At 45.9% G+C, this 144,179-nt stretch overlaps 1 protein-coding gene and 1 long non-coding RNA gene across 2 annotated transcripts; one reads left to right on the top strand and one right to left on the bottom strand.

The window, feature by feature from the left end:
• Positions 1–28,337: 28,337 nt before the first annotated feature.
• BRINP1 (BMP/retinoic acid inducible neural specific 1) lies at positions 28,338–88,130 on the bottom strand. Its single transcript, XM_014873291.2, has 7 exons — positions 87,873–88,130; positions 55,468–55,658; positions 50,163–50,332; positions 48,800–48,905; positions 41,893–42,129; positions 35,466–35,688; positions 28,338–30,087 (listed from the first exon to the last, which is right to left on the bottom strand). Exons 1-7 carry the CDS (start codon positions 88,088–88,090, stop codon positions 28,947–28,949), a joined length of 2,286 nt encoding a protein of 761 aa, XP_014728777.1. The 5' UTR covers positions 88,091–88,130; the 3' UTR covers positions 28,338–28,946.
• Positions 88,131–113,737: 25,607 nt separating this feature from the next.
• LOC148221441 (uncharacterized) lies at positions 113,738–116,966 on the top strand. The gene is made up of 2 exons (XR_015808059.1): positions 113,738–114,648; positions 114,774–116,966. It is a non-coding gene; the product is annotated as an uncharacterized LOC148221441 (long non-coding RNA).
• Positions 116,967–144,179: the final 27,213 nt, after the last annotated feature.

The raw sequence follows: 144,179 nt of genomic DNA, 5'->3' as shown, positions 1-144,179 counted from the left end.
AACAGAGAGCATCAAACCTCTCAATTGTCATTTGTCTGTTCCATTCTTCTGTTGCCTGGTGGAAAGGACTGGTGAGCACAGACGCCCCCAAAAGGCTGCACAGCCACTAATTAGCATATATATTGTTTGTCCTGGTACAAATTTATAGCAAACAGCAATATTTTACACTCCAGTAAAGTTAATAAATGAGGATTTAGGCTATAAAAATTTCATGTTCTTTTGTGCAAAGGTCAATTATAAATAGTTAAGCTTAGATTCATCCAAAAGCTCTGGGCTTCAGCAGGGGAAGAATTGAATATGTTTTGGTCACTCAGGTTGCAGCTGGACAAATGTGCCTCTTTCACAGTGCCTGAGTCACCTGTCTGCAACAGCCCACTCATTTGTAGAGGGATTTTGGCTTTGAGGTGATGGATGTCCCATTTTAGAGGAAGAAGATGCTCTGAAGTGTTGGAGGCAGGATCTCACTGAGCCAGGAGAGGGATAATTTAATGGTTGGAGTTGTCTTCTCTGAGAAGGAGTTTTAGAGCTGGAAAAGCAGATGAATTCATTCAGCATCTCTAATCGTGTTACAAAAGATAAAAGCACAGGAAGAAAATAAGGAACATGAAAACCCTTCCAAACTTTAGAGACAAAAGGAAATCTGGGTTTCAAGACATCTTTTATTTCATGGAATCATGGCAAAATTTTGGTTGAAAGAAATCTTAAAGTCCTATGGGCAGGGACACCTTCCACTGTCCCAGACTGCTCCAAGCCCAATCCAACCTGGCCTTGGACACTTCCAGGGATTCAGGGGCAGCCACAGCTGCTCTGGGCACCCTGTGCCAGCCCTGCCCACCCTGCCAGGGAAGAATATTGAGTCATAACCTCCTCTCTGTCAGTTTAACCCCATCCTTCCTTGTCCTGTCACTCCTCCATGTCCTATTTGCATTAGGGGAACATGTAGCATCCACATTGTACCCAACTCTATAAATAATGGAGGGAGGGAGAGGTGGCCTTGTTTTAAAGGGCATTATCTGCATATGAGTGATGGAAGGAGATGTTGGTGGTTCTGTGCATTATTGTTATTAACATTATTCCTTTATCACACAATTGCAACAGTGAGACTGCACCCTATTGTATGAGGTCACAAGTGAACATGTCAAGATAGACATCTCAAGGCTGGGAGTTTATAAGGTATGGGATCAATGATATATGGATTTATCTCCTTTTTATTGCAGGAAGAGGCAAAAAAATATTGATCTTTCCTGCAACAGCCAACTTGAGAATGGAGGTATTAAATCAAAATTTTTTTTGAGAGATCCTTGGAAAGTTAGTCTGGGAGGAGACAATTTAATTGCAGGACACTGGAGATTACAGGACAGACCAGAGTGAACAGAGGATGCAGGAGTTAAGTTACCAAAAACCAGAGTGTGAACAAGAACATCTGAAGTCTTGACACCACAGGAGTCTGGGAAGGGAGAGGGGTGGATCCCAGGCCATGGAGGAAGCAGTGTTGAGCAAATGTCACCCAGCATTTGTCACCAGCCTTAACCTGGTAACCAGGCAACTGAGAGACGTGTGAGAAGCCCCCTGCATCATCCAGGGCCAAGGGATGTGTTTGGAAGGGAGGAGAAAGGGCTCAGGAGCTCTGCAGTTCATGGGATCAGCCACACATCATCCAGGCTGGCAACTCAGGGCACACATGCAGGCTTTGTAGGGTAGGGCAGGGGGAAGCAGGAAAGCATGGAAATGTAATCAGCATAGATGGGGCCCGTGCTGAAGAACCCAAGCTTCAGTTATTGCCATCACTATCCACCTCTGAGCCATTCCTGTGGCTGTCCCAAATGCAGTTTGTCACTTTGGTTTTATGTTTCCCTCTCTAAGGTTGTGCATCCCTGTGTCCCTGTGGAGCTTCAGTCTCACTGAGGGTCACATTCAGAGACATGGATCATCCCTCTACTGCCCAGAGACCAAGCCAGCCTCCATCAACTCCAGCAAAGGGAAGGACAGCCACAGAGAACAGTTCTACAGAGAACTTCCCCTCTGCAGCAGGGGAGGATGGAGGAATAAATCTATTTAAATAGGCCACTGATATCCTGTCGGCACCTGGGAGCAAGGAGTCCCCCTCAATGATGTGATATCCTGCAGGAAAGAGTTTGAAGCTCCTGTACAAGAAGAATTTTGGCAGGGAAACAGAAGGGGTTTGGAGAAGGAGTAGGAAGAAAGGGGAAATACATCTTGCCAGTGGAAGGGTTGTTAATGCTCTGTGTACATCCAGGGAGGAGAACTCAGCAGGCAAAGCTTGGCTTTCTGTCTTAGGTTACAGTGTAAGGTGGAACCAAAAGTCTGTATTCTATCACCATAAGCTGTTCAAACAGGTGGGGCAGTGTTCTTTATCTCTTCCATGGCTCATCCCTGATAACTCCAGGGTATCTTCTGTTAATGGGCCATTGTGTCTCTCTGCATGACTCATAAATTACATTATCTCATTGTGGGATGCTCCACCCAGGAAGAGGAACCAAGCATTCCTACCTGGACATCATCTGAGGCTGGAACACCAGAGCAGCCCTTTCTACTGGATTCCCTGAGCACAAGAGCTCCATAACCACCCCTGGACCTTCAGATGAAGACCAGACCCTTCTAGAGGATCACTGCTTCAACAGAACCACGTCTATCACTCCAACAGGACTGCAGTCACCATTTAATCAGACTGCTACCACCACCCTGACCAACAGGCTGTCAGGTTGTATCTTGACTCTGTCAGTTTAAACCAGGATTTCTTTATTATTGCCTTTATCTCAATTTTCCTATACAATTGTAGTTCTGACTTGGGATCTCTCACTGGTTTGCTTCCAGGCTAGTACACTTTCCCACTGCTCTGCTTTTCACTTGGTGAACTTGGAAGTTGTCCCTGGGAGCAGGGGGTGTGCAGAGTTACCAGATCTCTGCGAGGAGGAGCCCCTGACACCACAGATTCTGAAAGGGGCTTAATGATAAAGGTGAATGAAATTAAACTATTTCCATCATAATAACCTGTGAGTTCATTTCCCCACATTTCCATCTGGTCAATTTTTTTCTTCTTGACATTAAGGAGCTGTGCAGCAGCAGAGAACAAAAACAAGACTGGAAAGCAGAATCCATCTCCCAGGGTCAGCAGAAGCTTTGGCTGCTTCTACCAGCGTGGCTGAGCAAAGATCACCCCAAATGGGCAGAGCTGGGAGTTTTGCAAGAGGCTGGAAAGCAAAAAGAGGCCAGGCTTGAGCTGGGCTGCTGAGGGGCTTTCAGAGATGCCCCAGAAAGGGGAGGGATGCTGATGTCTGCACCTGGTCAGGAGACAGAGCTCAGCAGGGAAGCCAGTGCAGCTGTGACTGTCATGTTGGCTTTGCTTCATTTACAGCACCTGTTAAGTACACAAGGTTTGTGTGGGGAACAGCTGGTCAGGTCCCTCCCTCTGTCCTGCTTCTGCATGAGCTGGCCTGGTTGTGTTCTCAGCGTGTCAGACCCAGGAGGTTCTTGTCCTTGTGTGTCCAGGCACTGCTCTCATTTTGGCTGTAGTTATGTAACTTCCCAATTTTACATTAAACTGTGAAAAAAAATTTGAATTTCTTTTCATCTCAGACCATAAAGGATGACAAAATAATGGAGAGGGGGAAGCATCTCTTCAGCTTCAATGCTTTCAGGACCCTTGTGTTCTTCAGCCACTTAATTTCTGATCCCTCTGCTCCAAACCTTCATCCTCCATATTGCTCGTAGGTGAAGATTTTTACCCTTTACACTTTTGAAATTACTTAAGTCAGAATGGAAAAAGCTGCTGAAATTTAAGATACAGAACTTTTGTCACTTCCTCAGACCCAAGGGAGATCATATTTATTAGGCTATAGTATATTTGTGACTGAAGAGCGCACTTTCAGAAGATGTTTACATAGATTATTTCAGATATAACTCCCTGGGTTTTTTGATATTTATATAAAGTTTGGTGAAGACTTCAAATACAGCCTGGATCTCATTGTATAAGAGCAAAGGTGCACAAGGAAAAATGACAAACCTTGTGACAGCACACACCTTCACAAGTTAGGAGAGGTCCTGCCAACCAGGAGTTCAACCAAAGAGAGCAGAAATAGAACTGCAAAAATTCAGGGAAAATGAATATGGTGATATCCTGCATTAAGAAGAGACTTGGATTAGGGTAATTCACTGGTTGAGAAGGAAACAGCCACAGGAGGGTCCTTTTGTGAGACAAAGCCACGTTCAATGGTCCCCAGCTCCAAATGATCTGTATTTAAACTTGGCACTGATGATGTGGGCCAAACCCCTGCCCTGATATTGCAGAAATCATCTGTTTTTGCAAAGTACTGAGTGCTGGGCCCTGTGCTGCACAAGGACAGGGTGAGAGGCAGCAGCCCTGCTGCCCCAAAGGCAGGAGGAGATGGTAGAGGACACATCCATCCCAGAGCACACCCACATCTGCTGCTATTCCCACCTTGGAAATGGGGCTGCAGAAGGGCTTGAAGGAGCCCAAGGACTGTGAAAAGGGTGCCCTGTGATCCACATCATCTCCTGAAGCTCCAGCTGTGGTGGTGTGGGTGGTTGATATACATAGCTTAGTTGTCCTTTCTCTCACCTGGATATATTAACTCCTCAGGAGTTCAAAAACTCATATAGATTCAGAAATTTGGAAGCTCAGGTTGCTCTCATCAAATCTTTCAATATTATTGTCTCTGTGAGTCAGAGGTAGATTCCAAACCCCCTCAGGAATTAACCTTTAATAAACACTTGTGGGGTGAGCAGGTAGAGAGCATCCAGGCAGGCCCCTGTTATTATATTTTCCCCTTGTTTAGTGCCTCTCTCACTCAAATATCTCTGAGCTGTAGGGGGTTGTTTGTGGTTATAGGGATCTTATTGCAATTAATTTCTCATCTAAATTAAAACCAGAGAGTTGGGTTCACTTTGCTGTGCTGACAGAGTGCTTTCCATGGAGCAGAGTAAGGCCAGTGGTCCTTGGCAGTGACAAAGCTGGGAGGTGGAAATTCACTGTGCCACTATAGAGAAGATAAAGGATCACTGAGCTATGGCAAAATTGAAGCTTGCCCAAACTCCCCCACTAAAGTCCATAATCAAGCTTGGAAGCAATAAGAATGCCTTCAGACCACAGCCTAGCGAGGAGGTGACACAGCAAGTGCCACCTGCAGCTGTAGAAAGCTGCAGCAGAACCAAACCCCAGTGCCACGGCACTGCCATGGGTACAGCTGTCCTGGGGCTGCAGCCACGCTGGGCCCTGACATGATCAAATCCCTTTTCTCCTGGCAAAACCCATCCTGGGGGACCTGGGGCTGCTCCAGGTGTCCCCCAGGCTCTGCTGTGCCCCTCTGCAGTCTGCTCTAGGGAAAGCATCAACAACATCCAGCTGTCTGCCACAGCAACAGGTCCTTTTTGGCAGGTGCCAGTGGCAGTTTGAGGCAGTTTCCTCACTGGAGCAGGATTTGGCATCTCCAGGGGATGTGGAGGGGAGCCAGGCTGAGCCAGCCCTGATCTGAGTCATGGAGTGACTTGCAGGATTCCTGTGACTCAGTAGCTGAAGGGGTTTGGGTTGCTGTTCCTGGGCTTATTCCCAAATCTTCTGTCACCACCAGCATCGGGAACACAGCCTCAGCATCTCCAGCAGCAAGGAGTCAGTGGTGGGGCTGTTCTGCTCAGAAATCTAAATCACAAATGCTTCCCTTTGAAACCCCTACCTACAAGGCAGTAGAGGCATGGGCTCCAGGGTTTATTTTATGTTTTGCTTTTATTCCCACTCTTTCTTTCTTGTCTTCAAAAGGTGCTGCTCACAATGCAGAGGGAGGATCTATTTCTTAGTTTAAGAGGGAAAAATGTAAATGTGGAACAATACTTGACAAAATAAACCTGTAAGAGGAAATCTTCCAGCAGTGTTGCTTTTTGTTGAGAATTATGTACACCCTCTGCTCTGATCTTATTTTATAATCTAAAATACCACCATGCCGTAATAAAATAATTAAATACAAATATATTATTATATCTTTGTCTGTGTTAATGATGGACACCTTGGGCAGGGTCACCTACAAGGTAGAGGCAGCTGGTAGCCCTGTTGGCTCTTGTCCCCTGTTCTGTCTACTCATTTCTCTCTGCTGCAAGGCCATTTCCTTGGCCAAAAGCCATGGGCCTCCCAGCTGAGAGAGAAATTCGAGCACAGGAAGCAATTTATTGTCAAATAAAGACAACCTCTGACATCAGTTTCATTTCTTGTTTTTATTGACCCATTTCACGCATCTGAAGTCAATTTTCAGAGCCTGTTAGGGGCAGGTGTGCTCGTCTGTCCTGGTTAAGTGGCCTCACTTTGCAGGGCTCCCAAAGAGCACAACCAGGCAGCATCATCTGAATCCAGGCTCAAACTCCTGGTGTCAGCTGCTGCAGCCTTGTCCCTGGAGCCCAGGAATGGGACAGCTTTAAACCAGGCAGAGAAAAGCTGTGAGAGGCAAACAGGAGGGACTGCAGCTGGCTTAAGAATAAAGAATGAAAGTAAGAGTACAGCTGGAGAATGGGATTTGCCATGTCAGACCAGGACAGAAAAAGGTGAGACAGAAGAATATGAGGATAAGATGGTGTTAATATAAAATTGTGCTGCTGGAGACAGAGTTGGAAGAAGAAATGTTTGTGGGAATGAGAAAAGAGAGGAGGCAAAAAGAAGAAAACAAATGAAGAATTAGTCTGAGGAAGACAAAGAAGCGAGAAAAAGTATAGCAAAAAAGGGTTTGTACTTCTTCCTCCTGCAGCTGCTGGGTCCAGTTTGTGATTTAGCATTTTGGGGCTGTGATGTAGAGGCTTTTCTTTTTCACCTCCCACTGTCCCAGGTTGCTCCAAGCTCTGTCCAGCCTGGCCTTGGGCACTGCCAGGGATCCAGGGGTAGCCACAGCTGCTCTGGGCACCCTGTGCCAGGACCTCACCAGCCCCACAGGGAGGAATTTCTTCTTTTAGCAGAACTGGGTCTGTAGTTACATCCATTCCTGGGCCCTGAGAGCTGGAAGCCAGCCAGGGTTGATCAGAGACTCCAGCCTTCTCCTGCTTCTTCACTTGAAATCACTACCTGCCACCTCAGGAGCTGCTGAAATATGTTCTCCACACCTCCTCTGAGCTCCCCACCCTCAGAAGCCTCCTCGGATTTCCAATTTAACTCCTCCAGGGAGAGTGTGCCTGAAAGGAGGAAGAACAGGCTTACTAAATGAATCTCTTAATCACTGTCATTTTAGTCCTAAAAACCGAGCAAAAACAAAGGTATCATTCCTGCAGATAAATGGAAGTCCACCAGTGAATTTCCCCTTCTGATCACATCCCTCTGGAGAATTCTTTCTCGATGAGCTGTTTTTTTTACAAATATAAAGCACATTTCCTTCAGTATTTTCCACATTCAGCAAGGTGAAAATGCTGGTCAGAAATGGCTTATTTCTATGCAGAGAGAAAAGCAATGTGTGTCCAAGCTTTGAAGGCTTCTTGATTAAACATAACCACAGTGTTCTCAGGGGGAGCTGAGCCTAGGTTGTCTTGGTGGATCAGGCTTTAACCTGCTAAGACTGAGAGGACTTTTGTGCTCCTGATGGTGTTAAAGTTGTCCCATGTTCCCAGCTGGTCAAAATTATGGTGCACCCAATATGAAATATCATAGTTAAATGAATCTGAATGAATAAAGTGTAATTTATTCTGCACTTTAAAGGGTTATAACACACTCAAGGGCTACAAGGCAGAAGGGACTCAGCTTTCTCCTCACATTGGAGCTCACATCATTTAACCATGTTCCAGTTTGGCCTGGTGATCCTGTGCCCCTCTGGTGAGTGAACTGCCTGTAGTGAATCTGGGATTTTGGATAAACTGGCATAGATATTGTCTCCTTGTAGCTAATTGTCCTGAGATAAATCTTGCTATGAGGAAATAGATCTGCCTATAAAAGGAATAAGTGATTTGTGAAGGAAAGGATGCAATAAAATAACAGAGAGCTCAATAGTGCAGTGAGTTACCTGCAAACAGAAGAGGAAATGCAGGACCTGAAAGCTGAGCCCCACCTTTCATCCATGCACTGGGCTCCCCACACCAGGGGAATCTTCTCCCAGATTTGTGCAACAAAAGGAAGGCAAAGAAGCCCAGCCATCCTCTGCTTCCTCCCCCAGCTGGATTAAAATTGTGCATTCAGAAAGCGAGCCGGCATGGATTCCACGTAATAAATTCTGTTTGAAAGCTGGAAGGTTTGCAGCCAGCAGAGGAGGGAAGCTCTGGGACAGCCTTCAGCAAGAGGAGTGGGTGGCAGGCAGCAGCCTGATGGGTTTTATGATGAAGCTTGATCAGTTTTCGAGTGGGTTTGAGTGGAACAGTTGCCCAGGATAGCAGGGACTGGACACTCTGACCTTTGAGGGCTCTTCCCATCACATGTTCCCTGAAATTCCAATGAAGTCATGGGGTAAAACAGACATAGTGCAGTATTTTTTTTTTGTTTTGTGGAAGGCATTTTAGTTTACACCAGCTGAGAATCACCCTAGTGTGGCCAAAGCCAAGGCTGGCAACCTTTAATCCGTGACACGTGTGACAACACCTCAGTCCTCTCAGCCCTCACCTGGCTGCCTGATGATACCAAGGACGGCTTTATTCTGCAGGGCCTTTTTCTATTGTAGAGATGTTAGCAATGGTCTATCTGATGCCACATTCAAATAGATATTTCTCCCTTTGTCTGGCAATAAAAGATACCTTGAAAGAGCAAGGATGGTGGTGAGAGTGTCAGGTGGGGTCAGGAGGCACAGGCATTCCACAAAAGGGAACAAAATAACAATGAGAAAATACCTCAAAATACTTTCCAGATATAGCAGCCTAATTAATACAGCTATTGTTTGCACAGTGGCTGAACCTTCTTTTCCTGTGCTTGGAAATGACTGCTGGGGAATTAGAAGGATCTTGAAAGGATCTTGACTTTGTTTCTCAGCTTTAGCCCTAACAATCTGCTTTGATGGAGAAATGTGTATGAAATCAGGTGGCTGATGCTCAGCATGGAAACTCTGGGTTGTGTCAGAACCAACCAGCACAACATGAACATGGGATGCAGAGTACTAACAATGCAGTGCCTATTATATATATATATCTCTATATATATCTATAGATACATCTCACAGAGGGACAGTGTGCCCCCAGTCAAAGTGCTGGATGGACTACAAACAGAACAAAAAGGCAACCTGCAGAACCTGACAATTCAGGCAGGTTATGGCATGGAAAAAAATAATTCCACGAGAAAATGTTTGGCAAATAAATGCAAAGAATTATTCCCTTGTAGGATGATAACTCGCCAAAAGGCAAAATGAGTCGAGTAAATTAGAAAGAATTTACAAAGCAAAATTAGCCTGATAAACCTGTGGCTAAAAGTCATTCAGTGTCGTGCCCAGGCCCAGTGTCACTTCCCTCAGGGTGATGCTGAGCACAGACAGTGACTTGGTGGGGATGCATCAGTCTGGACAAAAATCTCTCCCAGCCCAGAGCTCAGCAGAGCACAGCTGTGTCCGTGTGTACCCACTCATTTCTGCTAGGAGAACGCCACTGGCTTTGTAGGACCTGCTGTTAAGCTTTGTAAGACTTCCAGCTTTGCAGGGCTCTTTTCCCAGTTTCTGTAGTCAGCCAAAATGGCATCTGTTGTGCTGTTGTTCCTCTGGAGGCTGTCAGAGATCTGCTGTGCATGCACTGCTGGTTGAAACAGGCAGTGCTGGACTCATCCCTGTGCATTTTGGGATATAAAAAGAAGGATTTAGTTCAATAAGACCATAAAACAAACTTGTCCAAGCTGCACAGGAAAACAAGCCCAGTTGCACATTTTTTTTGTGGATTAATTTATCCTACAGGCAACAGCCCCAGGGTACAAACATTCATGGTTTTTCTTGCTACCACATAACACTGAAAAGCAGCTCTGTATCTGACATGGGATCAGCATTGAGGTGTCTCTCCATCTTCCCCTGTGAACCCCAGAATCACACAATGTTTTGGGTTAGAAAAAGCCTTAGAGATCATCTCATTCCCCACCCCTGCCATGGCAGGGACCCCTCCCACTGTCCCAGGCTGCTCCAAGCCCCAATGTCCAACCTGGCCTTGGGCACTGCCAGGGATCCAGGGGCAGCCACAGCTGCTCTGGGCACCCTGTGCCAGGGCCTGCCCACCCTCACAGGGAACAATTCCTTCCTGTTATCCAATCTAACCCTCTGAAGGGGCAGGTTAGAATAGGGGACGGGCCAGGTCAGGGCTCTGTGGTCCCTGACTATAGCCCTGGAGGAGGGAATGGTGTCCCTGGACAGATGTCCAGCTCCAGCCAGCACACACAGGAGCACATTTTCTGTGCATCCCTGCTGCTGCTGAGGAAAGACTTGAAGTGCTGTCTAAAACTGCACTTTTAAGAAACCTCAGCAGCTGCCCAAGGACAGGAGTTCACTTAATTGCTGTATCAGTGCATTCAAAGCTCCTCACTATCTCACCATCACCCCAGCAAAATACGTGTTATCCATTTGTCCTTGGAAGCAGAGATTACAGCACTCTGGTGCCACATGAACCATGCACAGCTCTTCTCCTCCTGCTCCCCCAAATATTTCATCCCCCTGCCTTCCCCCAGTCACGACAGAGCTGCTTCTGTTCAATTTAGAACGTTTGCACTCATTTGTTTTCCGTCAGACAGGCTTCAAGGCACTGCATCCAGTGACCTCTGGCAAAGGGATGGGAATAGCACACGCTTTTATCCTGGCACCAGGCAGCAGCAGTGACAAATTGGTTTACTTTTGTGCCTGACGCTGGGGGTTCTGTGTAGGGAAAGGGGGTTTATTAGCCTGCACTTATGAATCTGAAATATGCTGTGTAAACTCTCTTCTCTGATGTTATTTAAAATATGTGTTCGGCCTTGTCTCTTACTGCCTTGAAATGCAGTGAGTTTTGCCCAAAAGGATGGAAGATTCTGATTGGAAATAAATTTGTTATCATGATATGCTGGGATTTTTAATATATTTTTTTTTAATTTAACAGCTAAATATAAATGTTCCGTTGTGTATGGATGTATTCAGTTATGTTAGGGAAAGGAACAGCACATACATCCACACTTTCCAGCACAAAAATATCCAGCCATTTAGCAGAGAAAAGAGATTAGGAGGTGTGCACAGCCACAAACATTTCTCCAAGCCTATGGGAACATTTTGGAAAGAAAGTACTGTTCCCACTTCTCTCCTTCTAGAGCGAGCAGAAATAGCCCAGCAGATGGGGGATTCTGGGTGATTCTTGGCAGCACACTGGGATAACAGCACTGAATTTGGTTCCACCGTGTTTTGCCAGCACTGCCCTGCCCTCCAGCTCAACTCCCCCCCCATGGGCACATCCACCTTTGGGAGTGCCCAGCAGAGTGGCAGAGGAAATAAAGCAGTGGAGATAACTCGTGTAGAATTCATAATACTGACCCTCTGCCTACTGATAAAAGCACTAACAGGTGGCTCCTGTTGTCTTTGTTACATTCATACTGATTTAAATATCAAGGAAAGGTTATAATACTTGAGGTCTTTTCCTCAAGAGCCTGCACAACCGTTTCCAAGAGGACACGTGTGAATGTGAATATTCATTTCTGCCCTGTCTGGGCTTCTTGCTGTGGTTCTGAGGATGATCACAGTGCCCATCCCAGCCTGGTGCACTATCACAACACCATTTTCAGTGTTCCCATGTTGCTGATATGTCCTGACCTGAAAGGGTCAGGCTCAATTCAGCCTCCCTAGAAAAATTCCATTTGTGCTCCCTCCTCCGCTCTCTTTTTTTTCGTGGCTGATGTTATCTCCTGTTATCTTAATTACATGCTTTAAGGGTGCCTGCTGCACAGATCATTGATGGAGTTTGATGTTTGTTAATATCACATTGCATTATGAGAATCTGGTACATTAAGAGCTTGGTGTCTTTCCAAATTATTCTGAAGATATAAAAAAAACCCTTAATAAGCAGCCCACTTTAACTAATACAGACTAATAAGTTGGGAAGGCAGAGGGTGAGTTTAGGAACGTGTTTATTTGAAGGGTTTTAAGAAAATTTTTTAAAGAGCCCTTGCACAAGACTTGCTGTTCAAGGTCAGAGTTTAGTGTCATGATTTGGGTTAGTGTTGCTGGGGACAGCAGACACCAATTTGTGGGCAGATCAAGTCTACCTTCCCACTTGTATTTAATTTTCCCAAAACAGAAATTTGTCTTTAAATATGAACACTTATCTAAATCAGATACAGATGGTTGTTTTTATCAAATGAATGCTGTTTTATCACTTTAAAAGCTTTTGTTCTTAGTCAAGTGAAGGCAGTGGGCAGCACTCCCTTGTTTTTGAAAGAAGAGCATATGCTTTTTAATTTGAAATGTAGCACTAATAGCATTATCCACAGGGGTATAGGCTGTGCTATTGTGGATTGTGGATAATGCATTTATGCTCAAATATCCTTTATTCCCTCCTGAGTGAAAGAATTTAACAGCATATTGTATTATCATGCCATGGAGAATATAGTTTACTCCAAAAGTGAATTTTTTGACAGTATTAACTCTTCTTATAAGTCTGTGTTGAAAAAAAACCCCATCAACCTATCATGACCAACGAAAAAACACTGTTGAGGGGAGATCTGGAGATGAGGCAGACAAGAGCCAGAGACAGTTTCAAAAACTGTCAGGCACATCCTTCTTTTGCTTTTCCCAGCCCCTGCTCCCTCTCAGCAGACGTTGGTGCTCGTGCTGCAGCAGAGCCACGCTGGGGGATGCAGAGGAATGGGGAGAAACAGCCTTGGGATGCACAAACTCAGCCCAGTTGGGACTTTCTGTGGCAAACTCCTGCTCCCCAGGGCTGGAAGACAAATGGTTTAATAACCCAGAATGCTGTGCTCTTTGCTTCAGCAAAGTTGACTCTCTGCATTCAGCCTCGCTCAGGTATCTCCCACAACCTCCTGGGAAAATGCTGAACAAACAGAGATCACGGCTCGGACGCCCAGGGCTGGCCTTGCATTGTTTGCTTTTTATTATAAGGCTTATCTTGCTGTGTCATATGGTTAAAAACTGGAGCCTTGCCTCCAAGATAGCAGTGGGAAGGAAAGAAAAGCTTGTGTGCATTTGTCTTCAGGTCAGTTCTATAAATGAATATACTGATGCAACCCTCAAAGAAAATGCACAGGAGAAACTATGAGCAAGAGAAAGTAGGAGCAAGTCCTAACTTTGCTCCTATCATGTGGTTTTCTGGAAATGAAAAGTCTGGACACTGCTCTCATGCTCTCTCACCAGAGGACTGGCTGTGCTCCAGGATTTGTGTGAGGTGCTGGACTGGATCCTTCTATTCAGAGACAGGAGTGTGACCACAGCCCAGCCAAAGGGGTGTTTGGAAAACAAAACCAGGTCTTGCATGCTGTTCCCACCTGCCCCAGGATCTTGGGATGTCCTGGTTAAGGCAGGGACATGAAGCCAAACCTGTTAGAGCCATTGACATGGAATGAGGTGACAAAGGATGAAATGAAGGCAGGCAATGTCCAAGTGGGGCAGCAAAAGAGAGGGAAGAGGCTTTTGAAATCAAGCTGGACACTGAGTGTCCACCTACTGCCTTGTAGGAAGAAGCACAGCAGAAATTCCTGCTGTCTCCCAGGAGGATTTAGCCTGGCCCTGAGCTATTGGACATCAATTACTTCAGACCTGGTTAGGACAAGACAGGAGGTGATCCTGCAGCTCCACGTGCAGTGCTCTGGTGTCCATCCCAGTGCTTGTTGAAGCACAGAAATAGCTGGGTTTCTTCAGCTAAGGGAGGATTAATTTTCCCCAGTTTTAGTCCTGAAAAAGTTTAAATGTCTAAGCAAGTGATCCAACCCTCTTGTACAGGCTGTGAGGAGAAAGGGAGGAATCTCCAGAGCATGAGTCACCTCTTCTAAAGTACAGTGTCTGAAGTGGGTGGGATGAGTCATTCTCCAAAGGTAACAGTCTCTTTCTGGCTTAAATGACGAGTTAAACTGAAAGCCTGACTTCGTGGTGGTAGAAGTTAGCCATCTTCAATGTCACCAGCATTTGTCTCAAGTTATTTTCACAATTAGAACGAGGTGAGAGGGCTTCCTTCTCAGTTGATGGCACTTCAGTGGATCATTTTGTGCTTTCTCCTAGAATCTGAACATATTTGCCCTTCAAAAATGGTGCTGAAATGGTTTGCTCAAGTTTCATGGAGTCAGAGAAATTAAAGGCTGTTGGAAACAGAAAGTCACTTGACCCATCCCTAATCCACAGACAGATAACTGCAGTTCAGTTTTGTTATTCTTAATGTTTCCTTTCCCAACAGACAGTAAGAAAATTTCAGTTGTTTTCAATGGGCTTTGATCCAAGCCTGCAGAGAGAGCAATAGAGGAAATTCAGCTGCAGAGGCAAATCAACAGAGAGGAAAGGTAATGGCATGAGAGAGCTAAAAGACGTAATTGTGAGATGAGGGGAGAAAGGGGAACAAAGAGAGGTGCTTTAAAGGCTGAGCAGAGGAGGAAAAGAGAGGCAGAGCTCAGTGGAGAGGAGATCTGGGCACGGAGAGAGGGACAAACTCATACCCTTGAAACACGCGTCTCTCCACCACTGCAGCATTACTTCAATTTGAAAATGCCTAACTGCTCTTCAGTTTAATCATTGCTGCACTTTTGGGTATAAGATGAATAATTAAGCCTGGGAGTAGAATACAGCAAGTGTTAATAGGGCAGAAGGTACTGCAAAGTCCTTATAAAAAGCTGTGCTTGCAGCACGAAGTGGCTGCTGTTCTCTGCGTCCCCAATCACGGAGCGAGGAGCAGCAAAGTACTAAATTAAATGAAGTGCATCTGTATCCATTCTGCTGGACTCTTTTCCCCCTGTGTTTGATACTATTTCTTGCTAAATAATACCCCCATCTCTAGCAAAGGCTGAACAGTGTAATTCTGAATTGTCCTTCCAAATCCAGCCAGGACTGACATCCTGCACAGCCCACCTTTCCATGCCTGCACCTGGGGGCTCCCACAGGCACAGCCTTCTCCCTTATGTAACTCAATGTCTAGAGAAACTCATGGTGCCTTAAAGAGATAATCCATTCTGATGTGGCAGCATTGTGGAATTCTTCCTCTCGGAGGAGCTTAAGATTTCTTCCTATAAAGAAATCTGACCGTGGTCGAATCTGGCCAGAAGACCAACATGAGGCAGTAAATGCCACTTCATGGCATGAGAGGCAGCAACTAAACAAGGTCTGAGAAGACCTCTGGGATGACCCTGCTTGATCAGGGAGGTTGGGCCAGGTGACTCCACTGTGATCCCTTCCAGCCTGACCCATCCTGTGAAGATTTTGGGCCGTGCACACAGCAAGAGAAGGCAGAGCCCGGGCAAGCTGCACCTGGAATAAAGAACAGCCATTAATCCATGTACAAAGCAAGAGATTGTGGTTTGCTGCTCTCTCTGCTCTCCCTCTGTCTGCAGTGTCTCCCTTTGCCTCAGCACCCTCTTCCTCAGACCAACAAAGCAGCAGCTCAAAGGACAGCAGTTCATATTGAACCACCCAAAATTCACTGAACTCACTGGATTAGCCAGGGACAGTGTGTAGGGAATGCTGTTCCCTCCTCTGGCAGGTCAGGCCAGTGACGCAATGCTCCTCTTTCAGGTCTTCCTTTTCTACACACACACAATTAAACAGAGCTGTGTACATTAATCAAATTAGGTGGGGAAGAAGAAAGACATGTTATTATTTTTAAATCCTTGGAAGATGTTTGGGAATGGGAGGTCATAAAAGTAAAGAGGGAGGTCAATAAATAGAAGGAAGGAAATTATTTTTAACCATTGCAGATAAGGTATTTTTAGAGTAATCACCTGAAAGCTCCCTGAACTACACAGAGTGATAAGCACAGCTCAAATCATTGGCTGCAGCCTGGCTCAGATCCACCTTCCCTGGCTTCTTCAAAGTGAGTTTTCAGTGTAATGACTTTTTCTTTCCCTTTTTCTCCCACTTCCAGTCCTTCCTGCTCTCACTGGAGCACCTCCAAAAATCTGATGCTTGCATGGACATTTGAGGAGATCTCCAGTTGTTGCTAAGTGGGTATTTTTCCTCCTCTTTGATTGTTTTTTTACCATTTTCTCTTTTTTTTTGCTTCTTCTCCCCTCCACAGGAGGCAGAAGGATGACAAGCTGAGCTTCCCCAGGCCACCAAGTTGGAAAAGAAACCAGAGGCTGAATTCCCTGGGGCCAGGAGGACACAGCTGTGTCTGGGACATCAAAGACAGGGATGTCAGGTGTGGGGCAGGAGCAGAGACTCCATCAGAGCCCTGTGCCACCAAACCCCCCCTCTGGGAGCAGGAGACCCAGGCAGAGCTGCCTGAGGGTTCTGGGGGTGTTTGCCAGTGGTGGGAGAGGGGGACAGCACTGGATTTTTAATTTTCTTTTTGCACACTCTGCCACACAGCTTCACCAATTATCCATGTCACACCTTGTCAGCAAGGAGATGGGATCAATAGCATCATTTATCACTGTCTGGACAACAGTCCAGGCAAACTGAGGTGTAGGAAAAGAGCTTTGGATCAGGATAAACTTAGGACAGGCCTCCCTAAAGCTGCAGACAAAAGCCTGGGATGCACTAACTATACTGTACATAAAACACTTTTTTTGGGTCTCTACTCTTCTAAAAAGGGCCAGATCTTCAAAATAATTCAGCATAAACCACACTGTGCCATAATGTGTAAGCTGTGAATTTAAAACAGATCTTTTCAAAGGTAAGGGAAGATGTCCCAGTGTCTTCCTCAACCTGAATTAGCATTTTTCCTGCCGGGATGCCAAGATTTTGAATGTGTCAATATGTTGACATGTTGCCATAATTTGGGGAAAACAATCATTTTGGAGCCATCTTCCCATCTGCTGTGTGAATTTGATTGTCTTCCTGCATCCTGCTGGCCACTTCACTGAGAGCCAGTGCCTCTGCCTTCATGGTTTTCCAGAGTGAGGGCAAGGAAAAAGAATTTTCTCTCTTTCAGGGATCAAAGTAAAGCATAGAAGATGCCAAAAGATAAATATTTGACTTTGAAACATGGAAAAAAAAAAAAAAAAAGGAAGAGCAGCATCATGGGAATAAATCTCTTGGGGTGTCCTGCAGTCTGGATGTACATTTGTATTGCAAAGACAGGAGCTGGGGATGTGGTGTGTAAAGATGTGGGTTTTACAAGAAAATAGAATCAGTTAGGAGACCTCTGGGAAATCACAGAATGTGTGTACACTTTATGGTTTGTATAAAATTAAATGATTTTTTTTCCTTTGAGATATTGATCCTTGTTCTTTTATTATTATTTATTATTACCATTTCTTTATTTTCACTCTCCTTTGATTATCCATGTCCTGGTCTTTCTGGTCTCTTGTTTGAATTTGGCCTCTTTAGGTAAAACAGGCCAATAACTCTCATCTCTTCTCTCTTATGCTCTGAATAATTATAGGTGTCCCAGGAAATCTGGCCTTCAGTAGACATTTTGTGAAGGTTTTGAGAGATTTTATTAGAAAACACTTGGATCCTGCACAATTATCAGCTCTGAAAGGTGCTTTGCCCACCCCCTCCAGTGGAAGGGCTATTGATCATCTCACAAAGGCAAGGCAGGTACTCACAGAGAGAAGAGTTGAGGTTTGGTTGTCTTTTCAACATCAGTGATAAAATTGCATCTAATGTTCACCTCATTCACCTTAACTCCAGTGGTCTGCACTAATTAAGGTGAAGCAAGCAGTGCTGGTTAATAAAGAACATGTAATTCAGCTTGTGCTGGGCAGTGATTGCGACAAGAGGAAAAACTCAATAACTGATTTAAGAGATGGGCTTTGATTACCAGAAATATCTGGGGCTTTTGTCCCCTGATTGCAGAGCACACATTGCAAAACCCTGCCACCATCGATGGCTCTAATGTCACACTCAAAATACCTTCTCTACCTTTCAAGCTGGGCTCCAACTTGTGGAGTCGTGCTTTAAAATATTGTAGATGATCCTCACTGCTGTCTTCTGTTTTGCAGAAACACTGTTCTGCTGGGCCATATGTGCCACCATCCTGCTCCCAGGCCCTACACCCCGAGCCATCACATCCCACACAGTAGCCAGCTCCTTTTGGAGCAGCCACCTCGTTCCCTCCAAGTTGCACACTGCTGTAGTTTGGGGGAAATGTTGCTGCTAGGTCTATTTTGGATACCCATATGTCTGCCAGGTTTGGCTCTCTCTCTCCAGGGCAGCTCTTCCCCACTACCAGAACAGACTGTGCTCCTTCCTTCCCACCACAACCAGCCATGCCTGGGACTTGTCCTCTGTGCTGTGCCAGCAGGGCTGGGACACAGCCCTGCTACCTGCACTGAGGTGAGAAAACACACACACAAAATCATTTTTTAGAGCAGTGGAAGCCCAAGGGCAAGAGCCAGTTTGGGTGAGGTGTGCTGCATTGCCCTCATGGCTAATTCCCTCTCTGGAGCATTAGCCATGGAAATGTGTGATGGAGAGCAGCTTTTGCAGACTGCCTGATTATCAGGGTGGGAGTTGGAAATACAGAAAGCAACCCCATGGGGTTTTCACCCCCTATCCCTGTCTGGAGCAGCATGTTCCAGCTGTGTAGACAGGAGACAGAGCAATCAAAGATCACTCCTTCCCCCAAAGCCTCTCAGGAGCACTAAGAAAGGTCTACATGTAATCAGCCAGGCCAAGTTTTCACACCCCATTAGCCCAGATGGGATGAACTTCACTTCTGAACTCACTCTCTGCTGACAGAGCTGACCAATTCATTTTTCCCCAGCTGAACAGTTTTCTCTTACAGAAATGCAAATTCAGCAAAATATCATTTTTGTTGACATTTGTAATGGGAAATTATTGAAACACTTCATTTCCAGCTTAGCATTTGGCTGGTTCTGTCTCATCTGGCGTGAAGTAATCAAAACCCAGCAGAGAAGCCCTTGCCTCTTAAATCATTCACCAAAGTTTTCCTGTCCTGAGATTCCTGAGATGAAATAAGATGGAAGGTTGCCTTTTACCCAAAACTTTGAGAATGCTGCTTTCCATTTAACTTTAGAACTTCCCTTCTTGGAATGAAACTATTGCTCCAGAAAGCTGCGTTTCTAGGGAGAAAATGTGTCTTGCAGCAGCTGAATCACAGAAAGGATGGTTTGACTCAAGGCTTTTAAAGAATTAACAGTTGCCACAACAGGACTCCCTCTTATGCAGCCAAGGCAGTGCAGAGAGGAGTTGGTACAGGGAGTCCTGCGTGGTTCAGGCTTTTTATAGTGACAGATTTCTTTGCATAATGTATTTTGGGTGAAGCTTCAGGTTTATTTTGTACTTATCTGATGACAGAAAAGTATATGTTAAGTCTTTTAAAGAAGAAAAAAGGAAAAGAAAGGTTTCTTAATCAGCTTATTACAGCCTTCCATGTCTAATAAAGCACTTATATGGCAGTAAACCTGGAATCCTACAGGAGGTTGCTGTAAAGTGACAGATTCAGGTCAGAGCTGTTCATGAGCAGCCAGATTGATTTGTGATGCATAACGATGGCAGAAATGGCATTATGGTTTTACAGGAGAGCACACAAAGTTAGAATATGCCAGGGCCATTACAACAGCTGGGTACCCTGGTCTGAAATAACTTGCCTCTGGCCAATGCCTGAGATTTGAAATGAATCAGAGCTATTTCACAACTGGTGAGTTATTCCACAACTAGTCACACAGTGGATGTGGTTTTGGCTCCTTAGCTCCCTTCACCCTGGCAACAAAGCCTACATTTCCCAGTTAACTCTTGCTCCTTTAGGTACAGACTTTGAAAATCACAGACATGTGATGGGTACAACCAGAGATGTCTGCAAGAGATCAATTTTTAGATTTTCCTTTCTTTCCCTCTGTCACTGCCTAACTCTGTGACCATGGGCAACTCTTTCAGCATCTAGCTCTGCCCTCTTTCTTGTTTTAAACAAATCTTTTTTAGAGCATGAGTTTGTTCTGTCTGTGTAATCTGGTTGGCTTTTATGTTATTTCTTGTTCTGAATTTGTTGGCCATTATTTTTATTAACTGGATCCTGTAATAAATGTACAAGTAATGCTGACCTGAAGGAAATGCTGCTCACTCTATCAAGATATCAGAGAGGTATAAAAACAATTTCTGAATGGAATTATACTGAAATGGTAAAAGCAATGGCTCCTGTCCAACACTTCCAGGGCCAGCTAAAAAACCACCCTAAAAACCAGATGAAGGACTGGTCCACCTTTATGGGACTGACCCTTGAAAACCCGCTGGGAACTTCAGATGGAGCCACATGAATCTTCCTCTTAATTAGTGCTCTTCTGAGGGACTCTGTGACACCAGATCTCCTTTTTCTTACATCTCAGTAAAATGCCAGCTCCTCTGGGGTCTTGGTGTGTGACTGAGGTCCCTCAGTGCTACATCAGAGATATTAATTCTCATTAAGAAATGATGCAATCAGAGCTCATTTGGACACGTGCTGTGCCCCTGTGATGTTTTTTCTTGGGCTGAAAGGCTCTGTGCACCTTCCATCACAGCTGCCCAGGCTCACCTCACCCAACAGCTGCTGAGATGAACAAAGTCATTCAGGCTGGCAAGTTGGGTTTTTGATCTTAGGACTCCTGGGCCTTTACAGCCCTGAGATCTGGGATTGTCCCTACACGTTACCAGTTATTGAGAACTCTGAATTCCAGCCAAAATAATATATGGGCATGATCTTAACTCTGAGGGGTTTGAACAGTCCCTTTGACTTTCATGCATCTGCCACACACATTCAGACCCTCAGTGGTGCAGCCCATCATGCTCAGCACCTTGCAGGACTGAGCCCTTCACTAATCCTCCTAATCCAAGTCTATTGACTTTCAAAGCAACCCGCCAGGGTTTCTTATCTACATTTCCTGAACAAGCTGCTTGCTTAAGCTGAGCCTTTTTGCATTAGTCTTCAACCAGAGTTGATTTTGAGCAATGAACATGATTAGATTTTCATATCAAGAGGGAATGAAATTCTGGAGATAGTTCACAAGTATCCTGGAGTGAGGCAGGAGCGATCTACCTTAATTGAGTAGCTTGTAAAAACACAAAAGTTCAGAATTAGTGTCTAAATTCAACTCAGGCAATATCCAGGTTTTTCTTTCTCATCCTGGAATGAATCTTAACAGAACTCTAAGTGTCTTAGGGAGGTTTGAAAGCCAGATCTCAGCCCTTAGATGCCTGACATTTGTAGAATAGGATCCTGTCACCACATGGCAGAGTAAGATTCAGTCCTAAATTACAGCACAAGCCCACAAAGAGGGAGATGCTGATTGAGGTCAAGGACCCTGCTCCAGACAACAGGCTGAAATAAAGATTGCTTCATCTTCAGGAAATTTCTGTTATTGGGGTCACTTTAACCCAAAATCAGGTGAAGACTGTCTTTCAGGCTGGACCTGAGCATTTGGGATGTCAGGAGTCTGAAACAAAACCCACATCATGGCAGCACAGCATTGTACACCTTTCTCAAGGTCACTGCCACTGCCTGTGTGAGTGGGGAGTCAGACACCAGGAACTGGAAATAAAACACACCTGGAATAATCATTCCCACTCTGACATTCTCCTCATCTTTATACAAAGGCCAGGCTTAGGCCTGAGCCTCCAGAGAGACTCTGGACACAATTCTGTGCAGGCTTTCCCATAGCAAGTCACTCTCTGTCCATTTTGGACTTAATTTTCCCACTTATAAAATCAGAGCACTCCTAAACTGACCATGTCTGTGTAAGTGGCAACCTTGTATTAATTCAGTGTATGCCCAGGAATAAACAGAATGAGACTTGGATTGTCACAGAGCTCTCCAAATGTAGATTAATAGATAAAGTAACAGATGTCTGTTAATAAGTTAAAAGATCAATAATATACATATATCAAAACTTTACAAAAAGCTGCATATAGAAACACAGAAGGTGTAATTGTGTTTCTGTCCTTCTGATGTCACAGTCACTCTCTTGGCTCCCCCACTTGAATTCAGCAGCACCATAACCCAGGCGTTCTTTCCTCTCCTCCTGGCAGCAGCTTTGAGAACTCCTGACCTCCAGCTCCCCTTGGCACACCCTGCTTGAGGAGATGTGTGAGCATCTTGGAAAATCACCCCAGCTGAACTTCTCTTTCCTGTTTAGACAAATCTATGTACCAGACAACATGACTGGCAGCATTAAAAGACAGGGCTAACTCAGATTCTCAAAAAGTAATAAACCCTCCCACATTTGTCAGTCAAGAAATCTTGACTTTAAACTATTTTTTATACCTAAAGTTTCAGCCAAAAATTATTCAGTTGGACATTTTCTACTGGAAGCTCTTGTGTAGTTAAAAATTAAGGTATCTCACAGCGATTTATCACTGGCTAAAACATTCCTAATAAACAAAATGAATTGGTGTGCTTTTCCCATCTCAATTTGCTTTTTGTTTGTTTGTTTGTTTTTGGTTCAGTTTGATTTATTTGACTTTTTCAGCATTAAAATATTATTTTAAGCTGTGCTTGCATGATGTGTGTTACATATATATATAATTATAAATATCTAATGGGCTGGCTTTGTTCATCACTGAGCCAAAACTGAAACGAGGAGGTGATGAGAGACAGGATGGGCTGGGGGAGTGAAAGGAGTCCTCCCTGAGCACTCAGGTCAGTATTCCAATTTCTTTTGTGCCTGCCTGTATCTCTTCAGGGTCACCTCACCAGATCTCACTCCTCCACAGATTCTGCTGCCATGGTGATTTTTTTCCAGCTATACCTTTTGTAGTTCTCCTGGGGAGGAACCCAAGGCCTGTTTTTTTAAGGGCTCTACACAAGGTCAAATTTCCTTCTTGGCTTACAAGCAAGTGCTGGAGGTTGGCAGGAGCCACGTGGAGATTGCACTGCTCTACAGATAAACACTCAGGATAGGGATACAAAGATGGGTAACACTACCTGGGGCTGTTCCTGGAGATGTCTTTAATGTCCATGGGGCAGAGACTTGGAAAATTTGCCTTTTTTTCCTGTTATACTGAAGGTTTGGTTGAACAATGTATTTGTGCAAAGCACCCATGTTGTTCCAGTTAAAAATTCAGGAGGAAGGATTGAAATGTCCAACAAGACTTTTATATAGTATTTTAGTCCTCACTGGTTTCCACATTTATTTATTTCACAGGTGAATAATAATTCTGGTGACATTAGGAGAAGATTTAGATTAAGGCAAAGAAATTGTGAGGGTGAGATAATTGATATGTGCATTCTTGGACAAGAAGTCTATAATCTGACTGGCTCCAACAGGGTTGATCTGTGATTTCAAATTCTCCAAGGTAGAAAGAACATGGAAGTGTCTCCCCCATGACCTCCTTATGCCTTGCCTGCCGTGTCTCCCTTCAGCCTCTCCCCAAAACACCCACCACAGACCATCCTCCTGTGCCTCTGCTCCCAGGCTGGCTGCACCTCCCCTTTGTGCCATTTCCTCCTCTCAGTGAGGGTGAATTCCTCAAGGGAAGTGCTTGAGGAGATGTGGACACACACATTCACAGAGCTGGGGAATTACAGCTTGGAAATTCTTTTCAGGCCTGGATTTCTCCTGACTCTCAGCTCCATTCCCAGGCTGACAAGCTGACTGCAGCTTCAGTTAGGGAGGAGTCTCCCAGGGTGAGAACACGGTGACAAACAGAGTGGAATTCATCACCAACATTAACCCCTGGTGTCTTTCCCGTGGGACACATCCTGAGGTGCTGTCCCAGGGATGTTTTTCCCAATTGTCCAATGAGCTCCTGTCCTGTCCTGGCTGCACTAACACACTTTAAATCCGGGCTGTCTGTACAATAAATTGGCCTTTTTTCCCCAAAGAGCTCCGTGTGTGTTGCTGTCTTTTCTCTCTCTTTGCAGAGCAGTAACCACAAGGAGACAGAGCACAGGGCTGGGATTGGCACCCAGCGTGTCTCCTGCAGCACTGGGGCTGAGCAGCCAGCCTGGGGATCTTGCTGCAGCCCTGAGCAGGAGGCACCATCTGCCAAACGTCCTCCTGAGCCATGCTCCAGCAAGTGGGCTAAAGAGCTAAAAAGAACATCCCATCCATGGCAGCTGAAGTCCATCACAGCTTGCTTACAGGATTCTGGCTCTGAAGGGAGGCTGGGCAAGTGGCCAAGAAGCCTCTCTTACTTGCCCATGTTTCTCTTTGGGGAAAGGGATTCGTGGCTTAGCATGGCCTGAGATGGCTCCCTTAGGAGCAGGATGGCTTTAGGGAGCACTGGAGCTCCCTCACCCCAGGTGCAGCCCACCCAAGCAGCTGCAAACTCCATTAATTGGATTTGCCAGGGCTTTGGGGCTGCTCTTGACTTCTTCGAGGTCACTGGCATAAGCTCAGAAAGTGTCAGATCCTTGTGTTCTTCTGTGCAAGAGCAGCCAGGCTCCCTGGGAAGGGAAGGGGCAAGAAAAAGGGGAAATTAATTCCATCCTTGATCTATTTCTCTGCTTGTTGCCCCCTCCCCTTTCTTGTCCACCTACTTCTCATCCCTTCAAGAGTTCATTTCTGCTCCAGAACGTGGCTGTTCTCAGAGCTGTGCAGGGGTCACTGGGCCCGACTGGGGGGGTCTCTGGGGCTGTGCCCTTTGCCTCTGAGGAGGCCAAAGCTGCTGAGGTCCAGATTCTTCCTGACAATTCCATGTGATAGCTAATTAATGGCCTCCCCACGTTTCCATGGCAACTTCATGCTGTGCTCTTAGCCCTGATCCAAATGGACATTCTGCACGCTCCTGAAGCCATAGCATCAGCATGTTAATAAGACTTGCTGACGTCTTTTGCTTTCTGCCATACCGGCTGGTGAGTCTAAATTTGAATAATTTAAAAAACAGCAGATTTCTTAGGAAGCTCCCAATGAATTTGTCACGTGACTGGAGGAAACTACTCCCAGAAGTCTTCTGCATCTGAAAGGAAGCAGAATTCTGCCCTACCTGCTGCTTTTTCCATGCTTTGGCTTTGGGACACTCAGCACTGGTTTTTCTTTCTTTTCTCTGGGTTATTTGGAAGCTCCAGCTTTCATGAAATCCCTAATTTAATGACAGCAAGGGACCAGGATCTGTCCTGAATTGGTAGGAGCATCTCTCTATTAGCTGAGCTGGACAATCTGATGGATTGCTCCCTAACTCCTTCTCGTGCCAAGGAAGGAAGCTGGGTTTTGTGCCCACACAGTCAGAGAATGGCTACTCTGACTTGAGAGTATGAACCTCCCTTTTATCATTAAATTCTACAACAATACCCACTGGTCATGCAGGCTAGTGGGTCGAGTTTTATGGTGAAGGGTTCTCTGGATCTCACCTAATTCTGCTCTGTTAATTACCCTCCATTCCAGTCATTGTCTTGTCAAACACATTTTTATGATCATTATTTCCTCAGGAGCCCATTAACCCCACTGTAGCACTGGCGTGGCCTCTCTGGGGGATCTGAACTGCTTCCTCTTGCTGAGACAGTTGTCAGATGGCTCCACATCTCCTACTGCCTGCAGAACTAATTCCTAAACCCAGCCTGGGGGATGTTTCTGGATCTGGCTGTCACAGCCTGCCCCTTACCTGGGGAAAGGCTTTTGGAACTGAGTGGTAGAAGCAGAGCTTGTGCCCTGTTTAATTTATTTCTTACCATCAAAAGCAATCAACCACATTTGATTGCCTTGTTTGGTTTCTTTTCCATTTTCTGTGAGCCCAAAATGCTGGTTGAGCTGCTAAAGAACTTCATCTTCCCTACCTTGAAGGACGTGAGAATTTATTCTTGACATTTTTGCTGCATTCCTTCCCAGAATTTTATGTAGCCATGTTGGAACATGGCTTCACAGTGTGGTGTTGATGTGCCATGGTATCCAGGTGCACCATCAGGTCAGTTCCATGTGCTGACAGCATGGCTATGCCAAAACTCCTTCCCTCTCCTCATGCTCCACCTTGCCCTTTCCCAGCCACGATGGCAGTGTTACCTCACGTGCCTCTCTCAGCTCCACACCATCCACCTGGTTCTGGATGGGCCAGCCAGGATTTAATGTTGTGTTGGCACCCAAACCCTTGCTTTAGGTTTATGGAGTTGCCCCCATTGCTGAAGGCAATAAATGCTGGGGGCTGCTCATCCCAAGGCATTATTAAAGATACATGAGGGCAATTGATCTGATCCCTGCCAGTGCCACAAGCACCAGGTGAGATTTAGGTAATGTGCTGCTAGTTACCCATGAGAGCTGAGATTTAATTGCAGCTTCTTTGGCTTCTACTCACTAGAACTGGATTCTTATCTCAAAGGAAAGAATTTATCGAATTAATTTCACTCTGTGTTGGCACGGCCACTATTCCCAGCCATGAGCAAATGCCATCATTGCATGCAGGCTGCAGCTCAGGCTGCTCAGAAGCAGCAGTCAGTATTTTTAGAGCTATAACCATAGTTCTTTCAAGTGTCAGCTCTTTGGGTCATACATGTAATTTAAACAGTACATTTCTATTCCCTGCTTAGATGGATGTAACTGTCAGGAACATTATTTCTACTGATAATTACAAATTTGACATTCATTTCCCATGAATACTCTCTACTATTTGCTTAAAACTCACCTCCATGCATACGATTGCTGCCAAATGTTCTCTTATCAGAAAGCTGAGGCAGAAATGTCACATCTATAAAGAACACTCTTGGAATGGTGAGGTCTAATATGATTTTCTGCTACACAAAGCAAAGACCAAGCAAATGAAACACAAACACTGGGAAAAATGTGCAGCCTGAGGCCTCTCGTATGGACTGACCAGGGGAGAGAGTGATCTTGATATAAGGTAGGGGAAAAAAAGCTACTACTAAAGGAAATGTCCCTAAAAACATCCTTGCTGTTTAATTCACCCAGCTCTTCTTCTGATACTCATTCAGAGACAGACAGACTTTTGTGACTAATCCCCCTTTTTGGGCCTTTACTGATTACCCAAATTGCTTCTCTTATGCTCTCAATTGGTAGCTCAGCAGGAGAATTCAGTGAATGGGTATTTTCCTTCAGGTATCCAGTTCCTTCTCAGGAAATTTGGGTGAGAACAACCTAAATCATATTAATTAAACCTTAATTGTCCGAGTCCCTGGTGTCACGTGACCAACACCACAGTGCATTCCAGTCTTTCCAGAACTGATGCTGCTCTCAGAATCTCAGCCAAAGTCTTCAAATAAAGTCAAAATTCCTACAAGACTATTCTGAACTCAGTTGAATCAACATGTTAAATCTTGAGCCAAACCTGAATCTTGGTCTTTAGATCAGGACTGTGCCCTGTTTTCCCCAGGTTGCTCCTCCAGCTCTGGAAGCCATCAGGATCAGAGATTTATTTTTCCCTTTCTGGAGGGCAGGAATTCCAGTCTCTCACTAGCACTTCTCAATCAACTTCAACTAAAAAAACTCAGTGAAATTAAGAGAAACACCTCTCTACTCACCTCCCACAGTGTTCAGACTTCATCATCCAGCTCAGCTGATCCTTCATTCACACACTCCATTCAACATTTTTTTTTTTAAATTCAAACACATGTCCACACACATTCCAAAAAATTTTACCCATCTTTTGGTTATTTTAGTTGGTTTTTTTTTTTTTTTTTTTTTGAAAACTCAGTTCTTTTTAATTTGGTTTTATCCTTGCAAACTCAGGATAGGTTTGGTTGTTGTGCTCTTCCCTCCCACCCTTCCCTTTTACTAATTTTGCATATATTTTAATAAAATGTTCTCATATATTTGCTGTATTTTTTTTTTTTTTTTTTTTGTGGACAAAGTGTAAGTGAGACAAGGATATTATTCACAGCCACAGAAACATAAGAAAGTAAAAAGGATTTTTTTCCTTTCCCAGTGAACAAAAATGTACCCTTCAGTGTCTCCAGGTTTCCTTGGAAATGTATTCCCTTGCATTGTGCTTTAGTTTTTGTGGTGATGAGGGTCACCCAGCGCTACTGGAAAACTCAGCACCTGAGGCAAAAAGACAAACTCAGCTTTGCCTTTATGATTTTGGCTTTCTCTGCTTTAGGGACTATGTAGAAGGGTCTGAAAGATGAGTGAGTGAAGATTTAGAGGTGCTGCTCCTCCTCTGGCACCACTGAAGGCAGCACCAGCCCAGTGCAGGGCACAAACTGCAGGTCCAGCTAAACAACCCAACACATCCCATCTTCCAGCATCTGCTGAGCCTCTGCTCTGGTGAAACATCTTCCAAGATGGAAATCCCAAAGGGAGAACACCTGGGCCCTGCACCCACCCTCCACCTTTTCTGTGTGGTCTCACCAAGGAGGGATCAGTTTCACTCCCCAAGGGCTGCCATCCCCTCCTGTCCTCCAGCAAAGCTCAGCATAGGCTGCAGGAATAACTCAACATAAAGCTGGCATAAATCTCAACAGAAGAAATATCTTTTATCTTTAACCATTTACTCCCAGTATAGGAATAATGGTAGTTCTTTTACATTTACATATAACTCTTGGTTGTTTGTTTGATTTTTTTTTTTTTTTTTTTTTTTTTTGTATGTCTCTTTGTCTTGGCACCTGCATAGCAGAAAACTTGACAGTTCAGTACAGAAGTTTGCCCCTCTCTCTGCTCCTCCCTTGATTTCCTTTGCTGCCTCTGAGGACTCGCAAGCAACACCCCCAAGGTCAAGAGAGAGTACGGTGTAACCCTTTTATGACGGATTATAGAAATAACAAACATGCCTGACAGTTTTATACAGCTGCTAGAACGGGTTTAGTTTCCAACAAATGAAGAATTTCCTCTTTTTTTTTTCCTCTTTTGTATATTAATTACATTTTACAAATCTTATTTTTCCCCTTTCATTTCCTTTCTGTTCCCCCCGCTTTTCCTTCTTCCTTTTTACTTTTCTTTCCTCTTTCTTTTTTCTTTTTTTTTTTGTTTTGTTTTCTTTTTTTTTGTGTTTATTTATTTTTATTTTTTTTTTATACAGCAAAAGGATCGATCACCAAGGTGTCCATTGCTAAGTCCAGGGTTAGCAGAGTTTGGCTGTCATCTGGTCGGACTGTTTGAGGATCTCGGTGTTGTACAGGTCCAGGGCGTGGTTCACTCGGATGATCTCGCTGTTGGTGAGCTTCAGGCGGTGCTTGAGCATACAAGAGAACAGATCCAGCTGGGGCTTCCCCGGGGCCACCGGAGGCGCCAGGCGGTTGATTCGGTCCCGAATATCCAGCAGCAAGAGCATGACGGAGGAGGAGGAGTAGAACTGCCCGCCCTGCGTGTAGGACTGGTTGACCTGCTGCACCGCGCTGCGCAGGAGGTCGGCGTTGAAGCGCAGGCTGTAGCCGTAGACCTGCACGTCCGAGATCTTGATGTAGAACTGGCGCTTGGTGGGGTCGGAAAGGTCCACGGGCCCTTGGCCAGTCTCGTTGCGCAGGAGGGAGGGCAGCCGAGTCCGGCTGCGTAGGTAGATGTGCACGGTCTCAAAAAAGGTTTTCCACCGGTTGCCCAGCAGCAGGGTCCAGTTGTAGCACTGGCTGTTTTGGAGGCGGATTTTCTCCCAGCGCGGGTAGCCGTACTCCCCGAAGGGCATGTTCCAGCCCTCCGAGTGGCTCCCGCTGAACGGGTTGACGTAGACAAAGAACATGGGGTCCAGGCTGCTGTTGCGCATCTGGCAGATGCGCATGGAGATCCCGATCACCATGTGGATGAAGTCCATCCGGTTCTTGTTGCTCTTCAAGGTGAGGGACATGCGCTTGCGCCACCGCGGGTCGAAGAAGGTGTCCAGGCGGATCTCGTTGCTGATGAAAGTGGTGTGCACGTACAGGCGAGAGTCCATCTTCTGCAGCAGGTACTTCAGCTCCAGGTCCTGGAAGTCCAAGTCCGTCTCAAAGCTGATGAACTGCTCGCTCCGCTCCGAGTCCACGTTCTGGGGCTCGCAGCGGCCGCGGTAAAGCTTATAGCCCTTGTTGCACGAGCCGCAGAGGGAGATGTTGGCAAGGCTGCACATGGCACAGCTGTTGTTGCCCCCGATGATGCAGGGGATGGGGCGCTGGCACAGACTGGTGCCACCGTGGCAAACGCAGCTCCGTTGGCTTTCCAGAAAGGTCCCCCAGAACCCGTTCTCGTTGCAGTAGAGCAGGGACTGGACTCGGGTAAGCCATTCCTGTATCGTCCTGCAGGTGAGAGAAGGAAGAATTAGCACTGTAAGGCCTCACAGGCACTCGGTGTTGGCATCTGGCTGGAGCTACAGCGTTTTCAGGGATATATCTGAGGCAGAGCTCTCGGAACATCGATGCCCTGCTGTGGCATCTGGGAGCTATTCCAGTCTATTTCTAGCCTGAGTCTTTAATCTGCTGTTTACTCCTTTGGTGATGAGCAAAAGCCTTCTAAGAAATTGCTACCAGTTAGAAATGCTCATCTGAGCTCTCTCTCTTCACTCTGCTCTAGGAACCAAGACATGTGTCCTGCCATGGATCCCAGCAGTGCCACAGTGACAGGGGAATGGAGCTGATCAAGCCATGCCAGAGGCTGTGGGGCTATCAGACATCACAAGGGCAGCAGAACTCCCAGGCTAGCAGGAGAAAACTGCTCTTCAGGTCATTCATGATTGCCCCCACCCTCTAAAAACCAGACCCATCACAGGACAGGCAAAGCAAGCAGCAACCTCTGCTTATGGTGCAGAGCTCAGAACTGTAGAAAAGAGAGTGGAAGCCAGGATGCACAGAGACAAAGCTGCTAAAACTATTCCTCCTTAAAAAAAAAAAAAAGCCCAGAAAGACTGCTGCTAATTAACCACCTATTGTAGTCTCTCCCTTAAAATGAGCCCCACTCACCCACCCCTGGGCCCCACCACTCCCACAGGTGCTGCATCAGCACCTTCAACCCCACATCCTGCAGCCCTGGAACGACCCCTAGATAATGACGCTGCAACCCACATTCACTTTTTGCACAACCCACTTGCCACGTTGCCTCGTTTCCCCCTTTTCCCCGTTCCCACTGCCCCAGGAAAGCTGGGTACAGCGACTCCTTTCTCAGCAGCCCTCAGCAGAACCCTCTGTGCAGCCGCTGCTCCCTCCCCTCCGCCTCCCCCTGGCTAATGAATACTTCATTGTCTCCTCTGGGCAAAAAGTTCTTGGTAGTGCTGCAGTGAGAGGACTGGCTAATGACAAATTAGGATTCAGCCCCTGTAGAACGAGAGGAGTGATTATGGACAGAGGCTCTCAGAGCTGGATTAGTGAAATTCATGGCACCTGCATCGCCTGACCTCCGAATAATCATTAAGCTGTAGGCTGTATCAAAGAAGGCATTAAATGATACAGCAGCAAAGAACAGCAAGATGATTAGGGGGAGGGAGCGAGTGGAGGGATGAGAGTGTAAAACAGAGGAAAGCACTGGAAGGAAAGAAATAATCAAGGAATCGAAGCAGAAAGATTGGGAAAGAAAGAGAGGAAAATGTGCAAATAAAAGGAAAAATGAGAGAGAAACACGGTGGGCAGGAGTAATGGATGGAGAAAGGGATAAACTGCAACAGCCACAACTGAAAGAGAACAGGCAGGAATGAAAAGCAGGAAAAAAAGGAGTAAAAAGAAGGGGGAAACAGGGCAAGGAAAGAAGGAAGGTCATTAGAAGAAAAATTTTGAAGTGTTGGATGTGGGAACAGACAATTTTCATATTCTGCCAGGGTCTCTTTCCCCTGTTCCCAGCCAAGAGGAGCTCTTCTGCTGGCAGAAAGGACAAGGCTGGCTGGGGAGCTTGGGAGCAAGGCAGTGACCTCCACAAATATCTGCTATAGAGGGAGACAGTGACAGCCCTGGTCCCTCAAAAATGCACAGGGCTCCTCTCAATTCCTGGGAGAGCTCTGCCTTGGAGAGAGGGGACAGCACAGTGCAGTGTGGCTGCAAAACACAGCCACAAGCTGACAGCAACCAGCATTTCCAAACCAGCCCAGGGGGCTGAGGCTGCCTTCTGCTCACAGGTCAATTTTTGCTCACTTTTCAGCAATACAAATGTTTTCACCCATCTGAAGCCTTGTGCTTCCTGTTTGGAAAGCCACTCAAATGCACCTGGATTTGTGCAGTGCTGGATTGAGGCTTTACACAGGTTTTAGGTGTTGATAATGCCCCTGAGTTCCTGGGCCAAGGACTGCCAGGCCATACCAGGGGACACAGTATAAATTAGAGTCAGGTGACCACATTCTGTCCATTTTGGGTGTGTTGTCTTAGGGAAAAAAAATCACTGGATAATTCTGTCCTTCTTTATACTAACAAAAAGTATATATATACCAGCAGAACAAAATGGGAAATGAATCTCAGCTAATATCTTGCAATGGACACCAGTGAATTTCTTGTTCTACAGATGAACTTTGTGGAGGATGGATGGGAGGATTTTGTGTTGTGTGTGTGTGTGTGTGTGTGCATCTTAGCTTTTAGCTGAGACACAAATAGGACTAAAAAAAAAACAAGAAGAAAATGAAACAGGAGACTACCCACCATCTGCTGATGGCAGCAATAAAGGATGTAATTAAATAAAAATGCAGAATTCAGGGCAGAGCTGGGCATTGACTACAAACATGACAATGGAAGTGTGAGAGAGTGAGAGAGGAGTAAAGTGGTATAAATTCCCCTATTTTTTCTTGCAACTGGGACAGGTTAAGAATATACACAGGGCCAGCCAAAGCCCTCCAGCTGACAGGAGGTAACTTCTTCAAACACACCCCTCTGATGGCTCAGGCTCATGGCATTGTACCTGAGAGGTGTCAGAGCAGGAGGATGCTGGAAAGATCCCCTATTAAACAGCTGAAAACCAGTACCAGAGTAGCCACTGATTTTCATTTAAAATATTCCCAGGCAGGTGTTGGGAATCCCCATCCCTGGAGGTGTCCAAGGAACGCTTGGATGTGGCACTCACTGCTCTGGTCAGGGTGACAAGATGGGGATCAAGCACGGGTTGGACTCACTGATCTTGGATGTCTTTTCCAACCTCAATGATTCCATGATTCTAAAGCGAAAATAAATGTGGCCAAGCTCTGAGTGAGAATTACTTTGCAGTGTTTTCTGACTGTTGCTCATTGGACATGTGGCTCCCTGGCAATGCTGGGAGCAGGGAGCCAGACAGATTTTTGGTTTTATTTGCAAGGGAAAAAATCAGGGACTTTAAAAATTTCCTTTCCAAACATACCTTTTAGTTTCCAACAAGTACTAGCTGCTCTGGAAGTACTTTTGGGCTTTCTGTACGGAACAGTGAAGTAAAAAATGCTATTTTTTTTCTCAGCAGCTGTGAGATGTATTTTGGCTGCAGGCCAGACCATGTATAACCCCTCTCTCCATTGGATGTTATTTCTATTTTACATCCAGTGCTTTAAAATAAAACTACAGGTGATCATTCGACCTTGAAGTTTTATTAACTGAGGAGTGGTATCCTTTTTAAACCAACAGATTTTCCTCTGTTTTAAACCTGTAAACTTTCCTGGGTTTTGACAAAAGAAGTACAGACCAAATATACTGTTATCTATATATCTACATATCTATATATCCATATATTATCTATATTTCTATAGGTATATATATAGATATGTAGATGATATATAGATGATATATAGATATATAGATTAGATATATCTATATATAGATATATGGATATATGGATATATGAATATATGGATAGATATATAGATATATAGATATATAGATATATAGATATTTCTGTCTCCTTAGCCATTGCAAAGGGTCATGGAGAATCAGCCTAATTGCCAGAATCCCTTCTCTTCCTTTCTTATCTTCCTTTTGGAAACACCACCTCTTCCTTTCCCTGAGGACAATCAACAGCAATCTCATTTCTTTTTTATACATTGCCTTTGAATGTATAATGCAGGCTTACAATTATGTGTATTAAAGAGAGAGAGGCTTGCTCTTAATAGAACCAGGCCATCCTTTCAGAGCCACTGGCATGCTTGATAAGCCTCTGTCATTCTGTACAGCAACAATTAGAAAATGAGAGTATTTCCCAGCTCTGTGAGGAGAAAGATGGGTAGCACCTCTTCCACTACAGAGCTCCTACCACACTGCTCCCCTGCCTAGCTGCAGATACAGAATGACAAACAAGAAAAGAAATGATAATATGCCTGCTGATGTTGACTTAAACAAATCAAGCACATCAGTCAGTTAAAAACCCATCTGCCATCATCCATTCCACCCTCCTTCCCCCAGATTTCATTGTAGTAGTTGGAGGCTCCCTTTCTGCTTGGCTGGATTTTTAAAATAGATGATAAATGCTGAAGACATATTTGTCTGAATGTTTTGGAGCAACCTGGTTGGTTGGAGATTTCCTTGCTGCTGCTTCATTTTGTTGTTGTTGTTGTTTCTGTGGCACAAATAAAAATTCCATGTTGGACATGCCTGTGGCTCCTCCAGCAGCCTGGTCAGAACAGCTCAGCCAGTTGGCAGGGATGGGCCAGGTTTAGGAAGACTCCAAAGACTTTATTTCATAATCTCTTACATTTAATAGATATTTCTCCTCATCCTTAGTAAGTCCATCAAATCTTTGTCTAGAAACATGAGATTTCTTGGTAATTAAAGAGGTATTAAGGCCCTAGAAGAGTTTTCTGAGCTGCACAGTGATGAAATGAAAAGTTAGTGTGTTCAGCAGCCAGGATGAGAGCAGTAGACAGCAGTCAATCTGTCAATTTTCTCTTGAAACTGAATATTTAGGTAATGAAGGAAGTGGACAAAGAGTTTCTCTCCAAATATTAACTTGGCCTGACCCTTCCAAGAGAAGCATGGAAGAAAAGGCACTTAAACTCTTTTTTTTTTTCCCCCCAAGATTTCCCATATTGCTTCAGTCCAGACAACGTAGAAAGACACAGCAAGAGATGTTTATTAAAATCCATATATGCAAGTCTCCAAAAATGACTTGAAGCAAACTCAGCTACAGGTTAGGGCTGAAAGTAGCCAGCAGGAGGGATTATTAGATATCAATAGCTGCTGTAGCAGCAATGGAAAATCTGCTCTCTCCACCTCTAATAACCTTGCAAGGCTTCTGCTCAGTGAGGTTTTACAGGTTCATGCTGCATCTCACAGCAAGAATGTGATGTATTCCAAGTGAAACTAAAGCCTCTCCTTTCACTCTGGAGAGTGAAAGTCACTCTGGAGAGTGAGGAGCAAAATCCAAAAATGGACAGAAGCACCTTGTGCTCCACATTTCTCTTTTAACAGCAAGTGGAGACTGAAAGCTCAGCTGTGGATCTTGAGGGAAAACCACAAAGTCTGCAGAACAGGCTAAACATATTCTTGAAGAACTTAAAGAATAAGTGATGCCCTTCCCCTGGGTAGGTAAAACCACACAGAAGGGACGTGAGCGTAGCCAGGAACGTGACAAAAGTTACCTACACCTCCAGGAATTTCAACCTGCTCCCAGATTTTCCCGTTTCCCCGCCAACACCCACACCAACACACCCTACCTCCACACACAGCCCGTTGGGATTGGGCTGAAGCCCAAGCTCAGCTCCACCAGCCCCCCTGCCCAGCTCCCCCATGGCCAAGGAAGGATGGAGTACCTTTCCCTAGGCAGCTGGTGGTTAGGATTGTGCCGGCACCGGACACTGAGGCCAAAGAGTTTGCGGGCAGTGCGCTGGATCTTCTGGCGCTGGGCTTCCAGAGAGCTCTGCAGCAGCTTGTAGCGGTTCTGCAGGTCCCAGTCGTTCCCCCAGTGCTGGTGGATGCTCCCAATGGTCAGGAAGTGGTTGCTAGGTAGCCTTTTCATGAAGGATTTAAACTCATCTGGAACACACACAAGAAAGGGGAAATACGGAGGTTTCCGAGCTGTGAGGGACTGTCTTAGTTTGCAATACAGGATGTGACCAAAAGTTTGTATTCTGTCACCATCTGTTGAAATCAGCTGGGGCAGTGATCCTGATCTCTGTGGGGATCTCTGCTGTTCATGTTCCAGCTGTTCACCCAGCTGTTGCAGTGTTCTTTATCTTCCCCACAGCCCATCCTCCCTCCAGGAGATCTCTCCTGTTCATGGCCATGCAGTCCCAGGGCAGGGCTGATCAAATTCCATCATCCCATTGGGAGATGCTCCAGCCAGGGCAGGAGCCGAGCATTTCCTACCCAGATCAAAGGGGAGATTTGGAACAGCAGAGCAGCCTTTTCCCACTGGATCCCAGAGGAAAACCAGAGCCTTCCACATCATCCCTGCAGCTTTGGAGGAAAACTGCACCTTGTGCAGGAGCCCTGCTCCAGCAGAACCACATCTGTCACTGCAGGAGGATGCAGCCACCATGGAATGGGACTGCACCAACCCTGACTGACTGACGGGGGCACCTTGGATTCTCACTCTGGCAGTGTTCTGGGTTTGTTCTCTGAAATACTGTATTTCTATTTGAATTTTCCTAGTAAAGAACTGTTATTCCTATTCCCATATCTTTGCCTGAGAGCCCCTTACATTTAAAATTATAATAATTTGGAGGGAGGGGGTTCACATTCTCCATTTTTAAAAAGAGGCTCCTGCCTTTCTTGGCAGACACCTGTCCTTCAAACCAAGACAGGGAGTTAGAAAGCTTTTCACAAAGAGCAGTGATGGACGAGGCCAGCAGCTCTGCCAGGGGAAGGTGATGTCCATTAACTCACTGGTCTGTCACTCTGCCCCAGGAAGTCTCCAATTCCATGGCTGATGGTGCTCCCATATAGGGAAAAAAACCGTATAGTGAATATCAAGATGAAACAACACAGTTAAAGTGTACAGAGTGGAGAGAAAAAGAGAGAAAAATTCTCTGGAACATGAAGTTATAGTCTAAGGGTTATAAACTAAAAGCTGGGAGTTGTAATCATTGTCAGTCAGAGTTCTCATTTACATTGTTTTTCAGCTGCTCCTGAAATGCTGTTTGTTGTTGAAGGCAAAGCATTTTGCTGTGTAATTAAAAAAAAAAAAAAGAGGAAAAACAAAGCTTAAAAAATTCCCCAGAGGAAAGGTTTGGATGCTGTTGAAATGTCCTGCTTTCACATTTTTTAAAAAGAGCATTCTGATTCTTACCTCTCATTTAGCTGCATTTGAAGTTAAATGAGTTGCATTTTGTAATGAGGAAAATAAAATAAAACAGTTTGCAGGGCTCGGGTGAGAACAAAAGGTGTCAATTTTAGCTAAAGGGAACAAATCCAATTGATCGGAAAATATATTGTTCAATGTTGCTGTTTGTTGTGTTTGTTGTTTTTTTTATCACTTTATATCCATTTTATTTTGTTTGATAATGAAAAAAAAAAACCCTACTGTTAGGCAGGGTTTGTTTGAGAGGTATTTTTTCATCACAATCAGAAATTCTAATACTGTTTTTGTTTCTGATCAGCTCCTCCTTCCTACCTGAGAAGGGTGGTTTGCTCAGACTGATTACCAGGCTAGGACATCCTCAGATGGGAAAAAACCAGATGGTTCCAGCTTTCTCAGGGAAAAATAACTCAATTTTTGATGCTAGAAAACCATATTTGACACAGTGAGACCTTGAGAAATGCAATGAGTGGGACAATAAGAACTCCATAAAATGCAATAACAACAAGAGCAATGTTTTGTACCAGGAGACAGAAACCCCACGTGCCAGCACAGGCCTGGGGGCTGAGGTGGGTCAACATCCTGTTCTCACTGGAAAAAAAACAAACTTCATACTGAGCTGAATCCAGCTGGCTGGGGAAGTTGATATTCACCTTTTCTTGGCACTGCTCCACCTGGGGCACCCACCTGAAAGGGATGACCAGAGCCTGGGAGGGCAGAGCTGAGAGACACAGGGCACAAGTTCTGCAGTCAGTGTGGGGAGCTGCATTGGCTTCATTTGGCAAAGAGGAGGCCAAGGGATATTTAATTACAGCAGCAGCTGCTCGAAAGATACTCACAGATATGAACAAAACTCCTCTTTTGAGAGACAGTTGCTATAACAAGGAGTAATACACAGTTTGCAGCTTGAGAAATTAAAATGATTTACTGAAAAACTTTGTCACTTGGAAGTAATGCAGCACTGGAACACGATCAGAGATGTATAAAAATCTCTCATTTTAGACTCTGCTAGACAAAACCAAGGCTGATCTGACCCAGTGCTGGCTCTGGTCCTGGTTCTAGAGGGAGGCTGGACTAGAACCCTGCCATAAACTGCCCAAACAAGCCAACAAGATGTACAGCCATCCTTCCCTCTACGTTATCTGCATTATTTCTGATCCTTTCCCAATTTTTTTTTTTAATTCGTTCATCCCATTTTCAGAAGGAAAAGGAGAGCTTGTAAAGGCTGAAATCTTTTCAAATAAAAAGAAATAATCCATAGAATTAGTGGAGAAAATCAGTCCAGATAATTTACATCCTATAGTGCAAAGTTAAAGATATTGGCATAACAGATTTCCTATTATTCACCGACTTGCAGTTCATGCTTAACAAAGGATATCTGTGCATTAGTCAGTCTCATCCTGACACGGATGGTAAATGGATGTTCACATCCTACTCATCACATGGTGGAACCCAGCTCCTCAAAAATAATCATCACTGCACTTCCAACATCCGTGGGACATCTGCTTGTCTCTTTTCTCCCCCAAAGATCACCGAGAGAATATTTTTTAGTCATCTCTCAGGTTTTCACTTTGTTTTTAATGCTGCTTCCAGTGCCCTTCTCCTCCCCAAACCCGACTCTGTGCTTTTCCATGGGCCTCTGAAACCACCATCACATATAATTGCTTCTGTTGACCATGCTGATTACTCCGGGTACCTTTCAGCAGTAAAAGCCTTGCATTTGCTTCCCGCCCCTTATAAATCAATTTCCTCAAAAGCCTTTTTGTGCAGGAGCCCAGGCTCTTTTCCCTCTGATGATGAATGTGCTACATTTTTCATCGAGACGGGCAAGGCAGGAATTTCGGTGCAGTGTGCACATTTTGCTACTGCAGTGCAACGTTGGGGGAAAAACAAATGAGCAGCAAATCTGGCAAAATAAAAGCTGGATGGAGTTGTTTAAAATTAGGGTGATGAAAAAAAAAAAAAAGAAAAAGTACTTTAAAATCAACATAGTTTCTTCATTATTTACATTTATTTATAACTCTGCCGGGAAACCCGTGGTATGGATGGGGACATTCCCTGTTTCTGGGAATAGTTCATTCTTAACCCTGAGAATTTCCAATTAATCAACAAGTCTGTTTGCATTTGTTGTTATTTTATTCCTCTGCACAGCAAACCTGGCTGATGGCTGGAACTACACCTCCCGTGATGCAGCTTGGCCCCTCTTTGTGTTGAGTCACTCCCTCCCTAAGGCAGTCCCATGGCAGTGACTCAGCATCACAAGTGGCACCACAGGGAATTGGCAGGTCAGACATCTCTTTCACAGATGAAATTTTCCTTTTGCCAGTGTAAAAAAAAATTAAAAAAAAATAAAAATCCCATTTACATCAGAAAGTAATAGTCTTGAATAAACCAACAAATTAACAAATAAAACTCCACCAAATGACTTAATTAAAAAGTTGGGGTTTTTTTAATCCACAATCACAGAATTTTTTGACCAGGCTTTCTAAAATGCCAAGAATAAGGCTGTGTTACTTTTCTCAATATACCCACCAGCAGTGAAGCACAGGGCTAAAAACCCCCTGAGTTCACTGCAGCCTCCTTGACTTTGAAGATACTATTCCAAATCACAGCAACCCTTGATTTGCCCTGCACGATTTTTTCAAATTAACAGAGGATCCAACACAGACCAAAAGCAGAATACAAATGTTTTGGGCTTTCAGTAGCTTCCTGTTCAAAATGGTATTTGCTTTCAGAGCACTCCTGTGCCTTTCAGTCCACTTTATTGGAAAAGCCTTCAGATGTCATCAGAGATTTCTCCTCTGCTGTTCATAATGAAGAAAATCCTCTAGTTATTGGGAATATTTATTAAAACAAAGAAGCAAAACACTAATACTGCAGTCTTTTGTGATAGCAACTTCCATCTCAAAGGATAACTTCACGCATGATGCATCAAAGTGATGAATCAGATGCAGCAGCTTTAGACATAAAGATAATCACTCCATCTAGCCCTGAAAAGCCTCCAGTCCTGGGTGGAATATGGCAGAAATTGCACTGCAATATGTCACTTTAACATGGCAAATGAAAAACACCTTCCCCCATTGAACTCTCAAGGGGAGGGAGCCTGAATAAAATTATCTACCCCAGCCTGAGCTTGGATCGAGAGCAGCAAGGACACAATGTGGGACTGGAACTCCCCTCTGCACAGGGCTCCCACCTTCCCAGTGCCTGGGCTGGATCCCTTGGGACGGGAAGGGTTTTGATGAGACCAATCTGTGGCTCTTGAGCACCTCATGTGAAGATCCTGTGTGGTTACTGTGCTAAAAAGAGAGAGAAAGGACAGCAACACACACGGACCTATTTGGGGGGAAAAGGCCAATTTATTGTACAGACAGCCCGGATTTAAAGTGTGTTAGTGCAGCCAGGACAGGACAGGAGCTCATTGGACAATTGGGAAAAACATCCTTGGGACAGCACCTCAGGATGTGTCCCACGGGAAAGACACCAGGGGTTAATGTTGGTGATGAATTCCACTCTGTTTGTCACCGTGTTGTCACCCTGGGAGACTCCTCCCTAACTGAAGCTGCAGTCAGCTTGTCAGCCTGGGAATGGAGCTGAGAGTCAGGAGAAATCCAGGCCTGGAAAGAATTTCCAAGCTGTAATTCCCCAGCTCTCTAAATGTGTGTGTCCACAATCCTGTCCCACAACTAACAACACATAACCAGTGGCAGAGCTGTGCTGGCAGGCCCTGCCAGCAATCCCTGTAAACTTGTGCAGCACTGAGCTGGCAAAAGCTCCTGAAATCCACATTTCTGGTTTGCCCTGGTGTTACCCACTCCATCCACAAACCCACAGGAGCTCACAGAAAACATCTGACCTGCTCCTGGAACTGCCCAGGGCACACGGGGGGAGCTGGTCAGGATGGTCATTAGCCTTGGGCCAGTAAGTGCCACCAGGGTGACAGCATGGGTGGGACATGAGGAGCTGTGCAGCAGCACAAACACCAGCAGGGGCCACGTGTTGAAGGATGAAGCAAATCCTCAACAGCCCTTCGAGGAAACATCACAGGCTGCCTTTAAAAAGGATTAAGGTGACCTTCAACATGAAGGAAATAAAACTTATTAAGAATTCTTCTTGAATTGAGCTAGATGGTCCTTTTCTCACAGTGTTCCTTCCTGACATGGAGATCTGGGCTGTTGTGACAATGATCATTGAAGAAAACATGTTGGAAAGTGGCTGCTTAAGACTGAGAGATGAGAGTCAGCACAAGGACAAGCTCCTGATGAAGTTCTGCTTGGTGCTGTGTGGTTTCAGGGCAGGCAGGCCACTTGTTAAAGGATAGAATTCACTCAAAGTGTTGCTCTTTCCTACCTCAAGCCCTTAGGAGTGTGTATCCTGTGAGTACAACACACTTACTAGGGGTAAACTCTGCTGACACCCCCAGCCTCACCTGGGGAGAAAGTGGAAAAGAGAAATGTTCCCAGCAGCAGACAGTGCCCTGCAGGACAGAGGAGTTATTTTCCCTTCTTCTCCTGCCTCAAAGGAGCTGTCAGCTGGCCTGTGTGCTCTTCTCCCTCTGAATTGCTTTCACCAAAGCAGAATAAAGCATTCATGCAAATCTGAAAAGCAATTTCTGCATCATTCATATTGTGGAAGTAGAACTATCAAAAGAGAAGTTTGGAGATGGTTTGGGATGAAAAATAAGATTTTAAACCAAACATACACTTCCATGGAAAATATCCCTGTACGCATAATTCCATGTGTGATGTGTGTTCCTGTCTGTGTGTTTAATAGAGGAAAAAAGGGTAAGAGAGGAAAAAACTCCCTCAAGACTAAGATCCTGGGTTTAGGTTCAAAATCCTCTGTTTTTTAGCCAAACTAGAGCATTATACTGAGGGAATAAAAGATTTGTACCTGATACGACCTGCCACGAATTGAAAAAGTGAGTTTTGCTCGGTTACCTGAATTCTCCAGATCTTTATAGGCTTCTGTCCAGGTCTTGGCCATGTTTGCCAGGGTGTACTCCATGATCTGGATGTCAGTGATGGGGCAGTTGCACTGGGGGAACTCCTCAGAGCACTGGCAGCCACACTGGCTGTCCCTGCAGATGTACTCGCCCTCCCCATTGCACATGATGTAACTCAAGGCAGACTGGACAAACTTCTCTTGTAAATACTGAGGGAAGATGATCTGGAGACCTGGAGAGAGAAAAATAGGGTTATGGGAGGGAAGAAAAAGTAAATAAAATAAAAAAGTATATAAAAATTTAAAAAATTAAATAAAAAGTAAGTAAAATTTTTAAAAGTCATTTCAGCTATTTGTTACTCTTTTCAAAACCTGTTTCATTAACAGTTTGGGAGAGTTATGGTGAAGAATTAAAAGCTATCGTGAATAAGGAAGGTACAAATTGCATCCCTCCAGGGTAAGTAGTGATTTAGCTGAGAACAGAGCCCATCTCCTCTGGGGAAAGGGTGACAAGAAACTTCCCCTTCCCCGACACCCTTTCATCCCAATCCCAGATCCCAGCACAGTACAAACACCCTGAATGCAAAGTCTCCCTTATTTCCAGGTGTGGCAGTTTTTGTCTCCTAAAACCAAGTGCTAGCTCAGAAGCAATGATCAATAGGCTTCTCTGACCTGTTTTGAGACACCAAAAAAAGAAAAATGCATACTGAAATGGAAAATAAGAAGGAACGGAAAACAGAAGAAAGGAAAATAACATGGGAGGGGATTTATAAAAGACCCTTGCAGAGTTAAGCACCCAGCTCCCACAGCATAAATACAGGAGTTGGTACCTGAGCTTTCACAGCTTGCTCCCTGCTAGCAAGGCTACTTGCCAAATCCTATAAAAGTGCAAATGGATTTAGTGCCCATGATTTCAGTGTTGCTTGGCTTACATTAGCACGGAGATCTATGCCCTAGTCCTTTCTCCTTGGCAAGAGTTTGTGTATCCATCCATCTGTGCAGGCACCAGTGTAAGCACACCTTGCTCAGGTACCAGGGGATGCAATAGCAGTTTAAATGTTTGCCCTGTGCAGTGTACGTGGTTTTCCATCCTGTCCTCCTCCAGGCTCCCTGTGGATCCCCCTGAGGATTCACAGCTGTTTGCTTCTACCTGGTGAGTCCTGCCTGTCAGCCCCTGTCAGTGTCTGTGGTGCACAGGACAGCAGCTCCAAGTGAGCCTTTCAGGGGACCCCACTTGGAAAAGGGCAGGGACTGGAGAGGCAGTGAGAGGAGTTTATGGCCTGAGCAGCAGCACTGAACTCTGGTGTAATGAAGGCACGCGGGTCAATTACCCATCTGTTTGTGTTTCTGCTGCGCTGAATTAACAGATCCGTGCCTGACAGCTCGCTGGAGTGGAATGAAAATCAGACAATAATTCAGAGGATGAGAGTGTGCAGGAATGGCAAAAAGGGTGGTGACCCCTTTCAGGAGTGCAGGCCCATCTCTGATGGGTTGTGTTCACCTCAGACAAGAGAAAAACAGCAGGTGGTGACCCTGGGACCCTTATTACCCTTTTGCTTTTGGATCCAGAGAAGCACCTCAGCCTTAATGAGGTCCCTCTGGAAGAGCAGGTCTGGGGGCTCAGGAGGCTGTGGAAGGCACAGGGAGCCTGGTTCCCTCTCCCCCTGCTCTGAGCTGCCCCTCTGCCTGACCTCCAGGCAGGATGAGCTTGGAGCACCCTCCAGCTGGGAATGTGTTTGTGACACTTGCACACAGAAGGATTTCCAGCCTGGCATTCAGAGCCTGTTTCTGTACAGATCCTGCTGCCTTTTCTGCATTGCTACTGGGGACTGGAAGGAAAACACAAAGAGCTGACCAGTGCAACATCCCTGCAAACACCTCGAAAGTGGCCTGCAGAGGATCAGCATGTTGAGGTCCCTTTGGTCTTTTCTGAGATGTGTCTCAACAAGAAGCTCAACAGATTTTTGTTTCAGATTCTCAACAGAATCTCAAAAATATTTCTTCCTGCTGTCTTCAGGAAGTTCTGAAGCTCTGTCTCGTCCAGGGATTGTAATGACAGGGCAAGGGAGAATGACTTTAAAGTGAAGGAGAGTAAATTTAGATTTGACATTGGGAAGAAATTCTTCCTTGTGAGGGTGGTGAGACACTGACACAGGGTGCCCAGAGCAGCTGTGGCTGCCCCTGGATCCCTGGCAGTGCCCAAGGCCAGGCTGGATGGGGCTTGGAGCAGCCTGGGACAGTGGGAGGTGTCCCTGCCCATGGCAGAGGATAGAATGGGATGAGCTTTAAGGTCCCTTCCAATCCTATTCTGGGATTCTGTTTTATCTGAAACAACAACTACAGAGGGATGGACCCTTGTCAAATCCTCACACTGATATTAGTGATGGTCCCACCTGCCAGGATCCCAAACTCTCCTTCAGGATGGATCAGTGCTATTGGAGAACTGATGCACAAAGGGGACTGGAGAGCCTGAAGGCAGCTGTACTCACTGAGCTCTCAAGTGATGATGTGCATTGACTCTTCATTCATGGTCTAGGTCCCATGAATGCATTTTCCACTCTGCTTCATGGAGGAGCAACCTGCTCTGGCTCTTTGAATATGATCAAATTACCTCAGGCTCTTAAGTTCTCCATAGTTTCTCTTTGAATTTTAACTTGGATAAAGCACAACAAGCTGTTTGGTCCCAGCTACAAATGATCCTGGCTTTGGAGATTTTTATTTTATTTTTTCCAGGAGGGAATAGGGGTGAAAAAAAGCAACTGAAGTTTCAGCAAAAGCACCTCCCATTGCAAGGAACATCCACTGTGCATTCCAGCAGATGCAGAAACATGAATATCCTGTAATCTCCAAAACACAACATGTTTTAACATTGCAGTGCTTCACATGGACACTTGCGTTTTGCCCATAAAACTCATGATTTCTGAAAAGAAAAAAATTTCCAGGAAAACGTCCTCTTGTAAGAAATAATATCATGTTTAAGGGGCAATCAGACCTCTGTACACTTAGCACCAACTCAACAAAGCACTTCTAGAAATACTTAACTTCATCAGGAAAGCAGTTTTGCTGGAACCCATCAGTTGCCTGGAGCATTTACAAGAAGCACACACTCAGAGCTGTGTTTGTGACAAGTGAAACCCAAATCCAGCCACTCATCAGAGCACCAGTGTGCACACTCCAAACACAGCTCCCTGACTTTCAAACAGGCTGCTGGGATTACAAGTGACTCACATCTTCCAGCCAGGAATTTCCTTATGGAAGAAATCAGTGTTACTGAAATACAGCTGTGCCTGTTTCCACAGAAGTACTTTTATATATATACACATAAATATTCACAGATTCCTCGTCATCCCCACACAAGGGCAGATTCATAACAATTTGTTTTGCTTTAGTCTTGAGCATCTCTGTGATCAGATCTCAGCAAGAGATTTTACAAGCCCTGTGCCAGCAGCAGCACCTCACCCAGTCCTGGCATCCTCTCTTTCATGTGTAGTTCTATCCCATGCCCAGGGAATAAAACATTGCTGGAATTCAGGGGGTTTGGTGGTCAGTGAAGAACAGGTGGCATAAATCTTTTGAGACCACTGCTCTGGGTGCTTCTGTCGTTACCTGTAAAGCAGGAAAGCTGCAATCCCAAGGAATATAACAGCTCCACTGAGCAGCTTGGGAAAGCCCTGCTGCCAGCCACAACCCTAAAAAAATATCCCAAGTTCTGTGTTGTTCTCGAAGAAATTTACTTGGATATTGCAAATATTAAAAAAAAAAACAAACCCATATATATATATTCAATCTTTCACTGTTGTCTGCTAATGAAACAACCTCATGTCAGCAGCCAAGGAGAGAGTCAAGCTGATCTTAAAAACTGGGATTTTGGACAATTTCCATGGGGAGAATCCCTCAATCCAAGCCAGGGGGCACAAGGAATGGGCTCATCCCCGACAGCAGCCTCAGGAGCTGATAACAGATGCACAAAGTAATTTTGCTCTTGACTTGAATATCTTAGTTTTGAAGGTAACTTATTGATCAGAGGAGAAATTCTACCACCTTGTAAAGCCTGAAGTTCCTCTTTAAAAATGAAGAGCAGCACAAATTTGATATAGGTTTATCTTAGATAACTACAGGCAGAATATGAAGTATCTGACAAGGGAACATGTCCTTAATTCACCTAGAAAAACTATTAGAGAGAGATGTTTGGCTTTAGACTGCATATAAAAGGCTTCCTGCATTAAAAGAGGTAAATTTCCCCAGCTCTAAATTAGAGCTATTTGGAACATTTTCCACAGAAGAGTTCTCTGTTGAAAATGCAGTTCCATTGAAGCATTTTGTGAGAGCATGTTGACTCCAAAAGCACTTTTGACTTTCTAAATGTATTTTTTCATACTCCCTCATTTCACTACACTGAAAAGCTGAAATGTTTTGTGTTGCCATTAGTGTTCTGCCCATCTTGGAAAAAGCTTTAATAGTAATTTTAATGTAAATTCTAATGTTATATTATCATATATACTGTGTAGGTATATAATATATATCTCTATGTAGCTATGTACATGCAATATATAAGGGTATTTACACATATATAACATTATAATATTAAATACTGAAATATGAGATATTTAATACTATATAAGTATTGTATATAACATGCATTATGTACAGTATTATAATATATGACCATATTTGATGCAGCAAATGACCCAATATGCAAAATTTCCTGTTTATTGTTGCACAGTTTAGAACAGCACAGAAGGATTGTACCTCACTGAAACAGTGCTATGCTCCAATATTGATATATACTGTCAATAACATATTGGTACAGCAGGACATGCCTCTGAAATTTGGATTTCCTGAATTTTTTCCAAGTGTTGCTTTTTTCAGTTAAATTTTCCAAATTCCTGCCCAGGACACTTGTGCAGGGAACACAAATTCCCCTTTCCCAACTGGCTGTTGTGGAGCTGCTGGCACCCTGCCCTGCATCACCACAGGGATCCTGCTCCAGGGAGTGCTGGGAAAAAGGGAGACCTTCTGTGCTTTCTGTGATAAATATTGTGTATCTATCTATATATATATCCTTGTGCATCCCACAAGGATACTGGTTTATAAATTAGTGATTCTTTTTTGTCCCAGTAACCACAAGTGCAGCACCAGACCCCCCTGCACCATCCCCCCCAAAATCAAACTGCCCAAACCCTAGCTGGGCTCATGGAATCATTTAGGTTGGAAAAGACCATCGAGATCATCGAGTCCAACCTCTGACTGATCACCACCTTGTCAACCAGGCCAGGGCAATCAGTGCCACATTCCACCCATTGTCTCTCCTGAAAGGCTCAGCTTTGAAACCCCAACTCCCAGGGCTGGGCAGCAGCAAGTTCAGACACAGAAATTCTCCCTGTCACGAAGAAGCTGCTCTTTTATTGAGCCAGGCTCAGAGCTGGAGTGACACAAAGGCAGGAACATGGATTTCTGTCAGCAGCTCATGCTCGGCTGCTAATCAGATCAGAGGAGACTTGGTCACAATCCATTACCTGCTGCAGCCCTGTGACTAATTCCTAATGAGGCCTCTCAGAGCAGAGGAAGGATCCTGGGTAATTATCCCAAGAACCACACTCCAGATTAGGTAGAAAACTCAGGTGGAGCTTTAAAGGTCACTTTGTTCTATTAGGAAGAGCTCCTGCCTTCCTCCCTTCCCTCTCTGTCTCCTTTGTCTTGGCTCCAGCCTCTCCTGCACTGGGCTCAGCCATGGAGCTCCATGGAACCCACCTGTGGTCCTCTGTCTGCTCCCATCAGAGATCACAGCTTCATCCCCTCTCTTTCCTAATTTTTCCCTCTTCCTCCACCTCCTTCCCCCTCCCTTGGTTTATCTCCTCTCATGTAGGATCAGATAACCAATACAGGTCTATTGATTTACCCACTTGTCTGCCTATAACCCGAGCTGCCTGCTGATTTAGCTGCTTCCTCACTTATCTCATGTGTCATCCTTGGGTTTTCATTACCAGCAGCTATCATCAAAGTATAAAAAAACCCCTCAAACTGCTTATTGTTAATTAGGTAAGAACCAGAACTCAGTGATTTGGATAATCACCGGCATAGTGAAAACAACCTGCCTATTATTTTTAAAGGCAAATAATAACAACAATAATATTATATCCACAACATTACTTGGTAAATGAAACCCAGTTTCTGTGAAAGCAAAGATTAAAACAGCACTTGCCAAATTATACTCAAAGCAGAAGATGTAATGTAGCCCGTTCATCTGAAAAATTAAAATTTGTGCAAGTACAAGGATTCAAGAATTAAACCATCTGGGCAAATGAGCAATTAAATCCCACATTTCCTTATTTTGTCAAAAACTTGGGAATAACCTTCATAAATTACATGCCCACTGAATTTCCTCCTTCCACTGAAGTTGACTTCTTGCTAACCAGCATGTATTTATTTATTAATTCAGCCATGACCTCTATCTGTTGACTTCTGGACTAGCTCCCCATCTGGGACTGAAGCCATGGCTTCTAGCATCCAAATAAAACCTCTGTGACTTTTCCCAAAGATTATGGTCATTAGAGAGTCCTGAAAGCTGATCTGCAAACCTCTTACACAAATCAGCAGTTCGGGAGAGATGGAGAGACGTGGGCAGAATTCTCCTTCAGTACTGATGGAAAAGGTCACATTTTTTTTTAATGTTGGTGTGTGTATCATACACAGAAGTCCATCAAAATTCAATGACAGAGAGGACTCAGACACTTCAGTGGGGTCAGCCTGGCTCTGCTCAGCTGAGCCTCATGTGAAGCCACCAGAAGCTTCAGGGAACTTCCAGACACAGCAGAATCACAGCAAAGAGAAGAGGGGGAAAGGCTCAGAAAAAAGGGCACCCCTCTCCCATTTCTACCCCCCTCCCTGGTTCCTGGGCCCTACCTTGCAGGTGGAGTTTGCTCTCAGTGCTTTGCAGAAGGACAGAACTCACAGAGTCCAGATTGTCGTAGCTGTTACAGCCCAGGGGGCCAGTCCGAGTTTCTGTTACCTACAGAGGATGCAGAAAAGAGAGAATCTTCCCTATGACTGCAGCACACACCCTCCTCAGGCTTTTTAAATCTTTTAATTCAAGGACTCCTTGTCACCAGCTGAGATAACCCAAAGTACATCTTCCCTAGTTGGGAAAAAAATGTCCCACCCTGCCCAGACACTGCTAATGTTTGGTGCAGTCGCAAGCTGAAAAATCAGAGTGAATTGTGGCTGCTTTCTTAGGGTACCTCAGGTTATTCTGGGCTTGGCAATGGGATCCTGCAGATTGATGTTTCTCACAAGAGGATCTCCATTGGAGAGCATTAGAAGCCTGTAGAGGAATTATTCCCCAGCTTCTCTTATTGGAAAGCAGAAGCAGAGATGGATTGCCAGCCCACAGCAGTGCCTGGTGCTCCCACAGCAGATGTGAACACCAGCCCTGTGCTGAGGATGGAGGGAGGCACAGGTGACCTGCACTGCTGCTGTTGTTTCCAGCCATGGAGGAGAGCTGCCCTTCCGGAATTCACCACGGGTGATCATCTGCTGTCACTGTTTCTATATCTCTATACAATTTCCTATCCAGAAGGGAACAGCCTCAGCCATGAGACAGCACAGAACAATAACGAGTGCTGAAACCTTTCAGAAATGGCTAACAATGACGACTCCATCCACATCACCTTCCCTGGAGTGAACTCAGCAACAATAAAATCCCTGCCCAGTGTAGGATGATTGCTTTCAGAGAAGGCAGCCTTTGCAGAGCCATTTCCCCTATTTTGTATTCTCTGAGCAGCTTCCCTTCCTTCCTGCTGCAACCCCCAAGCTGTCTCTCATTCGAGATGCCTCAGTAATGCCACACTGAGTTTTTCACCATTTCTTGTATTAAATTCAGCTGAGAGATGTTTTGCCTTACACCTCCAGGAGACAAATCCTCCTAGGTGGCACAGGGTTGTTCATTTCACAGACCTGCCTTTCCCTTCCAACCTCCATCACTGGTCTGGATCCTCTGCTCCCTCTCCCCCTTCCAGAAGTCACTGTCACACTTAGTGAAAGTCTCCAATCCTACACAACCACCACACTGAATGCCCACCACTTTCCAGACATTAGTGGCCCTGGGGAAATCAATTCTTCAATTGAATAAGAGAATAGCTAACCCTGGGAACAGAACAACTTGTGATCAAAGAAGACATCAGGCTGGCAAAGTCCTGCCCCAAATCCCTAGGGAATCCATGCAATGCAAACAATCTTTTTTTGCTCTTCCTGAGGCAGTATGTGGTACCTTGATTGCTCCTGTAGAGATCTGGATCTCGTGGAGTCTCCTCATGGTGCCATCACGATCTACAAAGTAGGAGGAGGCGAGCTGGTGCAAAGCTTCCACGCTCTGGGTGGCGTTTCCTGACTTTCTGTCCAGGCGGCTTTTGTCCATGTACATGGTCAAGGCCTCCTCTCCTGCAGCAGAAAGAAAAGCAGATTTCAGGCTGCCAGGCAGGGCCATGGTACACAGGAACAAACGGTGTCATCTGCTGCACCTAAAGAAAGAAAAGTCCGATGCCTAAAGAACCCTTGGAGGAATCCACCCTTCCTCACAGCACCAGAATCCCAGGGGGATACACAGAAACCTCCCCCTGCATTCAGACAGCAAGGCCAAGTCCACCAGACAAGTAAAGCAGCTCTGCTGAATTGGGTAGACAACATTCTGGACATTTTCAGGCATCAGAACTTTGCCACAGCTGCTGGAGAGGATTTAGCCCCTCTGTCCCACTCGAGGAACATTCTCTCTGTAGGCAGTGCCTCTAGAATGATGCACACCTGGCAGGAGAAGATCCCACTTTATGCAAACCTCTGTCTGACCTGACTTCCAGAAGGAATAGATGATGATTGCAGATAGAACAGTGTGTGGGCAGGTACAGTGGACAAACAAATGTTTGCTGTGTCTCTTCAGCTTCCAATGGCCTTGCAAAAGGGAAGGGGAAAGGGGATGAGTAAAGAGAATTAATCAGAGGAAAGAGCAAACAAGAAAGTTAATTTGAACTAACCACCTTGCTGCCTTCTTTCCTGTCCCACAGTCTCATTCAGGGAATATAAGTAAAGAGTGAAAATACCATAGAAGATAAGGGACAAAAGCAGGTGATTTTGAAATGGTAACCACAGAGAATCTGGGAGTGAAGCAGTTAAGGACTGATAAACGTCAGCAGAGACCTGAATGTAACAAAACATGTCTGAAAATGACATGAAGCTGAGAAGGAATATTTACCTAATAGTTCAATTTGTGCTGGGTGAGGCACATTAAAATCCAGTTCATTCCTAACATAAGGCTGACACTGTCAGAGGTCTAAAAAGGTGGAATGCCATCCTGCATCCTTAACACATGAAACTTGGATTTTAATAAAAGAGGAGAAGACACAAGTAGAGGAGGAATGTGACATTTCTACATAACTCTCATAATGAGAAGAATGGTGCTTGTTCTGATTTGATAGATGAACCAGTGATGAATACACTGCCTCTGGCAGTGATAGCATGGTCCAAAAAATATGTACCACTGCTTTCAAGGCCAAAATATATTTTACTCTTCATCATCTTTGTATAATTTGTTTCAAGAGAACAAGGTCGTACTTTTCTTTAAAATTCTTATTAGCTAAAATAATTTGATTCACCCAAATTATTTCTTTTATTGCATATATTAAAAAAATAACCCAAAATCCCAGTAAACCCTCCCCCTCACTTTCCCTGGAAATTTTCCAGCTTTTATCTGAAAGCCAAACGCCTGAAAACAAACCAAAAATATTCTGGCTGAAAATCAAAATATTTTTATTAGATTTCAGTTTTTCAAGCAATAGCTGTGTTGAGTATTCAGCCTTTGGCTTTGAGTTGAAAAATGGACTTTTTTTTTTTTTTTTTGTGGAAAGAAGGAACTTTTCATCAAAAAAATTGATCAGTTGAAATTTTTTAATTAGCTTTGCAGGTCCTAAGTGGAGAAGTTAGGCATATAAAACTTTGTCTTTAACATTTTATTTAAAATAACAGTCTAGCCTTCCACCACGATCAAAGCTGCAGTAGTGACAATGTCAACAAGCAGCCAGCAAGGCACAGGTAATAAAATGTCTGTGATGAGTGTGAGGAGCAGTGGTCACTGCACTGACCACTCTCAATGCATTTTCAAGTCTCATCTCTTTGTGTTTTTCAGGGGGATTTGAAGGAACTTTGTCAGTTTTCACGAGTTAGCTCATTCGCCACTGAAGAGGCTGGATCAGTGGGAAAGTGGATTTTGAGCCAAAAGTTCTGGATCTCTCATGTAACAGAAGAATCTAACTGCAAGGAGATGCAGCAGAGAGAAATGAGAAATGATGTTCCAACACCATTTTGTGAGGCTGTGGCAGGACAGGGAAGATCTGGGATAATTTTCCATTTAGCTGTGATTCACAGCCGTCAACTCTTCATCAATTGCATTAATAACTGGCAAAAAAAAAACAAAAAAAAAACAAAAAACAACTTTTCCTGGAAAAATATAATGCCTCATATTAATAGCCACAGCACAAAAATCAGGACGTTTTCATTCCAGCCTAGTTCATTTTCACTAGAGGAATGCTGAGGCTGGAATTGGGCTGAGGGCAGGCAGGAAGCCTGGGTGGAATCTCTTCAGGCAGCAGCACTGGTGTCAGATCACTGCAGATCTCCTCTTGGATTTAGTCCCTGCACAACACAAACCAGGCACTAGGAAACACAGCAGAGAGGAGAAATCTGTGCTCTGGGGCAGTGGGGATCAGTAATTTCCATACAAAAGCTGTTGTTTTTTTTTCTCCACAGGAAGGAAACAGAGATTTCCATGAGGGATGATGCTTTTTCCTGAAGGACCAGTGCTGTCCCTAGGGTTGAGGGGTGCTGAGCAGGGACACTGCTGCTGGAAACCTGTTTTGTGTAGCTCTGTGCAGAGCTGGAAAAGCACAGCATCCCCACGTGGAGGGGTCACATGGGAAAGCAGCTCTTGCATCAAGAGAGGTTAACAGAATTTTTCTGCATTATTAAGTCTTAATTTCTCCTTTATTAAGTGAATGATATGTTCAAAGTTGTTTTTCCTTGAGGCATTTTCCTGAAAATTGGCTCTCAGCTCCGTGTGCTCCATCCCAGAGCAGGAATGCCCTCTAAGTGACCCTTCACCAACGCCTCTGTCAGAAGCAGACTGGAGCAGAGCTGGCTTTTCACTGGGCTCTCGGGGGGACCTGGCTGCTCTGAAGGTTGAAAGGCACCAGAGCTGTTGCTCCTGTGGCCAGGTGTGAAAATCGCTGTGTTCAGGTGCTGCTCCATGTCCCACCCTCCTGGGGCTGGTGCAGCAGCTGGCGTTTCAAAGCCAGACAATTTCCCTGTGCTTGTCACTCGTCTGCCACCTCCTCAGACACCAGGCTGAGCTGCCAGCAGCCATAACCCAGGGCAGAACTGCTTGTAGCTGTGCTGAGGAGACACCAGGTCCTGGGAGAGCCAGAGTGCCAGGACACGTCTGCTTTTATATCCCAGAGCTCTTGTTTAGCCCACAGACTGCGATTAGAGCGTGTCCTCCGTGCATAATGCATGCCCAGCTCCATCTATGTTTTCCCTGGGACTGCCATTGCCAAGATAAATCCTCTTTTTCTCCCTGCCATCGCTCACCATGCTCGGGGCTGGTGGGGTGTTCAGCCCTCCCCTCCAACACCAGTTCTCATTACAAGTCTCTGCATATTTAAAGTTGTTGTGTTGTAAAATCAGGAGAAGAAACAAGGCCCTGTGAATAATTTACAACCTCACCCAGGCAAAATTAAAAATATATTTTACCATCAAAGGTCTCGCTTATTTTGAATTTCCATGGATGTGAGTGGTAAGAATAAGAAGAATGTCAATGAAAAAAAGTAAACCCGAAAAAAAAAAAAAAATCTCATTTTACTTGACTGTCTTGGGCTCTGTAAAACATGGTCCTGAAAAGTGAATTCCTCAATAAAAAGCAGTTTATTTTTACCCAGACTTCATTAAGGCTTGAAGTAAGCAGTCATTTGTGCTCTTCAATGCTTGGAAACCTCCTTTCTCTCACATTTCTGGCTGATGGAATGGACTCGTTTGGGTGCCTGGACCGGAAGAGCAGCCCAAAGATCTTTGAAGGACTTTACCACACCAGAGGCCATTTGACTTCAGGGGAAGTGTGCCAATTTACCTACCACTAATTTGTGCATGAATCATATGCACACATCTAATCTCATCCCAGTGTCTGCAGAATGCTCTGGGAACAGACAGATGGCCAGAAATTCCTCAAAGTTCTCTACAAGCATGGCAATGTGGCAAAGCTGGAGGTGAGGTACGTTAGAAGGAGCAACAACAACAAATTGTGAAGTAAAATTGAGCCTTTTCCACTGCAGAATCCTTCTCACAGATAATCGTTCTTGGAAGAAAAGCATTTAAATGAAAGAAAGGTACACCCCAAAGGAGGAAAAGAACCATGAAAATAACGGGAGAAAGAGGGGACAAAAGAACCAGGAGTAAATAACAACAGGAGCTGCTGATTTTCACCCCAGTGTTCAACAGTAACCACTCAAAATGTTCCTGCAGCACCACCAGCAGTGCCTGCCCAGGAGTTCATGGCCCTACAGGGCTCTCTCTGATGTCATCCCTGACACATTCTGTGCACACCAGACCTCTCTGCAGCCCTTGCATACCCATTTTGAATTTTACTGAACTGCTGTTTTTTCCAAAAGTCTGCTCCATGTTAATGCATTCAGCCTTCCGGCCATCTCTTCCCCTCTGCTCACACTCCCTGCCTAACTCCTTGAACTCCCTTTTCCTGGAGCTCTTTAAAATTCCTCCAGTTCCAGCAAGGAAGGATGTTTTTCCCCCTGCAGTTGTTTTCCCCCTGTAAAAAAAGAGGGATGAGCACGTTCTGTTGTGAAGCTGGGGGCAGTGGTGCAGGGCTGGCAGGACAGTCCCCAGCTGAGGGATGTGTTTGTCCTGACACACACACAGTGCTCAGAGCAGCACAGGGGCACAGCTCCCACCTCACACCCTGAGCTCACTGCAAAGGCTCTTCGTGCTCTGGGGACACAGATGGGCTTTGGGAGGGGGAGCTGCAGCCTGGCCTGTGCCCCCACTGCTTTCAGAGTCACAGGGTGGCTCAGATGGGAAAGGACCACAGTGGAGTCCCTGCTCTAGCAGGGACACCCAGAGCACATGGCACAGGAGTGCATCCACTGGCTCTGGAATATCTTCTGTCACCTCCCCTGGGCAATCTGTTCCAATGCTCCCAAGAAATTCTTCCTCACGTTCAGGTGGAACTTCCTGGGCATCAGTTTCTGCCTGTTCCTCTTTCCCTGTGGCTGGCACCACCAAGATGAGCCTGGTCCATGCTCTAGGCACCCCTCCTTAGATAATTATACTCATTAATGAGGTCTCCTCTCAGTCATGTCTCCTCGAGACTGAACAGCCCCAGCTTCCCGAGTTTTCCCCCATGACAGATTCCCTGCTCCCCTCACCAGTGCCCTGGAGTTCTCTGCACACCAAACTGGACACATTTCCAGCCTCCACCTTCCCCCACATCCCCCCTCACAGAAACCAGCCCAGGTGCCACCTACCTCCCAGGGTGGCAGAGATGAGCAGGTGGGTGCCGTACTTTTTGATGATGGTGTCGATGAACTGCTGCGTGGTGGGTCTCCTGCCCAGCAGGCGGATGCTCCTCTGGAACTCAGGCATCAGGGGCAGCGGGTTGTGCAGCAGGTCCCTCCTCTCGATGGCTGTGTTCCTCACCTTCCAACGGGCAAACTCCCTGTGCCACAACACAGGAACACAACAGGGGTGAGCCTCCCAGTCTGGAGGGGCAGGGAGAGTCACCACGGGCAGGGGAGGAGGGTGGAGAAGGGGCCAGTCCTGTTGGACACCCCCACATGGATGCACACATGGGGCCACAAGGCTGGACAGAAGGAAGGGGAGGAGAAGAGGAAAAGCGAGACATTACTGCACAATAAGCACACACTGCAAGGATCAGGCTGGTGAGGAGGGGCCCTTGGAGTCACCAGAGGTGTCTGTCAGAGCTGGACTTCCCTACAACAAATGCAGGCTGGTCCTTTCACCCTCCCACGCTTTGGGGTCCTGCACTTCTCCATAAAGCAGCAAGTTCTGGTCTCTGTCAGCAAATGGTCTGGACCACAGATCCAGCCCAAACTGGTCATTGTTATATCCCTGCTGTCCACAAGCCTTCCTAGCACACTTTTGCAAAGCAAAGCTGAAGAAAATACATTTTCTCAAAACATCTTCATCTTTCAGCACCATGAGTATGGCAAAAGACCATTTTGGAAAACAATTTTTTGAGATAAACCATGTAAAAGGACAAAGAGAAGAAAACAAAACAAAAACCAAAGTGATTCTCAAATCCATGCTTTTAAACTGAGAGTGACTGGGGAAAAAATAAAGTTAATGTTTGCAAAAGTAGTTCTTTATTGCAGGAATCCATTTTGAAATGACACAGAAGGAAATGCCTAGAGAAAAGCTTGCACACCTGCAATCTAAAAATCAGGCCTCTGAAACATCACCAGCTGAGCACCTGAAAAATGAGAAACCTATTAATGTCTTTCAAAAAATATTGAGCAAAGCCTTCCTTAAAGGAAAGGATGTTATTTATACCCATTCTCCTACAATGCACCTGCTCTATCTTAAGCAATCTCCCAGACCATCAGCTCACAGGCTTCTCTGTCACTTTTCATTCACCTCTTCCTGTAACTTGGGTTTAAGACAAATATTTTATTTAGATTATAGGTGTTGTGGTTTGGTCCCAGTTGGCAACTCAGCCCCACACAGTCACTCACTCCTCCTAGAGAAGGAGAGAGTCAGAGGGGTGAAAGTGAGAGAACTCGTGAGTTAAGATGAACAGTTCAGCAGATAAAGCAAAAGCTGCACGGGCAAGCAAAGCAAAACAGGGAATTCATTCCCCATTTCCCATCAGAGTCTGGAGTTCAGCCATCTCCAGGACTCCATCAGAGTGACTGGGGAAGATAAACTTCCTCACACTGCACATCCCCTTTCCTCCTCCTTCCTCAGTGCACAAGCTGAGCGTGATGTCCTGTGGTGTGGGACTGCCCTGGGGTCAGCTGGGGTCAGCTCTCCAGGGTTTGTCCCCCTGCAGCTCCTTGTGCATCCCAACCTCGTCAGTGGTGGGGTGAGATGAGAGGCAGAAAAGCCCTGACCTGTGTAAACCCTGCTCAGCAACACACCTGTGTGATCAGCACTGTTTCCAGCAAAATCCAAACCACAGCCCCATACCAGCCTCTATGGAAAAAAATTAACTGTATCCCAGAGGAAATTTAATAACTGTGGTCTCTGGGAATATTCTTTTCAGCATTGCTGTGCCTCAGCAGTAGCAGCTAAAGCAGAGGAAGCCCTCACCTGCAGAGCTGACCAAGAGTAAACTTCTTTGAGAACATTAATGCTGCTAACAAGGAACGAGCTGAATTCAGCAGAAACAAGGGGAATGAAGATAAGGACCAAGGAGACTCTTCCAGGAGAATGAATTTCAGAAGAAGGCCAGCCCAGTGACCGGTAAAGAGAATAAGAAGTTAAGGGACCACTGATCAGAATCAAGGATTTGGGGTTGGATTTGAGGATTGGGTGATTAGATGGCAGAATTAGATAATTCTGAGGTATGGACTGCGACAGGGCTCCTCTCTGCAGGCACCCAGCTCAAACTGTAACCCAGGAAAGACTAACTGGAAACATTCAGGCATTCCCAACAGGATCCTGGGGTCAAATCTGTCACTGTGGCCGGTGTGGAATAATCCATAGTACCCAGTTCAAACCAGGAATGACAACACCTGACCCTGGGACAGCACTTCCCATCACAGAGTGTCCACCCAGCACAGCACCCCCCTGGCTGGCAGAGACCCTGACACACAGGCAGATTCAGGAGACTCAGTTGCAAAGCCAGGATCACAAACCAGATTTTTTTCTGCCCAGGTTGATTCTATACTCAGTCCACTCTGTGGGTGTTAGGTTATTTGACTTAATGTAATTATGCAGGTGTTTATTTTGATTGTGCCCCTTCACAACACTCCACACTGCCTGACAGCAGTTACATTCATCAAAACAGCAAAGTGCCAGCTATTTACCTCAAAATATCTCCTTACATCTGAGCTAATGCCCCCTCTGTAGCTCCTTGCTTTCACAAGCCAAGTGGAAATGCCAAAACAAAACACACCTCTTGCTATGTTACAAGAGTCATTAGTGTCAAACCTTGCAACCTGAAAAAACATCCATCTTTCCTAGAAAAACCTCAGTCAAAAGGCAAAGAACCCCCATACAACAGGTTCTTAACACGAGGAGTGACTGAAACAGATCATTGGCTCCCAATTTGTCTGCAGATAACAAACACATCACCAAAGTATTCCCTTTATGCAGCAGAGGGTGTTCTCTGCTGTCTCAAAATTGTGTAAAAGTTAATTTTAATGATAAATTAAACAAGTGTCAGCTTCCCTCTGACACTACAGAGAGGTTTCTCTAATCATTCCAGATTAGAGTTTCAATCCCAGACCTTGATACACAAGGAAATCCCCTTTGAGGAAGGAACAGTCCCTTCAGCAGTTGCACTGCATTGGAAGAGGCAGAGCTGGATGCTCAAAGACAGGCAAGGTTTTGTAATAAATAGACATGCCCATGTTCCCATCAGAAAGTTCATTACTAGCAAGCATAGGAAGAATGCCATCTGTGCTTCCTCTCCAAAGAGACGATTATTGCTTCCTGTAAAACTCAAGCACACATTCAGATTCCTGCTTCCTGCAGTGTCCATAAAGTCAGGAGGGACCAGAGCACTCCAGAGCCAGCATGTTTTCAGGAAGGGCTGAGGGAATGTTTCATGTCCACAAGAAAGTACAGACAGTTTGGTTTTGCTGCTTTGCAATAGATAATTTAGCAGCAAAGACCACAGAGTTGAAATGTGCAGTTGGTCAGGTATTGATCCCAATTCTCCTTTAGGGAAGCTGTGGCTGCCCCTGGATCCCTGGCAGTGCCCAAGGCCAGGTTGGGCATTGGGGCTTGGAGCAACCTGGGATAGTGGGAGGTGTCCCTGCTCATGGCAGGGGTGGGACAAAATCATCTTTGAGGTCCCTTCTGACTCCAAGCACTCCAGGATTCCATGATATATCAGCAGGCACACCCTGGGGGTGTCTCTAGTCAGGGTGTGGAGATGGACAGGGCAAATGGGAAGCCATGGGCAATGAAGGCAGGAGAAGGCAGGAGAGGAGAATGACAATTTGATAAACAATGTGCCCAAAGGAAAAGTGAGTTCATTTTCACATCAGGTCCAACGTCACCTTTTGACACCACTGGCAGGAAGCAAAAGCAGGAGTTTAAGAGAAACCACTGTCATGTCTTCAGCCTTTCCTGCTGCCAAGAACAGCCCCAGCCCCATCCATGCAGTAGATGAGCCCTGAGCAGAATCCACCTCTAAAGCCTGACAGTGAAGGAGACTTTTCCCACCCAGTTGTTATGGATGCCATCCCTCCCCAGGGCTTCCTGCTCCCAGGGCACATCAGGGAGGTGAAAGCCCAGCTCTGCTGTACTCTCCCTATGCCTGGGTGTGTGGCTTTCCCAGCTGATGAGAAAAGCTGAGCAAATACGTTATGATGAATAATTTATGCAACTAACTTAGATGTTTATCTTCTGCTCATAGAATATCCATGAACCACTGCAATTCCCTCTAAGTTATGCATTATTTGAATTTACTTAGTGACATTTTTCAAGCTTTTTTATAGGTTTTACATAGCATTTGGCTGTTCTATTTCTTTATGCACTGTTGATTCATTGGGATTGGAATCAAAGGAGGGTTAAGTTTGGAAGGGAACACCCATGGGATCATCTGCTCCAACCTCAATGGTCAAGCAAATAATATGGCCTTGTTAAGCCTCCTTTTTAATGTTCAAAAAATACATTTTAAACTGGGCTCACTGAATTCCAGTATTTTACATGGAAAGCAAACATATAATTCCAGCAATCATCCATGCAACCTACAGAACCCTTTCCTGCAAGATGCACCTGAGGCCAAGATTATGGTACAGTTTTGGAAAATAGACTTAACATTAATAGATATGGCTACTGAAATCATTTAGAATTATTGAGGTCATAAAAAAAAAATTATATTTGCAGGGAACAGCATAGATCCAGCCTTAGGGAATGTTCTAGCCTGAAACTCCTGAAGTCTCTGAAGAAACACCTCCAAGAACAGGTTTTCTATTAGCTTTCAACTCTAGATTTAATTGCATTTTCTGCAGAAGCAGAAAATCGGCCAAAATTAATTCAGGGTGCTGGGTTAGGTAAACAAAACTCTTGTCTGTCACCACTGAATCCTTGCACCTGTGAACCTTGGGAGGATTTACCAAGGCCTTGGATTTGTGGATAATGGGTGCAAAAGGGTACTGAAAGCTTTCCTCACGAAACCATCCTGGGCTGCCTTTCACTCTTTACTTCTCTGAGCCACCAGTGGCACCACCTGGGACACAGAGGTGAGGCCTCTACAGGTAGTGAGGCATTTTAAAAAGAGGAATATTGCCCTGTGCATCACTTCTTTCCAGGTGAAGAAGTTGCAAAGACTCGACCAGGTTTAGGAAACATCCCATGGTACAGCTAGGATTGGTACAGTTGGAATTAAAATAGAGTCTTCTGACCCCCTGGGGAAATCCCAGGCAAGGACCTGAACTTCTGCCAGCAGGGAAGCTTGGAATGGATTTGGAAAGATGAGAAACCTCTCAGCAAGGAGGAGGAAGGGTCAGGATCCCTGAGGCAGAGTGGGATAAGGAGAAACTCTGACCCAAGGTCTGGGTAGTGGAGGGAGGCACTTGCTCTATCTCAGCAGGGCTGAGAGCCCAGGGGAATTTGGGCTGTGCCAGGAAATGCCTTCCAGGGCAGCTGCCCTCCACGGAAAATACAGAGGAGCTTCTTTAAGGGCTGGAAGGGGTAGGAGGTGCTGAAGGGGAAGGGAGGTGAGAGGGAAGAGGGATGATGTATTGCCTCAGGGAGGCACAGGCACATATTGGAGGCTTTCCTCCCTGTAACAGCAAGGGGACACACACTCTTTATTTGAATACGGCTGAGGATGAGAAAACACTGCCCCTTCAAACCTGCATTAATGAGCTCCCATCAAGGCAAGCATGCCAGGGGCAGAAGGGGCCACTAGGAATGTCTCAATGCTCATTAGCACTATGACCCCTCCAGGGAAACAGAAAAACAGGGAAAAAACTACTGAAGAGGGAGGAAAAGTCAAGAGACTGGAATAGGTACATCATGCACTCTGCACCATCAGAAAGGACAGCAGGATCCAAGGCAGGAGCATCTCTACCCAGGGAGGGAAGTCTGAGGGAGAGGGACCATCAGGGCAAATTCAATTCCCCACCTCCAAATGGCCAAGACTACCAAAACATGTAAGGGAGAAAACAAGTTCAGCACAGACCTTGGGGGCTGGTGCTTGAAACTAAAAAGAAATTAAATGTATTAAATAATGATCAGGACAGACATAGTTTTTAAAAGGAAAAATGGTAGCAGAGGAGGAAGGCACTGAACAAAGCCTAAGCAGAACAGCCCCAGCCTCTCCTGGTGCTGGATGTTCATCTTCCAGGGCAGCCAGAGCATCCCACCTAGTGCACACTCCACCTGGAGCAGCCCCACCCCTCCCTGGGAACTGGGCAAGGACAAGGCACCAGCTCCTTCCTGCCCAATGGCTCTTCACTTTTTAATAAAATTTATCTTGAAAGTCATCAGCTGCTCCCAAAGGGGATGTGCCTTCCTGAAGGCAACACGCTCTCCAGTGACAGCAGAACACAAACATTATTTCATGCCCTCTGCTTGGCAAACTGCCCACACAATTGACTGTGATGTCATCAGGACTCCCTGGTGTCAGAGAGGTGTTCCCTGGGATTTTGGTGTCTCTGGCCCCATTTTCCTTCAAGCACTTCACCATCATTAAGACAGACATTTTTGGACGTGTCTGTGGATGCTGCAGACAAACATTAGTAGCTGTCAGAATGAGTGTGAACCAAACCAGACAGATTTTAGGCCTTGTCTGGGTAAGAACTGTTCTGTGCTAGCTCTAAATCTTCCAGAATCCTTCCAGATTCTTCTCCTACAACAGAGCTGTTGGTTTGAGGGTTTTGTTTTGCTTTGCCTTTTCCTTTTTCAGCCCAATTGTCCCAGGCAGTGGCTGCACAAAGTCCTGGTTATCTGCAGTCCTCAGGATGATGGCTCTTCCAGGTTCCTGTGAGCCCTGGATCCTGCAAACAATGCCAAGGGACAGGGTCTGAGCATGACAAGAGCACTGTAGTGCTTATCTTGTTCTGCCAGATCAGGCTTTACACGAGCCTGTGTGGGGTATCTGTGATTATGGTGGGGTCAGTGATGTTTCGTTTCCAGCCTGTGCCCTCAAAATGCCAGACAGCCCCAGGCTGAGCAGTGCAATATTCCTTTAGCACTTTCCTCTGCAGCTTGGCCTCTTCCCTATCTAGGCCAGCATGAAGAAGTCACTCTTCAAAGCTGAGCTTTTCAAAGGACCTGCAAGAATTAGTTTCCTGTGAGGGTTTGGCACTCATCCCCCCTAATCTATTTAAAAAACCTCCAGTCTGTAGATTTAAACTAGTTCCAAATTAGACAAAGGCTGAAACTCTGCCATGAAAGAAAAAAAAAAAAAAAAATAAAGAAAAAAAACAACCTAAAAATTAAATTCCAGAGAAGTACAAAAAAAAATCACTTAAGCTGAAAGTCCAACATAATTTTGCATAACAACCAGGCAAGCAGACAGGCTCACTTATGACAGCTGGCAGGTGAATGAGATAAATAAATTGACTATTGATGTATTGATAAATGCTGTGCTGTCTGTAGCAGCTTTATTGCTATAAGGGCATTTACCTGGATAGGTCTGAACCAAGGAGAGGACAATCAGAGTTTGAATCATCCAGCAGAGTCCTGGGGCAGAAATTGAGCAATGCTTTTGGGTTCCTTCCCCCTCCACCTGGCTCCAAAGGACAAAGGAAGAATCTCCTGTTGCTTTTCCCCTTGGTCTGTCCTTTGGCCATGTGCTTGGTGTTGGCTGAGGGGTCTGACACCTCAAAATCCCCTTTTTTGGGTAGCAGCTCAGCCTGCTTCAGAGTTTTGTTTTCATCTCTCTAATAATTTTCTTAAAGATATTAAATTGTTCCAGAGTTGAAAGCTCTGAGTTTTTTTTTTTTGTTTGTTTGTTTTTTTAGGAGGGGGGAGGAGGTAAAAAATAAGCCCAGAACAACATGAAAATTGTAAGAATCAAAATGAAATAAAATTACTTCGAAGTTAGAGGAATTTCATGTGACCTTGAAAGCCCCTTGGTAAACAGGTTGTTCCAGCACTGAACTAAAATCCAGTCAGACAAGCATGATTCCAAGCCTTGTGCTCTCACTTAGGATAGGACTGCATTTGGGTCTCTTAGGAAGCAACATGGAATTGTTGGGTGTCCAAAAGATCAATTTGTTTAGAAAAAAAAGCTGAAAGAGATTTATTATTAGAGACTCAAAGCAGAATGATTCAGTATAAGTCAGAACAAGTTAAAAGATTGATCATCAAATTTGATCATTATGAAATCTGTTTATTATTAAATGTGATCGTGGTCAGGATGTGGCTGTAATTCTTAACACTGACATCCAATCCAAACACATGAAAACATGGCAGAGTGGATTTCTACCTTCACCTGCTTGGGATCACCTCCAGGTCACGGATTTCTGCATCCTCAGTAACACACAGTAACTTCTGAATTTCTTCAGCACAGCTGCCATCATCAGTCCTCTATGGATGTGTTCCCATCTCCCAGCAGAGCCAGCTGCTGCAATGCCCTTCCACCTCACCCAGCAGATCCCGTGCAGACAGCTTTATTCCCCCAGCTCTCCCCATAATGTTATTTGTGCAGATTTCCTTGCAAAAATCCCCCACCTCGAGCACTGCAGAGACCCTTCCCCACACCAGCCTCCATCAGCCACTGCAGACGAGCTGGTGAGGGGCTCCCGTGACTGCTGACACCCCCTCAGCTCTGGGCACACTGGGCTGATGGCACTCCTGGGCCACCACAACTTCCATGGGGCTGCTGGAAGCAGCACTGACATCTCTCCAAGAGCTCCCAGTGCTGTTCACACCACGGCAGCTTAACAAACATTATTAATAACAGCAAACGTTCTGCTCTGCTGCTGTTCTCTCCCTGAATGCTCACCCAGAGCACACCTGGTTTATGAAGCTGCTGGGGAAGCTGTTCCAACAGGCTGCAGGGTGCTGTGCTCTGAGCACTGGGATGGACAGCACAGACACACCCAGTCCTTCACTGGGAATTAGGGTAAAAATCACGGGGCAGGCAGCAGGAACAGTTCTCCCACTAAAATACCTGGCATAGCTTGGAGAAACTCATCTGTGAATCAGCATTTTGAGCTCTCTGGTTACCAATACAATGACACAGATATTATTTTTCATAGCAGGGGCTCCTGGGTTTCTGTTTCTAGATGTTTGACACAGAATTCACAATCACAATCCTGGAATGTTAAGGAGCTGTCAATAAGAAGATTTCAAAGACCAGCACTTTGGAAGCAATGGATAGAAACATCTGAATCATTTAAAGAATTTTAGGTATTATTGAGTAAAGCTGGGATAGTTGGCATGATTGTCTTCTCCACACTTCTTTCAATTCCCTTCTTGACACTCCTTTGCACACATCCAGGGGGATGAGAGCAGACATCAGCCAGCAACAGGATGGAAGGGAAGCCAAGACACAGGATGCTGACACAAATTATAGGGACGTGTGTCAGACAGAAAAAAAGTCCCAAACCATGCAGTCTTGTGCTGTAGCAATTGGTTTGGGGAAACAAGAAAAAAACTACAAATAACGCCAAAAAAAACAAACAAAAAAAAAAAAGCCAAACAAAACAAACAACCCAACCCAACAAAACAAACACAACACACAAAAATAACCCAACAAAAAAAAACAAACCCTAAAACAAACAATAAATGCACAAAAAAAACACCCAACAAACTAGACCTTTTCACATTGATGTGTTTATTGGGACTCTAATAGATTAGAGGATTACACCCTTGAAGTCCCTCCTCTTGTGGCTAAGTAGTACATGAGAATATTTAAATCTTTTGTAACCACGTTTGCAATGGAAGACAGGCAGGGAGAGTTTAATTTATAGAGCAGATAACAAATCCCCCAGGGGTGACTGGGTCCTGATGAGCCCTTGTTACCCCATGAACTCTGTCAGCAACCAGTGCCTACCCTGCCCCAAAATCCACCATGTGGATTCACAGCCTGCCAGCCTTCCTAGGAGCACAATGGCACCAACCAAAGGCTGTAACAAGAGCACAGTTTAGAACAAATCATTTCATTAAATTGCACTTGCTTCATTTCCTGAAGATAGAGGTGTGTGTGAAGCACAGGCTTTTTTCCTAATTTTAGCTGTAGCAAGCTGATAACCTCAGCCTGTGACACCACAGCCCCAAACTTTGCTCTGTACTTATCATGATTCACAGTTTGCTCAGATGAAAAAACTGAGAAATGTCTCCTTGAACCTTAATTCCTCACGTTGCAGGCAAGGGTACCTGGCTGCTGCACTGCTGGCAGCTTAAGCACAGCGTTTGTCAATACTGGGAAAGTAATATCAGAAATTTAGCCTTGATCGCCCTTTTTCTCAAAAAAAAAAAAAAAAAAGAAAGAAAAAAGCACTGTATTTTCTCCAACACAGCATGCAACCATGTTTCAAAACTCGAGCTGTTGTTAGAAAATGGAGCCATCACCCCTCCTCTGGTCAGTTGTGCTGCTCACTTGGCAAAGGCTCAAATTCCCTGATTTAAGAGGAGGGAAAAAAAAAAAAAAAAAAAGAACAGAAAATGATGTTTAAATACAAAGCTGCTCCTGCCTCCTCTACCCAGCTGAGCCCTCCAGGCAGTCCTGGCAGAGCCACCTGGGCACAGCTGCCAGGCTTGTGGGCAGAGCAGGCAGTGATGGGAAACTGTCCCCTGCTGCCCACCCCTCAGCCCTGAGTCATCCTCAGCTGATGGAGACACCACTGAGCACTCAAGGCAGGAGCTGGTGGGTGGCTGGGGTGCCTAAAGGCAACCAGTTGGCAAAGCCACCTGTTCCCAGCATGGATCCTTCACTGCAGGGCAGCTGGGGGTGGGGATTTGTCCAGATGAAGTGAAGTGAGGAGGGTCCAGCCCCTTCCCTGCCATCCTTCAGATGGAAAGGAGTGCTCCAGGCTGCACAAAGGGGGTCTGCAGGGACTGAGCACTGCTTGCTCACAAAGGCACACCCAGGTCCAACACATGGCCACCAGGCTCAGAATGGCACAGGGGATGGGATAAGGACTGGGATCCTCCATCATCTCAGCCATTGCAAGGGGGCTTGCAGGAAGCTTCTGGGACTACATGGCACAGGTAGGAGAGAGCAAGTGAACAAAAACTGTGTTAAAATAGTAAAACAAAGCCACACTTCCCTCCCACTTTGTTCCTTGCCACTTAATTTCCATAGTGTTGGGGACATTATTTCCTCTGAGCTGGTTTAGGAGAAAACAGGGGCTCCTCCTCATGGTTCCTCAGGACACTCAATGTGGTGCCTTCACCCTCAGAGCTGAGGTTCCACATCCCTTTGGTTTCCAAGCTGTGCTGTCCCACTCAGGCCACTGGCCAAGGGTTGCTTTTCAAGCAGTGGCAGCCAGCAAGCAGGAATATCCACAGTGGCTGTATGCAGAGGATGTCCCCTCTCAGTATAGACAGTGACTGGGTCTGAAATTACTAGCAAATAGCATAAGATAAGAGGTTAAGGGCTAAAAAAATTTAGGCTGCAGAGTATAGCTGCAGCAAAATTCGAGTCATACATAATCAGAGACATTTGTGCTTTGCTCAAGATTAAAAAGGAAAAAAATGTCCCCAAAAGCCTATGATATTTCAGAATTACAGTAAAACTGAAGAAATTTTCTCTAGGAAAAAGGTGACCCATTTCCTCAGACTTCATCCCTCTTTAGCAAAAAAAATTGAACACAAGCTGTGAGAAAGCCTTGAATATTCCCTGGTTGCTCCAAAATCTCATTTCTACAAAAATCAGTTTTGATGTATTTAATTTTCATTCCTAGTCATGCCATTTCAAACTCAGGCATGTTTTGATGGAGGAAATAAAAAGACTGCAATAAAATAAAAATTCACAAACTCATGAAGAAAGGCAATCTCTTTGCATGCTGCAAAGTGGCCTGCAATGAAAAGATAACCATGCTTTTTATGCAACACTTCATAAAGAAAAAGCTTTATTTTTGTCCTGTCCTAGCCAGTGAACAGGGACTTGTGAATGCAAATGCTTTTGTTTCCTGGGATCTGTTTGTGAAGCTCTGAGGCACTTGGTTATTCAGGCACATGCTTGGCAATTTCCCCATCATGAGTCATGTTTTCTTTAGCTGTTATTTGTGACTTTGATATGTGGATCTCAAAGCACCTTTAAACAAATGTGTCACTGTAGATGGAGAAGCTAAAGCAGCAGGAGATGAAAAACTTTTCCAAAGAAGAGATCCAGAATGCAGCACGACCATGAAGAAAATCCACCCAGATGTAGAGACAGGACAAAGGATTTCACCAGCAAGGACTCAGGAGGATGGTGGGGTCCTGGCTGAAGTTGCTGCCCTGTTTTGCCTGCCCTGGGCTCAGTTCACCTCTGCCTCCACAGCTCACTCAGGGTGCTGATGATGTGCAAACACAACCCCACATCAGCTACAGAGAACAGAAACAGGGCCAGAATCACTAAATCATTAAATTTGGTAAAGACCACCAAGATCATCCGGTCCAACAATCAATATGGTGGTACCACATTCACCATTAAATCATGTCCTTAAGAGCCATATCCACACAGTTTTGAACCCTTCCAGGGAGGGTAACTCCACCACTTTCCTGAGCAGCCCCTCTAATTCCTGCTGTTTCACAATTCCTAATACCTAAAATGTCCCCTGGTGCAACTTGAGGCCGTTTCCTCATGTCCTGTCAGAAATATGGCTATTAAAAATCACCACTGCTCAGATTCCCAAACCCCAGCCCTATATGGGGGACACAAAAGCCACGTGCAAGCAGTGGAGTGAGCTGGAGTCATGCCACAGGGACATGTTGGACCTGACCCATCCCAAAAGTGAGAGGGATCAGATGCACAGCCCTGGCTCTCATCTCCCAAACAGTGGTGTGGGAATCCTTTGCTGGGTCTGCCTGGGAACCCCTGCAGGGTTGGTTCTCCCCCTCTCTCCTGTGCTGCTCTCTTTCATGGCAGACTTCTTGGTTTGTGTTGAGTTAAAACACAGGATTCTTCTGAGGATGAAAATTTGGTCTGAGGGCATCAGATGCTGCAGAAAAGTTGAGGGGAGAGCCCAAGGTGTCCCTGTCTGTGGCAGAGGATTGGAACTGGGTGATCTTTAAAGGCTCTTCCAACCCAAACCATTCTGGCACTCCATGAAAAACCCCTCATGGCTATTTCAGGGGAGGAGGAGTGGGCAAAGTTAAATTATCAACTCCTTATTCTAATTCAAGATACACACACACACCTGAGTTAGGGATTATGTGCTATTGCACATCTGAGCCTCTGCTCCCAAAGAATGAACTGAACCCCAGAATTTAGATGCACATGCATATGTATATATTTATCTACTGAGCAAAACAACAATATCTGCAATGCTTTTTATTTGCCTTCTGTGTTTTGAGATTTAAAGACTTGTATTTTCTGGCTTTCCTCCGCAATCCTAAAACACAGCCTATTCTTATTTTTTAAATGGAAGTTGTGAGTTATACAATTATATGACTCAAGCTTGGAGTGCTTAAAGAAGACAGGAAGAAAGCTAATGTGAATCCCCCAACTCTTACAAATACCAGAGGAACAGAAAATGAAAAGCAATATCTTTGCAGTCTGGTAGAGAGCAGGTCCTGATCTTTTCTCCTACTGACTGGAAACCTCACAATCCCCGGTGCCTGAACAAATGCTAGGAGGAAGGGGGACAGGAGAGCAGCTGTTTCCTTGACCTGGACTAGGTTGTTATCCTTGGGATACAGCTCTGCCCTCTCTGGACTGGGATAAATCCCCAGAGCAGTTGAGTGATGCTCCAGCCAGTGGGATGTGTTTCAGCGCTTCTCTCCACACCGAGGCATCCAGCTTTTTCCTCTCTCCTTCTTTTTTGGTAGAGTTCCTTCCCCTCCTCATGATTCCCAGCCTTCCTTTCCATTTTTCTCTCCCCCAGCTCCTGCAGTGTGCAGAGCAGGACAGATATAGGGTCCTACACACCATCTTCTTTGGCAGGACACAGAACCTGATATAAAACTTATCCCAACCTGAAAAGCTAATGGAGGGCAGGGAGGCTCCTAAAACTGTGGGAGGAATGAATTATCCGGCTCTGTGCAAGAGCAGCACCCAGAGGCCTCCACAACAAGTGCATGTTTATCTCACTAAGATCTGTCCCTGCACCAGCCCTGCCTGTCCCTGCTCCTTCCACCAGCACTGCCAGAGCCCAGCTGCTGCCAAACCCATCTCCACACCCAGAGAGAGGCCACCCCATCCTGAGGTGTCTTTGTGCACCTCTGATACTGCTCCTGGTTTGACAGGGGATGCACTGGGGATTCCACCTCCCCTGCCAGCCTCTCCTTGCCCCTCATCCCTGTCTCTGGAAGGGCAGGTGGTGCCTGCATTGAAAGCCTCAATCTTCCTGGGCACTGGACCGTGCCCAGCCACGCACTCATCGCCGGGGACGAGTTTCACTGACTGATTGTTTTCTGATTCTGTTTGGCATTTTATCCTGGCCGCATAGAAAACTTATTATAAAATCATATTTGTGTTCCATAGATTATATCTGTGGCTCTCTGCAGCAGGAGTGCAGAGCATGACAGGCAGAGTCAGAGACCAAGGTGACAGGGACTGAGCTGCAGTGCAGGCTTGGTGCTCACAGGGGACAGAACAAGAGCCCCTTGGGCAGCCATGGGTTATCCTGGGCGTGGGAGGGGTGGGAGAACTGTTAATAATTAGCTGTTGCAATTCTCCTGGCCAGGTCCATGCCATTTGTCACAAATAAATGTTCTAAACACAGAATAGTTTCACGTTAAATGACTGCAACAGTCCCCAGTGCTATTAAAAATCTGTTGGTCTTTCTTCTAGATAGTCCCAGCTTAGAGCTGCTGATCCTTTACACTGTATAGAGTCCAACAGCCTGTGATAGAAGCAGAGAAAATCATTATTTAGGATTTTGGTTATTCCTTGTGTTGTGGGAGCAGTCAAGATTAGAGAGATGCAGACTGCAAAGAGAGCACCCCCAGTGTCCCAGAGGTTTAGGATTTTGGTGTCCTGTGAGTTCAGCCAGAAGACACCCTTGGAGTTGCATATGGCACAGAAATGGAGGTACCCATCCCTTCTAGCCATGGCTTTACCTTGTTCCTCCCAGCCCCATTCCCTGCTCAGAGGGTCTGGCTGGTGCCATTCCACCTTCCTGCCCTCGGCCTCTCTCCTGGGCACAGCTAAACAAGCAGACTCACATTTTGCCAATTGCTTGGCAAAAACGTTCCCTAAGCAGGAAAGGTGTCCACAGAGAAAGATCAAGGAGAAAAACAAAGTTTTTACCTCTGGATAAACAATTAGACATGGTGTGATGGGTTTCTTGCAGAGGTGGAAAAATGTTCCAGCCTCCTTCTCTCCAGAGTTGTTTCTGCTCTCTAGAATATGCATTTCAGGAGGGAGCTCCTCTATTTCCTGAGCACAGACAGGTCTTCTGGATTTTCCTGCCCACTTCAGCTAAAAACAAGAGGTACCCCCTTGTTCTCAAGTTCATCACAAGATGCTGGTGGTGCCAGAGGCTCCACATCAGTGGAGTTGGCCATCTGGAACAACCCCTGTGTATCTCTCCATCTCATTGACTCTTTGTTCCATTTCAGTCTCAGCTGAAATTGGATCTTTTATCTCTCCTCCCTTGCCTGTGACTCTTATTTTCCCCCCTCATACTGTATCTGCTGCTATTTATGATTTATTCTCTGTTGCTGTCCTATTTAATGCTGCCAAACGGTTGGGATGATGGTTTGTGTGGATGGTGGAAGAGAGCAGAGGGATCCTGTCCTTTACCCACCACAGAGGAACTGACTGAACATGTCCCAGCATTGTGAACAGAGATGGGAATCCCACAGCAGCACCCTAAATTCCTTACTGCCCAGTACTGTGAAATGCCACAGTGCCTTGGAGCCATCAAGGGACACATTTCTCAGGAATCCTGGCTCCAGGAGCACTCGGGATGTGGGGCTCCTCTCCTCACAGTGAGCTCGGGCACCACCTGGCTCCAAAAGCACTGAGTGCCCTTTGCTGAGCCAGCAGCTGGGATGTTACCCTGCCACTGAACAGCCTTCATCCAGGCTCTGCATGCCCACAGCTCCTCAGGCTCAGGGAGCCCTGGGATGTGCAGGATTCAGAGCAGCAAGACACAACGAGTGGCTCTGGGAGGCTCCTTCCTACACTGGGATTTTTTATCACACGAATGCCACGCTGCAGCTGGCTCTGGGAAGTCTTCAGCCCACACACTAAATAAATTCTGGTGTGGTGCTCTGCTTCTCTATGGAAACTGTACCCTGCATTTCTCTCCATAGGATTTTTCTCTTTTCAGGCTCCATAATAAATTAACGAGAAGATGTTTTCTTTACACCAACCATAGGAGAGACACTTTTCTGTACTCGATTAATCTTTAGTGATCTATATTAAATATTTATCTGAAGAAACGAGGCCTGTATTGCAGCAACATTTTCTATTATGAGACTTTATCATATCAAAAGATATTTTCCTGGTGCTGACTCCTTCATCTGTACCCAGCCAGCACTTCCAATGGAAGGGAACTTTTTCCCCCCTTTCTCTCCCAGTGACCTTTTCCCTCCATAACAAGCTGCTGATATGTTAGAATTTACTGGGTTATAAACATTTTTTATCGAGTAGGAGGGAGCTGGGTGATTTGGCACCAGCTTCCCTAATAAAACCCAGGGGAGAGGCTGAGATGTTTGACTCCAATAAAGGCCTGGAAGGAGCTGCAACCTTCTGGGATGCTGGTCACGAATGGCAAGGGGAGTTGGGGAGTGTCAGTCACGTAGCTTCGCTCTGCTGAGGCACTTCTGGAAGGAGTCCAGCTCGCTGGCACAGCAGAGGGAGCTGGGAAGGACCTGGTAAAAGACTGCTCTGTTCTCCCCCAGTGTTTCTGAAATTGTGTGATTTATCACATGCAGCAGTGAGCTGGGAGCTCTAAATCCTCTTGTGCCACAACTGTGAGGTGGGGAGACACTAAACAGCCGAGATCACTCAGAAGGGATGAGGACCTTGGTGTTGGAGTCAGACACTGCTCCTGCAAGAAGGCAGAGAACTCAGATCACAGTTTGATTTTGAATAAGTGGATGGATTTTCCCACCTGAGGTAGACCTAGCATTGGCTAGAGATAAACAGAATTAAGGCTGATCTATTGAGGCAGTGCTGAAAGGAAACCCAGATGTAGTATTCTGCTTTTTTCAGGTCCTGAACAAAACCACAGCAAAAAGAGATGGTCCAAGTTCACCAAAAGCTCCCAACCTTCCACATCTCTGCCTCCCAAGGGAATGGAGCTTTAACTGGTCAATAACTAAAACACCATTAGCCTGAATAAATCATCTCAGGACTAGATATATACACATTATAAATGTTTAGTTCTGATGATATATGACTGAGCTGTTATTTTGACAAATAGCTAGTGAATAATATATCTGATGAACTGCATAATATTTTACTAATGATTAATTTATTCATTCCAAACAAACAAACAAAGCCCAGACTTTTTCTCCACTATCCTAAAGAACTCTAATGGCTGCAAAGAGCTTTGAGATCCCTGGAAGAGCCGTGTCTGTTATTCCTCCTTTTATCTTTGTGTATTTCTAGTGATTTATTACCATGGAGAATAAATTCATGGCTTATGTTATGGATGGCCTCATTTCAGATTGCAGCAGATCCTGTTTTAAAATTCCTGATTTTGTAATGCCCCCTAAAAATCTACAGGAATTTGGTACTTATGCAATTATTTACCCACACAATGTGCTCAAATACCTTTTCTAAGTCTGGGCCAAGTTTATCTGAAACGTTCTGACTGGAGAAATGTTGTTTGGGATACTGTCCCTGGGGTTAGTTACTATTTACTACAGGATATTTACTACAGGACAGAGGTCTGCGAGATTTAGTTGAGGATTGCCCTGGCTGTGCTTTTCCCTCTCCCTCACTCTCAATCCCATTCAGAAATACAATTTCTGTGAGTTCTCAGAGAAGATAAAGGACCAAAGAGCAAGAGCTCTTCCTCGGAGCTTTCCTGTGAGGGCGGGCTGATTGATTACGGATCAGAGGCTGCTCCAGCTTCCCTTCCTAAATGAAAAATTGAGACCTCTTAAAAATTGAATAAAATATGCTGTTCTGAGAAGGATTTCCACTGGCACGAGCACAATAGGAGGTAGTAGTGAGTTGCTCAATATTTCTGTGTGTGCTGGCTAATCCTTTACTGCTCAGTCCCTGTGCACTCTCCCCGTGGCACCTGAGGATAACTCATCTGTAATTGGTAAGGGCTCCAGTTCTGAGTCTCCAGACAAAGCTTGAATCGCTCACGTTTGGGAGAGCTCCAGCTTCAGCTGTGGCTGGAGCTGCCCAGGAGAGGATTCCTTTTAGCAGCTACTTTTAGGCCTGCAGAATCTGGCTTTGTTCCATGTTGGAAGAATCTGGAACAGCTTGTAATGTTTTTACTAGACAAATTTTTTTTTTCAAAATAGCTCATTTCTTAGATCTCTTGCTCTCACCATAGTCAATGGTGACCAGAGAGGCTAGGATATAAAAAATATGTTGAACCCAATTCATCAGCCTGAAACACTCTACTGCTAACAAAAATAAAGCATTTTGACAAAACCTTACTGTGGAGAAAATGCTTTTCTACTTCACCAAGACAATTTTATTGCACCTAAAATACAAAGACTTTTACATTCTGTTATTTGTTTTCCTCCACCCTCGTAGAATTTCATCCGTTCTGCTCCTCTTTCAGTGCACAATCCCTACCACTATGAGTGAAAATCCTACTTCAGTGTTACAAACACTTGTGAGACCTTGACAGGGAGCTGAGATAGTTCTGTGCCAGCTCACAGACTGCCACTGTGCAGAAAATCTTTTTCCTTTGGATGTTCACTCACAATCGTGCAGGAGATGGTCACCAACAGAGCTGGTGTGTTCAAGGGAGAGATAAAGTACTGTCTTTTTTAAAGACCTGATCCAAATATCTCAGTTCCCCAGAGTGAAAACAATAAACTTATTTTTTACGACTCTTCTGCAGGAGAAAATTAAGTCCAAGTACAGTTGGCAATTATCCTGTAAGCTTATTATATAGTAGCATTCAGCCTCTTGCACACTCTTGCTTCCTCTTTTTTTACATGCTGGAAGAGCTGGTAATTTCTGTCCCTTATTACAGAGTCATTTCATAGGGAAGCATTCTCAGATTTCATTTAATCCACTGTAGGCTGTGCAAGATGCTGCAGACACCCCAACAGCTGTGTGCACCTCAAACATCACTGGTTCTATGGGCACAGAGTCTTTTCTGAGAGCCCAGGAGAGTTTGCTCTGTCACCTCCCCACCCTTTAGGGAGTGTGGCTCCCAAACAAAATGACACAGCCTGAGTAAACCTGTGTGGGGAAGGCAAGTAACAGTGGTGCTCCCTCTTCATCTTATCACACCAGCATCCCTGCTTTTGTGTCTGCAAACATTCCAGGAGTGTTGCTGTGGATGCCACACGCTGGCAGAGTCCAAGGCCAGCTTGGATGGGGCTTGGAGCAGCCTGGGATAGTGGAAGGTGTTCCTGCCCATGGCAAAGGGGTGGAACTGGGTTTTGTTTGTTTTTTTTTTAAATCCATTCCAACCAAAAGCATTCTGTGATTAATAAAGAGTGGTGCATATACCCATAGAAATATTGGAACTATTCGTTTCAACATCCAAAGGATTTTTTCACCTTTCAGATCAATCCAGTTCACCTGAGATCATCAAACAATTAGCAGAACTTCAGTTGTGGCATTGCTAACTTAGCCACAAGTGTCTGCTCCCTGTGCAATCCTGTGGTAGGAAGAAGATTCTGGAATATATTTCTCTCTGGGTTTGCAGTGCTATTGCTCTGTGGCCTGCTCTCCCTGCTTATGCATGCTGAGGAGATTTGCTATTATGAATCGCACCACAAAACTACATTCAAACTCAAATTTAATAACCTAAGTATTATGAAGATCAATATTATGGCTATTCTCATTCATATGATTAACATTAATATAATTTGGGGAAATATTTATGCTGCAGTAGTGACTGGAGACCTGGATTAAGAGGAGATCCTCAGCAACTCCACAGAAGAAAAGACACTGTTGTCTCCAGATGAGCACTGAAATGCAATACTCCATCTCTGAGTCTCCATGGGCTTGGATATTTTATGTAAGCTACCTAATAAGATAACAAACCAGCCTTACAATCCCTACAGCCACACTGGTGACAGTTTGAATATCATGAGTCAAGCTCAAAAAAAGAATTAAGAGATTGGTTTTAAAATTCATGAGACTTTTAAAATCTGATAAACTTCGGGGGTTTTTTTCTCCTTTTTTTTTTTTTTGCCTTCTGCTTTCTGAGTATGTAGGAGTCGTATTATCAAGTTTTCCTCTGCAATTATGAGGGCCGTAAACTTACTTTAAAAATTGAGTTGAGACATTTACATAATCACAGGACTCTGAAAGTGTGGGCTTTGAAGAGACATTAAATAGTCTTGAGATACAGTTCATCATGTGACTTGGCAACACTCACTGCCGAACAGTACAGCACAGACTCCAAATATCAAATACTCCCAAGGAACAGAGAGGAGTCTTTTATGGGTGGGAGGGGGGAATCTGACACTTTCACAGTCTGCACATGAATGGGGGAGAAGGGGAGGAAAACAGGGGAAGGAAAAAAAAGGAGAACAAGGAGTGTGGGACTATTCATTCCGCTTTAATCAGAGATGCAGCTAAAAAACTTCTTGTCTTATTCCTATATTTCCTGCTTGCTGTTAGCCATGCAGCACACGCTTTTCCCTGTGTACCAAGCCCTCTGATTAGCCTAACCCTGGCTGTGCACCTGCACTCCCCAGGGACAGCCCCAGACATTTGGAGGGGAGTTAAAAGTAATGTTCTTTCTGGGGTTTTCACTCAAGAGCTGGAAGCTAACACTGAAATATTTAATGCTGAACACTTGCTAGGCAGGCTTGCTTTTGCTGAAAAGGAAATAACCAGTATGAAAGAAATGGGAGGGAAAGCAAAGTGAGGTTGGGCAGGGGTGCATGGGCTATGAAAACACCTTTCAGGGGTGCATGGATAATGAAAACAAATTTGCAAGGATGCACAGGCAATAAAATGCATTTGCTCTCCTGACATAACACAGCTTCTTCCACCTGCAGGTTGCCATGGGGTGGAAGTGTCCCTCCCTGCTGAGTGCATCCTCATCCAACCTGAATGCCCTGAGTGCTCCGTGATGTTCAGATCTCAAATCAGGAGTCAAACCCAGCCCATGCTCCAGCAGAGCTGCCAGTCACCACCAGCCCATGAAACCTGTGTTTGCAGCTTGCAAAGAGGCACTTTTATTGCAGGAATGACAAGCTCCAAGTGCCAGGACACTTCACTGAGTCAGAGTCCAGATACTGATCCCAGCCCTAACAGGGGAACCCTCCCAGTGGCTTTTCCATGGCACTCACTCAGGGAAATGAGAGGTTGTTGCAATATCAGGCATTTTGGAGCCTCCAGACCTTGGTGAGAGCATAGCCATCAAATGGGGTTCTCCTTCAACAAGTCTTGTGCATCCCTGGGAGATGAAGAGTATCCAGAGGCTTTTCCTTAACTGGCCTCTAAAATGCCTGGTTGTTCCCTCCCCTTGCTGAAACTGATGGCAGGAGAAAGCACAGCGTGGGTTTTGGGCCAGCCAGTGTTGATTCAAGAGTACATTAAAGGTGTCCCTTCAATTTGGGCTAAGGAACTCCAGGAGGCAAAACACCTCCTGCCTCAATCCCAGAGCAGAGAATTTCCATGCTGCTGCCTCGAAAGTGCTGTGCACCATTGGCAGATTCAGTTAAGCAATTCTCACGTCTCCAGATATTTTTTTCCCGAGCAGGGGCTGTGTCAGTGTGAAACCTGGTCCTGAAAAGCTGCAGGACAGCCCTGAGCAACTTGATCTCATGGGGTGGCATTCCTGCCCATGGCAGGGTGTCTGGACTCCATGATCTTTAAGGTCTCTTCCAACCCAAGCCTTTCTAGGCTTCCACGATTCTATTTAATCCTGTCATAGCACAGCTTTTCTGGAACTTCTCTCCAAAAAAGCTCTTTCATTGCAAGCAGAAGCACAAGCTGGCTTGACCTGACTGACGATTTGATGGAATGGCTTCCTCTCCTGGCTGCTCACCCCTCTGCTGGGAGCCATCTGCACATTAAAGCAGATGTTGGTTGCACTAAGGTCATGTTTCCAAGCTTTCTTTTGTAGCCATAAGGACTAGAGACTCTTCCCTCCCTGCCTGCACTCATTTCTTAATTAAAGCTTAAATTCTGATGTCGTCACATGACTGTAGGAGCAGATCCCCAGGCAGACATTTAGTGCTCTCTGTTGTCAGCGGGACTTTGATTTAGAAGCATCACAGATCCTTTAGGGGATCCCATCCCTCGGGAAGCCCCAGCCTGGCCCTGCTGGCAGCTGCCACTGCCAGACCTCAAGGCTCCCTCTCAGGCAGGCGCTGGAGCAGGTCAGAGGCTTTCCCACGCCACCGAGCGTGGGGATGGAGAGCATCTCTGTCTTCTTGGAACAGTGGTTCCAGAGCCAGGCAGCTGCGAGGATTTTGGCAGGGAGGGAGAAGGAGGAGGAGGAAGAGGAGGAGGAGGAGGAGGAGGGGGAAGCAGAGGCTGCCAGCAGCCTGCACTGCAGTGCCTCAGCCCAGAGAGCTGGGTGGCTGTAAACACCATCCCTACCCATCTCCTCTCCTCCCTCTCGCCATGCTTTTCACTTGACGGGATGTATTTGACCAGGAAAAAAAATAATTCCACGGTGAAGGAAACCTCATGGCAGCTTCCTGTAAATACCTCGTGGTCACCACACCAGTGCTGGAAGGGTGAAGAGCTGTAGGTGTGAAATGGGTTTGGTCACAAGAGCTCCCAGCTTTGGCCAGCAGAGCCCTGGTGCACACCCCTGGCAGCCAAATGCTGCCTCCACCAGCCCCATGCCCTGGAGCAGAGCAGTTCTCACCTGCCCAGGGCTCCTCTGAAGGAAGCTGGGCTGTGCCAGGACACCTGGGTGCTGTGTCAGCTCCTTCCCTGGGCACACGTGGGCAGCAGCACAAAGGAAGCGCTGGCTCTGCACAGGAATATTTGATATCACACTGCCTGCAGAGAAAATCTGGCACAAAGGGCTGACCCAAACCCTGCTGCAGGCAAAGCTGATTCCAGGGTTTCTTTGTGTCCTTGGGTTCTGTACCTGCCCCTGGCAGCTTAGCCCAGGAAAGCTGCCTGGATGGTTCTGTCTGCCCTGGTGGGACACAACTTGTTCCATTTATAAAGCCTGGTGGGTAGCAATCAGCAAAAAAGAAAGGGAAAAAATATACTCTCTGGAACCCAAGGGAAACATTGGAGAGATCCAGAAAAAGAAAAAAACAAACAAAAAACTCCAACCCTATAATGCCTTCTCCCAGTGCTACTTGCACCAGAACAAAATTATTCTGTCTATCTAACTGGATGACTTTTTTATTTTAATGTAACAGCTTCTCTGCTGAAATAAGCATCTCCTGGTTTGAAAACAGAATTAATAAGATTATTAAAAATAATAATAAAAAAACAGCTAAAAATATATTTTTTAAGAAAGAGAGTGAAAGCTTCTCTTTGCCTTGTTAGCCTTTAAAATATGTTCCCAAGCCACCGGACCATAGTCTGCTGCTCTGGGGGAATGTGAGATGAATGTGCAGAGTCATTGCTGCCACAGCATGCTGGGAGCAGCCCTGCTGGGCACAGCCTCCACTTGACATGTGGAGGGGAACATTCCCCACCATGCAGGAGGTCTCTGATGGGACAGGATGTGGACATCCTTGTCCAAACCCAGCAGGATGCAGATCTCTTTGGAAAGGTTCAGTGACTAAAATATTTCTGTGCTGCTTGTGGGATTCACTGGGAGGAGGATCAAAATATTTCATTATGGATGGAGAAGAATTTTCCTGCTGGAAGATGCAACTCCAGAGATGTGTGCTAATCCAGCTAAGAGCTTCCCAGGATCAGCAGGCAGGGCAGGCAGGCACTGATCTGCCTTTCCAGGCACACAGCTCACAGGAGTGCTTTTCTCCAGAGGAACTGGCATGTCCTAAGCACAGGAGCCTCATCAGAAAGTGAACTTATCAAGCTGTCCCCATGGGCTGGGCGTGCACTGCTGCCTTCAGATGCAGGGCTGCCCTTCCCCAAACCTGGAGAGATTTTCTGCTCCCCTATTTCAGCAGCTCCAGGCTTATTAAAGGCTGGTGCTACACATCCCTCCTCTTGCCCTCTGTTCTCAAGAATATGAGAGGTGTGTCCTTCTGTCAAGCCCTGCAGCTGCCAGGGATGCTCCCAAGCCGTCACCATCCGAATCCAAAGGCAGCCAGAGCAGCTGCTCCTCCAGCCTGACCAGGGCCAAGCTCTGTGCCCGCTCAGACACCCCAGCACAAAGCTCTGCACAGCTCAGCCCCAGCCATTCCCTGCCAGCCCCTACTCCTGCCTTTATTCTGCTTATGCAAATCCACGAAAAGCTGCACATAGGCAGCGAGTTGCATTATGCAGGGGATGTAACAACAGCAGTCCCTGCACTGCATGATGAATGAAGGCTGGGGCTGAAGGAGATGCTGCGTGATGGAATTGTCTGGTTTATGCCCATCACTGAATGGCTCCTGTTTGCCAACTGCTTTTAGAGATGCTGAGACAGGAATGTAAATTGTGGCTTTCGTAAAGTTGCATAAACGTGTAGTAATGTCATTTTTAGGTGAGCGTTTACATTGAAGACAACACTAGGAGGCTTCGTTGTTTACATGCACTATGGAAATGGATTTCAGGTTTTGGTTTACACACATTTATTTACACAGCATTGACTGATTACAAACCAATGTACATCACTTGTTTACAGGCATAATATAAACTAGGGAGATTCTGTATTTTTGCCTCTATGGATTTCCATTGCTCATCCCACACGGAGTAAAGAACCTCTTTTCATCTCAGCTCCCTCTGTCCTTCAATTGCCATGCTGTCTCTCCTAAAAAAGCCTTGCCTCTGACTGGAAAACAAAAAAGTTGATGTCCTCTTTAAACACATAGCATAAAACTCTAATAAGAAAACCTTGTCAGCAGAACTTCAGCATGACTAAAAAACCCCAAGCAAAGATTAAAAGGCCTAACAGTGCCCATCAATTCATACCTGAACTAAGCATCACCTTAATGCTGTTTGAGGAGAACGTTCACGGTGCTTTCAGTGCTTTCTTGGATGCTTCAGACATCCAATGAAGTGGAACAGGACTGAAAACCTGCCAGGGTGCGTGAGAGAGGATCTGAGAGCAGTTTGTCACTGTCACAGCACCCAGGTCCCAGCACCCAGCCTGGTTTTGGGAAGCACCACGAGCTTTCCCAGGAACAGCTGCATTCCTGCTGCTCATCTTGACTCTCACTCCTGTGCCCAGCCACGCTGGGGAAATTATTATTGTTTTTTTTTTCTTTATCCTAAGATGCTGAACCCAGGGAAAATCAAAGCTGGAGCCTAGGGAATTTCAAGATTTCAAAGTCACACACAATGAACAAGGACAGGCAGTCTTTTTTTGTTTGGTTTTTTTTTTGGTTTTTTTTTTTTTCTGGTTTTCTTTTTTTTTCAGTCCTTCCCTAACTCAAGGTTATAAAAACTCCTTGCAAATTCAAACTGAAGAATAAACAGCTAAACACAATGCACTCAAAATCATAATGTTCCTCTTTTGACATTTTTGAAGTGGCACTACTTGACTTCATATCTTGAGATGAACTTTAGTGCCTTAAAAATAGCCCCAAAAAAGAAAAAAAATACTGGATTAATAAAGTGAAAATAAACAGCAAGACTTAAAACTTTCAGTGAGCCTGAAATGAAATGTTTTAATTTCTTCATTTTACTGAAAAGTTGAACAAACATCCATTTCATATCAACCCATTTTTAATGTTATTTTTGTTCTGTACAACCAGTGAACCACAAAATCAATTCTTTGTACTGCTCTAGTGACCAGTAGATTAAATTCAACGCAATAAAGAGACAGCAAAAACAGTCAATGAGGAATGGAGAGAACGGCCTGAAAAGATGATGGAAGCAGCTCTAATAGATTTTGTCTGTGCCAGAACTCAGCACAACCAAAACAACTTCACAAGCACTTTAAAAGAACTTTAATGTTGGTGCTGGTAAGAGCAGCCTCACCAGTCCCCTTTGTCACCCTCCTGCCTCCATCCACACAATCCTGTCCCCCCTTGACCACAGAATGAGACCAGAAAGCGATCTAGTTAAAAATTAACTTTTCCTTTTCTTTTACCTGCCAGACTGTTTTCCTGCAGGTCAGTTCCTCAGCTCTGGAAATCCCAGGTTTGCATGAAATCTGCCTGGAAGTTCCAGTCAGGAAAGGCCAAACTTCTGCAGGTTGGACTAAACTTTAGCCTGGAGAAAAGGAGGCTCAGGGGGAACCTTCTAATTCTCTACAACTCCCTGACAGGAGTGACAAGTGACTGGAGGAAATGACCTCAGGCTGTGCCAGGGGAGGTTTAGGTTGGACATCAGGAATAATTTTTTTATGGAAAGGCTGTTCAGGCATTGGCAGGGGCTGCCCAGGGAGGTTTGGAGTGCCCATCCCTGCAGGTGTCCAAGGAAGGGCTGGAGGTGGCACTGAGTGCTCTGGGCTGGGGACAAGGTGGGCATTGGGCACAGCTGGGACTCGATCTTGGAAGTCTTTTCCAGCCAAAACAATTCCGTGATTCTGATATAAAATCAGCCATAAAACCCCCACAATCACCAACCAGCTTGACCAAGCCCAGTGCCTGATGTAAGAGTCCCATTTTACTTTTACTCAGAAATAATAAAAGCTCGTTATTGTCCCAGCCAGGGCAGGCTCTGTACAAACCCTGGTGCTGTGTGTGCAGCTCTGGGCACTGGGCAGTGCTGGGTGTGCTGGAACACATTCTCCAGCCAATAAATTCGTGAATTTACCTTGAAGTCAACAGTTTCACGTATTTATGTCACAGAGAATCTGGCTCATTGTTTTTAATTTGTGGTGCCATAAAACTTTGAAAGTTTTGTGAGACAGTTTTGTGAGACCAATCTTTTTTCTTCCTTTCTTTATTTTTTTTTCCCCTCTACGGGAAAATTCAAGCAGCAGAACCACATATGCATTTCTAAGTCAGTTGTAGCCCATGCTATGTGCACAGCAAAGATCCTGGATTCAGGATCTCTCTCTTCCCCTTCACTGAGGGAGTGACACATTTAGAGAGCACGTAGCTCTCAGATTTGTGGCTTTTCTAGGACTAAATAAAAATCTCTAGTGTGGCTGAATGCATTCACCAGTGCAAATCCCTTTATGAGCACACAGTTTAGTGTCCACTCTGAATTGGAGAAACAGGGAAATAACAGAAATGTTGGTTAGGTGGGACCCTGGGGGTCCCTAATCCAACCTCCCACTTGAAGCAGGACTAGCTCTTGAGCACATCAGCTGAGGCTTTGTCCAGCCAAACCTTGGGAACCACCAAGGATGGAGACACCTCTCACCTCTCCACTGACTTGTCCTAGATCTGAACTGTTCTCCTGAGGAAACAACATTTTGGAAAGTAAAAAAAAAAAAAAAAAATCAGCTTTTTCCCCAGGCAGCATCCCAACAAATTTCTGTCCAACTTGTGCAGCCAGTTACTCCCAACCTTTCCTGTCTCAGAAGCTCCTTTTCCTTTTTATCTTTCTGGGACCTTGCTGTACCAAGTGTATGTGAGCAATTGGTTCTGTCCTGTCACTCTACAGAGGGAGGATGGGGCAGGACTGGCTGCTTTGGTGTCACCTCCCTCACTAAGTTTTGATTCTGCTGGAGTATTTTAAGCAGACTGACAGAGGTCTCAGAAGGATTCTCTATTTGCAGCTTTCATGAAATTAGGCAGCCTGTAACTGGTCCCACTGCAGGAGAAGTTACAAGGCGAGCAGATCTCCTTTTTATACCCCAGGGTTTCCCTGCTCTCTTACACAGAGAGCCAGATTTCCCCGTCCCCACTGTCATTTCAGAAAATGGAATTAAACTCCCACGCATGGAAAATACGCATTTCTTCTTGCACATGCACATTCCACTTGCAGCCCCGTGTGATCATCCATTTTATATTGCTGTTGTCCCTTATGTCCAAACATCTTGCAGCTTTTAATTAAGTCTGCCCAGCAATGCAGAGCAGGCGAGTGCTGTCATCCCCTCATCTCCCCTTCTCGGGGGGTGGGGAGGGAATTGAGGCACGTAGGAATGAGCTCACCCACAGCCACACCACGAGCCTGGAGCAAAAATCCTGATCTTGCCTGTGTCACCTCTCTGCCTGTGGGCTCCTCTTTCCAAGGCTCCGTGTCCTGCCCTGTTTTCCACAGAACTGGCTGTGGCTCTCTGCTCAGCTGGATGAGCCCATCTCACCTTGCCCCTCTTTGCCTCCCACCTCTGACACTGAACAACAAAGCCTCTTTTTTTATTTTCTTTTAAGAAAATATTTTTTTCTGTAGTTTTTGTTTGTTTTTTTTTCCTGTTTGTTTGTTGTTGTTTCTTGGGGGTTTTGTTTGTTTTTTCTAGAACTTACTTCAACTGAGCAGCATCATCAGGGAAATTCCTCTATCAGTGCCTCTGCCTGGCAATTTGCATCCACTATTCCAGTGCTCAGCCCACTTTTTGCTTTGCCTTATAGCTAAATAACTTCTGAGAGAAGGGAAAAAAAGGACAACATAACAACATACTTCAAAGCAGTGGGCTGAAGCTGTTAACTGTTCAGTGGTAACAGGGATGTTTTCTGGTCTGAGCAGGACCTCAGTCCCAAAGCCAAGCTGAGCTTCATCTGTTTTCCAGCCTTCCTGCAGTACCTCGTACCCAAGGCTCTCATGACTAGGAATAACAACAAGGATGGTGATAATGAATATTCAGACATCCCACAAACCACTCTCAGCATCTGCCATCCTATCTGCATTAGCACCAGTGTGCACAGATAATGATCAAAGCAGCATTTTCCTGCCAGAGGCCCCCCTAAACCATCCTTATTAGTATGAATCAATGCTGACTAATGTGCTTCCCTAATGCAATTGTATCCACTCTTACTGTTCATGATTTAATATAAAACATCTCCACTTTTACTTGTCTTCCTCCTAATGCCACGTGCAAGGTGTGAGCCTTGACTGGGGTGACCAGGAAAATCAGTGATCCAAGTTTTACAAGAAAGAGACCTAAAATCCACAGAAATGAAGTGCATGGAAGGAGGGAACAAGACTTCAGAGTTTGCAACACTGACCTGTCCTTCCATGCCAGGATGCTAGACCTGGATCCAGGCTTCATATGAAAGATATCATCAGCTCTGAGGTTCTACAGCAATCCTGCTTATGCAGAATATAAAATAGCCCTGCTCACTGCAGCAGGCTCTGTGATTGCTGCTGACAAGCTCTGGACTTCAGTATTGATGGAAGCAGGACTCCTCCTTGATTTTATGTTGCTTCCTTTTTAGCATCACCCACAAAAGGGAGAAAATTCTGCATTTTGCCTTATGCTGCTCTTAGCACCACCAGTGTCTTTGCCTTGGTGGTTTCCCAGTGTAAATGACACCGTCCTAATGTGATGTGTCCATGTTCCCACACAGCAGGACACCAGGGAAATCACCACTAAACAGCCAACAGTGTTTCAATTAGGGATGGGTGAAGTCCTCTGGCCTGATTTCACATCCCTTCCAAACCCTTGGTCACTGTGGCTGGTTTGAGATCTGCTGCCATCAGCCTTGGGAGAAGAGCAGGGGTCAGGCCAAACCTCACTCAGCAAAATCACCAGTGCCCCAAGGAACTGCCTGACAGAGCAACAAACTAAAAACCAGCCAACCTAAAAAAGTATGGGAGGAAAAGGGCATTGAAGGAGAAGATTGCACAGAAAATTCCCATACTCCATATGAGCTGCTTTTCTAAGGAAAGGATTGATATCCTTAATGCAGGAAATGTGCCTCCCTTGGGCTAGTCTAGTGCAAAGAGCAATTGAGAGACATCTTTTGGTAGGAAAGAGGCTTCTATGTTGGAATTAAACAGTTGACAAAATCCCAACAGCTTTACAGATTCTCGAAGTCAATTTAAGGAGCCCACAAAATGAGATTTTACCCCTGTGGGTTTCAGTAAAACGGAATGTTCTGGGGGAGTGTGTGCACAGTCTAGCTCTTAACTGAGAGAATTGGCTGTGGCTGCACTAATTCTCCATAGCCAGACTGAGTCTGATATCTCTTCAAAAATGCATGGGCTCAGTTTTTAAATGACCAGTTCTGCCAACAGGGCCAGATATTACAAACAAACAGCCCTCTAGCATCCAGCCAGACTCCAGCTGATCATTCCATCTGCTCTGCTGAAGCACATGAGGTTTTCCTCCCCTCCTCAGCTGACCACGGTGGGAGCAGGTTTGTCCCACACTTGTATTTCCAAAGTGCCCAGCTCCCAGCAGCTCCAACCATCACACACAGGACTGGGGTTCCCCAAGCACTCAGCTCCCTCCTCCAGCTCAGCCTGTGATGTTTGGCCATGAGATGCCCTGGGTGCCCTTGCAGTCCTCTCTAAACTCTCCCCCTAACTACTTCCACTGGATTTTGTCTTATCTCTGGTTTCTTTTGGGAATGGTGATTTCTCCAGCATGGTCATTATCTGCAAGACCCCTCTCAGACACCTCCCATGTACACAGAATGCTGATGCCTGTTTTCTCCCATGCTGGAAGGAAGGTGTTGTGTTCTCCACGTGTCCTTCATAAATGGTTTAGCAATATTTAGCAGAAACATAAAAAAGAGATCCCTTTCCATTTCCCATACATAAAGTTCATCCTGAACTGAGGTAAGACTTCAGATTCATATTAGTTTCCTACAAACCAAAAGGAAATTTTTTCCTTACCCCCTGACAGATAAAACAACAAATCACAGGCTTCACATGCAAACCAGATTTTGGCTGCTTTATAGCAGTGGAGGAGGCAAAGCCATGGCACAGGCTGCCTGCTCAGGGTGTGAATCCTCCATCACGAGAAACCTTCCAGGTTCCCCACAAACCTCTGTCAGATGTGACACAGGTATGTCTGAGTCTGCCTTGGGGAAGAGGCACAGATTAAATGACCTCTCAAGGTCCTTCCAGACCCGTTTCTCCGTGATGCTTAGAGACAGGATCCCAGGCGTGATGGATCTGTGGCCTGACCCACAGTGACAGTTCGTAGCCATGTCTGAACACATCCATCGTGTGGCTCTCTCCCCCCAGCCCCTGCAGACTCCGTGGTGGCATCCTGGGCTGCACAGCTCTTTAGCAAAGGGCAGAGCCTGTGCCAGAGGCAGGAGCAGGGCAGGGATCTGCAGGCTGGGTCACTGTGTGCGTTGGCAGGCAGGGCAGGAGGGAGCTGGGCACAGCACAGCCAGGGAAAAAGGCTTTTGTGAAAAGGCATTTTCTCTGCTGCTCTGTGCACAGACAGTGGGATCTCAGCAGTGGGAGCAAGGCAGCACAGTTTTTAGTTTTGGGGGCTGTCTTCCCCCTGAGCTGTTTTGGCGAGGACAAGCCAGGACAATATTTTTAACCTGCCCTTGCTGCTGCAAGGGGAGGGGGTGCTGCACTCCCTGCAGGCTGCAGGACAAGAACAGCTCATTTTTCTTCCCCACACAGAGCTAGTGCCTCACACATCTCTGTTACTCTGGCTCTGTGCCCACGGGACAGCCCTCCCTGCACACAGGTGATTCCCTGTGCTCGATTCCCTGCTCCCCCATCCCCATGTCCACGTCTCCATGTGCACAGTGCCATGGGCTGCTCAGCAGCGTTTCCCTGCCCACCACTTTGCATGGCTGTGTTTGCAAGTGGCTTTCTGAAGCACAACAGGACCATGTAATTATGTAAATGCACACATGGCTGGGAGAGTTTTTCAGTCTCTTTGGGTTTCTGCACAAATCTCTTGACACTTGCTGGCTTATTCCCCTTCACTCCAAAGTGCTTGCTGCTTTAATTGGATGTTCATGTGAGCACCCCAGCTTTTCAGATTAAAATGAAGAGGAAAAAGTGTGGTTCTAGATAGCACAGCTGGCAAGAAGAGTTTGAAACAAGCAACAACTAAGGCTTAAAAACCTAAAAGGCAAAATAAAATCCAAATTCTGCCTATTCCCTGTAGGGCTTTTTTAACTCTCTGTAGTTTTTTTAAACCAAGATCACAGTTCTGGGGCCAAGTCCAACTTATACATGGAGATAAATCCTCGAAGATGTGTGGTAGGCAGCACACAGCCAAAGGCTCCTACACAGCAGTGTGAGAACTGTCACACTGACGTGCATGGTGACATCTTTATGTGAACCTGCAGCTATTGGCAGTTCACATGTACGAGTTTGGTACAGAGGCTTGGGCTGTCCAGAGCTCCATTGATTTGAAAAAGCTGCTTGGGAACCTGCCTGTGAGCTGTCTGTCACCACAAATGAAGAACACCCACCCCCTCAGCTCCTTTTCATCTCTCTCTGTGCTGTGCACATTGCCATGACTCTGCAGTGCCTTCATCTCGCTATCAGAGCACTCCACCCCAGCCTTTGAAGCGATCTGCATTGCCAGCTGAGGGCCACGGGGAGCCAAAGCAGCATTTCCAGGTGGAATGGGGACAATGGTGCCACTGAGTCCCAGCCTGGAGCCCATGGCAGAGCTCCCAGCACCTAAAAACTCAGCCGAGCCGCAGGAACCCAACATACCTGTATATTTTATATCTGGTTGTAAATCCTTGACGATGTCTTTCCACAAAGGATAAGTAGCTCCGTGAGTGGTGGAAAGGCCCCCTGTCTGAAATAAGCCAATCAAACTCCTTGGAGACATGTTGGTTGGTAGCAGCTGGGTCCTGGTGGGAGGGCTGTATGAGTATATGGTCCCATATAAACAGGAGGTAGAGGAACTCAACAAGCCTCCAGTTCATGCTTTTCTGTCTGCCTTTTTCCTCTCATTCTTGCTCCATTCTGTGGAGTCCTGTTGGAAGAGAGAGGGGATAGGAGGAAGGAGAGAGAGAAAGAGAAATGGAGGGGAGGAGGGAGAGAAAGAGAGAGATTAAAAATGCTCTGGTCCTTTGACAACCTTCTCTCAGGGTGAAAAAATATGTGAAAAATCAAGTTTTAGAAGACATTGGTTTGCCTGTGTTACAGCTTAGGGTATTTGGCAGTGTTTTATTCATGTATTTAAGTGGTGCCTTTAACCTCCTGAGCATATATCACCTTTGAAATAACCAGGTCCTGACCTGAGACATCCTCACCCCAGCTTCTCCATCATTTCCCTCGTGAAGGTCTCCACAGTGCTGCAAAGGCCGGGTGCAGGAGGTGGCTGCACCCTAGGCTACAATTACCCCTTTATTGTCCCTTTAATGCTGTGCCAGAGAAACATGTCCTCAGCTTTCATGTCTCTCTGATGATCTGTAATCCATACTCTGTGCAACCTGAGCAATCTATAAAGACCTAGCTCTTACTTTCAAGTGCTGCCAAAAAAAGAAATAAAACAAAATAATTACCCAGGCTTGGCGATGAGCACACACGGACACACAGGCACACACACACACACAACTATGAAATCCTTCCAAACTCTGACAGATAAAAATGTCCTCACCCTGCTTTCCTCCTGGGGGAGGTGTGTGGTGCAGGGGATGGGGTCTGTTGCTATTTCAGTTATGGGACCTCGAGGCTCTTGCACAGATCAAGGTTCTGCAGGGTGACACGCTGAACATGCATACCCAGCGAGGGAGATCCTTCCCAGCACCTGGAGCAGGGCATGCTCTCACTGCCATGGTGGGAGAGCAGCAAAGCAAGGCTGGGGACAGCCCTGTGCCGAGCCAGCTCCTCTCCTAGCATGTGACAAGACATCAGATGAGTGGGAAGGGGACTGGGGGGCCAGGTGTGTTGCCAAAGGTTACACAGCAAGCCGTGGACACAGCTGGAAGAGAGCCCTGCTCTCCTGACTGCCATTCCCAGTGTGTCAGCTCATCCTCCTCTGCAGCCAGGCTGCTGGCACCTGCCCCTCTCCAGCGAAGCCATGTGCTCTCTGGTGGCAGTGAGGGGCTTGCACCCACGGTGGTCCCCTCCTCTCCCACAGCACAGTGTGCTGCTGCTGCAGCTCAGCCTGTTGGGTTGAGCTCCTCGCCCCTGGGAACTGCATGGAAAAAGTCTTCTCCACACTCACAACTGGTTCCTCCTCCTGCCCTCTGGGTTTTGTGAAGGGTATCCAACACTGTGGGCTGTCCTCAGGACAGGTGATACCCACCTATTTCTGTAAAATACAGTGCAGAGACACTGCAGATACTTTTTAAAGCAGGACAAATGAGGCTACTCAGAGCTTTGCCACAGTCAGATTTCATATCAGGTTTCTTTGTACATCTCCAGAAAACCTCCTGTTACGGAGCCCGAGTCCTCTATATGCACTCTAAAAGTTTGTAATTCCCAGAAAGAGAAGATTTTGCTGAGAGTTTAGGAGAGTAGTGCTAGAGGTGCATTCTCAGCACTGTGTGAGCCTTGGCTGGTGTGAGCAGCAGAGCACAGAGCAGAGATCATCGGTGTTGGTGCTCAGCACGGCCATCTCCTCTGCTCCAGGAGCTTCCCCCGGAGCATGGCAGGGCTGCATCCCATGGCAGTGAGTGTGTGAGGCTGCTGTGCAGGTGGGTCGGAGCCCTGGATGTGCTGGGCAGCTCAGGAGCCCTCTCTGTGTGCCAGGGAGTGTGGGAGCCTGCACGTGTGCTCAGCATGTGTTCGAGGAGCTGCAGCAAGCACTCGACAGAACCGAGCTGTGTAAGTCTGGGTAAAGATGACACTCAGCTGTTGCTTTACAGGAAGAAATAGGGGGGGCGAAAATCAAGTATGGGAAAGTCAGCCAATGTTTCATTTGTCTGTTGGTCCCATATAAACTATTTCTAATTGCAGATGGAATATCACTGTGATAAATCTGGTGGTACCTGCAGCTACCAACCGAGGAGGTTGTTCCTTTTCTGGAGATATGTTTTCAACATCAGCCTTCACCACTGACTCCTATTTCCCCCCTAAACAGGGCAGTTCTCAGTGCTTAGTCCCTCATATCACACATAGACTGGTTCTACTTTACCTTACCCAACAGGGGAGTTTCCAGCCCTGCACTGAGGGGAACAGAGCACATCCCAAGTGGGCCACAGAACATCCCTGCTTCCACTCACTCATCAACCCAAGGTCACTACTGGGGAATGTTCCCAGCTACATCCCACCCTCAGCATCTCCAAATTCCAGCTCAGAAGTGCATTTCTACTGCTTCTCCACCCAGGCTCCTTCCCTGCCTGGTTGCTCTTGTCCCATCAGGGTGAGCAGCTGCCAACTCAGCATATTTGCCATGAGCTGGGTGTGCAGATAGCAATCAGCTGCTCTGTACATGTTGTCCCAGCTTCCTTGGTTTCTGTTCATTAAACTCACCCATAGCTCTTCCCCTCATCTGCCAGCCTGGATCAGTTTTCCCTTAAATATTTCACTGTCTATTGGATTTCTATGGCAGAGAGAGGAAGGGAGCTCTTATGTACCCAAGTGGGGGAGCTCTTATGTACCCTCCAGTTTCCAGAGCAGTGCAAGTGAGAACTGAAATATGAGAAGAGCCAAACAAAGTGGGCCTCAGAGAAATCCCAGTGTGTCCTCCTACATGTGAACATCATACATTGGGGAAATATCAGCCTGTGAAAGAGAGGAGCTAGTCCCTAATTGCCCACACGCAACTCTTCAGGCTCTCTTCCTTTCCTTTGGGGCAAGTTGGAGCCAGGATGATTTGGGCTGTGATGTTCTTATCTAGGAGGTAAGATATGGGGGGAACATGCCTTGAGACCACTGAGGAAATGATCACATCTCCAGCCTGGAAGCTGCCTGGATCACTTCTGAGAGCAGGGAACAGTGCCTGAGGCAATGGAGGATGGTGGAGCACAACTGGGTCCAGACTACTATCACACCATCAACTTTAATTTTTTAGTAGTATCTTTTTCCCCCCTGTAGCTGCTGTAGAGATGTTGTTTCACATTAAAGATTAATCCACTCCACAGGGCTGGTCCCCATGGAAGCTATAAAGCTCACTAAAGTGGGATTATCTTGTGTCTAAGACAATATTGTGAGGTGCATTCAATCTACCTCCTAACAAGCTTGAATCTGAAATTAATTTTTCAGGTGTCTTTATAGGGCTCCACTGACGTGAAATATGTTCTGTGGATTTGGCAAAAGGAACCAGGGAAGAAGCAGCGAGGGGATGCCTCCAAGTCTAGAGCCCTTCGTGGGAGACCCAAGGCTAACTAACAGCTAAATCTGGCACAGAAACACTAAATCTGTGGACTAAAGGGCAGGCTTGGGGGAACCAGACACTGAGTTTTGATCCAAGAATCCAGTGTTTTGCTCAAGTCTCCCCCAAACTCCCCCTATGACGTTGGGCAGTGCCCTCAGCCTCACTTCCCAGTTATCAACTTTGAGTCACAATGGTATTTGTGGGACTATTTAGACCATGAACTCGCTAGAGAGGCCAGAATGGGGCTGCAGCACCTCCTGAAACACAAACCTGCTGCCCACATGGCTCCCAAGGTGTTTCTGCCCTACAGGCAGTGAATGACAACCATTGCAGCCAGCTTTGCAATGCAGCAGTTAACAATTCCATCTCTAAAGCCATTTCCACGGAGCAGCACAGCAGAGCAGGGAGTGAGCTGGGTCCTTCTGGCTCATGTCAACAAACACCATCATGCAATCATCACATCTGTTAATAAACATGATCTGTGGGTGAGCCAGGACATGGCTCCAGTTCACAGCAAACAAGCAGTGGGAGAAGAAAATGCTGGATGTGCTGACTCTGAGTCATGGCACAGTCATTTTCCAGCACCATCCAGCATGGAGGCACATCCCCCCGTGCACATGGAGATCTCTCTTAAACCCTGGGAGTTTGTTGGGTGCCTTAAGATGCCCTTTTCCTAATATCAATTCAGTCTGGAACATTAAGTGCTCCTTATCTTATGAGTCTTCAGGATTCTTGGAGGAAAAATAGGCAAGTATTTTCTGTAAAGTGCAAGTTGTATTTGAATGTACATTTAATTTCTTTGTGATTGATATCTGTGTGTTAATTATATTCTATTTTCGGCAATACCTTTGCTGTCACAAGGCAGTGCCTTTTATCCAAGGAGTTCAAATTGAATTAGAGACATTAATTAAAGCTCTCAGCACTCTAGTAAGGCAGGCAAGTGCTGTTACTCCCATTGTTTCTTGAAATAAGAAGAAAAGAATAGAGCTGGATGTCTACTTAGCCACTTAAAAGGTAATTTTTATACAGTGGGAGAGCTCAGAGTGATAGATTTTGCACAAAATTATATTGCAAGGTCTGTTTCATCCAGGGGAGGCTGTGCAGCCCCAGATCCCTGCTATAAACAGGCAGGCAGGATGCAGGTGCTCTGACTCTCCATCACTTGCTTTGAACACTCCTCTGCCTCCTGGGACTTCCTACCTTTCCCCTAACCCCTGTACCTTTCATTTATCCCTTCTATTAGATCCAAATTGATCTCACACACATCCCTTCTGTTTTCCCATGCTCGTTGTTGTGAACTATTTCCATCAGAAATGCAGACTCAGGAAAGAGAAATTACTGAACACATTATTTGCAGTACAGGAATAAGTCCCCTATCTCTTTAAGCTTCATGCACCAATAATTCTTCCTTGTGTCCCACATTTGGTTCTTGGCAGGTTTAGAGAGGTTTCTGCCTGCTGCCATTTACCAGAGGGAAGAGGCTAACAATTGCTATTTGTATCTGAAACACTTCTGCTCTTCAGCAACTTCACACACGGCTTTAGGATGCTGATAAATTAGTAAGAGACTGAAGTGTCAGGGGAGAGATGAAACAGCTTATGTTAGTTTAGAGCTCAACCCTGGAAAGTGACGAATGTCTGACCTCATTTCAGAGAACAGATTAAGTGTACCCTTAATTTTAAGTACGGGATGTGCTACTCTAGATTTTATTCAGCTATGCCTGCTTTGAGTTTGTGCACTCAGATTCCTGGAGAGCTAATTGCTGCCCCACACCTTCAGGATTTAACTTGTGGAGCAGAAACATTTCTGTCCTGTCCCTAACTGAGAGATGCCCCATGAAAATATTGGAAAGACAACACCCAGGAACAGCCCTGCTGGTCCTTTGGAAACCCTGCCCAGCAACCCAACCGAGCTGGGGACACCTTTCCTCTGTCAGGGCCAGAGGAATGCAGGCAACGTGGATGGAAAGGGAAGCCAATCTGTCAGAGCTGAAGTCATATGAACTGCTGAGGATAAACCTGAGCTCTGGGAAAACAGAATTTGGGCACTTCTGACCTAGATGTCTTTATAGCTCAGACTGCAGACACTGATATCTGACTGAGTCAGGGCTGGAGCTGCAACTCAGCAGTGGCTCTGACTCTCTGGGTGACTGTGGCATACAACATCATAAAATCCCAAATGGTTGTAAAGCTATTTCTTTAGGGAAGTGAGATTTCACTGTTTCAAGCAGTGATTGGCTAATCCCTCCCCAAATGTCGGTAATTCTGCTCTGATCAGTGTCTAAATTTGCATTATTCTTTAACTGCTCCAGTTTTAAATATGCATGAGTGGTTAGACATGCGGGATATTCATCAGCCGAAATATTTTTTGGGTGAAGAAAGGCAAGGAAAGACGATGAGAAATACCCCTCCAAAAATACCAACAGAGTCCACAAATTCACTTTTTGCCAAATTGCTCATGCTGAAAAAAATAATGATTGGGAGATGTCAGTGTTTGGGTTGTGAGAGCTCCAAGGGGAAAGATTTCCAAATCTCTATTTGAAACTTCTGGAGCTTTTTCTCCTTTTCATTTGTCTTTCCACCCCTTTATGATGCAACAGTGATAAAAATATCACATTTGACCCCAAATGACTTGTAGGAGAAAATTTTTTTTTCTTCTTTCAATTTATCAACACTTTGCTTACAATTTGTCAGAATATTCAGTGAACCAAAACCACCCCACAAACCCTCTTTTATTAATGCAGTTCAACCAGCAGCCTAAAGGGAGCAGTTTTTGTGCAGAAACTCCAATTAGTCCCTGCCTGTAAGGAGGTGAGAATTGCAGTGGTAACAGCTCTGTACCTGTTCTCAGCTCATTTGTCCCCGCACTTCAGCTAATTATAAACTCCTGTGTGATGAGGAGGAAGATGAGAGGCGGCTTCAAACCAAGCAAGAGTAGCAGGTGACTCCACCATGTCAAAAAATCAGGTGGCGCTGGTCAGAGGGAGTCACACCCCAAATGTCCTGATCATAAATCTACTGGCCAAGGTGCCAAAGTCACTGCTCTGAACTCCAGGCTCCACAGGCACTTGGGTCAGGGCTCTGTGTGGAAAGGAAGTCCTTCTTACAGTGCTCCATAGGTTGGGAAAATAATTACAAGGAACTTCTGCTTGTGCACACACACACACATGCACAGGTTTATGGTGAAGTGTCACAGGGTTATGAGAAGCCATAGGAGGAACTGCTGAGGTTTGTCCAGACTGGAGAAGAGGAGACTCAGGAAAAGTTGTGATATTCAGGTTCCTCACAAGGGGAGGTGGAAGGGGAGGCACCCATCTCTCCTCTCAGTGACCAGTGATGGGATCAGAGGGAATGGCTGGAGTTCTGCCTGGGGGATTTATGCTGGAGATCAGGGAAAGGTTCTTCCCCCACAGGGTGCTGGGCACTGCCCAGGCTCCCCAGGAAATGGGAATGTCCCCAGAGCTCCAGGAACATTTGGACACCACTCCCAGGGATGCCAGGCTGGGATTGTTGGGGCGTCCTGGGAGAAGCTGGACTCTGGTCCTTGTGGGTCCCTTCCCACTCAAGACATTCCCCAGTTCTGCCATTCTGAAGCCAATCCTGCTGAATCCAAGACCGGAACAAGACACAACCAGCAAGGCAGTCCATGCCCCAAAAAGCTCCCAATCTATTTAGGAGAGCAAGGACAGCAGATGGCCGGGGACAGATGGGGGAAGGCGAGGGAACAGTGAGCTAATCCCGCTCAGCGGGCTGCGGAGCAGCGGTGTCAGCACACCAGCAGCCCAACTGTTGGCAAGAGTTTGATAGCTATTGTCACAAATGAGAGTTAAAAATAGGGAGACTGGATAATGAGCTCGCTTTTGTAGATGTTTGTGAGGAACTCCTCTCATTTGTGAAGTGGCAGAGATAGAATGAATATAGATGATAATAATAATAATGATAAATTGCACTTTTCTGAGCTGCTTATTAAAAAAAAAAAATATGGAGGGTGCTGAGCAGTGATTTCTATTAAGCACTGCCCTGAACTTGAAATTATTCCTACTATTATTAAAGTGTTGTCCTGGCTAGTCCACTTCCCCATAATTTCTTTACACAAAAAATGCAGCTCTATCTTCTATCTTCCTCGGTATTTATACACCTCATATCAAAGTCCACTAATCTTACAAGTGTTAATAGATTTTTATCCTTGCAGTAGCTTTAAGAGATGGGGAAACACTGCTTTTTTCCCATTCAGCAGGATGAGAACTGAGACACGGGGTAGATTAATGGCTTGTCCCAGATCATTTCATAACTGCTTCAGGAATTCAACCCAAATCTCTTATGTCTCCTTGCAGTACCCTTCCTACGCACCTTCATGCTACTATTCCAGAATTAGCTGGGACTTGCCACAGAGCTGCTTAGAATTATTTTGGATTGCTCATTTCACGTCAGGAAAATGCCAATTCATCAGAGGCAAAACACTTTGTAGAAATTTGTTGATTTAAGGGGGAAAAAAAAGGCGTTTTGATAAAGTCAGCTTTTCTTTGGAACAGAATGTGTTGAGTGTTCCGTTTGGAAGGGATCGGTTCAAGATTGTGTTTTGTTTTTCATTACATGTTGAGTAACATACATTCAAAATCAAAATCAAGTGTTTTCTTAAGCTGTGTTTTGACTGAGCTGAAATAGATTTTGTAATTTATGCACAAGAGGGAATATCCAAATTCATTTAATACTTTCCTTACAGTTTGGAAAAAGATGCACCTGCAAACCAGACGCCCTAAACGGAACAAAAGTCATGCTATTGCCTGCAATTTTTACTGGAAATTTAGGAAAGAGTAGTCTGAATGCTCAGTTTAATGAGTGTGCCAGAATCCAGAAATCCTGGTTTTTGCTTTCCTGACTGTTCTGTCTTGGTCTTTCTGTTCTAACAGTCTTGCTTTTCTAACATATTCCATTGCAACAATTGGGACCTGTAAGCTGAGAGACAAAAGGAAAAAAAGTGATGCCAAAACTCCTCTGGAGAGAAATAATGTAATATTCAATCCAAGAAAGTCAACTCATATCCCACACCTGACAGTCTGTGCAATATTTCTGTTCTGAAGTTCGTTCCTGGAAAGAGACTTTGTCACATGGAGTGATCCCACTCCATAGAGCTTGGGAAATGCAAACTACCACTGCTTCTTCTAGTGAAAGGAGCTGAGGTTACCTAATCCTTGTAAATGGTTTGTCTTCCCATTTGTCTTGTCCCTCTAAAAGAGCTTAGTCTTTTACTGGGTTATTGTGTTCCTCCACTCCTACAGAAGGAGCAGAAGGGGTTAAAATCCACAGGTCATTCCTTCTCCTGGTACAGCTCCTGCTGTTTGGATAATGCCAGCCTGGCTGCCAGGATGAAAAGCTCCACTGGAGCTTCCTCTGGACACCACATTTCACCACCACTCAGCTGGATGGAGCCAAGAGAAGCAGGGCCAGCTGAAGAGGGGAGAGAAAAGAGACTCTGAGCTGCCAGTTGCCAATTCCAGCCCTGGGAAGCTCCACCTTCCTTATCCCACTGAGTGGATCAGGAATTTGCAGTGGCCATAAAACTCTGTGCATTTATTCCCCCTGGTTCCTGCAGCCACTGTCTCAGACCCCTGGCAGGGCAGGTGGGACCTGCAGAGGATGGCATGGCTCAGGCTCCTGTGGGGGAGCAGAGCTGCAGGTAGGGCCGGGGTGAGCACAGCTGGTCCCTGCTGTGGTCCCATATCCCTGCAACTCCCCAGGGATGATTTAGAGCTGAGTTACAGAAATCACTGCTTTAGGTACACAGGGCTCTGAGGCTGAGAACACCCAGGGCCAGCCCCTTCTGCAGCCCTGCCATCCCACAGAGGAGAAGCTGGATGCACTGCACTTCAATTCAGGCTAGAAATGTGAGCTAGAATGAGTATTAGCCCCAAATAACAGCATTTAATGGGCAGCTTCTGCAGAAGTCAGAAATCGGGAGCACAGGCTCTGCCATTGCAGGTTCTCCTGGAAAGTCTATTGAAGTCAATGAGCCTTGGGTTGGATCTCATTGCAAAAAGATAATCAAATACCATATTAACTCTTAATTTGGAACAGCGTATTAAATTAGAAACTCACATTAACCTGGAACTGCATTTATATAATGAGAAGATTTAAAATCTGTGTATCATGAAGGTGGGAGAACTCCTACCCAAAGCTGTTCTCAGCAGCCCTGAATCCCAGAGCCAATCTACCTGCAGCACTGCATTTCCACCTATTCCCTGAGCCCTAAGCCTGGGATTTCCACTGGGACAGAAGAATGTGTGGAAAATAAAGCCATCTGATCCTTACCAGTATTAATCTGTCAAGCACAGAAGGCTGGTACCAGCTAGACTCCAACCAAAGCCAAGAACTAGAAAATCCCAGAGGATATTGAGGATCTGCACTGGAATCACAAACACCCTCTCCCATCAGTGCACCAGTTCTGCAACACAGATATGCTAAAAAAATTAAAAACTGGAGGAATTCACTCCTGTCTGGGATTTAAGTTGAACACCACTCAGGTCTGAGCATCTCAAATATTGCATCCCTTTGTTACCCACCTTTGAGGCCACCTCTAGCTGTGAGCTTTATTTATTTCCTTCTCTGAGACTGTTCTGCTCTGTGCTTAATCCATCTCCTGACCACCTGGAGCGTTTGAGAGTCTTGGCTGTGATGCTTGTCTGTTTAGATAGACTGTAAGTAGAGCTGGTCAAAAAATTTTGACAGAACAGTTTTTTGCAGGAAAACGCAGCTCCTTCAAAATTGAAACGTTGCATGGGAACATGTCAGTTTTGACAAACTTTTTTCACGTTTAAAGTGTCAAAACAAATCATTTGGATTTTCTCTCTTCATTTCAGTCATATTGAAATGTTTAATTTTGAGGAAATAAACACATTATTATTGTATTGTTTCAATTAATTTGTTTTGACATTTTTACATATTGTGTATTGTATTGATATATGTTTAGAATGCCTGATATATTGCATAAAATATTTGGTGCTGTTTATTTTATGCATTATCATACAATGCTAAATGTTTCCCACAGCATCTTAGTGCTTCAGCACCACAGGAACAGAAGATATCAATGATCTCAAATTATGATTGCTTTTAAATTTTTAGGTCATAACAGCCTTGTGGGATCATGGTTCTCCTTCACACTGAAGTTTAAAAAAACCACAACCGCCTATCAAAAGGCAGGAATTTCCCAAGGAAATTGTCCATTTCCAAGCAGTTCTGTCAGGTCAATGACAGCAAAGTGCAGCTCCTCTCCTCTCTGCACACCAGAAAACCAACTCCTCTACTTGTTGAAAAGAAAAAAAAAAAAAAAAGAAGGGGAAGAAGAAAATGCAGATTTTCCCAGAATGGAATTTCTATGCAATGTTTTCATGAGCATCAGGGATTTAAAAGTCTGAATACCATTGACCTCCTGGGACCTCTGTCTTCCAAACCACTTATGCACTTTTAAAAGATATATTCCACTGCCTTCTTGGAAGACTACCTGACTTTTTTTTTTTTTTTCTGTCTTGTTTAAAACCACATTTCTGCTCCCCTGTGTGTAGCAGAGGGAAATCACTCCCTGTGAATTTCTGCTGCCACATCTATGTTGATGGTGGGAAAAGTGGGCTGAGAGGAAGGGCAAAGCAAGCAGCAGAAGGGAGGGAGAGAATGGCAGCACAGAGCTGAGCCTGCAACGAGGCAACTCCATGGATTGCTCATTTCAGGGAGGAAAATCACTGAAATCTGTGCAGCCACGGGCTCAGTAAGAGATGGAGGCAGCACTGGGTGGCTGGAGGACACAGAGCCCATTTTAAACGTGGACAGAGGCAGGACCACAGCGAGGCTGATGGTGATGGACAGAGCAGAGCATGGGCAGAGTGCAGGAGCATTCTCCTTCCCTCTCCTCCCCTTCATCAGGGCTAAAGGAATCCCCAACACACCAAGGGCTGCTCCCTCCTAAGGAAGGCTCAGCACCCTCGGAGAGAGGGATCAGTCCTCAGCACCTCTCCCAGGTATTAGTGTTTAATCTTCTTTTTTCCTCTGCCTTCAGTTAGCCAGGATTGAAGAATGAGAGATGAAGTTTTGTGTTCAGACTAATTTGTTTATTAATTCTTATCTATAGCACAGTGAGTGCTACAGCACTTCTAGCTAACAAGCTACAAATGACAAAATGGAGCTGTATCTGACTTGTTACAAGGTCTTTTAAGATCCAATTTAAAACTTACATCTATATTATTTATATTTTTGATTCAGACCAAACACCCGTGACCCGCAGTATGGCACCCTATATCTAACCAAAAACTAGTGCCTAAAACCAAGAAGAAGGAACAAGAAGGAAGAAAAAGACAATGCCCCAGAAGCTCCATCTTGTCCCATACCTATTAATATATTCCAAAAACCCAAATTCCAAACCCCCCACCATGTGATATTACACACTTCCATTCAAATTACACACCAGTGATCCCAACTCCATCACTCAAATTTGGAAGCCTTCTCCAAGGCCTCAAGTCAAAAGCAGAGTTCCCTCAGGGGTCAGTGCCAGAAAGCACAGAAAGTTCAGATCTCCCAGGCTGCAGGGTTCCAACACCCAGAGAGAGCTGTGTTTGTGCAGTGGGAATAAAAAGAAGCATCCTCAACTTTTGGAGATTTATTTACCGTGGAAGAGGGGCTTTTCTGTCTGCTTTTCCTCTGATTGGGACATGCCTGGTGAGCCAGACTCCAAGGTTGGAAATCTGAATTCCCCCATGCAGCTGCTGGGAGTGCACCTCTGAATGCAGATCTGCCTGGAAGTGTCCTCATGCTGCAGCTGGCCTGTCACTATGGATTACAGCTCTTGGCTAATAGTGAGCACTGCTGGAGTCTGAGACTTCCATTAAAAGCTGGTGCTTCCACCTCCCTGCCCCACAAACGGTTCCATCCCATCCCAGCTGACATTTCTGTGTGTATGGCCTCATCTCTGGGGTGGGGAAGGAGCAAAGTGCCTCCATTTGTCTCCGTGTTAGGCAACAATGCAACAAGTAGAAGGCAGGAAAGGAGGTTTGAGGATGATCAGTTTTGAAAATTGTGGATAGTTTTCTTGGAAGCTGACTTTACCCCTTGTCACCAGCACATCTGTAGTATTGGAGCCTCATCCCTCTGACAGCAACAGTACCACTGAGCATGGAATTACCCCCTGGAAGAGTCCTTGAGGGAAATGGTTCATTACTCTGAGTTACACTGTGAGTGTCTTTGGAAAGGAGGAATGCTCCTGCAGGGAGATATTGCCCATCCGTGCCAGACATTGCAAACCATCAGCCCTTCATCACCAGAGGGCCCGAGGGCTGCTGACAGATCCAAAAGAACTGGTGTGGACACTTGACCTTTCCTCAGTGCCAGGAGGAAATCACTGACCAGGAAGAACAACACATGTTCAACCAGGCTCTACAAAGGGAGGCAAGAAGGTCTGGAAGAATTGAGAGCTATTTGTAAAACAAACACTGCAGTTTCAGCACAGCCTGTGCAGTTGGCCGGTGCTGCCATCACTCGTGGGCAGACCGAGGGGTGACTTCCAGTTTGGCAAGTGCCAGGTGCCATCACAGCTCCTCCTGCTCCAAGGGACACATTCAGCATGAATGCCTACAAGGCTTCCACAGAATGCTGAGAGATTCACACCTTTGTGGGCTGGGGGAAGGACAGGACGTGCTGAGTGGGACTTTAAAGTTTTCCCTGGCGAGGTGTCCTGCCAAAGGCAGCGAGCAGTCCCCTCCACCAGCCTGCACACATTCTCCTGCTAGAACTCCTCACCCTGGAGGGATCCTGCACGCCTCTGCAGCTTCCCAAAGTGACTTTGAAAGCAATCCAGAGCAAGCGTCACAATTGTGTCTTCAACAGCCTGACTCCCAGAAAGATCCTGTGCAAAATCAGCTGGCCAAATCCAAATCTGAAAAACACCTCCATGGCTGGTCATGATTAATTAATTCTGCCTTGACATTCCCCAGGGCACCTAGCAGCTAGTCAGAGCTGCCAAAGAAAGAGACACTGCTGTGGGAAAGGATAAATAGTCTTTCCTCAACTGCAGACATCGAATTAGATAATAAATAGCTGGCTAGATACATAATTTTGTATGTGTTAAATTAAATGCAGAACAGGAATACAGCTGGCTTATCCCTGTGCAATCAAAGGCGTTGGGAAAGAGTTTCCAAAGAAAGAGGAGGATTTAGTCTGCTGTGCTCATGAAGATAGCCTGAAGTTATCTATCATGGCTCGTGTGACTGTTTACAATGACAGACAGCTATTCTTGGACATTTTATTCTTGGTATAATATTCTCAGACCAGAGCAGCTCAAGGAAGCTTCCCTCTAATTTACACCTCTGCTTTGTCCCTCCTCCTGCAGACTAGACAACATCTTTGTTCCCATAGGACCAACACAGCTTGTCCCCACCAGCTGTTGTGGGCTTAGCCTGTGCTCCTCATGGAGCTGCAGCTGCCAGCCCAAAACACGGGCTCTCCCATGTCCCCCTTAAACACTTCAGTCCCCTAAACCCACAGGTCCTGCCCAGATTTTCCCAGTGAGCACACAGCAGAGGCTGCAGGGACGAGCAGGGGATGCTGCAGGAAGCTGGCAGGAGGTGTGGTGACATCCTGGGCTCAGGTGGGGATGGCAGATGGCTGTGAAGCCCTGCCAGCACAGCCAGCACAGGGAGCAGTGTCACCCCTGTCTCACTGGGTGTGCACATGCACAGCTGATGTTGCTGCAGTGCCACAAGTCCCTGTGCACAAGCACAGCCACACAAATCGAGAGCAGGATGCTGTGTCTGAGCTGCTGTCACAGCACAGGGCACGGCTCTGCTGGCTCCCCTTCACATCTCTGCTGCCTTGTGTGTCAGCCTTCTGATTGTTGATAAATTCTTTTACACTTTCTCACACTCTTTCTTGTAAACAATAAGTGCTTTGCATTCCTCTTTGGAGGAAGAGAAGATTGATGGGCTGGTCATGGGACCTATGGGGTCAGGGGGTCTTACCCTCACTGTCCAACCCATGGTCGTTGTTGGAATTTTATAAATAGACGTGCAATGTAAATAAAGTGCTTCTTGTCCTGCATGAATCATCGGAGTCAAGAGTGTGAGTCTCTCTCTTTCTCTCTCTGTGTCATAACAGCAACACATCTCCCAGGCCTGGAAGTCTTTGCTTTGGGCCCTGTATCCCTGAGGAGACGAGTCCCACCTTGCAGGAATGTTGATGTTCTCCTCCCGAGACATTCAGTTCAGACTCTGTTCCCATTGCAATGAGGTGCAATGAGTGTGCAGGGGCTTCCTCTGCCTTCCTGCACCTTCATCCGGAGTCTGAAATCCGTTCAGATCATCCCCTGCCTCCTTCTTTGCAGCTTTCCTTCACCCACCCTGCTCCTCCTTCCTCCATCACAGCAGGCACAGCCAAGACATGTTATTAACACTTGCCACTTCGTTAGCAATCCTCTCCAGCAGGAGCAGGGAGAAAAGAGGAAAGTGTGTAAAAATTGGAGCGTCAGAAAAGCTGGATTAAAGGAAGAGTAGCAAAGGCTTGAAGGTGTGAATGAGAAAGTGCAGGAGTAGAAGGAGTATGAGAAAAATCTAATGGGTGAGAAAGAGATTTATAATTAATCCCCAGGCTGGTGAGAAAGCAGGGAAAGAAGTCAAGACCATACTCTTCTCTATATGGTTCTGCTCCTGATTTACTCTGACTTCAGACAGATCTTTTTACTTTCTCCTTTTATCTCCCATCACTCTGGACCCTTTGAGTATCTGTTATTTGAGGTAGGAATTGTCTTTAACTGTGTGCAGCATAAAGGAAACTGCAGTCATAGGCACTAAAGGATGCGAGACATTGTTTTTAACACGTCCTAAAATTAGGCTCAGAAAAGTGCTTGGGGATTGTCTGTCAATGTTTATTAATTCAGATTGAATTCATTAGATAGTTACTGTCAAAAAGTGGGATGGGAAAAATTAAAATAATCAAAGTACATGGTTGCATTATTTCATAACGTAAATGCTTCATGATGAGATGTTTATAAGGTGGATCTAGAAGGAAATGCTAAAAAAACAAAAAACAACTAAAAGTGAAATAATACGGTTATAAAAAAATTTATTCATTTATGCAAAATTTAAGTTTTGAAGCAATTTTCTACTCTCTTTTCCTTTTAGTCTCAAATATAAAATCTTTTCATTCTTCCCCCGCCACACTAATTATATTTAAATATCTAAAAGTAATTTTTTCCCTTCATTTTTCTTCCAGAACGAAACTGATTTAAAAAGAAAAAAAAAAAAAAAAAAGAAAGAGAGAAATCATTATTCACCTATTCCTACCAGGAATTCCAATAACTGTCTGTCAGATCTTCATAACAACATGAGGGATCTCAGCAAGGCTGAGTTTCTGTGAGCTCCTTAAGCTGATGACTTTCAGAGTCCTTTGCTGTCTTCTAGTCTAAACCTGCATTCAACAGAGAACTTAAAATGAAATAATTAGATTTACAGCAAAATAGATGAGCAAAGCCCTGTATCAAAAATGAGTGAAAAGTTCCCAGGAAATAATCTGAGAGCGAATTTACTTTTTCCATTAGAAATTGCCATATGCTGCTGGTTTATTTTAAGACAGTGACACCATCCCTTTTCTCTCTCTATTTCTCTGAATTCTTCCTTTTCACTTCTCCTGGCTTTCTTTTTTTTTTTTCTTTTTCTTTTTTTTTTTTTTAATTTTAATTTTTTTTTAACCACCACAGAATCAAACAGGCACAAAGTCCTTACGGAAAACTGGAATGTGTGATGTCCAAGTGCATGTGACATTAAGCCAAAAAAAAAAAAAAAAAAAAAAAAAAAAAAAAAAAATATATATATATATATATATATATATATATATATATATATATATATATATATAAAAAGCAGCAGAGCTCCCTCCATCAGCCATCCCTGACTCAAAGCCCTGAAGAGCACTTAGAATGAGACACAGGCACACAGGGATGGGAACAGCCTGTCCAGGGATCCTGCTCCTCAGGCAGGGTCCTCACCCATTTTTGTGTCTGGTTTCTCCAGCACAGGACCCTGCTCACAGCAGTCTTGGTCCTGGAGGTGTTTAGGGAAGCAGCACCTGCTCAGCTTCCTGCATGCATAGAATTTAAAGAAAATTCGGTATGTGTGTAGGAATTGAGCCTCTAAATATCTCTGGAGGTTTCCACGTTGCCAAACATCTCAGCTCCCTGTATCAGTTTGTTAGAGTTCCTCCAGGAGGAAACAAACTTCCCTCAGAAGTAACTCGATTCTGGGGATATTTTGCTTTATTAACATCAGTGTTGGGCCATATGAGCAAGCACAAATCCTCCAATGGTTTATTGTCATTTTCCACAGTCCTGCAGCACTGCCCCAGCAGATGCTGCATGCTTGAGCACTCTGCATGTGGGGCATGGAAAATGCATCCTGAGTCTCAGAACACAAAAATACTGCGTTTTTGAGCTGGGAATCAATCCTCATATCCCTTCAAGTGCCTGGAATTTTAAACTCAAGACCTAAAAATAAAATCCAGAGTGTGTCTCAGGTCTCCTGTTGATTTCCTCTTCCCCGAGCCCAGATGTTACTGATGCAGGTCTGGAGACCAGAGCATGGTTGTGCAAGGGCAGCAGAGTGTGCTCGTCCCCAGCCCTTCCACCCACCACTGCCACAGCATCAAACACATGTCCCTGGGAGGTGGCACACGAGGGTTTGGGGACTGCACTTCACCAGTGTCAAGGCTTTACAGAAGAGCTGCCTCAGAGGAGCAGCAGTGAGAAAAAAAAGTGCAGCCACAGACTAAAATCTCTGTCTTCAAACTTAACAAAGTAATGAGAAGCACTGCAGGAGGATGCACTGGCAGGAAGGACCTATCAGCCTCTTTTGCTCTTCTATTTAATGCAAGCAGCTTTATCATTAATTGCTATTTACTGCAACTGCTGAAGTTGGTTAAAAGATTAATATGAAACATCAGCCTTGATTCAGCATTCTTAAAGCACAATGCACATGTCTCCGTGTGTGTGTGTGTGCACTTGCAAACTTCATTTATATTTTGTGTATGTAGAATACTCATTTCTGTGTGCAAAGGAGGCAAACAGATACAATTAGCATGTTCTTCCCTTATCTATTCCAGTAAAAGGCCAGCTCTGCAAGTGATCTTAGGCAATGAGGAGAGAAATTAATTCAGGCCAGATTTCTGAAGAAGGAGCCATTTTACTGGGGTGGAGAGGAAAGAGAGGCAAACCAGCACTGCTTTTGCCTAGCACTGGAAATGTAAAGAGTCAGCACAGCTGACTGCCAGTCTTTGGGGGATTTTATTTCCTGAAGACAGGGGTTGCTGAATTCTTTAAAAAACCCAGATTTTCCCTCATGCCAAACTTGGATCCAAGTTCCCTGGCTAGTTCCCAACCGCTGTGCGAGCTGGAGGCTCAGGGCTGCAGCACTGAAGGGATGCAGCTCCTGTGCATGGGAACACATGCATTTAAAAAGCTCTTCTGCAAAGCTCCCAGCGTCAGTGACCTGCTCAAGGTCATATATAACATGTCAGTGACAGCACCATGATTGAACTATCTTGCTACAGCGCTGCTTCATTCACACAGTGCTGCTGCATCCCAAAACAGCCGCTGCTGCCTTCCTCTCCTTATCTCATCCTCCTCAGAGACACATCTGTCCTGTGCTCCGTAAACCATAATATACCTGTAGTCTTTTATTCACTATCTGTCACTGGGCAGTTTTATTACAGATCTCTGAATTATCCAGCCTAGACTGCAATCTACTTATTCCTGTCAGCTGTTCTCACTTTTGACCCTCACCTCACCTTTCAGCCTTGCCAGTGTTTTAAGGCTTTCAGGTACTTGAAATGCAGGGACAATTCTGATTCTCGGGGGAAATCCAGCAGAATTTCACCGAGGCCAGCCTGCTGGTCTCCCTCTCTTTTCTAAATGCAGATGGTTGAAAATCAGAGGCTTGCACTGGTCTCTGCAGTTCCATTTGAACCAATCCTTCAAGAATACTAACAGCTGCCATTTTAGACCTCTGATCCCCATTCTTGCCATCCATAAAATTTTATTCCCCGCCTTTCTCTTCTCCTTTCATCAGAAATCAATCTTCCCATAATGCAGGTAAATTGCAGTACTACCTCATGGCTATTTTTTTCTTTTTTTACATGCATCTTTCTGGTGAATTTTGCAAAACAAAAACTCCCTCACCCATCCTTCCCAACCCAGGCCATGAGCACAGTAATCATCACACCTCCACAACACCTCACCATCAGATTTGCACCTGCCACTCACATCCCTCTCTTTGTGCCATCCAGGAGGCAAAGGAATCGTTTGCCCAACGTGGCAATTTGCCTGAGCATTCACACCTGCCCCACCAGCAAACTTTGTGTCCCCAGCAGCCAGTTCCCCCCTCCATCCTCCCAGTCACACACCTGTCAGATCCTTATCCCACCTATTGATGTGTTTTCCTCACAGCTTCCCATCCTTCCCACCTTTCTGAAGGAAGCAGAGCTTTATTACCTGACCCTGGGAGTGCAGTTTCTTCTCTGTTCACCTAGAGATGCTCGTGGCCACTGCAGAAGTGGCCCTAAGCAAGTGTCACCTGCTGAAGCTGAACTTCCCTGTCTGTACTCAACAGCCTCGTTTTCTCTTCACCCAACCTCTGTCTTCAGCAACAGGGGCAGAATGGCTGATGGGAGAGGAAATTTATGGAGAAAGGCACATTTCTGCTCTCTCCTAGCAGCATGGTGATGGTGGATGACCCTGGGCAGGAGGCAGGACTGTGCCCAGCACAAGGCAGACATGGGCAGTCGCCCTGGGACCCTCAGGGGGATGGGGCTGTGGGGAAAATACATGGAGGGGGCACAGCTCCATAGCTGATCTCTGCCCACCCTGTCACTCCTACCAAGCTGCTTTGGTTAAATCTCAGGATTTCATGCACCCACCTATCTCTGTCCCAGCCTACCTGCATCAGCTTGGGCAGATTCTTAAAGGTGACATCTTACAAACACCTTGGAGGCTGATTTTCCAAATGTTCCCCATATCCCATGGTGGTATTTAACGTCCTGTTTTTTATAATGTTCTGCTACCTTGCCACCAACTACTTTCAAAATCTGTCAAGGCAAAATTGCAAACTGAAATGCTTCTACTGACAGGATTTGAATTGTTCTCCGAGCCTTGTGCTGCATTTCCTCTGGTACTGCACAGAGGTGACAGCATTCCCTGTTTCTTTTCCTCCTCCTCTGTCCAGGCAGCAGGCCCCTGGGGACAGGGAGCTTGTATCCCTGCAGAACCTGGTGCTGGGAGACTCCAGGCTCATCCCAGCTCTGTGCCATGCCACAGATGCCAGTGCTGAAAGAGGAAATTGAGCTGTGCAGCTCAGGGTCACGGCTGCCGCCCATAACCACCCGTTTCATGTCCTACTTCAATATCTGCTCTAATCACTGAAATCACTTTTGTGGGAGTTGACACAGAAGAAGAGATTGCTAGATTGATATTCTGTCTGGCATTGATGAAAACCTTTTTATAATGCCTTAATCCAGCACCCACAGAAGCAATTTGCTAATCTCTTGCTGACTTAGCTTCCAGCGGGATCGACCATAGGCAGTCACATTACCTGGCCAACCATATTATGTTCTTTTTATGCAGAGTGAAAATGTCCTTCCTGACCCCAGAAGATGGTCATCCTTTTCTTTGAAGCCTGAGACCTGATTACCATTGTCCCAGATTGCAGGGCTGCAAATGCTATTAATTGCTACAAAGTTATGTAGCCTTTTACTCTTCAAATCCATCCGGACTTTCATCTCAGCGACATCCTGCAGCAGGGAATTGTGTGCCTTCACTATACACTGAAGAAAGGACTATTCCCTTTTAATTTGCTTTAAAAGTTGTGCCCTTTAATTTTGATATGTCCTCTTGTTCTTCTATCATCAAAGAGTTAAAATACTTCTGATCACTTTTCATTTTAACCTTCATATACCTTTGTACTGGAACCCGAATGTCCCTCCTCACTCCCAGCTTTCCCAGACTAGATGAACTATTATTTCCAGCTTCCCTTATTTAACTTGTTAATATTTGTAAAGCAATTTAAAATGTATTAATATGGTTCAATTATAACATCACTTCTATTTTCCATCCTTCCTTTTAATGTCTCAAGTGTCCATCTAATTTGCCATCAATCTCCATTGATTCTCCCTCTGATGATATGTTAGTCTTTATAATATCCTGGGGAATATTTCTTCTGCCTTCCTGACCAGCATTTTGGAACAAAGAAGCTGAGCACTGATGGACCATAAACATGATTCACTCTGCACTCAGCGTGTGTATGGATTTGCTGTTGCTTAGGCTTTGGTCTTGGAAATCACTTTCATTATGTCCATGAGGCTGTAATTAAAAATTTGCCTGTGTGATTCCGCTTGCAGGATCGGGCTCTTTGTGGTTCTGATTGCTCTGGGTCGGTGACAATTGAGGTGTGAAAAAAAGTCTGTGTTTGATAAACTTTGAGCAATATCGGAGCACTCAGTGACACATCCTGCAGCAGCAAGGCCTTCGAGACAAGAGGAGTGATTTTGACATCCATTCAGTCACAAAGAGGGAGAGAGCTGAGATATGGATATTCACCCCTTCTGTTTCCCATAGAAAGCTGGGAGACACCCAAGGAAATTATGTGGTACTAAATCTAAACCCTCCTCCCAAAACATACTTCTATAGATGACTTCTAACTTACTCCATTACTGCAGAATGTAATGAAAACACAAAGCATGAAAGGAATCAATAAAGAAATAGTCACACACAGGATATTCCATCTGGCACTGAAGATGACAGTCCTCAGACAACCACTGACTTTGCTGAAAGGTTATCCCAGGAGTGACAGCACTCACCTATGTCTTTCTGATCCCTTTAGTGTCCTACTGTTGTGGTTAGAACACTTCTCAGGGTTTTTTTTCCAGTCTTAACAAGGCACAATCCAGCTTCATCAGCAAAATATATCCCTTCTTCATCCCTCATCCTCCAGCAAATTCCCTGAGCAACACTTCCAGCTCCAATCAGTCTTTTCACCTTACCTCTTCCCCTCAAGAAGCAAATAAAAGGATTGATGCATATGTATCTCTAATTGCACAGAAAGGGTTTTATCTAAATATTTCTAGAACTCAAATTTCCGCTCTTTGATTACTTTAGGTAAATATTGTGGGAAAATCCTAATTAGTCTCTTTTCCCTGGTAGACCAGATTTATCTGTTCACTGGCCTATAACATGGTCCATCATTTTCAAATACTTTACTGTTCTCTTTTAGGAGAGTGGAAATGGCAGATAAATACATTATCAGCATTCTCCAGCATAAAACAGCAAAGCCTGGAGTTGTTTTGCAGAAGCAACTCCGAATTTGGACGACATGACAAGAAGCAATTCTAGAAATAGCTGCTCGTCTTAAGGCTATGTTATAGGGATCCTTGTTGCTGCTTTCTTCTCTCTGTTCACAATTTTAGCACAAACACTGTGCTGTCTTTGTTAGTTCTTCCCTTTGACTTTCTCCGTATTTCTTAGGTATTCTTCAATCTCAGCTTGTACCTCCTAAGCTCTCGCTGCTCCCTCAAAACACACCTTTGATTTTGACTGCAAGCCTCACTCAGCACAGAGCAGTGTGGGAAATGGCTGGAACAACATTCCCGTTCCAGGCAGGGAGGTGGTCTGAGCCAGGAGGGACCCAGAGCCACATATGTACCCCAGCATATGTCTGAGGGCTCTGCTCACCCGCTCACCATCTGTACCTGCCTGAAGAGCAGCCAAGAGCAGCCCGGCTGCTCCAGCACCCGCACCCTGCCTTGCTGCTCTCTGTTCCACTGATCCCACAAGTCCAGCTAAGGATTCACATCTGCTCATCCTGGTCCTCCTGCCTCCTCCCTGGGGTCACAGCTCATTTCTGTTCATTCTTCCCTGGTTAGTTTCAGTTGCTGTGTAATTTTTTTCCGCAAATTCCTTTTATTTATTTTTTCTGGTCCTGCAGCCTCACTTGGAATGTGCTGCCTGCACGAGGAGATGATTTTAAAACTCACCCTCCCTGTCTTCCACCCTGCTTAGCAAGTCAGCATCCACAGCTTCAAGGATAAATTACCACAGGGGTCTCCAGTGTTAGCAGTGTATCTGACAGCCACACACACAGCTAGGGCAGGGTAAAGAAATGGCTAAATGGGATCGGTTGTGCCGACTCAGGACTTCTGGCCAAAACTGCATCCAAAACCATGATGGACACAGTGGAGTCCAGAGCACAGGCCAGGTTCTAAATCACACTCTAAATCAAAGCCTAAGAAAGAGATCCTCACTCACCACAGAGCCAGTTAACAGCCCTGGCCTCGGCAGGCTGTGATGATTTACAGCAAGAGGCTGCGAGCTTTTCACAGGAACTCGCTGTACAACATATTCCAGCTGTAACATGCAAAGATATAAAAGTCCAGGCTGTAAGAAGACCTGCCATAAGGCTTCAGGATTATCTTCTCTAAATACCAGGGTAAAGGACTTCCTATCAGGATAGCAATGAGACAGGTCCCAGGCATGAAGATCCAGAGCTACTCTACTGGAAATTGGGAGTATGGAGAATAGCTGGGAGTGAGAGGTCCCTCTATTCCTACATTCTCTTTTGATATCCAACCAAAAGTCCTGGAGTAAATCGCTGGGGTTTTGTTGGTTTTCTGGAGCTTCTCTTATGTGTGAGAACCTCTCATAGCTTGGTTTGCAATCTTGGAGTGTCAGCTCTGAGCTGACTTGGCTGTAACTCATGACTCTCTGGGAGGAAAGATGTCTCTGTGATGTCTTCTGTCTCCACAGAATGGTGCCCACAGTTAACACACACACACACACACACACACACAATTGTTCTAGGGCTGCAAAGCTGTACTGGTGCTTCTGGCACATCAGCTTCTACCTGTGCCCAGCATTTCCATCACTGAACAGCAGCATGTGTCTGGCAAAGGCAATTCACTCCATCCTCCTCTGCAGGTGACCCTCTCTAGATTATTACTCCTCTATGGCTTACTGTTACTCCTATTGCCACTGGAAGAGGTGATCCATCAGCAGTGCAACTGGTTGTTTTTTTGGAACAGGAGCCAGGAATCACATGTGTGAGAGTTCAAGCACTGGGGGATGCTATGCCAACACCCAGAAACATGCCACCACCACTGGTGCCACCGAGGGTCCCACTCAGCCAGCAGTGCAGCAGACACAGCAGCAGCTCTGTGCAGAGCTGAGCTCTGCCAGCTGCACTGTGCAGGCAACAGTAAAATGGATGTAGAACACATGATTTCAGAAGAACAAATAGCAAAAATAAATAAACATCTCTCTCCTGTGAAGCTGCTTGCAGGTCTTGACTCAAGGCTGCAGGTAAACAGCTCCCCAAGCAGGGGGCTGTAAATGTTGTGTTAAACTCCCCAGCCCAGGCTCAGGGGAATCCTGGGCCTGACTCCTGTTTTCCTTCCAAAATGACATGTTCATACACCCAGTTTATGCCACCTCCACTAGGGATGTGATCCAGCATTCCTGAAATAAACTTAAGTCCTTCAATAGCCTTCAGCTGAGTCTAAATCAGCTGCTCCTCTGATTTCTGCTCTTTCTCCCATTCCTCCCTCCCACTAGTCAGGACTTTTCCTTCCCTGGCACTGCATAGCTTAGCTCATCAAGCCAGCAACAGCTGTCCTGTGCCTACTCCAAACCCTGGGAATGTCACCTCATTTGTGTGGTCCATCTCTGCCCATCCTCTCTCCAGACAGAAGTACCTGGTAGATATATCCAGTTTGCTTCCCCAGGTCTCTCTCCTTGATAGCATTTCATCCACAAGCCCGCTGCAGCCCTGCCCAGACATGCTCCAGGCCCAGCACATCAGCTGGATGTGGCCATGCAGAGGCACAACAAGCAGGGGAAAACCTTCCCTGGCATCCAAGAGCACTCTGGAGCACCACACATTCCTGGGAGGAGATGTTTGCCCTGACTCAGCTCAGCACCATTCCTTAACTTGGCATCCTGCTCTGGCAGCCATCTTCCAGGGAAGAGGGAGAACCGCAGGACCAGACCCCATCCATGGATCTGTTTAGAGGCCAGATCTGTGTGTGTGTGGATATTTTCCCTTTCTGAAAAGCTGCTCAGTGTGGCCTGGAAGGAAATGGGCCAAGGTCCTTACGGTTGTTAAAAATCTCATGATACTTTTGCAAGCAGGATGGTGTAAATCAAACAACTGGGCACAAGCTCCCTCGGTCTGGGTAATTTATATTCTGCCTCACTAAGTTCATCTCTGCACTTCCAATGCATGAAGTGATTTTTCACTTCCCCTGTAGTATTTGCTGGCACGGAAAAGCTGCTGGGCTCTGTCCCAGAAGTAGCTGCATTTCATCACCGGGTGAACGATCCCTGCACGCACCGGGCCGGCTCCCCGCAGGCTCCGCTCGCCCCGCGGCTCCGTAGCGGGAGGAGGCGGCCCGCACCCGTCCAGCCGCACCTGGGCTCCGGGAGCAGAGCCCCGCCGGCACCGAGAGCACACCCCCGGCACCTCCGCCTGATCCGCGGCTGGGGATGGGGCGGGGATGCGGGCAGGGATGAGGGCAGGGATGAGGGCAGGGGATGAGAGCAGAGATACGGGCAAGGATGCTGGCAAGAGATGCGGGCAGGGGATGAGGGCAGGGATGAGGGAAGGGATGCAGGCAGAGATGAGAGCAGGGATGCGGGCAAGGGATGCTGCCAGGGAATGCAAGCAGGGCTGATGCGGGCAGGGATAGATGATGTGAGCAGGGATGGTGCGGGCAGGGATGGTACGGGCAGGGATGGTGCACACAGGGATGGTGCACACGGGGATGGTGAAGGAAGGGATGGTGCACACAGGGATGGTGAAGGCAGGGATGGTGCACACAGGGTTGGTGCGGGCAGGGATGGTGAAGGCAGGGATGGGGCACACGGGGATGGTGAAGGCAGGGATGGTGCACACAGGGTTGGTGCGGGCAGGGATGGTGAAGGCAGGGATGGGGCACACGGGGATGGTGAAGGCAGGGATGGAGCACACAGGGCTGATACGGGTAGGGGTTGTGCACACAGGGCTGATGCGGGCAGGGGTGCGGGCGAGCCCCGCTCCGCTCCGCTCCGCGCCCGGAGCTGCGTGGAGCCACAGCGCCCCCTCCTGGGGCCCGGCGGCACCGCCCGCCCGCCGCGCTGGCGCTGCGGGGCTGAGCGGGGCTTAACGGGGCTGAGCGGGGCTTAACGGGGCTGAGCGCGACTGAGTAAGGCTGAGCGGGCTGCGCGGGGCTGAACGGGGCAGAGAGAGGTTGAGCGAGGCTGAGAAAGGCTGAGTGGGGCTTAACGGGGCCGAGCGGGGCTGAGCGGGGTTTAACGGGGCAGAGCGGGATTTAGCGGGGTTTAACGGGGCCGAGCGGGGCTTAACAGGGCCGAGTGGGGCTGAGCGGGGCTGAGTAGAGCGCGGACTGTGTTTCCTTCCCGGGGGATCCCTCCCTGATTCCTCACCTCCGAACGCTGTGACTCGCTGTGCTCTGGGGGTTCTTCACCCTCGTTTATGTTCTTCAGTGATTTTTCCCGGCCTCCCCCCGATCAATTTTTTCCTGCTTTCTCAACATCTCTGCATCAGCTGTAAATACCAAGTCCTGGATAAAGTCTAGAAATCCACATCCATTCCTGGAGGTGGGCAGGGGGCTGGGTGTGGATCCCTGGTTCTGGAGTCAGTTCCTGCTGTGCTCTCCTGAGCAATGCACCTGGAGAAGGTGGTGGGGCTCCTGCCTGAGCAAGGATAGGAGGATTTGGCTTTGAACTATTTTAGTCACACAGACAACAATGACTATTGTCTGCTGGCAGACCCATTCCCACGTAGTGTTTAGCATCGCCTTACACACACTTCCAGTGTAGTAAACAGTGGTGGTTAGGAGGGAACAGAGACACATTCCGTGCCTTTGCTTTTGGGACACATTTTACCTAAAACAAGCCAATTCACCATATGTTCTTTCTCTCCAAAGTTTTGACACAGACTTTAGTCAGCTTCATTATATTCCTGCTCTTGGAAGCTTGTCTCCTCGCTAGGCCCAATGGAGAGGGGAAGAGAAGGAAGGTCAGAGGGGGATGTTAAACACCTCTAACATCAGTGACATCATCTCCCCTGTGCCCACTGTCAATTCTGATCAAAGGGACATGCAAAGGGAGTATCTGTTCCCTGAGGATGGGAGATTTTTTCTCTGAACCAGGGTAAGACCGAAGTAGAGCTTTGCATTGTGTGTTTTAGCCATAGATGTGTGTGTGGTTCTGCTCACACACACTCACACACATTAAAGAGCTATGTAACTCCAGCAGAGCTCTCCCCATACTCCCAGACTCCAGCTCCTGATCACAGAAGGCATGATGAGTATGGAATTGCCACTGCTCCCCCAGCCATTTCCCTGCTTCCCTGTCTGCTGCTCGTCTGCCTCTCCAGTACTGAAATCATTCCCGAGTCCTGGGAATCTGCAAAGAGCCATAAAACAAACACGGACACACCAAATGTAGAGGGTTTTCTGCTGAGTTGCAAAGGATTTTGGAGTCAGACAAACCCCAAATCAATGCCTGGAGCCAACTGCAAGACAGAAAGCTACACTGGAGGCACATACCACCTACTGTGAGCCCTGCGAAGAAGACAGCATGTGTGTGCTCATGTGAACTTCTGAAGGTTTGATTTACATAATAAGAATATCAATGCAGCTATTTCTGCACGTTCCAGTGTGTGTGGATCCCACCTGTGTGGCTGGGCGTGCGGGAGCTGCGGGGCTGCAGAGCTCGGAGAGGTGTTTGCATGCACGGCAGAGCGAGCCCGAGCTGCTGTGTGTGAGCATGGGGTGGGCTGCGAGTTCCACAGCATGTGCTGGCTGTGCTTGGCGTGTACATGCTCCAGGGACACCACGGTGGTTTGTCTGGGGTGTGTGGGAGGGAGAGAGTCCAGGGCTGGCTGGCTGCTACTCACAAGCAGAGCTGATCGATATTTTTTCCTTTATAAGGAATTTTTTTTTTTTCCAAGAACCTTTCATGTTTCTTACAGCAAAGCCACATCTCTTTACTCGCTCCCACCTCCTCTCACTGTCTCCCTAATACTTCTCTACAACTCCTGGGAAAGCAGATGTACTGCCATTAACAAATTATTATTATGCAGCCAGATGAGCAGCCAGAGTAAAGCATGAAGGACCCTTCTCGTCCTGCCTAGTGCAGATGTCAATCACACGGCTAAATTCAAACACCAGTTCTGCCAGCATTTCATCTGCTGCTGGGTTCCCTCCATGAAGCTGAGACTGCATCCAAGAAGTGACACCTCTTCCCCTTCCCCACTCTCAGGTACCACTACGGGGAACTCTCCGAAGCTAAAAACACACACCTATAACCCTCCTCCTCTCTCCAGATCGTCTCTGGGGCTTTAGACCCAGGCTGTGCTGGACCTCGGGGATGATGCAGTGGCACGGAGATGCCCTCCGTCCCGCCATTCCCCAAGGACTGAAAAAAGGCAAAGTTATGCTCCACACCAGCCTCGCAAGCAGCACTGAATGGAGAAATGAATGTGGGGAAAACCCATCTCCAGCACCGTGGGGTGCAGCTCCCCGCCAGCCCTACCCTCCCCCGGCTCTGCCGCGGTCTCCCATCCCCGCTGGAAGTAGAGGCAATCAGCCCAGTGTGGGATTCGAGGCGACAGACTTTCCTTTTCCTCCGCGATTTGCTTGTCACTTGCGAAAGCGGAGCAGTGGATTAAGTGGAGATGACACCATCTCCTTGGGGACGGTCCCCCCCTGCTCCGGGATGTATCGATACTCCGGAATACAGATGGATCCTGGCTGCCTCCCACCCCCACCGCCACCCCCGCCGAGCCGGGGCTGAACCCCAATTGCCGAGCATCCTCCGGGGGGGAGGCTGCCCCAGCGAAAAGCAGCGCTCCCCGCATTCCCGGTGCGCGGATCTCGGCCCCTCGCTCAGCACCACGCACGCAGAAAAGCTAAGAGAGCTGCGGGACTTGGCCATCCACCCCCCTGGCCACTCGCCGCTGCCCAGGGCGGGGGTGCAGGCAGGCAGGGGGGGCGGAGGGGCCGCGTTACACAACGCGGGCAGGACGGGGAGCCGGCCCCGGGCAGGGGCAGCGCCGCAGCCGCAGCGCAGCGCTCGCCTTACCTGATGCTAATGTCCCTCTGTGGCGGAGATCGGCTCGCCCGTGCGTTTTATTCGGCTCGGTAGGAACTTGTGGGAGAGCTTCTCTGTCCAGCTCGCATACTGGGTGCGGGGCTGATACTGCAGGCGTGAAAATCCTGGGGCTCTAGCAGTCCTTTTCATGCTCAGACAGAAAATCCCCTTCCTTGATCCAGATCGCGGGCATTAAGGGCAGAGGCAAGGAAAAAAAAAATCCACTTCTCCCCTTCTTCCTTTTCCTTTTTCTTGCCTTTTTTTTCCCCCCTTCCTGTGCCCCCCCTCTCTTCTGCTGCTCAGTTCGTAGCCATCGGGGGAAAGAGCAGAGGCAGCAGGGAGAATGGAGAGGGGGTTAGAAATAAAAATGAAAAGAGCTCCAGGAGGGAAGCGAGAGGCTGGGCTTGCCACCGGGGGAGGAGCTTGGAGCGGGCCGGAGAGGATGAATGGGGAAGAGGAAAGCAGGGCGGAGCCCCAGCTTAGCTGTTTTATTCTAAGAAGTGTTCGGTACATAATTAGAGAAGGGGCGGGCCGGGGGCAAAAAGGAGGGACTTAAGCTCCGGCCAGACGGAGCCTGGGCCGTGGGAAGGGAGGGTGAGACCGGGAAGGGCCGCGGGATGGGGCTGCGGGAGGGGCCGAAACTTGTCTGCCGAGGGGGGATCCGCGGGGATTTGGGGAGGAGGCGGCAGCGGGGCCATTCCAGGAAGACCCCATCTATTTAATTTTCTTTTTTTTTTTTTTTTTTTTCCCTACACCTCCAAGCCTTCTATTTTCTCCTCGCGGACCCAGACGGCGCCTGGCTGGTTCGGCCGAGCCGGGAGCTGATGGGAGAGCAGGATGCTCCCGGCCTGAGCAGCGCTGGGGGATCCCGCCTCTCCCGGGGAGCGCGGCCGGGCGCGGTTCAGCACCGCGGACAGCGCCGGGAGTGCGGGGGAGCGGGGCGGAGCCGGGCCGGGATAAACAGGGATGAGCCGGGATGAACCGGGCCGGGATGAACCGGGCCGGGCTGAGACAGGCTGAGCCGGGCCAGGCTGGGCTGAGACAGGCTGAGCTGAACGGGGCCGGGCTGAGCCAAGCTGGGCTGAGCCGTGATGAGCTGAGCCGTGATGAGCTGAGCCGTGATGAGCTGAGCCGGGATGAGCTGAGCCGGGATGGGCTGAACCGGGATGGGCTGAACCGGGATGGGCTGAACCGGGCTGAGCTGAGCTGGGCTGAGCCGAGCCGAGCAGAGTCGAGCCAGGCCGAGCCGAGCAGAGCTGAGTCGAGCCGAGCTGCGGCGAGTAGAACCGAGCCGAACTAACTCTGGAACAGCCGTCTGTGCTCCTGGCCCGACTGTGCCCCCCAGTGAAAGTCCGGGCGCTGGGATGAGGAATGGAGATGGGGCTGATTCAAGGGCATGACCCACCCAGATAAACCCCAGCAGATCAGCAAAGGCAGCCCAGTGTAGGGGCAGAGCTTAACAACGCTGTGATGTGAGATTTGCAGACAGGGACCTCTAGGTTTCCAGACACTGCCCCCGGGCAGTGGCTGGGCCGGGCTGGGTTGGGCCGGGCTGGGCTGGGCTGACAGAGGGAAAAAAATCAGTCACATCGTGCAGGGTATGTGTGGCAAGGAGTGCAATGGGAGACAGCCTCCTTCCTGCAAGGACAAGCCCTTCTCTGGCCTGCAAAGACACTCTGTCCTTCTATCACCCATCCCCTGTGCCTACAGAATATTGTCTTAAGCTAAATTTTCAGCAAATCTTTCGTAAGCAGAATTAGAAGCTGTTTGTTACACTCCAGGCTGCTCCAACAGGGCTGAAGCTTAGCTTATGTCAGTTACAGGGTGCCCAAATCTCCCGAGTTGTGCCTTTTCCCGAGTGACTGTTCAGCCACAAAGCACACTTCCCGGTGAGCCACCTTGGATTCTGTCACACTGCCTCAAATAAAAGACTGAAATTATTCTCACAGATTTCCCTGGTGCAAGGCCACAGGGGAAACTCCACAGCAGGGAAACTTCAGGAATTGGGTCTTACACAAAACATATAAACAAGGTCAAAGCCCTTGTTTAAACAAATAAATGGCACTTGGGGTTAGTTTTTTCATTGATGCTCTTGGCATTTACCAGAAATAGAAGGGGAACCCTTGTGTCCTACATGAGGCTATTTGAAATTAAAGCAAAGGCTCCATGAACCTGCAGTGCAGCCAGATGGGATCTGCCAACTCAACCAATGCAACAGTTCTGGGTGTCTTTCCTCACTATGCCTGAGAAGGTTTCTATGATTTGGTCTAGCAGGAATTGGCACCATCCAGAATAATATTTCATATTCCTGTGAAGAGGGACAGAGAGAGAAAACAAGTGAGATTATACTCTTCAGGCACCCAAAGGTCTCACAGACCTAGGGAATGTTTCATCACCCAAGAGCTGCAGCTGAGGGTTAGGTTGGAGATCAGGGAAAGGTTCTTCCCCCAGAGGGCTCCCCAAGGAATGGGCACAGCCCCGAGGCTCCCAGAGCTCCAGGAGTGCTTGGGCAACACTCGCAAGGACAGGGTGGGATTGTTGAGGTGTTTGTGCAGGGCCAGGAGTGTTTGTGCACTGGATGATCCTGGTGGGTCTCTTCCAGCTCAGGATATTCCATGATTCTGTAATTCTGTCATAAAAACTCTCCACAAAGTAACACCTCCATCCAGAAAGTCAAAGTCAACCAACTCCTGAGGCAGGTGTCCTGCCTGGAAATAAGATTTTCTATCAATATAATAAAACTATAATTAGAGAAAAACATAAAACAATGCAAAAAGAGTAGTTTTGCTTATAATTTCCCTATCCAGAATGTTTTCCCTGTCTCCCCCCCAAAGCACACATAGACTGTTGCTGCCTTGTTTCCCAGAGCTGTGCCTGTCTGTATCAAAAGCGGATTATTTGGTGCATTGAGTATTCAACATGTTCTCTTACAGTATTGTTGTGTTCAATGAGCTTTGCTCATCTGAATGGACACTCACTGCATAGTCCACTGGTTTAATTTGCTGCTTTGGAAATCTAAGCAGGTTGCAGCATATTTAGCTATGTGTCTGTTCTTATGTGTCAAAGATAAGGTTTCTGGATGCCATTTTTAAAAACAAAATTATTTCACTTCAGTAGCTTTCTCTTTTCAGTAGTCTCTTCTTTTTAGTCTTGGGTATTTCAACTCACCTTCTCCCTACAATGAACAAAGCCTCGATCTTCACCCCAAATCAGCAAAGCTCCATTGAACAAGAATTTCTATTTCTTCTTCCACTAAGGATTTTTTTGGAGCTGTTAACAATTTTAGCACATCCAATCCTCACTTTTTTCACCCTTCTTTCCAAAGATGTCTTTAAAGCAATGTTTGGACGTCTTCAAACTATAATATTGCTCCCATGATGAAAATAGAAACTAGTCTATCAGGGGAGGATAGGAAGGAGAACATAAATTCACAACATGCAATTTGCATGCACTGGGCAAACAAAAAATTATGGTAGTGATGAGGATGGGGAAAGAGTAATTTGGACTCTTTATTAGAAGTTTAGGAAGGAATCATATGGAACTGAGAGACCTAGAAAGCAGAGAAGTGTCCATGCTGATCACTTAACAGCTGCCAATGATGGACAAAGAGGTTTCAGGTGTGCCAGGTGTGCTGTGGGTGTGAGTTAACCCGTGTTCAGCTCAGCACAGCACAATCCTCCTCCAGCCCTCACTCCAGGGGCCTGGGGAAAGAGGAAAGGGCAAATAAAAGCAAGAAAACTTGGTGGTCAGGAAAAAAATATTCAAAATTGAAGCAGTAGAAGATGACTAAAAGAAAACTAAAGAAGTGAGACAAAGGCAACCACTCGCCATGTCCTACAGGTAGACCAAAACCCAGCTGGATCTCAAACAAAAGATGACTAATCTAACTAAAATCCTCTTTTCCCCCTTTCATTGCTGAGCAAGATGTTCACTATTGAAATCATCAGTGTGCTAAGAACAAATGTTTTGGTCACAGACCTACAACAGAATCTTATGAGCTGCTATAAGGGAAATTCACTCTACCCCAAACAGGCCAGCACAAAATGCCATTATTATCTCTCGCAAAAGGAGCTGTATGTGCCAGCTGCACACAGCGAGTTCTTCATCTCTGTTTGTGATTCTACAGCAAAACTCACTCCAGAGTCCCATGAGCTGGTGAAGATATTCAGACTCCACTCTGTGTTCTTCTCATGCTACTGGCAAACTTTTCTTTCCCACATTTCCTGTTGTGTTGTCCTCCTTGAGGATGCACAATGTATTCTTGTCAAGGTTTCACAGACTTCATTGTTTATTACGGGCTAAAAATGGATTAAACTTGCTTCGTGAGCATGGTATTGATATTCTGGTGCTCTCCCAGTCTCCTGTGAAATATATTTCCTCTTCCTCCTCTGCAAACAGTGTAACAGCAAGCAGTGATCTCACTCAGACTGTGCTTTGTGCTGGCTGCAGAGATACCCTATGCACCAACCACATTCACCTGCTGCTGGTATCCCTGAACATTTGGGTGAGGGTCTCAGTGCTCCCCAAGGAGGATGGGTGACACAAAGGGCTCAGTGGCCAAACAACGACCAGGCTGTTCCAATGGATGGTGGCAAGAAGGCTGTGAGTGGGCTCAAGGGTCAGGCCAAGAGGCAAGGAGCAAGCAGAGCCTGTTTCCATCACTCCCTAATGCAGAATTAAAGGTTTTAGTTGAGTCTTCAGCAGTGACAGAAAGGCTGGAATCCCCGGCCAAGACAAAATGCTGGCAAGTCCCAACAGAGTGGGAAGAAGCAGTTGAGAAATGTTTGGTTTTTGGTTTTTTTCTAATAGAGGTTTCTAGTTCCCCTGCATTAAACCGAATAATCATCCTCAGTGCAATTCCTAGATATCTTAAAAATTCTGAACTCACTCATCTTTCCAAATAGGTATTTCCCCATCTTTGCATTGTTCCTAAATTAACATATCCCAAATTTATCCCTTTAGTTTCAGTTCAAACCAACAAAGGCAGAAATGCCATAACTTCAGAATTGAACTCCAGCTGTCCTGGGCACCCACCTTGCAGGACACTTGCTCTGAGCACCGTGAGCTTCTGGGGTTGTAAAATGAGATTTTCAATTTCCTGAGATCCAGCTTTCTAATTAGCTTTTTTTAGTATTTTTTACTGCTGGTCTGCTTCTTAGGAGATGTCTTGTGAGAAAGAAGTAATAGTGATTTGTCTTTCATTGAAGTTTAAAATGAGGCAGTGACCACTCTGAGGTCAAATATAGGAAAATATAGTGGGCAGAAAAAGCAGTGGAAATTGGTTGTTTCCCAGCTCCAAAGGCTGTTTCCCAACTGTCATTGATATGACAGTTCCTGGCCAAGACTGGATGATACAAATTAATGATTTGATCCATTGGATTCATGGGGAATTAGAACAGGCCAGACATTTGGTTTCAGGTATTCATCTAAACATTTTCTGCAGTTAACAGAAAGTGGTAATTTTGACTCTACAGGTGTAATCTTCCTGTTATCTTAGACACTGTCTTTGACACGGCTTGAATTTCCTTCTGAAATTGTCTCTCTCTGTGTTGACTCTAAAGACAACCAAATCAGTGCTGAGATGAATTCCTAAATTTTAGAAGGATGAAGCCAGAGTATTTGAATACTTTCCTATAGAGCTTGCTGTGGTGCATGGAAGAGCAAGCAAATGAACCTGTATCTGCTGATTTTCCCATTTAGGCACAAATCCATATTCTTTATTAGCAGTCTTTCATATTCACTATTGTTGCTATTGTGGGGGACCAAGCACAAGTCATCAGTATTCATCACCTGCAGTTTAGTTTCCTTCTGAACTTGGACTACCACTTTCAAAAGGGAACTACTTGTAGCTCCCAGCCCATCATGAGCTGCACAGAAGGCTTCAGGCCTCACTCTGCCTCTATCTGCAATCACTCAGCACTTCAGACCACTCAAAAAAAAAAAAAAAGTTGGCAGATGAAACCAGTGTGCAGCCAAATGCAGGAACTAGAATGTTCAATGGACTTTTTTTCTTGTTCCTCACTCCTATCTATCTATGTTCTTGTAACTGTTTCACATCTCAGATCCTCCATAAAATTCACTGCAAAGAGATGGCAAAGCAAGAGCCATGGAAATATGAAGCAGGCATGAGAAAAAGAGAGTTTAGCTTGATTAAAGAGTTGCAGAAGATCCACTGTCATCCAGAGTCCAAGCTAATTCTGATGAGAGTGAGAGGGTCAGTGCTTCTGTTCTGATTTCCCTATCCAGCAGGGAATGTCCCACACTGGATGTTAGCACAGAATAATGGTACCAGCCCCAGCAGAAACCCAAGCCATGCCACAAACACACATCCCACCGTGTGACTGTTCAATTGATCTGACCCATTGTGACTGTCTGGGCCCTTGTTTTCAGCCTCTGGAAGGGGTGGCTTTGTCTTTTTCTCCCTGGGTTATAAATAATGGCCAAGTCACCTGGCTCTCTGCCACCCAGCACAGCAGGGAAACTCTGTTTTCTGGAGCCTAAGGGTCCAGATCTCCAGGACAGGGAGTCCAGCATGTTCCAACAGATTCATGCAACCTAAACGCACTTTTTTCAACACCAGAAGTCCAGGTCAGAATGGACCATCACCATTATCTCTGGACCAATACACTTGGCAAGTACTGAACATAGAGGGAGGAATAAAAAGTAACTTATTTTTTTACCACTGGGTACTATTTGTTATTTATCTGGGAGAAAATCTGAACCAGTGAGGAATGCTGTGTCTTAGAGCATGCTGCTACTCTGAGATAAGTGCATTTTGCCTCAGGTATGCAGTGAGTCACCAGGTTGATGGCTGGTGCATTCCAGCACCCTGAGAAGTGGAGCTGTTGTTACCACACAGTAACCACATGCCTTGAGCAATATTATTTCTCACCTACAACGGGGACTTTTTATCTGGTTAAGATAAAGTGATGCCATCGATTTTCAGGAACTATGTTGAAAGTGCTTCACAAAAAACTCTGCATAAACGCAACCCCTCGGGCTATTCTGGTTAGTGGTCAGAGCAGGAAAGGACAAATCAAAATATTCAGGAATCTATTTACAGACACGTGGTCAGGTAAACCAAGAAGGAGCCGTGATATGTGTACCCTATGCAGGTGTTTAGGACCAAGATCTTTGTGTGAAACACAGCTGTTTAGATGCAGTTTTATGGCACCGTTTCCCAAGCAGCATGTTAAAGAGTGAGTATAAAAACTCCAGTTCGTTTATTTTATTTGGATGCTTCCCAAAGCAAAGACTGCTACATACTCTGTGTGTGCACACCTCTCCCCGAGCAGTCCTGAACTCAGCTGCTGCCTTTCCATGGAAATGGGGATACTCCTGACAAGGAACTTTGTCTCAATCCTGCTTCACTTCCTGCTGCCCAGCAGGTTTCAGATTTCCATACCAATCACTTCATTCTCTGTGGGTTTAACATTAGGCAGAAATTCAGTCTGGGGAATCCTAGAGGTTCTTATTCCCTCTATTTTCCCCTCTGGGTGTCCATGTTCCCGTGGCAGCTCTGAACCAGCCCAGATGTCCCCTCGGGAGCATTGTCACCTCCAGTGTCCCAGTGCTGTTACAGTAAATTCCTACCCTGGGCTCAGTCTCTGCAGCTGACACTATTTTTTGGATGCCAGCAGTGAATTCTGCACACAGGCACTAAAGGCAACTGAAAGAGCTGTGGCTGTCAAGTGTTTCTTTTTGTCATGCCCAATTCTTGTTTTCAAGCTCTTCTTATGCTTGTGACACCTTCTCCAGAAATAAACATTTCTTTCCCTGTTAGTTATAGACCAATTCCCTCCCAGCCAGTCAGCATTTAATGTTTCCTGAGGAAAATCACCCAGCTCACCTCTGGAGGGAGTGATCTATTGTATAAGATGTTCAGGACCTGCTTGGACACCTGGGATCTATTTTTAGCTCTGCTGCTGCTGATAGACACATATTCTCAAGGGAATCACTTTACTCCTCCTCACTCCTCCTTGTATCTGTGCAATACAAGTGACAAAATACAGATCTAATACTCCTGTCAGGATTATTTGTGTTTGTGTAGCTTCCACCTGAAACCCAGGCTGAGCCAACTGCAGTTGCCCACCCAGATTTTTGCCTCTACAACACAAAGGCACAAATGCAGCCATAAATTGAAGTATTTATGGGCAATGTTACAACTGAGAGCACCATGGCTTGCAGTTATCCACACCAGCAGGGCTAAACCACCATGGGAATTCCAGCACCCTCTACCAAAGCCTATTTGGGCTCTGTAGATCATTCTGAGGGGAGTTCTAAGGTTTGCCTCACAAACCTCAGTATGGCCACAGATGAAGTCAAAAGGAAGCAGTACTGGACCGTGTTGTCCATGAGAAGGATGTAGGAAGAACCTGTTTGACACAAAACCAGAGGCAGAACTTGGAAAAACGCAGTGCCAGACCTCAGTTAAACGTCTTTAATCTCCAAATCATCCATCTCTACACATGTTGACAAAAACCACTCTATAGGGGCAAAGTAATTATTTTTATTCTCTTTCTTTCCTTGCTGCTTCACCAATACTCGATCAATATTGTCATTAAAGCTCTGAGAATAGGTTCTGTTGGTTAATCTGTGCCCTGAGTACAACACGGAGAGAAAGGAAAACAAAAACCTCTCAATCATGTTCTTCCACAGCCATCACCAGTCTTTGTTTGGGAAAAGGGACACATCCATGGATGTCTCTTTCACAAACAAGGCACATGGTTCTGGATTTTCAATAGGCATTTGGAGCCCAGGAGAGCTCTCTCACCAGGGGCAATTTGCAGGTAGGTCAGGTTTAGAGGAAGAACTGACTGAGGTATCCTATAAATAGCTGGCTTATTGTATATTTAGTGTATGCCTTTAACAGGCTTATGCTGCCATTAAGTCTTCTGTGGGAGAAGGGAGCCATTGTGCCACTGCAACACCGACCTAATTAGCTCTGCTGAGCATTTCTCTAACAGGTTTATTCTAACAAGTTTATTCTTTAAACGTCTGATAACTGATTTGTTGTAAGTCCTTTAAATGAGTCTCTGTCTTCCTCTGTTGGGTTTAATTCGTGTTGCTGCTGCTCAGTAAGGTTTTGCATCTACACAGAAGGCTGATTGTGATGTGTTTAGGCTTTGATAAGCTTTATTCTTGCAGCAGATTCCTTTCAGTGTGCTGAAGTAGGTGGAGGCACGCATATTCCTGTAAATAGGAATATGTGGAAGAAGGAACTTTTTTTGAACTGCATTTCAGTGCTGTGCCTTTCATCCTGAGAGGCCTGAGCAGTCTCACAAACTCCTGCACTCAAATTCTGCTTGCTGAAAGGAAAGTCTCCCATTGATTTCAAGTGGGTTTGTAATCACAGACAAAATTCCTGGTTGGTGCATTCACCAACAAAACGATAAAGAGTTAATTGTGCAAAAGATAACTCCAAAGATGGTCTGAGCCTGCTGATAACTCCACAGCACCCCGAGGGTCCCTCGGGGGACAGGGTGAGGCATTCCCTGGCTTTGTACAAGAGCACCATGTAGGACATGGGGTTGTTGTGACCCTGCTGCTGAAGGTGAGATGGTTTCAAATCCTCTGACTGGGCAGAGTATCCTGTTACAGCCTCTTCCAGGCTCTCAGAATGTGCAGAGATGCACAATTTTCTTTGTGCACCTCCAAACACCTCTGTTCTGGAGGCAATTAAACATAAATTTAGCTGCACTCTTGTGAGATTGTTTCTGTATTACTTCAGCAGATATGGAAACTCAAGCAAGACCTGTCAGAGCATTAATCAGAATTGCCCCACGGATCACTGGAATAGATTTTAGCTTTCCCAGCCCAGTTCTGCAGTCTCAGGCTTTGTGCTCTCCATGTAGAAGTAAATATCAGCTTGTTCTAGGATAAAAGAAGAAAGCACCTTTGTTTAGGCCAAAACAAATTATTGTTAATCAGATTCAAATAAGAATTATGATTGATAATTAATAGCACATAGATAATGCTCAAATTGAAACCAAATTATGTATTAAATAAAATATATTACGATTATATATAGCCATAATTCCAGACAATGTGGACAGACAAACTCCTCTTTTGATCTTATTCACAGTCAGATTCACCCAGGCAGTGCCTCAGCCAGAGAGAGCACCATGAACTTGATGTCTGGTGGCAGAATTTTGTGTCATCTTTAGAACATTATTTTGCACAGCAAAGGAAAAAGGAGGTTCAGGGAAAAGCCAACACTTTTGCCTCTTGCAATCGGGGAATCTGCTGTAAGAATGAAGTAATGTCTCTGTGGAAAGGGAGGAGGAACTGCAGGTAGATATATGTGCTCACACAGACAGAAAGCCTCAATCTTCTAGATTTACTTCCTAACACATTTAGGATAAGGTGGAAATATTCTTATCATTTTTATAGATGAGAATCTGACAGACTGAGGGCACTTATCTATAAAGTAACATAGAAAAGATGTGTCCAGACAGCAAATTTAACTGTTGCTTTCAAAATATCACCCCTGTTTCCTAACCCTTGGATCAACCTTCTTCTAATGGAAGCTTTCAGTCCATAGTACCTCAAACTCCCTGGTTTAATACCACCAGAAAGAAGTGAAGAATTAACTATCATGGCTTTCTGTATAAAAGGAGTCTGGAAGAGGCCCTGGAGATAACTGCTTGTTCAATTTGCCTCACCTCAGCTCTGCCAGTGGTTTTTGTTTTGGTTTTTCTGTTTTTTGTTTTTAGGGGTTTTTTGAGAGTCTACTTGCAGAAGTTTTACATTGTAAGGGAAAAGGAAGAATTAAAACTTATTTTCCACCAAAATTTTACTAAAGAGTTCTCAGTGTGGCAGGAAATATTTCCAGCATGTGATGCTCCTTCTCAGCAGGCCTTCTAAACACAGAGACAAATATCTACAGGACTGAAATGGGTGTATACTCCCTGATGGAATGGGATTTTATTTTAAAATATCAGTATTTTGAACCCAAACTTTACCTGGAAAAGGCTTTTGTTTCAGTAATTCTACTTATATTGGAAACAAAGAGAAAGAAACTTCCAGTCTGGCCCCTTGGGATGTGCAGGAGATCAGAGGCTGGGACTCCAAGGTGGGTCTTTGTGGGGTTTTTGATGCAGGGAGTGGGAGTGCAGTGATTCTGTCCCAGGCCTCTCCACAAACCCCCAGCAGGGATCGAGGAATGTTTTCCCCCTGGAGCACACCCATACCTGCAGTCACAGCCCCTTCCCCTGCACACAGCCTCCTACAGAAGGAACCTGAGCCAGGAGAAGGAGAGGCTCTGAGGACAATTGTCCCATCCTGACCAGCTCACACAGTGCTCTCCAGTTCTGGGACTCGGCTGTGATGATAAAAAGCCACTTCAGCTTTAGCCAAAGCCTGACCTAAGTTATTAACAGCACAGGTTGTGCAGAGACTGCTGATGGAGGATTTCTTTTAGCATTTCTGAGCAAGAGTGAAACCTCATCCCTAGGACTCCCCAGTTTTTCTTGCAGCCTATTAGTACAAATCTCTACCCTTAAAATAAAAAGCCCCTTCCCCCACCATGGCTCTCCAAAAATCACCAATTATTGCCATCCCTGTCCCTGCAGTTTTATGTGAGCCCAGGACAGTGCCTTTGACTGTAAATGATGAGTGCCCGAGCTGACCTCCACAGGCTCAGACCTTCTCCACCCCTGACAGCAAGGCCAGCTCCTCCCACTCAGCTTCTGTGTGCAGGGATAATAAAACAAGATATATCTTCCCTCCCCACCTGTTTAACACAGTCGTTTAATACAGTAATTCTGGGAGAATGTGCATGTTGGGAATGACTTATTGTTATTGTGTGCATTTAGGGCAGCCTGAAGATTCAAAAACAGAGATAAAAGTTCTATTATCCAAAGGGCCCCTATGCCCACAGCAAGGTTTATGAAAATCATTTTGTTCCCTTGCAGTTTGACTTTGTTTTATTAAACAGTAAAGCATTTGAAAAGGTGCATGGAAGGGAAATCCATGTGCTTGCTGGAGCCACCTCAACCAGATCAGGGAACCTCTCCCATCTCTCTGCTGCCTTCTGAGCAGAGCCATGGTCCTGGAAGTGAAGAGCTGGGATTTAAACAATACAGCTGTTTTCTTGTTTCCTTCATTTGGAGGAAAAAAAAAAAAAAAAAGAGAGAGAGATAAATAGTCCATCCATTGCTCCTTACACCAGCAGAAAAAAAATCTATGTCTTATTTAGCAAAAGAGAGAGCACAGCACACTCCACTGCCCCAAATTCCTTAGTTATTGACTGTAAAATCTTGTACTCTTCAGTCATTGTTGTTACTTTGTTACTGTTAATAACAGACTCTTCATTTTAGGACATTCTAGATTCCAAAAGCTCTTCTTGCCTTTCAGACATGAAGCTCCTCAGACCAAATATGTCTTTACTTATGTGTCTGAACATCTTCTGGAACAACAGAGCCCTGGTCTTTGCAAGAATTCTGAATTTCTCTTCTATTGCAGTTAATGGTAATTTTTTCCTGATGTTTCACTGAAGTAATTCCATTGGTTGCTACATAAACACGAAGAATGTTCCTAAGGCTTTAATGGATATTCTTTATGCCTTCTGAAGGTTATTCAAAGCAGGAAAAAATATCAATATCTTCCCACCTGGAGTACTGGGTCCTGTCAAGCTCCCCAGCTTTGGAGGGCTGAGGCATGCAGGAATGCTTAGAGAAGTGTAGAAATAACATCCTTGCCATTATTCTTTTAATTAATGGTTGGTCAGTGCTGATCCCAGCTTCTGACTGCTGCACTTTCAGTGGTAGAGCAAAAGAGGCAAAAGGAAAATTCTGTGCATTTAGATTAGACAATAGTATGGATGGCTAGAAAATCCTGTAACCTGCTAAAAAGAGCATGGTGACATAGCAGGTCAGTCCAGCCTTGAGAAGAAAAAGCTCCAGAAAAAAATCCATGAATTTATACCACACATGTTGCCCAGTTCTGCTAAGTTAAAGCACTAAAAAATTGCAGTTTTTTTCTCTAGATTCTGTGCAAGGTACTTTGTGCAAAATACAAAATTAACTTTAAAAATTATATTTTGACTGGTATTTTTTGATCCTTTGGAATGGTCAAAAAAGATATTTTCTATTTTTCCTCCTGCCATGAAAACTTGATTCTTAAAGCAGGTAGCTGAAAGATGAATAATCCAAATTATAATATGGTACCTGGATATGGGTCTTTTTCTGAAAGCAGTTGATATTATCAGATTTATAATAACTCACTTAAAATTATATCAGTGCACATCACTGACTAAATCCTTCTTTCAATATTTTGTGATAAACCTTGCACATTTCATCCTTCTCCACGTAATACAAATTCTTAGATTTTCCCTTGCTGATGTTCCATTCTCCTCTCTGACTCCCTTGTCAGGCTCCACCAAATACTGTTTTCTTGAGGATAGGAATACCAATATCCAGTGATCTTTAATTCAAAATGCTGCCAGACACTTCTTTTGTGATATGCAAACCTTTCAGCCAGAGCCAAACCCCAGTGAGTGTCTTCATCACGTGAATATGGTCACAATTTTATGCCATTTCAGTAGTGAGTGGGCAAAAAAAGCCACACAAAAGGCCGGGGTGAGCTGTAAACAGGCAGCTGATAGCAAAGGTTATGCACCAACCCTGCCCAGGGCTCCTGGAGAGCCCCTCCCACAGAACCAGAGGTAGGAGAACAATCCAGCCCAACTGGCTCCTCCACCCACTGTATTTCCCAAGCCTTGATTAGATTCTGCAATCACAGATCAATTGATAATTTCATAAAACCAAGTGAGTGGCTGTCAGCACTGCAATCAGCCCAGGATGATGTGCATGCATTGACCTTCAATCCCCTGCCCAGGACTGTGTGGCAGAGATAAAATGCCTGTGTGGAAAAATGCCTCTCCCTCCCACTCTCCCCAGGCTGTTGCTCTTTATGGACTGAGGAAGCTTTTGTTTAATTGGTTACAGCAATGGGAGAAATAAATAATATCAATACTGAGCCTGCCTCCAGTGGCTCCCAGGTGGCTGCAGAGAGGAGGCTTTGCCTGACAGGTGGCCCTCAGGAAAAGTTTACAAGGCTGCTCCAAGGAAAGAAAAAAACACATACACAGATCTTAAATCCACAACAGAGGAGGTTGTTTTTCCTGTGCCTTAGTAATGGGAGTGAAATAAGAATAATGGAAAATAATTTTTCCATAAAATTTCAACCCATACTCTGGAGCTGGCTGTCCTCCCTTCTCCAGTGCCTCAGTGTGCACTATGACAGGGCATGGATACAAAGCCACTTCCCTTTTCTGTCCTTCCTCTTTTTCCCACCCATCCCACTGGACATCCATCCTTGAATTGAATATCCACATCAACCAAGACACAGGAAGTGAGGCAGAGAAGCAAATTGCCAACAGCCACTCAGAAAAACCATCCTGAAACCTTTTGAAAGCACCAGTGTATTTCTTATCTGCTTATGTTCACCATTTCATCCCAAATAAATGCAGCAGTTCCTCTTCACTCATGTTCCTATGTGAGCATTCCCAATCCTTTTTCCTGCAAGCACTCAGTTATTCTCAGAGCTTGGTGAAGAATTTATAAGCCATATATAAACTCTTTTTGCTGCTGCCAGAGTATTCCATGAATAGATTTTAATTTTCTGACGCATCTTTGCTGTGCAAATCCATCAGGATCACAATCCAGACTCCCATCCTAACAGATGCTCAGGAATGTTCATGAGCTGATCAATACCAGGCAGAATTGGTCACTTAAGCCATTAGGTCCTGTTGAACCTTTTCTGTATTAGATGATGGCTCACAAACACTTGCAATTAGGGGCTCATAAAATAGGGATGCAAGTTTTCATGCAACATTGCATTCAGCAAAGCAGGACCATTCAGCCTCACACAGCCTGGAAGGGAACACAGAGAGAGCTGGATCCTTAGAAATTCCACCTGAAGTTCCCAGGATCTTTGTGTTGAACAAGTGTTCCACAATTGTGTCTCTGATCACGAATAAAAATATGAACCCTTCTGACTTTGGGATAAACATTGCATGAAGTGTGAAATCAACCCATGTTGTACATCATTTGGAATGACCAGTCGCATGCAGAGTCTAAATAATTAACAAAATAATTAATAACCTGCCAAATAATTAGCACACATAATTAGGTATGGACAGAAATGAGAGCCTAAGTACATGTGCTCCTGGAGTTTGGGTCGTAGTGAGCAAGCTTGGAATGTCAACGCAGTTTTCAGCCATCATTGCAAAACCTGGCTGGGTGACTTGGGGAAAACTGTAGGAATGATGCAATGTGGCTCTTGATATTATTCAGGTAAAATTAGGGTGTTCACTCACTCACTTCTACTCTCCCCTATTGATTAATACTGAGGCAACCTCCCCTAAATTCTTTTTATGGCATCTCTGTCCCCAAGAACTTCTGTGGAAGAGGCACGATTGACTTTTCTTCAAACCCAGCTCCAGGGAGCAGTGGTGGGCAGCCAGGACCAATGGCAGAGGATGTTCCCCATACTTTTCATCATAATATTCCCCCTCACTCTTCCAGAATCACGTCTTGGGCCTGAGAGATGTGATTGCCCTCACTGAGTTGTTTTTCTCTGGATGCATCAACATCCAGGCTCCTTCCAGTGACACTTTACAGCATGCAGCTGCTGTGGGACAAGACAGAGGGAGATCTTGCAAGAAGGAACACACTCCCTGAAGAAAATTTCTTAAACAGAATGGTTTGGGTTGGAAGGGACCTTAAAGCTCATCTCATTCCACTGCCTGCCATGGACAGGGACACCTTCCCCTATCCCAGGTGACTCCAAGCCTCACCCAACCTGGCCTTGGACATTTACAGGGATAGAAGTGTTCAATTTTTGACTTCCTTCCACTTCTGAGAGAGCTGCACAAGAAAACAGTGATTCACCAAAGCCAGAAGAAGCTGCTCATCTCCATGGCCAAGAGCAGCAGCATTTACTTATGCAGCCTAATGCCATAAAAATCCAGAGGACTTCTTCAAAACTCAGTGCACAGCCACCTGGTAGAAGGACACTGGGTACAGATGCCTCACCCCAACCATCACACTGCACAACCAGGAGCTTTGTGCAACCCCTTGGAGCATCCCAAGGAGCCATCCATCACTGGAGGCAGGCTGCACACAGGCCAGGCAAGTGGCACAATAAGCAAATCCCATCTCTGGGGAGAGGAGCATTCCCTGCAGTTCCCAGCACACAGCCAGGGCTCCATCTGGGGTTGTGCTGAGCCAGAGCTCCCCAGGCTGTGGGGAGGGAGCCTTGGCTGCATTTTCCCCCCCTGGGGCTGATGTGATATATGAGGTGCAGGTGACACTTGGGTCAAGTGAGCACCTGTTCTGCTGAGGCCTCGGGGGAGTCTTACTAACATGGGAAGAATTTATTTTAACAGCGAGAAACTGGGGGAGATTAGCACAGCACATTCTCTCCCTGGGAGTTGTAAACTGCTGGAATTCACTTCTCCCCTTTGGGATGCTGCAAAGTGGAGAGGAAGGGTCTCTGCAGGGGCAGGAGGAAGGGTTTTATGGTTGAAAGATGGTGTCTCTTAGCTTGAAATTTGGACTGCAATGTCAAAAGATATCCTTGGTCTGCAAACAATAACAACTCCATCTCTGCAGCATGGAAGCTGGAAGGCTGAGCCCATTTGTACTTTGCCCAGAGGATTTGGGATTTTTGTTAAGATGAGGGATGGCTTCCATACAAACACCATTTGGAAAGCAGGGACTAAAACCATAGTCATGCACATACACATTCAAGATCTCAGCTAAGTACCTTTGCCTGCTGCAAGGTAAAAATAAATGATTATCATTCTTGTCAGGTAATTGAAAAGGAGAAGCCCCTTTTCCTACTTCATCTGAGCCCACAAAGTCAGAATGTACACCATTCCCTACCCAGTCAATCGAAAAAACCCCACATTTCATGGTGAAGGCTTGGAAGGGTCCTACAGATCATCAGTCTGGGTTCTGAGGGAAGCTGTGGCCTGTGTTTGTCACCAGCTGATGGTGTTTTCATAGTTCATGTAAAAATTAATTGCTTGTCTTAGTTCAGTTTCCCTTGACTGGGTAGGAATTGCACAAACCCAGCCTGGGGTCAGCCCCCTTACAAAAAGAGCCATGTCTAGGCTTTAATCCTGGAGATAGGAGAAGGGTGTTGCTCACCAGTCTCAGGGAGGAGAAAAATTAAGTATTTGGTCATATCAGAACACTGCAAAGAATTTCTGATCTCTTTGGAGAAACAGTGGAAAAGGGAAGCAAGAAGTAAAAAAATAAAAATTAACAATACCCCCTTTTTCCATACTTTAAAATGTTGATTTTATCTGTTGTTTGAAAATTACTCTTTTGACGTTTCCTTTAATGTTGTTGTCTTACTCAAAATAGTTCTAATGGTAAAAAAATAAGTGCAGTACTTTCCCTGACCCTAAATAAAAGTCATTTTGTTGTTCTGGTTGCATTTTTTTTTTTTTTTTTTTTTTTACTTTTCAATTTGCTAAGAAAGCTGTTATTCACCAGCCCTGCTGGAATCGCTTCTCTTCCCTCACTCCCAGTGCTGGTACTACTGGCATCAATTCAGGAGACGAACAGAGGATTTCAGTCTTCTAAAGATGCCAATCCCACACCTTTCAGAAATGCCAACTGCACTTTCTGTGATAGCAGGGAATGAGTGTGCAGGCAGAGCCTGGAGCCCACGGACAGAGTGAGCAGCAGAATCCAGGCTGGGGAGCCTGGGCTGCTCCATGGAAATCAACCTTGGACAGCTTGTCTGCCACAAGGGCCAGCTGAACACACCCCAGCCTCCTCTGATCCCCAGATATAAGCAAGGATCACAAAAACAGCTCTTCCTCTTCCACAGGAGAGCTCAGGATTTGGGCAAAGGACTTGGCTAAACAGGAGAGGGGCTCATCCAGAGAATAATGGGAGCTTGTAGCAGCACTTCTTTGTACTCTGGGACAGGGAGGGTAAAATGCTTCTCCCAGTCACCTCTTCCTGCCTGGCCAAGTGTGTCTCGTTCAAAGGAGCAGCACCCTCACCTCACCTGTGGCTGCAGTTCCTTCAGCAGTGACCCTCTCTTGGAAATGGTTGGCTCCCTCTGTGGAAAATAAATCACTTCCAGCGACAGACTCCTCCAGGAAGAGCCACTGGACAGAGGAAAGACGATTTTCTGTCCCTGGGATTCCCTCAGCACTAAGTCCTCTTGTGGTCCTGACTGAAAAAATAATCCCTACATCCCCCCACAAAGATTTTCTCAAGGCCACAGAGCCGCCCCACACTCCCATTCACACCCCAGGCATCCCTGCCATGATGCAGGGCAGGGCTGGTCGTGGTAATTAAAAGGTAGCAAAGCTCCTCGTCTGCGTGAATAGGGGACAAGTCAATACAGTTCAATCTGCAGCTGAATTGACTGCAATCAATTCCTCTCTCTGCCCGTCCAAGGCTGCAGATGTAAAGTGCACACAATCTGATCAATGGTGACCTTGAGAGCAATGAAGAGACAAAGCCACGCTGCAAACAGGGGGAGTGATGGAGAGGAGCCTTGGAGCAGGCAGGAATGAAAAGGAGAGCTGAGCTTAACCTTCTAGAGCCAGGCTAAGGTGCAGCCTGTGCCTGGGGAGGGCCAGCAGCCTGTGCCACACGTGGGCTTGTGCCCTCCACCACCAGCAGCAATTGCTCATCCCCTGATCAGCTGCATCACGGTGAGGTGAGGAGGGGGATTAACCAAGGAGTAGGATGGTTCTTGCCCAAAAGATTTTTGGAGTATTACTGATGAGATGTCACTATTCCTTATCAACCTCCTCCACCCTGCAGGGAGGTGAGGATGAGGAAATCAGAGAATCATAAAATGGACTGGGTTGAAAGAGACCTAAAAGATCACCTAACTCCAGCCAGGGACACCTCCTACTAGATCAGGTTGTTGGTGAGTGTTTTCTCCATGCCCATGGCAGGATGATCTTTACAGTCCTCAAAAACAGATGGTACCAAGCACCCAAGGCACCCCAGCATCTCCACTTGGCCTTGGGACATCTGTCCACCACAGGTAACTCCTGCAAAGTTGTCCGAAGACATAAACCAAGATTGTGTTTTAGCATTTTCCCCTTCTGAACAGCTTCAACCCAATCACTAGTAATGAATTAATAATTAATCAATCATTCCCTGATTTCATTTTCAGCCTGCAAGATGAAAAAAAAAAAAAAAAAAAGAAATGGGATCTTAAAATAATGCTCTGCAATGGGTTGTGTCTGTCTCTGGCAAATGCAATTTAACTGCCTTAATGAAATGTTAATTGGTAGAAAATATATATAAAAACCATCCTGAATACTCCTCTAATTGAATTCCCTTTTTCCAGAGCTACAAAGCAAAATGCTCAGTGCAGAAAGAACAGTAAACAGACTCAAAGGCTGTCCTTTCTGAGACGGGGTAAAATCACAAAGAGACGCACAAGGGTTCATTTGGAATAGCACCATTGTTGTTCCTAATTGTGTGTGTGTGCATGTGGCAGAGCTAAAGAAAAAATGGTGTTCATAAAGAGCTGCTCCTTTGCCTGATGGACTGGAGGTGCTGATCCGACAATTAAAAGCATCATCTCAGTAATAGCCATAAATAAACAGCAGCATTAGAACAGCCTGGCAATAAAGATGGTATTAAAAGGAGAACAAAATGAGAGGCAGCACCAAATGGGAAGGGGTGAAGTAGAAGTCACATTGATCTGCTCTGTCTCACTGGGGAGGAGGAAACAATTAAATGATTGAGCATTGGGGACCCACAGTGCTCCCCAAAGTTGCTAAAAATGAAGAGCAGCACAGGCTTCTAGCAAGGAGTGGTAAGTGTGACTTCTCGTCAGAAAGAGTGAAAAAGAGAATTAAGTGGATGCAATCAGGGCTGTTTAAAAATTTTACATGGAAGATTGTACAGGAAAGCACTGGTTTGCCAAAATTCCAGCTTCTTACAGGCTGAGCTCAGCTCTGACCCTTCTTCTACAATTCAGAAGTTTTGAAATGTCAGAAGTATGACACTATCAAAGTGCCAAGTTCCCAATTTCAAGTTGTAATGACTTTTCATATAGAAATTGTAAATCACTGCACTGTGAGAGTTTAAGGGGAAAAAAACCCCAACCCAAATCACTCAATTTCAAACACAAAATGCCAACTGACCTGACAAAGATACCGGCCACTCCCCACAAATTACTGCCCTCACATTTCTGAAGTTACAAGCTTTTGTCCTCTTTTGAGAGGAAAAAGGTGCTGACGCTCTGAAAACTCCCTCCCCTGACCTGGGGCTCCGTGTCCTCTCTAGAATGGACATCCTTGACTTTGCCACTGGCAAAGCATCACCCGACCCTTCAATGCAGCCTCAGGTTTCTCAAGCAGGACACCAGCAGTGCTGGCAGCCCCAGTCCAGTGGTCCACACAAACAGTAGATTTCCTGTGCTCTAACAGTACTACTGCCTTTAAACCCTCCTAGAGACTTTAAATGCCTCTGCAAATAGCCCATCCAGCTGAGTATAATTACCTTAATTAAAACCCCACCTCATCCTTCTGACTGGAAAGGTTCATGTGTTTGCCTTAATGATCTCCTTAGCAGCAGGCTCACAAAGTCCTTGGGCTGCTCTGGCAGGGAGCTGGGACCTGAATGCTTAAGGTGGGGCAAGTCACAGAGGAGCCTCTGCTCCTGGGGTGGGGTGAGTTTTGGGGCTGAGGTTTCCAGAGAATGGATGGCTGCCAGAAGTCTCTGTTCTCCTCTTAGCACTGATAATTTCTGGCTGCTTCTTTCCCCCATGAGATGGGAACCTTCCAAACCTCCAAAGCCTGGACTTAGCTGTGTCCTGATGCCATGCCAGGGAAAGGGGTGGCATGGTTATCTGTGCCTGGCTGAGGACAGATTGGAAGATAGCAATGGCCATAAGGCAGCAGGAAATGCCTTTGCTACTGGCCTAGAGCAGCCAGGGATGTTTTTTCACCTCTGGTCTATAAACAGCAATTCAGTTTTGTCTCTGCTTCCCAAGGAGCCCTTATGGTTCACAGAAAGCACAGAACAACCACTTTTGATATGCATCCTACCTACCTTCTGTCCTCTTCCCGGGGCTGTGTCTATGCAAAGTTAACCTCTCTCTTCCTGTTGGGGTCTGGGATCCTTCCTCTTGTTTCTTTGAGTTTTCTCCCATTTGTGTGGCTAGGAGACAATAACGACTGGCTGCTTAGGAGAGACAGAGAAGTGGCCAAGCTCAGGGGAGGAGGGCACTTGGCTGCACTCCTCTTACCTGAAGGTTTCTCTTGGAGGGGCAGAGATACCCAAGACCTGGGCTGGGAACAAAGGGGCTGGGGCAGCTGCCTCTTGCTCTCTTGGCATTGCCAGGGGAAGGAGGCTGCAGTCACTGTGGGGAGAATTCACCCTCACTGCAGGGCTCTGTCTTCTGTGTTCTAGCACGAGTGGAGCTCTGCTCTTGAGAGCAGCCACTGCCCTGGACTTTGTTTACACCCTCCCTCCCCAAACAAAGGACTTTCACCATCTGCTGAGGTGCCTCAGGGGAAACCCCAGGATCCTTGAGAGGAAGGTATGCTCTGTCCAGCCTCATGAAGTCCAGAAACAGGTCTGGTAACACTTGTCCTGTGTTAGCTAATGGCACTCCCAGGGACCAGATTGTTCTAAAAAGGCCATTCCTGATCGTCACTCCCTAATCCTTGTTCTGCTGGTGGAAAAAATTTAATTGGCAAGCAGGAAGGGTTCCTCAGTTTTTGGCTGTTAGAATGAGGCAGCAGCAAAGTCTGGCTTGAGTGGATCTGGGAGATGAAACTCTGGCTTCCTCTTCCTCTTCACTGGGTGTGCAGACACCATCACTGTTTCTATTTCCTTGCTGCCATGAAAATTGCCTTATTGAATTTTTAAATAAACTCTGCTGGTTGGAATATCTAAAGAGCCTTTGCACAGACCCTGACGGGACTCCTTTTTTTAAATTGAAAAACTTGGCCTCAGGCAAAATGGAAATGTCTTCAGATTTGCAATCAGTGCTCATGTAACATATCTGAAATGCAGTTTATGAGCTGGTGATTTAATGGGATTTGTTTGAGGGGGTGGGGTGGGGAATGGATGGATTTTTGGAACCTGAGAGCCCAGGATGCCATGACACAAATTGCTACCAATGACCATAGGGGGAGGCACAGGGGGAGAATGGGAAAGAGCAAGAAAAGAACAATCTAGTTGTAATTGCTGAGTTGCACATGAGTCACATTGTCCTCTCCTGCCAACCTCCTCCTCACCTTGGTGTCTAACCCACAGAGATGTCCAGTTTGCCCCCAAGTGGAAAACATCTACGAGCCCCAAGATCATCTGTCTGTGATAGACATGGGAAATGAATAATAAATACCTGCTAAATGCTGAATAGGAACTGTCACAGAGAGCCTGTTGAGAAGAAAAAGGCTTGAACTTTGTCCTAAGGCTGCTTTCCCCAGTCACTGATCTGGATCATTTCATTAACTGGGGTCAAAGGAAAATCCTTCTGGAGGGAGGCCTGGGGAAAGGGGAAAAGCAGTGAGAAAACTGCCTTCCTCTCTCAAGGATACAACTGCAATGGCCTTAGCTAGGGATTAAATAGATGAACAAGTCCCTAATTATGCCTCGGTTAGATAGTAAAGAACACCAGAGGAAGGACTGAAAAAGGGAAGACAGGACTGTTTATTGAAAAGGAGAGGGGCAGAGCTGCCAGGGAGATGCAGAAAAGGCAGAGCTGTGTGTAGGAGAAGTGGATGACTGGAGTGATTTCCCAGGCCTTATCCAGAACGTGCAAAGACAAGTGGTGCAGAGATTCATCAGCCATTGCTCATGCCAGGCTTACACAAGCTGGGAAAATCACATATCATCGTGCAGAGCTGGGCTGGAACCAGCTGCTTTGGGGATATCTGCTCTGGATGGAGCCCCTTGGCTGCAGCTCTTCCTCCTCTGCCCCTCCACACCAGGCTCGTTTGTCTCCTTATCCTGGGATGTCTCTCCTGGAACAAGCATGAAAGGAACATTCACCACACACACAGACAGCCCAAATCCTGCAGCACTTGGGGATCACATCATGCTACCAACACTGTGCTGTCCTCACAGCCTGTAATTCACACCCTGAGGTGTCCTACAGCCAATTACTCATTATGGCTGATCCCGGGGTACCACTGATCTCTCCCAGCCCACATGAGATCAGTGCCAACCATCTTTCCACATGCCACCGTGCTGTGATGACTTTAGACATCACTTTATGACACATAGCAGCATCCAGCAGGATTTGTGCCAGGATCCATGCAGAGGAAGTGCACCCCACCTGAAACCAGTAAGAGTGTGTGTGCTCTGGCTGAGTTCATTTTCCCCACAGCAGCCCTGACAGTGCTGGGCTGTGTACTGCTAACTGGGAAGCTGCTGGTAACACCAGCAGTGTGTTGGTTCTGCTGAGCACCAAGGCAGTGTCTCCAATATTTCCTCCTTAGCAGTCAGCTGGGGATGAGCAAGATTTTGGGAAGAATCACAGGACAGCTGACCCAAACTGACCAAAAGGATAGTCCATATTATATGATGCCTGCTCAGGAATAAAAGCTTAGAGAAAGCATTTCCTATAATATTTGTCTTCCAGAGCACCCTCTACATTTATTGAACCCTTATTTCTTGCTGATGGAAAACAAAGAATAATTTTTTTCTTTTTCTTTGCTGCTGCTTGGGGCATTTGCTTTTGTTTAATTAAACTGCCTTTACCCTGACATGACTTTTTCCACCTTATTTTTCCCATTCTCCACCCTGCTGAGAAGAGGAGTGGTAGAGAGGCTTGGTGGGCACCTGTTGTCCAGCCAAGGTCAGCTCCCCTTAGAGAAGCAGAAGCAAACCAAGCAGGTTAATTTGTCTTTTGGAGGTTGCAGATCCTACATGTCTGTCTCCAAAGGTTTGCAGCCTCAAGGCGAAATCATTTCTTCACAGCTGAGTTTTGCCTAAGGCTGATGCTTCATCGCTGAGCTGAAGCAGAAGGAGGAGCAGGCTCGTGGGCTGATTGTGCAATGCTGAGAAGGTTAAAAGGATAGAAGTGCTGGGATATTAGGGTTGAGCTGCGGGGCAGGGACAGGAATGTGCTGAAGGGGTGAGAAGCTGCTCCCTGCTCTGGGAAAGGGGGCAGGTCCGTGCAGAGCCGGGCTCCACAGCTTGGGACAGGCCTGGGAAACATGGATGTTTTTCTCTGTCTGTTCCCCAAAATGGTAAATGATGCTTATCCATCATTGTTATGTTGCTCGGCATGGGCATGGCCCAAAGGCTCTGCAGAGGTCAGCAGGCTGATCATTAAAAAGCACCCAAAGATGAGCTCACTTCTTTCACATGAAAAAGGAGTGAGTGAAATCTTTAAATCTCTGGAGTCAGAAACACTTTGGATTCTTGATAGCTTGCAACTCTAGTTTTCAGTATCCATCATTCTTGTAAATGCAACTGACTCCATCTCTCACTGCCAAGTGCTATTTCAGGGCTGTTCATTCCTCCCTAGGACATGTCCTTAGGAAATATCTTGTTTCTTGGTTGAATCCACAAACAGGTTGTGTCTGAACAGCAACCCAGTGGCAAAATCCCTCGTGGCTCATTTAAAGATACCATAAGTGGACAAATCCCTTTATTAGTACAGAAATTACTTTCAACTATCCATGTCACTCACAACTGGACAAGATCCTATGACCCTGTGGTTACAGCACCATCCTGAAGGTCAATCCCATGAGATGCTGAGTGTGAGACTCATCTCTGACTTCCATGAGAAGTGAGAGCACCCAGCACCAGCCTGGATAGGACTTCTTCTGGAGGGAGGAAGAGAGCAAAGGTAAATAGGTGTAAGAGAGAGAGGGGCAGAGGGAATGAAAGGGAGAACAACTATTGGAGAGCTTCATCATCTCCCTGTCTAGAAGATATTTCTCCATTGACTCTATTTAAAGTCAGCCTCAGGCTTGTGGGCTTGGAGAGCTTTTAGCAGATGAAAGAACTCACTCATCAAGCAGAGGTTTTTTGATTTTTTTTTTCTCTCCCCAGCTCTCCTGGGTCTGTTTTAAAGCCATTTCAGCAATTGTTGAAAACTGTCAGATGCCTTTGACAGATCAGTACTTTACCGTGGAATCTGCATGGCCTGTTAGCCAATCAAAATGCAAATTTGGGATACATTTAAAACACAAGCCCCCAATTTGTCTTCCAAATGCTGCTGGAAAGTCATGAAAGCAATTGAGCTGTCCCTGGGACTGCACCTTCTCCCCGGTGTGGGTTGTGGCAGGCCCCGTGTTTTGGGGAGGGATGTGTGTGCGTGTCGCAGTGAGAGCGAGCGCGCCGGGCGGCGTTCCCAGGCTCACAGCATCAATCTTCCCCTGCTCTGAGCGAGATTTATGGCTCAGCCACGGGGCTCCCGGCACCTCCCAGCACAGCACTGCTCCTTCAGATCGGGCCAGGCTCAGGGGTGAGCTTTGGGAAGAGGGATGGGCACCCCGGCTCTCCTGCCCTGCTTCCCTTCCCTGCCTTTTCCAGGTGGCAGTGGGGTGACAGTGCCAGCAGCTCAGCCTGGGCAATAATGAGAGCCACCTAATGGAGGCTTCCCTTTCAACAAACAAACACTGTTATTTCCCCTCCTTGCACTTCCCTCTAGGAGCTTTCTGCTGAGGGAAATGATGCCTTAAGATTTTAGCTTTTATATTTTTCATCTATTTGTAACCCTGCAGTTCTTTAGTGTATAACTCTGAACTCCATACCCAGTGTGAGCTGCTGCTCTCCCATTTTGGGCAGACACAACAATTCCTCTCCAGGCTGGCAATCAAGGACACCTCACTGCCTCAGGCCCTGAGAGATGGAAATAAAAGTGAGATTTGGGGGGAGCAAACTTGGGGTAAATGACTTCATCACCTGCAGCTGTAATTGGAAGATGAACCCCCAATGTGCAAATGGACCAAACTTATAAAAGTGTGAAATCCTGTGACCCATTGTCCATTTTGGGTACAGCCCCTGGGGAGCTTCGTCTGCCCTAAAAGTACCTGAAGGCTCTTCAATAAATAGAACTGCTTTTTATTCCCCTAATTTTGTCTGGCTTCTGTTTTTCAGTAGTCCCAAAAAGGCATCAGGAATGGGTGGATCAGCATCACAATAGAAGAACATCTTGGTTTCACCTCCTGATTAGGTACAATTGGTATTGTGGTGACACCAGCTCTTCCTGTCCCTCAATCCTAACCCTTACCTCTGTTCCAGTCAGAGCATTATCCATCCATTCCAGTCTGAGAACTCTGTCTGAGCCAGCTGAACTAGTTTTCTTCAATTTTCTACCAGAAAACGCTCTTTTTAAACTATCTGAAAGTAAAAGTCTACTTTGTCTGAAAAGAAATTATTTTCCCTGAAAATACCCCTTTCCCTCATAATAATCCTCCAGTTCTGATTTAAAGCCACCATGCAAAGGTGAGGGGTTTTGTTTTTAATGAGAACTGGAACTGCTGTACACAAGACAAAAAGCCTGTCCAGCTCATTCTTTAGCTGGAAATGTCATTGTTTCATGCAGACTCATGCATAAAAATTAACCCATACACTTTTTAAATGGGTCTGGGGGAAAAAGGCTCAGTTGCCTGTTATCTAGCTGTAGACTTATCTATTTCTATCAGTTGAATTGAGCCCACTGCCATCCCATTATGAAGCATTTCTTACCCCCAGAGCCCAGACCTGGGAATCTGCAGATTCTGCCTCACAGGACATTCTCTGGCATTACTCAAAGCTGGAAACAATCTTCCAGTGAACTGAGTACACGCCAAAGAAAATGCTTTCCCACTTATCAAATTTGCTTAATAAAATGGGTAAACCTTTACTGCAAGATTATTTGGAGTGATTTTTAAATGTTCCTCCTCTGCAAATGGCTGGGTTTATGTTCCCCTCATTCTGTTAAGGTCTGAGTTCTCCCTTTGCCTGCAGTCTGCCTCTTGTCTGGCTCCCTGAAGCAGCCAGATGGTGTAATTTGCAGGTACCTCCACAGCACTTACTTGTCTGACATGCCTGAACTGATTGAAACATGCACAGAAACCTTTGAAACCTCATTGAAGTGGTCTGGATAAAGCCCTGGAATGTGATAGATCTGGGAGACAGAGCAGGTGCATTCACTCCTGGAGACTGCACAGCACAAAGCTCCAGGGGAAGGAGTTTGTGCCTGCACAGGTGGGCAGGGGATGATTCTGAGGCTCTGTGGGTGCTGTGGATCTTTACAGGACCACTTGGGAGTAAATAATTATGGTCTGGTTGCTCATGTAGTGCCTCTCCCTGCATTTTTATGCAGATGTGTGTGTAGGAGTGTGTACTAGTGAGTGCATGATTCTGTAATTCTGTGATTCTACACGTGACTCCCCCCTTCTTGTGTGTCTCCATGCTCTATATGTGTGGTTGATGTTCATATATTTCATCAAGTCATATAATGATGGAATGGTTTGGGTCAGGAGGGACCCTAAAGCCCATCCAGTGCCACCCCTGCCATGGCAGGGACCTCTCCCACTGTCCCAGGCTGCTCCAAGCCCCAATGTCCAACCTGGCCTTGGGCACTGCCAGGGATCCAGGGGCAGCCACAGCTGCTCTGGGCACCCTGTGCCA

Source organism: Sturnus vulgaris, chromosome 22, assembly GCF_052056855.1.
Source record: "Sturnus vulgaris isolate bStuVul1 chromosome 22, bStuVul1.hap1, whole genome shotgun sequence".
Classification (NCBI taxonomy): domain Eukaryota; kingdom Metazoa; phylum Chordata; class Aves; order Passeriformes; family Sturnidae; genus Sturnus; species Sturnus vulgaris.
This window is presented reverse-complemented; position numbering and strand designations above follow the sequence as displayed.

Coding starts and splice junctions, on each gene's coding strand:
- BRINP1 (XM_014873291.2), bottom strand. CDS start 88,090: ATGAACTGGAGGCTTGTTGAGTTCCTCTACCTCCTGTTTATATGGGAC. Junction 42,130..48,799: donor GAGCAAACTCCACCTGCAAG/GTAGGGCCCAGG, acceptor TTCTCTCTCCAG/GTCTCCAGATCATCTTCCCT. Junction 35,689..41,892: donor TAAAGATCTGGAGAATTCAG/GTAACCGAGCAA, acceptor TGTGTGTTCCAG/ATGAGTTTAAATCCTTCATG.